At 48.3% G+C, this 109,509-nt stretch overlaps 31 protein-coding genes across 32 annotated transcripts; 19 read left to right on the plus strand and 12 right to left on the minus strand.

Moving 5' to 3' along the window:
• Window positions 1-9,122: 9,122 nt before the first annotated feature.
• On the minus strand, window positions 9,123-10,349 carry L3040_005849 (uncharacterized protein; the record flags this gene model as incomplete). Its single annotated transcript, XM_007287854.1, has 3 exons — window positions 9,123-9,272; window positions 9,324-9,745; window positions 9,794-10,349. The coding sequence occupies 3 exons, from the start codon at window positions 10,347-10,349 to the stop codon at window positions 9,123-9,125; spliced, it is 1,128 nt and encodes a 375-aa protein (XP_007287916.1).
• Window positions 10,350-10,618: 269 nt separating this feature from the next.
• Window positions 10,619-11,962, plus strand: L3040_005850 (uncharacterized protein; the record flags this gene model as incomplete). Of its 2 annotated transcripts, XM_066154675.1 has the most annotated exons (2): window positions 11,238-11,287; window positions 11,380-11,962. In XM_066154675.1, 2 exons carry the CDS (start codon window positions 11,238-11,240, stop codon window positions 11,960-11,962), a joined length of 633 nt encoding a protein of 210 aa, XP_066011522.1. The 2 variants fall into 2 exon arrangements, with proteins under 2 accessions (XP_007287917.1, XP_066011522.1); XM_007287855.2 differs by having other exon boundaries at window positions 10,619-11,962.
• A 2,137-nt stretch (window positions 11,963-14,099) lies between these two features.
• Window positions 14,100-15,581, plus strand: L3040_005851 (uncharacterized protein; the record flags this gene model as incomplete). The annotated part of the gene is made up of 6 exons (XM_007287856.1): window positions 14,100-14,367; window positions 14,453-14,567; window positions 14,724-14,981; window positions 15,138-15,266; window positions 15,423-15,459; window positions 15,522-15,581. The coding sequence occupies 6 exons, from the start codon at window positions 14,100-14,102 to the stop codon at window positions 15,579-15,581; spliced, it is 867 nt and encodes a 288-aa protein (XP_007287918.1).
• A 1,493-nt stretch (window positions 15,582-17,074) lies between these two features.
• Window positions 17,075-20,170, plus strand: L3040_005852 (uncharacterized protein; the record flags this gene model as incomplete). The annotated part of the gene is made up of 1 exon (XM_066154676.1): window positions 17,075-20,170. The coding sequence occupies one exon, from the start codon at window positions 17,075-17,077 to the stop codon at window positions 20,168-20,170; it is 3,096 nt and encodes a 1,031-aa protein (XP_066011523.1).
• Window positions 20,171-24,259: 4,089 nt separating this feature from the next.
• L3040_005853 (uncharacterized protein) lies at window positions 24,260-27,786 on the minus strand (the record flags this gene model as incomplete). Its single annotated transcript, XM_007287858.2, has 4 exons — window positions 24,260-24,834; window positions 24,918-26,104; window positions 26,194-26,717; window positions 26,845-27,786. The coding sequence occupies 4 exons, from the start codon at window positions 27,784-27,786 to the stop codon at window positions 24,260-24,262; spliced, it is 3,228 nt and encodes a 1,075-aa protein (XP_007287920.2).
• A 2,839-nt stretch (window positions 27,787-30,625) lies between these two features.
• L3040_005854 (uncharacterized protein) lies at window positions 30,626-32,112 on the minus strand (the record flags this gene model as incomplete). Its single annotated transcript, XM_066154677.1, has 7 exons — window positions 30,626-30,641; window positions 30,698-30,734; window positions 30,791-31,151; window positions 31,209-31,233; window positions 31,308-31,470; window positions 31,610-31,680; window positions 31,934-32,112. 7 exons carry the CDS (start codon window positions 32,110-32,112, stop codon window positions 30,626-30,628), a joined length of 852 nt encoding a protein of 283 aa, XP_066011524.1.
• Window positions 32,113-32,285: 173 nt separating this feature from the next.
• Window positions 32,286-34,504, plus strand: L3040_005855 (uncharacterized protein; the record flags this gene model as incomplete). Its single annotated transcript, XM_007287860.2, has 10 exons — window positions 32,286-32,303; window positions 32,967-32,993; window positions 33,215-33,284; window positions 33,534-33,553; window positions 33,602-33,636; window positions 33,687-33,700; window positions 33,758-33,924; window positions 33,976-34,147; window positions 34,206-34,246; window positions 34,373-34,504. 10 exons carry the CDS (start codon window positions 32,286-32,288, stop codon window positions 34,502-34,504), a joined length of 696 nt encoding a protein of 231 aa, XP_007287922.2.
• Window positions 34,505-35,244: 740 nt separating this feature from the next.
• Window positions 35,245-36,380, plus strand: L3040_005856 (uncharacterized protein; the record flags this gene model as incomplete). Its single annotated transcript, XM_066154678.1, has 6 exons — window positions 35,245-35,258; window positions 35,372-35,423; window positions 35,470-35,748; window positions 35,798-35,925; window positions 35,996-36,113; window positions 36,210-36,380. The coding sequence occupies 6 exons, from the start codon at window positions 35,245-35,247 to the stop codon at window positions 36,378-36,380; spliced, it is 762 nt and encodes a 253-aa protein (XP_066011525.1).
• A 2,968-nt stretch (window positions 36,381-39,348) lies between these two features.
• L3040_005857 (uncharacterized protein) lies at window positions 39,349-41,259 on the plus strand (the record flags this gene model as incomplete). Its single annotated transcript, XM_007287862.2, has 5 exons — window positions 39,349-39,576; window positions 39,635-39,686; window positions 39,744-40,966; window positions 41,055-41,078; window positions 41,161-41,259. The coding sequence occupies 5 exons, from the start codon at window positions 39,349-39,351 to the stop codon at window positions 41,257-41,259; spliced, it is 1,626 nt and encodes a 541-aa protein (XP_007287924.2).
• A 2,123-nt stretch (window positions 41,260-43,382) lies between these two features.
• L3040_005858 (uncharacterized protein) lies at window positions 43,383-46,197 on the plus strand (the record flags this gene model as incomplete). Its single annotated transcript, XM_007287863.1, has 2 exons — window positions 43,383-43,467; window positions 43,532-46,197. The coding sequence occupies 2 exons, from the start codon at window positions 43,383-43,385 to the stop codon at window positions 46,195-46,197; spliced, it is 2,751 nt and encodes a 916-aa protein (XP_007287925.1).
• Window positions 46,198-46,855: 658 nt separating this feature from the next.
• L3040_005859 (uncharacterized protein) lies at window positions 46,856-48,466 on the plus strand (the record flags this gene model as incomplete). Its single annotated transcript, XM_007287864.1, has 5 exons — window positions 46,856-46,958; window positions 47,083-47,119; window positions 47,193-47,289; window positions 47,381-48,158; window positions 48,210-48,466. The coding sequence occupies 5 exons, from the start codon at window positions 46,856-46,858 to the stop codon at window positions 48,464-48,466; spliced, it is 1,272 nt and encodes a 423-aa protein (XP_007287926.1).
• A 1,781-nt stretch (window positions 48,467-50,247) lies between these two features.
• Window positions 50,248-53,618, minus strand: L3040_005860 (uncharacterized protein; the record flags this gene model as incomplete). The annotated part of the gene is made up of 6 exons (XM_007287865.1): window positions 50,248-51,356; window positions 51,407-52,859; window positions 52,907-53,062; window positions 53,121-53,242; window positions 53,301-53,385; window positions 53,442-53,618. The coding sequence occupies 6 exons, from the start codon at window positions 53,616-53,618 to the stop codon at window positions 50,248-50,250; spliced, it is 3,102 nt and encodes a 1,033-aa protein (XP_007287927.1).
• Window positions 53,619-55,172: 1,554 nt separating this feature from the next.
• Window positions 55,173-56,178, plus strand: L3040_005861 (uncharacterized protein; the record flags this gene model as incomplete). The annotated part of the gene is made up of 3 exons (XM_007287866.1): window positions 55,173-55,424; window positions 55,505-55,912; window positions 55,969-56,178. 3 exons carry the CDS (start codon window positions 55,173-55,175, stop codon window positions 56,176-56,178), a joined length of 870 nt encoding a protein of 289 aa, XP_007287928.1.
• A 495-nt stretch (window positions 56,179-56,673) lies between these two features.
• L3040_005862 (uncharacterized protein) lies at window positions 56,674-57,723 on the minus strand (the record flags this gene model as incomplete). Its single annotated transcript, XM_007287867.1, has 2 exons — window positions 56,674-57,282; window positions 57,349-57,723. 2 exons carry the CDS (start codon window positions 57,721-57,723, stop codon window positions 56,674-56,676), a joined length of 984 nt encoding a protein of 327 aa, XP_007287929.1.
• An 872-nt stretch (window positions 57,724-58,595) lies between these two features.
• L3040_005863 (uncharacterized protein) lies at window positions 58,596-59,048 on the plus strand (the record flags this gene model as incomplete). Its single annotated transcript, XM_007287868.1, has 1 exon — window positions 58,596-59,048. One exon carries the CDS (start codon window positions 58,596-58,598, stop codon window positions 59,046-59,048), a length of 453 nt encoding a protein of 150 aa, XP_007287930.1.
• A 658-nt stretch (window positions 59,049-59,706) lies between these two features.
• L3040_005864 (uncharacterized protein) lies at window positions 59,707-61,652 on the minus strand (the record flags this gene model as incomplete). Its single annotated transcript, XM_007287869.1, has 4 exons — window positions 59,707-59,718; window positions 59,772-60,327; window positions 60,379-61,554; window positions 61,618-61,652. 4 exons carry the CDS (start codon window positions 61,650-61,652, stop codon window positions 59,707-59,709), a joined length of 1,779 nt encoding a protein of 592 aa, XP_007287931.1.
• A 1,018-nt stretch (window positions 61,653-62,670) lies between these two features.
• On the minus strand, window positions 62,671-65,464 carry L3040_005865 (uncharacterized protein; the record flags this gene model as incomplete). Its single annotated transcript, XM_007287870.2, has 5 exons — window positions 62,671-63,723; window positions 63,778-63,940; window positions 63,986-64,092; window positions 64,141-64,893; window positions 64,949-65,464. The coding sequence occupies 5 exons, from the start codon at window positions 65,462-65,464 to the stop codon at window positions 62,671-62,673; spliced, it is 2,592 nt and encodes an 863-aa protein (XP_007287932.2).
• Window positions 65,465-66,667: 1,203 nt separating this feature from the next.
• Window positions 66,668-69,424, plus strand: L3040_005866 (uncharacterized protein; the record flags this gene model as incomplete). The annotated part of the gene is made up of 7 exons (XM_007287871.2): window positions 66,668-66,916; window positions 66,988-67,338; window positions 67,445-67,671; window positions 67,780-68,020; window positions 68,113-68,863; window positions 68,959-69,059; window positions 69,185-69,424. The coding sequence occupies 7 exons, from the start codon at window positions 66,668-66,670 to the stop codon at window positions 69,422-69,424; spliced, it is 2,160 nt and encodes a 719-aa protein (XP_007287933.2).
• Window positions 69,425-70,902: 1,478 nt separating this feature from the next.
• L3040_005867 (uncharacterized protein) lies at window positions 70,903-72,505 on the plus strand (the record flags this gene model as incomplete). Its single annotated transcript, XM_007287872.1, has 2 exons — window positions 70,903-71,106; window positions 71,309-72,505. The coding sequence occupies 2 exons, from the start codon at window positions 70,903-70,905 to the stop codon at window positions 72,503-72,505; spliced, it is 1,401 nt and encodes a 466-aa protein (XP_007287934.1).
• Window positions 72,506-74,065: 1,560 nt separating this feature from the next.
• On the plus strand, window positions 74,066-75,880 carry L3040_005868 (uncharacterized protein; the record flags this gene model as incomplete). Its single annotated transcript, XM_007287873.2, has 6 exons — window positions 74,066-74,144; window positions 74,261-74,380; window positions 74,446-74,755; window positions 74,812-75,103; window positions 75,204-75,416; window positions 75,521-75,880. The coding sequence occupies 6 exons, from the start codon at window positions 74,066-74,068 to the stop codon at window positions 75,878-75,880; spliced, it is 1,374 nt and encodes a 457-aa protein (XP_007287935.2).
• A 1,645-nt stretch (window positions 75,881-77,525) lies between these two features.
• L3040_005869 (uncharacterized protein) lies at window positions 77,526-79,434 on the minus strand (the record flags this gene model as incomplete). Its single annotated transcript, XM_007287874.1, has 2 exons — window positions 77,526-78,806; window positions 78,883-79,434. The coding sequence occupies 2 exons, from the start codon at window positions 79,432-79,434 to the stop codon at window positions 77,526-77,528; spliced, it is 1,833 nt and encodes a 610-aa protein (XP_007287936.1).
• Window positions 79,435-79,951: 517 nt separating this feature from the next.
• On the plus strand, window positions 79,952-80,504 carry L3040_005870 (uncharacterized protein; the record flags this gene model as incomplete). Its single annotated transcript, XM_007287875.1, has 2 exons — window positions 79,952-80,107; window positions 80,199-80,504. The coding sequence occupies 2 exons, from the start codon at window positions 79,952-79,954 to the stop codon at window positions 80,502-80,504; spliced, it is 462 nt and encodes a 153-aa protein (XP_007287937.1).
• A 381-nt stretch (window positions 80,505-80,885) lies between these two features.
• L3040_005871 (uncharacterized protein) lies at window positions 80,886-82,307 on the minus strand (the record flags this gene model as incomplete). Its single annotated transcript, XM_007287876.1, has 1 exon — window positions 80,886-82,307. One exon carries the CDS (start codon window positions 82,305-82,307, stop codon window positions 80,886-80,888), a length of 1,422 nt encoding a protein of 473 aa, XP_007287938.1.
• A 472-nt stretch (window positions 82,308-82,779) lies between these two features.
• Window positions 82,780-83,535, plus strand: L3040_005872 (uncharacterized protein; the record flags this gene model as incomplete). The annotated part of the gene is made up of 3 exons (XM_066154679.1): window positions 82,780-82,921; window positions 82,999-83,009; window positions 83,074-83,535. The coding sequence occupies 3 exons, from the start codon at window positions 82,780-82,782 to the stop codon at window positions 83,533-83,535; spliced, it is 615 nt and encodes a 204-aa protein (XP_066011526.1).
• Window positions 83,536-84,500: 965 nt separating this feature from the next.
• On the plus strand, window positions 84,501-85,010 carry L3040_005873 (uncharacterized protein; the record flags this gene model as incomplete). Its single annotated transcript, XM_066154680.1, has 1 exon — window positions 84,501-85,010. The coding sequence occupies one exon, from the start codon at window positions 84,501-84,503 to the stop codon at window positions 85,008-85,010; it is 510 nt and encodes a 169-aa protein (XP_066011527.1).
• A 1,267-nt stretch (window positions 85,011-86,277) lies between these two features.
• On the minus strand, window positions 86,278-87,367 carry L3040_005874 (uncharacterized protein; the record flags this gene model as incomplete). Its single annotated transcript, XM_007287878.1, has 2 exons — window positions 86,278-86,919; window positions 86,987-87,367. 2 exons carry the CDS (start codon window positions 87,365-87,367, stop codon window positions 86,278-86,280), a joined length of 1,023 nt encoding a protein of 340 aa, XP_007287940.1.
• Window positions 87,368-87,893: 526 nt separating this feature from the next.
• Window positions 87,894-88,488, plus strand: L3040_005875 (uncharacterized protein; the record flags this gene model as incomplete). The annotated part of the gene is made up of 3 exons (XM_007287879.1): window positions 87,894-88,182; window positions 88,233-88,309; window positions 88,393-88,488. 3 exons carry the CDS (start codon window positions 87,894-87,896, stop codon window positions 88,486-88,488), a joined length of 462 nt encoding a protein of 153 aa, XP_007287941.1.
• A 170-nt stretch (window positions 88,489-88,658) lies between these two features.
• On the minus strand, window positions 88,659-89,159 carry L3040_005876 (uncharacterized protein; the record flags this gene model as incomplete). The annotated part of the gene is made up of 2 exons (XM_007287880.2): window positions 88,659-89,023; window positions 89,075-89,159. The coding sequence occupies 2 exons, from the start codon at window positions 89,157-89,159 to the stop codon at window positions 88,659-88,661; spliced, it is 450 nt and encodes a 149-aa protein (XP_007287942.2).
• Window positions 89,160-90,108: 949 nt separating this feature from the next.
• Window positions 90,109-91,258, plus strand: L3040_005877 (uncharacterized protein; the record flags this gene model as incomplete). The annotated part of the gene is made up of 4 exons (XM_066154681.1): window positions 90,109-90,156; window positions 90,203-90,335; window positions 90,428-90,558; window positions 90,611-91,258. The coding sequence occupies 4 exons, from the start codon at window positions 90,109-90,111 to the stop codon at window positions 91,256-91,258; spliced, it is 960 nt and encodes a 319-aa protein (XP_066011528.1).
• A 640-nt stretch (window positions 91,259-91,898) lies between these two features.
• Window positions 91,899-92,899, minus strand: L3040_005878 (uncharacterized protein; the record flags this gene model as incomplete). Its single annotated transcript, XM_007287882.1, has 2 exons — window positions 91,899-92,574; window positions 92,652-92,899. The coding sequence occupies 2 exons, from the start codon at window positions 92,897-92,899 to the stop codon at window positions 91,899-91,901; spliced, it is 924 nt and encodes a 307-aa protein (XP_007287944.1).
• A 1,201-nt stretch (window positions 92,900-94,100) lies between these two features.
• On the plus strand, window positions 94,101-95,974 carry L3040_005879 (uncharacterized protein; the record flags this gene model as incomplete). The annotated part of the gene is made up of 4 exons (XM_066154682.1): window positions 94,101-94,580; window positions 94,629-95,186; window positions 95,288-95,413; window positions 95,462-95,974. The coding sequence occupies 4 exons, from the start codon at window positions 94,101-94,103 to the stop codon at window positions 95,972-95,974; spliced, it is 1,677 nt and encodes a 558-aa protein (XP_066011529.1).
• Window positions 95,975-109,509: the final 13,535 nt, after the last annotated feature.

Consider the following 109,509-nt stretch of genomic DNA (forward strand, 5'->3'; position numbering starts at 1 on the left):
CTCTCTCTCTCTCTCTCTCTTCTCTCTCTCTCATCTCTCTCTCTCTCTCGCGCTTACCATCCACTCCACTGGCCTAAAGCACCATCGATAAGATGAGATGAGATAAGATAAGATGAGATATAACTAATATACAGGAGGCTGGAGGCTGCTATTTCTCTTATCGCTCTTGTGTGTATGTGTGGGTGTGGCGGCGGGGGGGGAGGGGGGGAGGGGGGGTAAATAAGTACCGGTAGGTGGGTAGGTGGGTAGGTGGGTAAGTGGGTAGGTGGGTGGGTAGGTGGGTAGGTGAGTGAGTGGGTGAAGAAGTAGGTAGGTGGGTAGGTGGGTAGGTGGGTAGGTGGGTGGGGTAAAGAAGTAGGTGGGTGGGTGGGTAGGTGGGTAAATAGGTAAATAGGTAAATAAGTAAATAGGTAAATAGGTAAATAGGTAAATAGGTAAATAGGTAAATAGGTAAATAGGTAAATAGGTAAATAGGTAAATAGGTAAATAGGTAAATAGGTAAATAGGTAAATAGGTAAGTAGGTAAGTAGGTAAGTAGGTAAGTAAATAAGTAAGGAGGGTAAGTAGATGAGTAGATAAGTCAGTGAGTAAGTAAATAAGTAAATAAGTACCTAGGTACGTAAGTAGGTGAGTAGGTGAGTAAGTGAGTAAATAAATAAGTAAATAATTAGGTACGTAAGTAGGTGAGTAAGTAAGTAAGTAAGTGAATAAGTGAGTAAGTCAGTAAATAGGTAAGTAGGTAAGTAAATAGGTAAATAGGTAAATAAATAAATAAATAAATAAATAAATAAATAAATAAATAAATAAATAAATAAATAAATAAATAAATAAATAAATAAATAAATAAATAAATAAATAAATAAATAAGTGACTTAATAGGTGAGTAAGTAAATAAGTGAGTAAGTGAGTGAGTAAATAAATAAATAAGTAAGATCAAGTCATAGCAGTATACAGTATACATAACGGTATGAAAAAAAAAAAATTCCACTCCCGCTGATAAATGCGCTATCGTGTACTTAGTTCTCGCTCGGATCTGCTTTGGGCAGTGGTGGTTGTTGTTGTTGTTGTTGTTGGTTTTTTTTTGGGTGGGGGTAGTAGGGAGGGGGGGTAATATATGCGGACAAAAGGAAAAGAAAAAAAAATGGAAAGGATAAAAAGGGGGGGGGGGGGGAAGAAATGGAAAAGAAAAAGAAAAGAAAAAGAAAGGAAAAAGAAAAGAAAAAGAAAAGAAAGAAAAAAGGGCGTGTATTCGGTTCAATTCAATTCAATTCAATTTCTCTATTTTTTTTCTTCTTATTTTACTGCATTCAGCTCTAGCTTCAGCTTCAGCCGAGCGTACCTCCTTCACTGCCTTTGCCCTCTATAGCTGTTACAGCTGATTGTCTGTGTACCGGTACATACAGTACCAGTACGTACGCATGCATGCATGCATACCGGTGCTCGGTGCTTCTCGACCTTTTCGTTTTAATTACTGGTACTGGTAGTATCACAGCCAGTTAGTCAGCCGGTCGGTCAGGTCAGTCAGTCAGTCAGTTAGTCGGTCAGTAGTCCTAAGCGAAAAGGGGAACGCATTCAAGTGTGGAGGACTGGCCCGCTCTACTTATACTGATGGGGTACTGATAGGGTAGGCACGACGTCTGCCATCCAGGAAGTCTACTACGAGAGGAGCGGGAGGCCGGGGGTGGCTGACTTTCCAGTCCAAAAAAAGAAGGAAGACGGATGAAAGAAAAAGAACTGCATTGAAGCGATTCATTTCGAGCTGCTAGAAAATCAATCTCCTACCAACCTGCCTGCGAGCATAGGCGGACGGGGTTGGTGTCTCACAGGCTGCGATGGCGGTACAGTATCTCCGAGGGAGTGAGTGAGTGAGCGACTGACACCTTTCTCAGCAGCTAAACACGTTTGTAAGCCTCAATCTTCCCCCTGCTGGATTCGGCACCTCTAATCTTGAGGGGGAGTGAGAACTTGTCCAATTTTCAGACTCGGACTGTGTTGACTTCACGCGAGAAGTTTTTTCTGGGCGTGCATAGCTGCTATTCGATCTATTTCCTTTCATGTTGCTTCCCGTCGCGCTTCCTCTGCGATTCCTGGCTTCGAAGAAATAGGGAGTCTCGACGGAGAATCTTGGTGGGAGCTGGTTATCGTTATCAAGCTATAATTCTTGAGAAGGGGAAGCGGGATCTCGACGCGCTATTCTTAGAGGCAGCCTTCTAAGGGTACACGCTAGCAAGGCTTCGGGAATCACTCTGAAATAATCTTTCATCATTTGATTTCTTTCTGTCAATCGTTTCATAGCTATATTTTGCAAGGATCGGGGCAGGTATCAGAAAGGGGAACGGTGGTCGTAAAGGAGCTGCCATGATCCGCTTGCTTCTCTGGTGAAGAAGTCGCTATAACCAGAGAGCGGTTGAATATTGCGATGAGAGCCGGGAAGGTGTTGCATGGATGCCGAAAAGGGTTCTGTCGTATCATTCATTCGTATCTCTGGATTGAAAGACGAGAAGGGTTTGTATCTTATGTGCTTTCCGACTTGCCAGTTTCTCGGGTTATATTCTTTTACATGGTGGCTAGCACGCCTGATTTCTAAAGCAAGAGATTCGGCGTCTGGTTATTTATTCCCTTTGCATTCGATTCAATACCGCACGCTCTTGCTCTCTCGTAACATCGTGGAGATCACATTCTGCGAAAAGCTATATACATATTCCAGTTTACTTAGCTGGCTAGTCACTATTTCGCGCCATCCAACCTGGATTCGATCCCTTAGATCTCGATCGCATCTACGATCTTGGATATCTTTCGTTTGTTTTTTTCATTTCTAATACTTCTACTTGAAAACTTTCGACGTCGTGGGGAGCACGGAGTCAGTCCATCCGCCTCCTTTCCCTATTCCTATGACCGAAAGGCTCTCGTCAAGCCGTCAGATCCAATGCCGCTGTCAGTATTACGAGGAGTTGCTACTCTTAATAACCAATCAGCTCCATAGCTTGGTTCTTGTAAGACGAAAGTAGCGAAGTACGTCTGATTACGTTATTCAATCTATGATGATATATAAGACGTAATGTTTAAAGATCGGTAGGCATCTACTCGCATCTTTCGGGAGTGAAAACACTTTAAATATCCTTTTTAGATAAACCGATCATTAACAGCCACAAAGCTGAAGTATACTAGACTCAAAGTGTTACCTATATTAGAATTAGCAAGATGAGCCCCATCTACGAGTGCGAAATTAGGAAACATGGATAAAAACTGCTAAGCAATCATTGGTCCTAAGTTCAGCGGGTTAATTAAGCACGAGCTGCGATTGTTCCTAGCACAAACATTGCAGATCCCCTTTTGAATATGGCTTCACGTAAGCAACATATGTTTACGAGTGAGAATTCTTCGAAGGATGAGTTCTAGAAGTCGACCTGTCTTTAGACGGTTCATATGATGATTTCTTTATAAAGTGCAGTTTGGCTTTGGTTTTGCGAATTAGCTGGTTCTTAGGCTTTTTAAACGATTCTGTTTTTATATGCAGTCCCGTCAATCCCAGAATACAACTCGAGTGAGCGCAATGTCTCAAAGCGTATCATGGCAGCGAAATAATTAGTGACAGTCACTGGCTGTTGCCGAGCATCGATGGCCCAAGGAGGTGATTATTTGCATAATAGATAGGTTTATAAGTGAATATTAGAGCTAAGCAAATCGACTTGATTCCCTTTGATTTTAGGTGTGAACCTCGTCAGTTCTACCACCTCAAGTCATGAAACCTTTATAACAAAGATTTATGCAAAAAACTTCTACTACTTATTTGAAGAATCACTTCTGTGTTGTATTGATGACCTTTTCCCTTTGAACCAGATGCCTCCAAAGGCTATTTTCATATTAGCCTGCGTTATAACCTAGTTCTCAACCATCGTTTCCTTACCGGCGGGTCGTCTCTAGTTATCTATACATCTGCAAACCATCTCTAAGCTGGGAAATTATCTCTTTCACAACACTCTCTACTTGGAGACAGCTAGCAGGCCGCGCTGCTCACGCCACCATTGCTTCTGGGTGAGGGAGTAGCTTGGCCTTGATTTTCTACTGGTTCTCTCTCAGGGCTGGCTTGATCAAAGCCAATAGGCTATTTTGGACTAGCAAAGTAGCTGGCCAGATCAGAGAAAACGCTTGGCAAGCTCAGCCCAAAGCGTTCCTGCCAAATATAGAGAGCCGTTCTCGATATTGAGTTTCCCTTTGCTGTGATCAGATATTTGTGGCAAGAGAAACGAGACATATATCGGGCTCTGTAAAGTGAGAATGCCATCCAAATCTCGCACATATCTCCTCTTCAATGCAACCTTTTCTGTCAGCTAGCTTGCTATGCAGGTTTATCGAAAGGCCATCTGGGGCTATAAAAACTCGCAGCGCTTCAAGTCACGAGTATGGTGAATCTACGAGTCGCTCAACTATTGAATATACGGGCACATGAGGACCCAATCAGGTGTGTAATTCCAAGAGCCTGTGGTAAATAGCTCACTAGGCCTTTTGTAACTTTAACGGGCTCTTATACTATGTCACTCAATCCACCTGCACACTTGTAACAGTAATTACTACCCTGAGATGGGAAATCTGCAGTGCTCGAACAGTAAATCATATGCAGCTACTTTTTCTTTTTTAGAAGAGAAACTTTTGGCATACCTTAATAATAGAGAAAACAGTAGAGAATACCGAAACATGAGCATGCCAGGACATTCCAACCGAGTCTTTAGATTTGACAGCAGAGGCTTAGCTCAGACATTATCTTTCTGCTAACTAGCTATTATACAATTAGAACTTACTGCTAGTACTTATCTGTTGATAATACTAAGTCACAAGAGGAAGCATTTCTGATGAGTGTGATTGACTTGACCTGTTTTCTAAAACTAAGAATTGGGACGAGGTTGTAGTAGGAACCAATGCTAAAGCTGGCCAGTGCACCCTGCTCTCCTTCCACCATACCTAGCAACAGAACAACGGAAGATTGAGCTTTTAAAGCTATTGGATCTTGTCACCTTAAGATAAGAAAAAGGGCTGCTTGGAAGAAGAATTCTGTCGATAGCTTAAGCTGATAGGGAATGAAGGCCTCAGCCCATCAATGGCCACAATGGCAGAAAAAGCCACCTACATAATCCGTCCTGAGTCCCTTAGTATTATTATTATTTTAATATATTCAGCGAAAGAGGGGAGGGTGACCAGGATTCCGGAACGCAGCAGTTGTTTCCAGTTCCATCGCATACCAGCAACGCGCCAAGTTGTAATGAGTAAGGCGTGACGGGAGCTTTTCAATAGGTATCTAAGCTTGAGACAATTGGAATATTACGAAAGAAGCGCCATTTAACGAAAAATAGTTCAGCATAAAAAATTGAGTCGACCAGGTGAATTAGAGCCAGATTGCAAGTCAAAGTGTTTTATATCTTGAAAAAGCGTTCTACTAGCTGGATAGAAGGTCCTGTGAATCACTGCTGTCAATGAAGGTTGCTGTTATCAAGATGTCACTATCAGAGTATTTGTAATCTGGTCAATCGCGGGTCAGTCCCAACTATATGCTTGGTGCTCTGATCTTAGCGATAAGCTGATACTTCCGTAAGAAACCTCATATATATCCAGGGCTGTAGCCTTGCCTTGTGTGTGTCCGAGAGGGCCAGCTTTGCAATTCAGGGTAATTGCAAGCTTCATCTGCGACTCTCCGATATCCTATTCCAGCTATATCTTTAGGTCTTCTTCTTTCAGATCGTCGTCGAATTCGTCAACTTCCTTTAATATGTTGGTCCGCGACTTCGGATTAGTAAATTTAGAGATCTTATTAGACTTAGCAATGTAACTGATCTTGTCTTTCTATTATTGGTAATTCTTACCTCCTTTCAGCTTTTCAGCCTCAAAAAGGTCGAAGGATATGGTAGAACTCATCTTCTTTCGACGTATCGGTAAAGGGATCGTCGTAGTAAGTGGTTCGTGTGGGAGTGATGGAGGAGATGGAAGAGAAGGTGGAGGTTCGCTAGCGACTGAGCGTGCTGGCGACCTAAAAATATTCTTCGAGGGTGTAGCATACTCTTCTTCACTAAAGGAGAATTCACCTTTATCAGTCTCGGGGAATGAAGGTAATACCTCAAGCAGCTGTGCTGGCACGTATAGAGAGCTTCCAACGTCCGGCAGCGATAGATATCGCGGTTGCAAAGGAGAAAAGATTTCAGGTTCAAGCACCAATAATGGTTTCTCTAGAGCAAGCAATTTCTATGCCGCCTTTCCTCTCTTGTGCTGTATAGCTAGGTTTGCTTTAACTGCAGCTTCCCTTGGCTTCTTGCTTAGGGAACCGCTAGTATTAGCCTCACCTACTGCTTGTAATGATCAAGATTCAATAGTTGCGATGGTCGCGATGGTCGCGGATACGCGTTTTGACGAGTCGCGTGCCACGGTGACGAGTGAGTAGGGCTAGTATTCTAAAACACCGAAAAGATGCTTGAAGTCTTGAAAATACTTTGTGAATCAGGCTGCGGGGCTCATAAACTATTGCTATTCAGACCTACGTTACCGCCAAATACAAGGATTTCCTATCATTAAAGAAATTCGTAGTAGCTTTCAAGACTTCTATTACGAAGCTTGAAGCTCTCGATATTGCTCTACCTGCGAGATAGAATCCCGTGATGTTTATCGCTGCCTGCTCGGAAAAATGGCCTGTTCAGGCCGAGCGTCAGAGATCGTTCTTGCTTTTAGCTACAACTAGGTAAAAGAAGGCAGAGATCACCTTAGACTCCCTTATTAAGGACATTACGGACGAAGCACGTAATAACAATTCTAGGAGAACAATTCACGGCCAAGCTTTATACGGAAACAAGTCCAACTCAGCAAACAATTCAGCAAACAAATCAGGTGGAGATAATAATAACAAGTCGAAGGCATGATTGATAGCTGATAAGAGACTGAAGCGTTTGAAAAGAAAACTAGCAAGAAGTCAGTTCCTTACTTCCAGCGCACAAATAAAAGCAAGAGTAAAGGAAACAATAAGAAGGACGAGGACGGCGTTAATAACGAGATTTTCGGACACGAGCTCCTTCTTAGTTTGGATCCCATTCATACCTCGTGCAAAGACCGTTGGCTTTACGATAATAAATCAACTGATCACGTATGCAACGATCTCTTTAAGCTCACTATATATACAGCTAAAGAAGATCTCCTTTTTATAAGTACTTTGAGTAGCCCAGTTCGCTCTCTCGGTATTAGAATCTGTGATCAAATCACTCAAAACTAGCGGTATTACAAAAGTGCTTGAGTGTTACAATACACTTTACCTCCTTGAATCACCAGTCAATATTTATTCTGGTTTCAAATTAAGTAGAATTAGCGGTTACCAAAAAGGAAACAAGTTATTTATTTCTATTGACAAAGAGATTTATCAAGAGGATGCCAAGCTTTCATCGTTAAAGAATCTTGCGCATCTTTTGCTTTCGTCACCGACCAATACGCTTTGGCTGCAATCCAAGCTTCTATTCCCATCGATATCGCACCTTCCGCTTTCGTCACCTAACTTGAAACTCACGTTAAGCAAGTCGACCGCAGTCAACTTAGCTACAGCAACCAAAACAACAATTTCGCTCAAGAAGTTGCTCACTTACAAGAGTATACTTCACTCAACCAACCACCACGCCTTTAGCACTCTTTCCTCCGACATCAGCTTGGCTTTCGCGCAATTCCAAGATTTTAAAAGGGTGCCTAGAAAAGGGTGGCATAGCAAGGGGTGAGTGTATAAGCAAGGGGTGGTATGTCAATTGAAGGTTTTCCCCTCCTAGAGATCGTACCTACTATATTAGGTGGACCGTGCGCTTGGAGGTGGTTTCTACTTCTACTCAATCAATCAAAAAAGGTATATTAGTTTAGATACAACGGGATGTTGCCGAGAGCTTTTTGAGGCCTCGACGGAGGGGTGTGTTGCTAGGTATGGTGGAAGGAGAGCAGGGTGCATGGACCTCAAGCCTTGGCATTAGTCCTTATTACAACCTCGTCCCAATTCCTAGTTCTAGAGAATGCAAGTCAAGTCAACCACATCATCAGAACTGCTTCCTCCTGTGACCTAGTATTGTCACTAGATAAGTACTATCAATAGGAGTTGATACTGTCAAAGAAGACCTTTTTAAATGTGAAAAAAGAAAATTTGATATCCTAAGCTACTAGGGTTGGTTTTATAGAGTACTAATATTTGATATTAGGGGCGTTGAAGTTTGGGCAAGGTCAATTTCGTATATTGTTCTCATATATCGACACCCGATGTCTCTCATCAAGCATTGTTTCACGAATAGACTGAAGGACTGATTAACCGCGTGGCAGATATAATCTAGTAAAGTGTTACTTTCTAGCTGCTGCTTGAATATTCGAGCGGGCATAAGTGAATAGACAGCAAGATAATAGATCAGCAAATTGGAAATTCTTACTAATTTTTGAAACAAGCCCGCAAAGGTAAAAGCTAGCGGCGTAAACTTCAGTATGTAGAATATCACCAGGTAGGTAGCTTAAGTTACAAATCATCGAGAGGTGAAAGCAGGGCTGGCAAAGATAGACTAGAAAACACTAAACGACTCTAAGAACTTCCCAACTGGGTGTCACAATTTAGATTGATCATCTCTCCTAAGGTTAGCCGGAGCAAAGACCGAGGAGTGGCTCATGGGAATATCCAAAAGTGTCCTCCCTTCTTTGTGTAATACAAGGTAGTACTAGTACCAGTTTTCGTATTAACCCGCCCTATCTATTTTGCAAATGCCAAAAGAGTCCAGTCATTAGGAGAATGTATTTTCTCTTTAGCTGAAGCCAATTCCGACCTGTCTGTTAAAGCCTAAGTTTCATGCTAGATTATGCAAAAAATGCGCATTCAACAGAAACAAACTTGTTAGAAAGGCAGAAAAAGAACGCAAATCAAGACATCGTGACTATAGCTCTGCTAGTGCTTCTAATGTGTTCAAAGGCCAAGGTGATATCTATATATGGAATGAGAAAAATCGCAGACCAAATATCGTCTTCCTTATTATTGAGTGGTATCTAGAACTCCTTTCCTTGAGCAATTCTCCACGCCTGTCAAACAGTAGTTCAAATTCCATATGCGACCAACTCGGGTGGTCTCATCACCAATACAGATATTAATCTTTAAATATGGCCACCCAATTTGAACCTTTGAAAGCATTCTTGAAGTCTTCGGAATGACCGACTGTGGAAGCACAATCACTTTTCCTTCGTACCTCCTCGGCCTTCGGAAGCCATGCCGTAATTTGAGCGATGCGACTGGAATGCTGTTTCAAATCAGCAAATTCTCTGAATTTAAGGAGAGGGAAAACACCTACAGAAGGATGCGTCGACAGCCACTCGGGGAGCCGATCTTTTGAAAAAGCTTCCAGGCGTTTCCAGAATTTGATTGCCTCCTTAGGGTCATAGCAGCTATGCGCCATAAGCATCAACCCAATATAGTCCGCCTCGCTCTCCTGCTTTCTGGAAGCTGGTTGCATGACACCCAAATCCAGCATGAGATCCGCAAGCATGAGGCCGAGCCCCATGTTCAAATCCCAATAATCCAGAAAAGAAATTGCGAAGCGCAGTGGGTCCTGGATCAAAATGGCGCTGCTCAATCGTTCCTTGCCGTGCCGGGCGAGGTCATGTGCCATTTCGTGGCTGAGGACTGTAGCTAGTCCGTCTTCGGTTTTCGCAACGGGGAGCAAGCCACTGTAGACGAAGACTTTGCCTCCGGGCACTATAAAGGCATTCGCTTCTGTTACTCGTGAGTAAATATCGAATCAAACAGTCGAGGTGAACACACTATCGGATTCTATGACATGCACTTCCCAATCCTCGTGCTTCAAGCCACTAGCAGTAATCAACTTCGTCATGACCTTATTCACCAGCTCCGTCCTCTTATCCCAAGCTGGCAATATCGCATGGCTATTCAGCAGCATGATTACCTTGTAAGACAGCGCTCCTGCTACCTCAGCCATCGCATCGATAGAGCAGTTGAAGCGCCTTCTGCCAGTCGCAGGCACCGTTTCAAGGTTTGAAAAGTAGAAGATTGTGCCGCCTCCAACGGCCATTATGGCCATCCATCGTGTTGCGGGGCTTCGAAAAGCGCGGCGGAGTTGCTCGGGTGTAAATGGGGGCTCTGATTTCCGCGCCTCCTCCTCGTCGTATCGGTAATGAATTTTATGTGGAGGCTTTCGTCGAGGAGATGGTGGAGGAAACCGTCGGAATCCGGACTCGTACCTCTGCCGGATGAATGTTAAGGAATGAGGAAGTGGGGTTGCAAATGCTCGCGGCAGGACCTTGAAAGGCTTTCTACTCAGAGCTCTCAATGAGTTTTCGGGAAGAGATCGCGACAGCATTTCGAGACTGTGTGAAATGCATGCATAGTCTTAGATGTGTACGGAGTGAGGTCTTGGTTGTCGTTGTCAGCCTCGACTCCAAAGTCTTCGTCAGCTCAGCCTCGCTACCCCTGTTTCTTCGGCTAATTCTCGCTTGCTCGATAAGGCTTTATCGACGACCATAGTGGAGACTCCGCTCGTCATCAAGCTGGTCAGTCATCTTCCTCTTCCTCTTCTTCTACACAACACTTCCAAAAACACCTTCAACAACACCATCGAACTCGAGCAAGATGATGGAAGTAGCCGCAACCGCCGCAACTGCTCTCCATGGCATGTTCAAGTCAACACACCCCGTCAAAGCAAAATGGGAACGTATCAACAGTACCCCGCTGCCCCGCTCATCCCATACTCTGTCAGTCATCGCCGGCCGTGCATACGTCTTCGGCGGTGAGGTCAGTCCCCGGGAGCCAGTCGACAATGATATGCACATCATCACGCTCCCCTACGATGCCCTGTCGTCTGCCGACTACAGATCCGTACCCGCTAAGGCCGAAATGGCCGGCGGCGAAGTGCCACAGAAGAGAGTGGGACATACGGCTGCGGTTATTGGGGAGCGGATTTTCGTTTGGGGTGGTAGAGGAGGCAAGGAGATGAAGCCTTTGGAGGAGAAGGGCAGGGTCTGGGTGTATGATACGAGGACGGATGCCTGGTCTTTCCTGGACCCCGTGCCCGGCACGCCATTCCCCGAGGCGAGGTCATACCACTCGAGTGTTGCGATCGAGAAGCCAGAAGCAGGAAACACAAAGAGTGTCGAGATTGACAACGCAACGGAGCTCCCGAAGGCTGGTACTATCGCGGAGGCGGCACAAACGGACGCGGAGAAGGGAGGATATGGCACCTTCTTTGTGCATGCTGGATGCCCGAATAGTGGTAGAACCAATGATCTCTGGGGATTCGATGTGAGGAGCAAGACGTGGAAGGAGTTCCCTGCTGCGCCTGGAAAGCCGAGAGGTGGTACGTCCATCGCAATTTCGAAGCAGCGAATCTACAGATACGGAGGATTCAACGGTACCGGCGAGGAGGGGGGCCAAGTTGATATCCTCGAGCTGAGTCTGGATACTTTCAGCGGTACTGGCCCGTCTACGGAAGCTGCGGTCGTTCCAAAGGGCACTTGGCAGACTTTGGATTTCACCGAAGAGGGCATGAAGTGCCCGGGTAACAGAAGTGTAGCTGGGTTTCAATCTATCACCACTGGGATGGGTAGAGAGTACTTGGTGTTGCTACTCGGGGAGAGGGACCCTAGCAGTCAGGGACACGAGGGCGCCGGGAAGTTCTGGGGTGACGTGTGGGTCTTCCAATGTCCGCCTCTGGGCATGACAGGAGCTTCTTTCAAGGATGCAACATGGCAGTCTCTTGGAAAGGAGACTGGAGAAGGTCAATGGAGTCAGATGCAGATTGCCGATGCTGAGGGGGTTGAAGGAGAGGACATCCATAGATTGGTACCATCTGAGAGAGGCTGGTTTGCCAGCTCGACGATGGGTGATCTGGACGCTAGTAGCGTTGTCCTTTGGGGGGGCTTGAATGGAAAGAATGAGAGAGAAGACAACGGGTGGATATTGAGGGTTGAAGCATGAAATGACGATCAAGCGATTGGATGATTGAAGAATTATGAGGGATGACGGAAAGCTTACGATGTCACAGGGAGGACAACGCCTCTTCATTTTCGAAAGCAAAAAGCAACAATGCAATGGACTTTTGATCCAGAATATCTCCCGGCCCTCCCTATCGTTGACATTCGTCTCGACAGTTGCCTAATTGGGATGATTGGGATGTTGTATCCAAGCTCCACTCCACTCTGGTTTCCATCTTCACAGGCCCAGCAAGCAAAATGATAGCTAGCCTGCAATGCTCCTCTGCTGCTCCACTATACGAAGCATTCACTCCAGACCCGAAGAGACAGGACATTGTAGGTTAGCCCCCCAGTGTCTTTTCCACCCTCCTCCCCCTACTAACCTTCTCAAGATATATACCATCAGGCCCTCCGCAGCAGCCCTCGCCTCCACCGCGGCCCGGTCGATGAGCCCCACCTCTTCCCAGCCCGCAATGCCATCACCAAGCCGCCAATCGAAGCCGGCATCGCCGTCTGTCTCGGCATCTAGGGTCAGGCCATCACGTTCGGGAAGCGCCACTTCGCAGCGTACCTGCCAGGGCCCGGCAGCGAGACGGTGCGGCTCACGCACCACAGCCTGCATCAGGTGAGCCAGTCATGCCGAGAGCTCGCTGGGGTACCGTCATTATTCGAAGGAGCATCTGTGGCAGTGCACACTGCTCAGTACGTGCGAGTCTTGCACGATGTGTTCTGGTACGTTAACGTGTTGGTACGGGACATGGGGGTAATATGTATATATATATATATATATATATATATATATTGTTCGGAAAAGAATATGCTAAAACAGGATAGGACAGAAAATTCCGTTACTGGCGAGATACTTTGTAGCGACTGTTTTGGAAGACTACTCGATGATCAATGTATGCAATGAATATTTATTCGGCTTTATGGTGTGGCCGTTTGTTTACCTACCAGTATGAGAAGGGGAGTAACGGAGGGGTAATTATTACCCCGCCATGACCCGGGTATTGAGTCGATGAGATGAGCTCTTCAGATCCACTTGAACTTGACGTTTAGTAACTGACTGATACATAGAGGAGCTAAACGAAGGAGAGAGAAGACAAAGAGGTATAAATAAGTATATCCTCATACGACAACTCATACCTCTTCAACATGTTTTACAAATGCTCTAGACGTTGGAGCGACGTCCACGACAATCATCTTCCCGTCAACACCAAACCGGGAGCTTTACATGCACATCCCTCTCCCTATCGGATGGGTCGGTGATGGCGAGCGAAGGTCAAGAGGATTTCCGTGCTCGTGCTGCCTGAGACCTGAGATATGCCGACACGTGGTTCTCTTGCCATCCAGCATGTGACTGTGTGTGTCCATCTTTCAAGCCGGATTCTGATGATCGCCAAGGCCTTGTTTTTCGGTGGTATGCTGTCATATCTCGGGAGAAGCGGGCCCGGGTCTTGCAGCCGAGGAGGAGCAGGAGGAAGGGAAAAGAGAGGCTGAGGCGGTCGTCTCTTTCCTGGATAGTTGGATATCTGGATACTTGGATACTTGGATACTTGGAACGTTTTCCCATGCAGCAACGGCAGGTACGTCCCTTACCCCGCACCGCCACTGCTCGCGTAAGTAACGAAAACCAACCAAGACCAAGGGTCTCCCGAGCAGTCGATTGGTCAATCTCACAGCCCCCCTGTCTCGCCGGGACTTGGGATGACGTTCCAGCCACAGACGGTGACGCTGGGCTTGGCTGCCGCACGAAAAACTGGGCAGCGAGTGGGCCGTTGCATGCTTGGGCTTGGGTACTGTACCGGACCGGGAACTGATGGGAGGATGGGGATTACGTCGGGGATCACGTGTGGATCGGTGGTTCAGGAGGAGGAAATCAGGTTTTTGAGGATGGTGCTAGGGAGAGGGACTGGGAGGGAAGGGAGGGAGGGAGGAGGATCACGGTATATATATAAAAGGTATAGGAGAGACGTTATGCTGTGGGAAGTACCACCACTTCGCCTTACTCGAATATACCACACCATATTTCAAATTTCCAGACCGAACATCAACATCAACAACAACAACAACAACAACAACAACAACAACAACAACAACAACAACAACAACAACAACACCCCCACCCCCAACCCTTCATCATGTCTGGAATCCTCAACAAGGTCAAGGAGGCTCTCCACCACGACAAGCCCGCTACCTCCACCACCCACACCACCGGCACCACCCATACCACCGGCACCACTCACTCGGGCCTGGGCAGCGGGACGACCACCGGGACGGGATACAACACCGGGGTCGGACACACGGGTATCGGCAGCGGTCCCGGCGTTGGCCATGCCGGAAGCGGAATCCCAGAGGGCACTGCTGGACCGCATAGCAGCCGGGTTGCCAACGCGGCCGATCCAAGGAGTACGATTCACTTTTACTCACCACTCCCTCATGACCTCGACCTTGATATCAGTTTTTGAAGGACTTTGGCTAATCCGAGATGCAGTTGATTCCGACTTGGACTCGTCCCGTCACACCGGCGCTGGGGTTGGCGGTGTAGGGAGTGGAGTTGCGGGCTCCCATGGATACACTGCTCCGCACTCAAACAACTTGGCGAACAAGTAGGTGACTCTCAACTTCTTGCATCGTTGGCTTTGGAAGGCTCTCAAACGGGATTCTCGGAGAACGATAAGCTCGAAGAGATCGCTGTCGAGGCGTCATGCTGTCCTGTCAATTGCTTCACTCGACTGTACAACTATCTGACTTGTGTCTTATAGGCTTGATCCGAGAGTTGATAGCACCACGACAACATCCGGTTACAGCGGCACCCATGTGGGCAACACAGCCGGAACCCACACTGGCACAACCGGAGGCATTTCTCACTCGACGAACGCTGGTATGTTGTCTGTCTTCCTTGAAGTCGCCGAGCGATCGAGAGTCCGCCTGCTTCGTACCCTCTTCTACTTCGAGCTGGACGTAATTGATGCTAACCATCTTCTTTTCACAGGTCCCCACAACTCAAATATGGCAAATAAGTAAGCATCCCATGCTTCCGAAATGCTGTCTGTCTCGAGAGCTGTCCCCTCCGAGCAGCCTCGCTACGATCGAGCAGTATTTTGACTTGAAAATTGCATTACAGCGATGCCTTAAATTCTCTGGCTGCGTGTAAAACCTAGCTAACTGGATCTCAGGGCCGATCCTCGCGTCGACAGTGATCTAGATGGTCGTGGCAACCGTCACGGAGCCGCCACCGGGGGTCTCATGGGTGCGAGCGGAAGCCACGCCACACCCGGCTCAGGCACTGCTCAGAACACTGCCGGGTAAGCTCCCTTTCTATCTCCCCCCACTGGCTCTATTGATTCCAGGAGATGTATTGAGCGATCTTGAAACGTGATAGCTTAAGCGAGGCACTTCCCGCCCATGACCTTCTTCACTCGGCCTGGGTTCTAGAAAAATGCTAACATCATCTTCATCAGACCCCACAACAGCGATTTGCTGAACAAAGTCGATCCAGTACGTGCTTACAGCCATCCTCAATAATTCAAAGTCTTGAAACTCAACTAACACATTATCAGCGAGTCGATAGCGACCGCGACGGCTCGAAGACGTACGGCGGAAACAAGACGCACGCTTAGATGAGAATTCCAAGCCTTGGAATTGGATCAAGCGGAATAACAGATGTGTATTGCATGCCTTGATACCCTGAAGGGAGGAAACCCTCGCAAATCGGGACGCTTCTTCTTCTTCCTCTCCTTTTTCAAAATTCTGTGGTAAAACCTTGATGGTGCAGCTTCTATGATTGAACGTGCCCAAGACTTTATATTGAGAGAAACGAATTGGTCTTTACCAAATATATATCTTTACTATGACCAGGATCATATCTGCCCTACTAGAGTTGAGACAAGCTGTTATCTTCGCCGTGATCGAAAGCCTTTGTGATCAACAATGACGGTCTTGCGTATATAGCGTTTGCAGATTGTTGATATTCGCTTCCTTTGTAACTCGCTTAACTTGATCTCATTTCACGTAATTAATTATGAACTAGCCACTGGTTACCTAACTCGAAAATAGAAAGTTTCTCCTGCCATCATTTAACCGCTCGATTGCAAAACCGCGCGAACCCTTCTCCCCCTTTCCCATGATCGAGGGCCGGAACCAACACCACTACGTAGCTCATTCGTGATCAGTGACCCTGCCTATCTATCTGACCTATGACGTGACGTTAGCTTTGGAAAAAAAACACTATGAAAGATTTGTATGGTTTGACCTTGAACAATTCAATTAAAGAAGTTGTTTTTATAAGGAAATACGAGATGTTGCTGATAGGTATTCTCCTTTCGGCTAATAATGTTACTAGGTACGGGAAGACGACCCGAGCCGTCTTGAGCGGGCTGGTAGCTCCGTAAGGCGATGCGATAAGATAGGCTGATCTGAGGCTTATTCCGCCCCTCTCCGTACTGCAGCACTTAGCAAACAGAATGATCCTAGCAAACCGGACTCAGTTCCTGGCTGGGCTCTCTTGGCTCCATTAGTCACCATCCCACCTGACATGCATCTGTACGACGCGAGCTCGAGGGTCGGGCTTGCAACCATCCCAAGGGCTTGTCGCGGATACTTTGCTGCCTGCTTCAATCTCAATCTCATTTTCACCTCCATCTCATATCAATTGCCGATCCATCTGTGCTCTGTGGACTATCACCCTCACCTACTACGACTTACGAACTCACGAACTCACGAACTCACGATTTCTGGCGTCGCTTGCTGTTCCGTGCATTGGTCGCAGAGAGGGATGAGGTGCGTGAGGCTTGATTGAGGACGCGCGCGAGATGTGATCACTGGATGCTAATGCGCGACGACAGCCTCAGATTTGCGATGCACACCATATAAATCGATAGCGACGCGTCGTCCGCCTGGTAGTTGCCGAATACGCGTTGCGGGCTGCCGGGAGTGTATATAAGGACGCCATTTCCCCGCTGTAAACACGACCCTCGGCGCTCAAAAGCGAGGGAGACTTCGATAGCCGCCGGTCTACGAAACCCCCTCCCGTCAATGCGACTCGGCTATCTATACGAGGCGTCTCCCCTCTGAATCTCGGCCTGGCTCACCCTCTTGCTCCTGAGCTTTGCCCATGGCTTCCCTCACGGGAATCAGGACGGAGCTGGGGAATATGTTTACTCGCGATGAGGGTCCGACCGAGATGAAGCTTCCGAGTGGGAGGTGCAACTACACGAACCTAAGCGTGGGAGGGACTGCTCCCGTGTGTGGATGTCGACGCTTCTGGGATAAAGCGCTGGCAAGCCCACAGGATAGGTCAACGGCCAGATCGGGATTTTGTATGTGTGAACATCACGCTTGTTTTCATGATGATGGTCCACAGCAGAGCCAGGTCGGAGCCTCTGCAGATGCGACAGTGGCGAATGCCACGTTGACTTTCCGAGATGCCAATGCCTCTCTCCGACAATCCCCAGGGCAGAACCAAGGTCCAAATCCAGAGGTAAGGCGGGACTCCATACCGGATACGCAGCAATGGGGCCGTTATCTGCACTCGGGGTCTGTTCATAGCCTGCCTGCTATTCCATCTCAATGCCTGCTTCCGTCGGACACTGGCTCTGCAACATCTGGCAGTGTTGGCGCCTCTATCCGTCCATCTGGCCTAGGTCAAGCATTCAATCCAATGCCCACGATCCAATCCGGGATTGCCACAGGTCAACAGCCACAAAGCGACAGGAGAATGCAGATTTACGAGGATGCCGACGGCAATGCGTTCATGCAGAGCCTCACTGAGGTAGCAACGCCCAGTGCGCGTGCTTCTCAAGATCCAGCTGTTGCGGCCCAGTTGAGTTATCATCTCAACCGCGTCGAGGATGCTCTTGAGAAATTCCCGCATGGCGATGCTCAAGTGTCTGCAGAGCCTGCTGCTACGAAGACAGATGATCGGTCCCAAATGAATATAAACCCGTCGGAACCTCTTTCAGGACAGATCTCGCTTATGCCGCATGAAGGGGAAACGGAAGCTACGCTCCTGCCGAGACTTCGACACCTGGTCCACAATCTGTCCGAGTATCCAATCAGAATAACTAATCACGAACAGAGACTAGATTCGCTTGAGAACGCGACATTCCATGATCCTGCTGTTGGGGATCTCCAGGACGCGGACGATCGTCTGGACAACAGGGTTTGCGAGGTCGAAGAGAGAGTCCGTGAGATTGAAAAGGTGCAGGCTGCTATCAACGATGCCAGCAGTGTCAGCAGTAAACATATTGAGTCATTCGACTCGAGGATGTCAGTCACTTCCTCGGCCATGATTGCTTCAGCCATGGGTCGTCTCGATGCTGCTCGTCTTCAGTCTCTGGAATCTCAGATAGCCGAGCTTCAAGCTGCCGCTCTCCCATCCCCGTCACGCCCTTGGGAGATTGAAGTTGTCTTCCTGCCTTTTGGACCTCAACTGATGGGCATCTGGTCCTCACAGCAGAATATGAGTCAGCGATCACGGGTGAACAGTATGGCTACGGATGATTGGACCCAGACGCAGAACCACTCTATGGCTGCTGCTCAAACGTGCTTTGCTACCCATGACCAGGCTGCCGCGTGGCAGCATTCCGCTCCGGATCTTTCGGACCAGGACTCACAATGGTTGATGGCTAAAGCCTGTGCCTCCCATAGCAGGGTAGATGAGCGTCTCAGAAGCAGAGGACTGGTCAGAGTGGTTCGCATCCTCGGACCCGATGCCAGAGACGTCCAGGTTGCAATCATGAATGCCTTTGGTGAACTTCCCAATGTTCTCGCCGAGGACCCTTACACCCAACTCGACGAAAACGTAGGCTCTGTTCCCAGATCTTTGAGAAACTTCCTGGGGTTATCGGCTCCGTGGATTCCTCTGCGCAAGATTCACAGGGATTCATGTCTACGCTACCTCACTCCTTCGGAGATGGTCACACCAGCCCTCTGGACTTTCTCATTCCTATCTTCCAGCGTCGCCATGAGGCACAAAGGGATCCGTCGTCTCTATGTTACGCAAAGAGACAGTTACGTCCAACAACTCGGCAACCAAAGCGTAGACTGGACATGGCAAAAGCTTCGCATGCTTCCGCGTGTCTATCCAGACGTTTCCACAAGTCTGAACTATACTCCCGAGCGCGACGCTGAAGAGCCCTGCTGGGAATTTGATGAGCGTCTTGATCCGGCACACGAAAGCGTACATTCAACATTCACATCATGCATTTCCTCGCTGAGCATCTGCTCGCCTCCTCACCAAGACGCTCAGTTTGAACAACCGTCGCTCTCTGATTGTCTCTCATCAGCAGCCGTTTCGCCCGATGCTTCTACAACTCCAACTTCGGTTGCAGCCGCCCAGCATGCAGTGCCACTGTCTTCACTCAGAGAGCGCCAGCCTTTCCGGCCGGTTCCCATCCGCACGACTTCCATGCCAACCATGGTCCCCACCAAATTCTCGAACTCCCAGCACGGCAACTGTAAACGCCGCATCACATCCCTCGACTGCGAATCCCAGTCTTCCCCGTCCCGTGTCCCTTCCACGTCCACAGGCGCGAACATCACGCTCGCTAAACGCCGCCGCATCTCCCATTCTCGCTCCCGCTCCCCGTCCAGACCAAGAGATACTCCCAAGTACAGCACAGGCCCGTCAAGTCCGCACGCCTTGTTCGACGACGCTAAGCACGATCGCGAGAAAGAGGAAGGCATGACGCCCTTCGCGTACGCGACGCCGTTCAGCAACGCCCCGTACACTGAGCGTGGTGGTAAAAGCAGCATCGGAATATACGAAGACGGCAGTCAAGACGGACTCGGTGTCGATGACGATAATCATTACGGCAGTACCACAGACGAAGTCTACGCTGACAACGACCACGTCGGCGACGAAGAACCTGGCTACGAAGCTCACGCGCTCAGCGATTTCGGGCAAGACGAGGATGCGTATTACGTGCACGGCAGACTGGTTGATGAGGAGTGGGAGGGCGTGCAGGATGAAGTTGATTACGAGGCTAGTGCGGGCTTCGGAAAGTCGGGGACGGGACCGGTCTTTGGAGGTGGCAGTTTTGGGAGAAGTGCAAGAGAGCGGGATGAGGATGGGGGGAGTGAAGCGAGTAGTATGCCGAGTGAGTACCCTATCCGACAGCCCGATTCTGCCTTTGATCAGGGGGTTGGGGCCGCGAAGGGGGGATTCAAGATTCACATCGACGATGAGGTAGAGGTTGCTGCTCACTAGCCATGCCATGATGGACGGGGTCGGGTCGTGAAGTGCGGTGAGGGGCCCATCGGCAGCGGGTGATTATTTGGTCTGATCTATGAAGATCTCTAAGAGTGGATACGCGACTTGTTTTCTTTCCTTTCCGCATATCAACGACATCGCTTCTCCCGTTTTGCTTTAACATGGGGAGTTCTGGGATCAGCGCTGGCGTTTGGGCTCGCTTTTTTGTTTGGCTTCTTTACTTTTAGCGACTCATTTTTATCTGCCCACGTTTTTTTTTTCTTCTTCTCGGGATTGGGAGGCGGAGGACGGAGACGGAAGAATGGATGGAATGGAAAAGGAAGGGAAGCTCCCCTCTCTGCTTTTTTCCCCTTGTATTTTAGATAGATATAGGGGGGTCTTGCTTGCTACTCGTATATACGACGACGGGGTTGGAAATTGGAAAATATGGGTATTTATTACCCAGACACCTACTTATATAAAATACTATTATCAGATCCTATTGATGCATAGTTCTCTGCCGTTGGGATAATTTTGTTTTTCCTTTTTTTTTTCTTTTTCTTTTTCTTTTTTTTTTTGGGGGGGAAACTTAGATGACCCAAATCCAGTCAGAACTGTCAACTGTTACGCCGCCACCTCTCCTCCCTCTCCCCGGCGCGGTAGGCTTCCTACGCTATACAGCACAACCTGCTCGTCTGCCAGCGGTCATTCATTAGAAAGTTGGAAAGCGCGACCGAAAAGAGCACACCACACCACGTCCGTTCGTGAGTAGAGAGAGAGGGGTTCCTCTTTCTGCTTAGAGGATTGGCTGGTGATGAGTGACAATAAGGAGGGAAGTGGCAATGGGATGAAAAATCGGCAGCGGCGGGCGTGCGGGATCGATCGCGGAAAAGGGGATTCGACACGAGGTACCGGGTTTTGGTGACGGGAGGTTTGATGTGCGGTTGAGATTGTCAGGGTAGATTACTGCTGCTTGACGTCGTTGCGGTCGTCGTTGATTAGGATTGGCTATTTGTAATTTTCTTTTCGGGATATTCTGCTCCAGCTGTCCAGTGTCTTCTTTGTGGTCTTGGTTTGCAAGAGATGTACCTGTCGGCTCGAGAATACTTTCTTCTTATTTATGAGTAGTACTTAGATGACAACGGAGCAGGTGCGATCAGGGGGGTATTGGATTGGATTAACCGTTATCCGACCAGATATCAAAGTGAATGAATAGACAACAACAACTACTTACAATTCCATCCGGTAAAGGTGCACCGGCCAGTAGGTACCAAGTGAGAAACTGCTTCCGCTTGCTACCCTAATGCGGAAGGTACCGAGCTCAGCTGACAGCTGGGGTGCTTCAGATCAGATAAAACCCCCTCGTTCCCTCTCTCGAGATGCGCTCCATTGCTCTTACCATAGATCAGAGCAAAATTGAGCTCCGGACGTGGTTTTGGATCTGGTGCTCACTGCTTGGTATTTTCTATGAGCAGGCTCGGATCTTGACAATCGCTTCGAAGGACGCGGCGGAATTCGGTGAGATGTGGATTTGGAGCGCTCGCTCGCTCGCTTGAGTCGTCTTATCTTATCGGATGAGAGACTCGTATGCTATCATGCTTGGATATTTACTTGTATCACAATAAAAAAAAATGACAGCGATGATCGCATTGACAGCAATTACCTATCGCAGAGGTAGATGAAGCAGGGCGCGATGCTCAGACGCACAAAACCCGGTGATAAGAAGGGCATGTCATATCTCGTGACAGCAAACAGATCCCCGCCTCCCATCAGAGGTATACTCTTCACATACATGTGAGACCTCTCCGACGGGTATCCTTCGTCAGGAATCGAAGCTGCAACGTGTCTCACTCCGCAGCTCTACCGCCTTCATCTGCTCCAGAAAGAGCTGCTGCCCCTTACCCTCCCGCAGCTGTAGATGCAAACGCTTGTCTGTTACACCTCTGGAAGCAAGCCAGATCCCCCTCGGACCAGTTCTGCGCGTTCGAAATGCCGGACTTCCGTATTCTTCAGACTCCCATCGGATGAGAATCCCTAAAGCGGCTCGCTCGCGCATATTGTAATCGAATCAAGATTCCCCTTCTTGTGCAATACAATCCACTACATACGTATGAAGAAGCCACGCGGTAACCCATCGCTACGCTACAACCAGAAAAGAAAAGCCAAACCTTTTTAGAACTCGACTTGCGATAAGGTTGTATGGATTTAAGAATGTACAAAAGTATGCCGAAACCGATGAGAATAAGCCTCGATACTTGGGATTTCACGACTGTATATACGGCCTCCGGAACGACAGGATTTAGTATTGTGCTATGCTCTTGAAACGCATCGCGATGAAAAGATGATGGCGAAAATGCGGTTGACAGCAAAACTGAACGGCTGAGAATGTGAACCGTTCACTAAGTAAATTCGTGCTTCCGCGCTTGATTAGACGGAGTATATCTGTCCCTGTGCAAGAAGACAGGAGAGGAGAACATGGGTGCCGAATCGTCGTTTGGTTTTTATAAAGGAGTAGGAGTACCGGTACATACATGTATGTTTCTTAACTGTCTAACGAATACTAGGCGACGCTTATATCCCTTGTGCCTTCCTGTCGTTCAAGTCCGTAGGCCGCAGATCTTTTCAGAATACAAGCAGAGACATATTGCGATGTTTGGTAACGTATTCCGTGCGACACGCTGATCGCGGGATGTATCTCTATATCTCTAGTCACTTGTACGTAGCACCGAGAAGCCCTCGCTCTACAGTAGGTAGTGTCATGTCATACCTACCTAGGTCTAGGCAGAAGTCTACTTACCGTACGCTAGGTGGGTGCACCACCGTTATCGGATCCTACTCCGCAGCTTCCCCACACCTTGTAAAAAAATCCACCTCTTGCAACCGACGTCCTCCCAAACCATCAAGTAAAGTAGTAGGAAAGCAGCATGAATGTCTCCGACAACAACATCACCAACCCAAACATGCCAAAGCTGTCTACGGAGATCTGTGACGGGGTATGCAGTCTCTTGCGCTTGCTATCCACGTCTTCATCCGTGCTCGCTGACGCAAGATATACCTACCGGTATACGAAGATAAACTCGTCACGTGCAGGATCCCAGCTTCTACTGTACGATGGGCCAGAAGATGCATGGCTATCCCGAACATATGATTGATAGACAAGGGAGACAAGCGGCTCTCGGTCTTGCGCTTGGTCAACAAAGGCTTCTGTCGGAGCGCATCGATTCGTTCCCTTCGAATCACACATACAGAGATTTCAAGAGGTGAACCCCAAAATCCCTGTCATCGGGCTGCAAAGCGCTTATTTGAAATACCGCACCGTCAATACTGTGCCGCGGTCCAAGAGGTCGAGAGAGGTAATAGGTTTATGCGTGCAGAGACATCTATCTGCACACCGTCAGCTGTTCATCGAAGACCTCGCTGCGCTACTTCCAGCATGCCTCTGCAACTTCCGAAATCCGGCAGCCTTCAGTATCCTGTTTCCAGGCGATGCACCAACTTTGTATACTAAGCCTTGCCAGGACTACATCTCGCTATATTCCATCCCCAAGCTTGCTGGTGTCGGCAGCAAGACGTAGCAATTGTCAGATATTCCAAAGAAAGCAAGAATCTGCCATTTCAGTCTGCAAGTTTTGCTAGATCTCTAGGAGAGGCCAAAAGCAAAAGAACATACAACAGCAGGTATTCGCTGGTGGTCACCCACCCAACTACTAATCTGCCGATCTGAGGCTTGTGTATGGCAGAGCGGACGGGATGCCCAATTCTTCTCAGTCTGTGGTCGTATGTGCCCGGAGAGCCATTCGAAGGTATTATGTTCCCTTTACAATTCTGCTTTGCCAAGCTTTCACTACTCCGCAGAAACGACTGAGTTATATTCCCTGTAACTCCCTCTGCTCTATGTTGTACAGAAGCAAAAAGAGCTTCGATTACGATACATAGGTAGGCACATTGCAAAGGCAAAGGCATCAGAGCAAATCAGCCATAACGAAAACGCCAAAGCCAACGCCAACGTCCAAGTCATCCATCCAGCATGTCCCTGACCTGTCCTGAACAACGGCCATTAGGGACGAGGACAGTCTCGTCGCTCACCACTTACTTTCGCGTATATCCTCATTTCTTCCGAGCCCCCTTCAGATCACCCTCGGTCAATATCTGCACCGCCTCTTCCCACCCCCTCGAAGACGCCATATCGAGTACCGTATTACCCATATCATCTTTCGCCTCCAGGTCGATACCGCAGGTCCTCGCCAGTAACCTCAACACGCCCTCATTACCATTCTCCACTGCCTGCATAACCCCGTTCCAGCTCCGGTAAATCTTGTTGGGATCGGCGCCCTTCTCCAGCAACCACTCCAGGACCGTCGTGTTGCCGTCCCGGAAGGTGCGGAGCGCCTTGACGACGGGCAGGTGCTCGCCGGGCGCGTTGACATCGGCACCGGCCGGGCCGATGAGGTAGGTGACGATCTCCATGTGCTTCTCGCGGATGGCCGTCGTGAGTGGGGAGAAGACGCCTCCGGTCTTGTCCTCGACGGAGACGCCCGCGGCCAGGAGAAGCTGGATGGACTCGAGCTGGTCGGCGTGGACCGCTCTCTCCACGATCCCCTTGAAGGCCCGTGGCTCTTTGATCACGGTCAAGAGCAGTTTGAGAATGGGGGGGTTGTTGACCGCCATGAATATGGGCCAGTCTACAGGCGATTAGTTTCACGAGTTGTTCATGAGATGGGTATCTGGGGGGGGGGGGGGGGGGGGGGGGGGGGGGGCAGCTCACCTTCACCACGAGCATGGGGATCCGCTCCTCTCTGTAGGAGTATCTCTACAAGCTCCATTCGGTTCTCCCGGATAGCGGTTGTGAGGGGTGACTTCCCCTTGGCATTCCGGTCGTTTGGACTTACACCGTTGTCGAGCAACCAGTTGATCGCATCGAGGTTATTGAAGCTGACCGCCAGCTCTAGAATACCCTTGGGCTTGTTGAGGTCAGCACCTGCCGCAAGCAAAGCCGGCAGGAAGTGCACCCTGTTTTGCGTCACGCATGTGAACGTGGGATACTCTGCAGCGGGAATGTTGGGATCGGCGCCATTGCTCAAGAGCAAGTCGACCAACTCATCTCGATCGTCGCGGATGGAGGAGCAGAGAGGAGTAAAGATACCGTCTTTCTTCGTGTCGGGGTCGACGCCTGCGCTGAGGAGCGTTCGGACGACTTCGATATTGTTGGTACCGACAGCCAGTTCCATGATACCCGGTGCGTGCCGGTGGTTGGCCCCGTGTGCGAGCAGGGCAGCAAGACAGGCTGGGTAGTGGATGGAAGGCCAGAGCATGTGTTTTGGCCCAGGCAGGTTTGCATCGGCGCCGCCCTCGAGGAGCGCCGAGGTGATGTCTGCTCGGCCAAACATGATCGCCTCAAAGAGGGCAACCTTGCCTTCGCGGGACTTGGCATTCGGGTTCGCCCCGTATGCCAGAAGCAGCTCGATGAACTTCCGATGCGTCTTCTGTTTGATGGCTGCCGTGAGTATCGGTGTGCCTTTGCTGGTGACGGAATTGGCATCACCGTTGTATTGGAGGAGGAGTTGGGTCATGTTGGCCATGTTAGCCGTGACGGCGACGGCCAGAGGCGACTCCTGATTCTCGCCGTAGCGGGCACTCAAGTTGGGGTTGGCGCCATATTTGAGCAGCATCGTTGCACCGGGGAGGAAGGACTTCTCGACGCAAGCCAACAGCGGTGTCAAGCCGTCACGGCCGGCTTCGTTGGCCTCGGCCCCAACCAGCAAGAGCAGGCGGATGCTCTCCTCGTCGTGAGCGAAGATGGCTTCGATGAGCGGGTGCCTGTTTTGGTTGGCGGCTGCAGAGACGCCGCGGTGCAGGAGCTGTTCGACGATCCTATGGTTTCTGCCCCGGATCGCAGTCACGAGGGCCTCCTTCATGTTGGCGTTGTCCCCTTCTGATGAAGGTGATGGGAATCTAAAGGACACGGGCATCAGATTCTGCTTAATCGAGGTGACTCCGGCTATGCCAGATGCCGGTACGAAGGGGACATGATGCAAACTCACACTCTCGGCATGCTTGAGGGATCAACACTGTATCTCACAACCTTGCTTGGGTCCAGCTCCAGGCCGGCCATATCATCGTGGAAGATTGACGGCGTGTGGCTCGTCATCGATAGAGCATCATCCGCGATACTCCGTCTTTCGTCCTGCAGGAAAGGATCAACGCTCGAGAGGGTGGAGCTCGTCAGGTAGGCGCTGTCGTGCGAGGGGTCTGAGTGGTAGGAAATAGGTGGACGAGTGTGGTGCAAATCGTGAGTTGTCGAGACGCGTCCAGTAGAGCCATCATGAACGCTGGATGAGGTTCGGCGGACGCCTACCCAGCCCGCCTGTGATGGTGTATGGCGGTCCGACTGTGTTTGGGGCCGGTGAAAAGTTTGGCTGTTACTTGTCTCGCTATACAGGCTGCGTGCTTGGCTTTGTTGTTGTGGCCCGGGAAGAGAGGGCATGGGCGGGTAAGAAGACTGAGGCTCATTTTTCTGAAGTCGCAATGGCGCTGGTAGCGCGTGTTGAGCAAGAATGGACGGAGCCTAGATGAACGAACGCATATCAAGGTCAGTGGCTACTCTGCAGTCTGGGACAACACTGACGGGATCAAAAAAGGGGGTCCAAGCGATAAGCGAGGTGGGAAAAGGGGAGCATGGAAAGGATTCTCACCGCCTCCATCTCCAACTCCTCCCTCTCCTCCTCTCTCCTCTCCTCTCTCCTCTCATTCTGTCTGCTTTCATCCTTCTTTACTTGCCCTTTCTCGACTGCGGATCGATCCAGCGCCGTCGCCAATCCAGTGTACCCAAAGCCGCGGTCCTGTCGTGGCACGCTGTGGTCGCCGCTGGAATTCTGATTCCAAGTAATAACCATGCTACTTATCTTCAAGCTCTCCCGCGTCCTCTTCAACGCCGTGGCGACCTTACAAATGTCCCCCTCGATATCTCCAAACATCCTCCCCCACTTCGACATCCCTTTCTTCCGCGTCATCTTCTGTATCAGAGCATCTATCAAATTGAAGTCAGACTGGGTGACACGGAACTTCATCTCAAGTTCGGCCAAGAGCTCCTTTGGTAGCCGCTGCAATTTGGGATTTGCCGAATTGAATGATCTGAGTCCGGCTTCGAGCGAATACAGTATCTCGCAAGTCGAGAGGAAGTCGTGGGAAAGCTGCACGAACGATGCTGGCGGCTTCGTGTGGGCTGTCATGTACTCGAGGATGTGGACTGCGACAACATCGATGCAGTGGGTTGTCTTCTGGCACAGCTCCAGGCATTGCGTTTGCGCCTGTGTTGGCATGGCTTGAGGCGCCATCTTGACCTCTTTCTTTGCGCCGGTCGGTGGCTGTGTGCCTCTGATGGTCCCGGGACGCTTTAAACTTGATTTTGATGCGTGGTTCACGAGGGCTGGATTCGACGTGGGATTCTGAGTTTGATCTTTGCGGACAACTGGGGAAAGTGATTTTGATTTTCGTGGAATTGGTGGGAGTGGTTGGTCTGGCGGAGGGGAGGGGGCAAAGCCCGCTTTGAGGGCCAGGGGGTCCTCGAAGTCGATGGAGAGGGCTGCCAGCAGGTCGAAGGAGCTGTGGGTTTTTTCTTGGGAAGAAAAATTCATGCTATCGTCTGTAGCCGATCCTGATATCGTACATAGAGCTTTCCCAACACGACAGTGAAGCTACATCACCGAACAAAGCACCTTTCACGGCTGGGTGAGGGTGGCCGATGGATTTATCATTCACTCCTTATGAGAGTTTTATGGACACGGAAGACCAAGCGTGGCGGCAAGCGGATTAGATGGATATGAAGAGTCTGTGCATGCAAAATCCTGGTCCTGGGCATGTGATGGAGAGACTGCTAAGCGAGTACCCGGGTCTTCCAGAAGTCCGAACGTCTACGTACTTACTCTGTACTTGGCTTGGTCTCCAGGATATGCTCTTGATGCCTTTTATGATCTAGTTTTGCCCTGGCTCTCTCTGAATCCAGCTTAGTCGTACAGCGTCGAAGGTTGTAAGTAGTACTGTATCTGGTTGGCTTGAAATTCCTTGCCAAGCTGGGCCCCCCTTTGCGATATGGTTCAGACTTCAGACTCCAGACTCCCAGGCTTCTGACTTCTGACTTCTGGATAAGATGCTCTGTCGTGAATCCTCCGAAAACGTCCGAGAGATTCTCCACGAGTCATTTCTCCTGATTGCCACCGTCCAAGCTCTTTATACATCATCGGAAACCAGGACGTCTTGGACTTGGACAGGTGATATGGTATAGTATCGCGGCACCAAATCCCCATGTTGACATGTTGACATGTTGACACGGGGAAATCTACCATCATCCTAGTTATTCCACCCAGGGAACTTCGGGATCACCTCAGTATCACAAGAACGTGGTACTGCTCAATATCGTCTACCCCATACTGCGCCAAGGTTTCTCTGCATTGCAGCTCGATGGGCCATACTTGAGTAGCGAGATCGCCATGTGCATTACACTTTCCTTTCCTTAGCCCCAAGAGAGGTTCGAACTCCAAATCCTTGCCCCCTCAGGGGCAGTGGCCCGGAGCCAGGACTCGGAGCTCATTACAAGTACTCTTAGCAAACGGACGTTGTTCTCGCTTACGTCTTCCTATTCAGCACCCAGGGAGAAGAATACGGAGAGCATTTCCGCGGCCAAGTGATCTGGTTGCCGGTTCTACCCATGTCGGCCTTACACATTCGCTGCGGATATGGACCATGCGGAGTGGCTAACCCAACCCAATCGGGCAGTTCTGAAGCGCACGCAAAGCCGTGCACCGTTGCAGCGGGTCGCGGTCTTGGCTTCAAGGAAAGTCAAAGAAGTACCGGTACCGTACATGCAATGCAGAATTGCATCCCCAGAAACGCTGGCTATTCAAGGTTTTTCAGGGCGAGGGCGAGCTTCCGAGCTGGGTTAGGGTCAGGGTCAGGGTCGGGTAGTCGGGGCTGCAAGTTTAAGGCAGGTGCCTAGGTGTGTATAAGGTCGATATCGTGAATGTGTATGGTCGTAAGTACGGTATAGTTGAAGTCTTTTTGCTAGCTCAGTGACGTACGGAGTACTACCTACCTACCTACCTACCTACCTATATGATTGATCTACCCCGAGCCCTGTCCACCGCAATCCGAACCATCCAGCATCATCCTACGAGCCAAGATACACCTCCTCTCTATGCGTAGATAAAAATACTCTTTTAAAATCCCGTGACGGGTCTAGAAGCTCTTGGTTGTCAAACCATAGTACTGCAGTAGGGCTCAAGAGTGTGAGACCTCTTGGCTTGAACAGATTCCTTGCAACGATCGTATGTCTTTGATAATAATCTCCCATTGAAGCCTTATAACCTCTTCGGTGAAGTCATCTACGTAAAAGAGCCTTGTATTCACGTAATTGTTCTTCATAAGGGCAAGAGAGAGAGAGAGAGGGTGGGAGGGGGGTTGGAGAGCGCGGCTCTAATTCCAGCTTCATCATGCGTGCGGCGTGTCTGGACATGGCGCCAACTGTAATCCGAGATGGGGTACAAATTGGCAGGACGAGCTGTGCGGAATCGAGGCAAAGCCATCGCCCCTATTCAAAAAGGCTCTATCTACTCGACGTGTCTGGTTTTATTACAGGTCTGATATGAGACCGTGGGTCAGTTGGATAAGCTGCCAAAGTCCGAAAGATCAACGGGACATGTAGAAGAAGGAGAGGAAGAGACTCCCACAGCTATGTCTGTCTATACACATACACGGAGCTGGCGTCCCCTCAGGCTCATAGTGTGACCTGACCCCGTAGTCTGAGTCGCCTAGGCTTGGAGGACTATACGAGGCTTGGAGCCAGGGAAGCATCAAAGTATCAGTTTGTACAAGCTTGGCACAGCACGATATGAGCCACAATGCACATCGTCATTTGGAACGCATAACGAAGTTCGGATGAACTGGATCCGCCACAGCAAAGCCTTGAGATTTCGAAATAGTAGGATCTCTCATCACTTTTGATCATCAGAACTAGCTCGCTCGTGGCCTTTCAATCCCATTCCCTTGGAGACCATCAGACGACCAATTCAGTTCCGATGATTATGGTGATCACGTGGATTCGGTTACTTCCGGTCCGGGTTCCGGGTGCCTGACATAAAGGGACCAGCGATACTGTAGTTCAGGTATCCTTGCTCGCTAATCCATGGCAATCCAAGAGTCTGGGACAAAACTCTACACTAGGATGGCCGGTAGTTTCCCATCCTTCATTACGGGGTAGTTGTATTATTGCCAAAGTCTGTTTCCCCGTACTTCAAGCGCTAGCATATCTGTCTCGACGCGTTGTTTAAAGCCGAGGTAAACGCCGATGTGGGCATCACCTAATATATAGATGCGAGCATCGTCGGTAGCATATCTTCAGGTCATCAAGTCGGTAATAAAAAATGGAAAAAAAAAAATTCCTCAAAACGACTCTTGAATTCGATTACAATTCTGGAGCAATCATTGCTTTCTCTCCCTTTATTCTTTTTCAACTTCTCGATCGCTTTGAGCTCTTAGTTAAAGTCAACGTACCTTCCATTTTCATCACCCTCACTCAGGCTGACAATTCCTTAACAAAATTCGGGGTTAAGCTTTGCAGCTCCGAGCTTGATTCCCATTCCTGACGTTGCCCCACCATCCGCTCAAGGGGCGCGTGCTGGCTGAGGAGGAGAGGGAGGACTAGAGACTGCTTTTGCTGCTGCTGCCATTTACGCCGTTGTCTTTTTCTTGCTTGCGGTGGTGTGCCGGTGGCTATGGGCGTGACTAGAGAGCTCGTAACCTGCTTCGCCGCCGTCGTTAGGATTGGGAAAGGGGGTGGGGATGTAGTCGCGTTCTTGAACTTGGGCTGAGGCTTGGGCCTGGGCTTGGGCCTGGGCTCGGGCTTGGTCTTGGGCTTGGCATTGTCGCCCGATTTCGAAGAAGTGGATGAAAGACATTGATATTGAGGCGAAGTTGAGCGTGCCTGGGCAGGTGAGAGGGGAGTTGCCTAATGCCTTATCTCGGGATTGGGGGAAGAGAGGGTTTTCTTTTTCTGGGATCCTACCGTAGAAGCAGGGCTGGAAATAGTACTGGGATGGGTAGCGTGTTGTGAGGATGTGCATGTGTGGCTTTGAAGAGGGGAGGGGCTGAATGGCTCTCTTACAGGAATACCCGCGAGTAGTCAAACGTCGGGTGGGTGAGGCCGTGTGAGGTTCTGGCCACGGAGCCGTGGAGGGCGATGGTTATGGCTAGGCCGACAGGTGCGGAGGCGGAGCGAGGTTCGCAGGATCTCGGCCGCGAGGGAAGAGTGCATGGGCGGGAGGTGGCTAGAGATGTAGAGATGTTGTCCCGGGTTCATATCAGCAACTTCATTCTTTGATACATCTTGGGGAACTTATCGGGGGAGAGAGCTGAGAAGAGATTTAGGAGGGGAGGGGAGGGGGGAGAGGGGGCATCAAAGCTTACATTTGAGACGATGAATTGGAGTTTCGCCCCAATGATGATGGTCGTAGATAAAATGAATCTGGGCTGTCAATCTGATAGGGAGGTGTGTGGCTGAAGTGTTATTATGGTTGCAATAGGGGTCGTGGCTGTGGTTATAATTGTTGAAATATAGTAGAGGTAATAGAAACGATGATGTATATACAGTGAGACTAGCGAGATGTGTGATTTGCAACCAACTAGTGGCTAAAAAGAACCACAGTTCTATTTGTGGCAGTATCGGAGCTTGGGAAATATATGCCATTGGATTTGGGTTCGAGTACTTTCGGGGTTTTGATGATCGTAGACCTGACTTGACCCCAAGAGTAGAACAGGTGAAGCTGCTTAACCAGCGCCAGATTTTGGCACGTCTGAAGCATTTGTTCATTATGCAGTAATACACTTCGATGCTGCACAATTCCAGTGAGCTGTTCCTCTGGAATCTTAAGGCCGCATAGGCTGCCCGACCACATCCTGCGAGTCGGCATGAGTAAGGGTGCAGTGGCAAGAGTCGAGACGAAAAGGAAATACTAAGACAAGAAATTGAAAAAGAATAGACGCTTAGGGTAAACAGATTCACGAGGAGAGAGGGGCAACAAATTTAGCTTCCCACAAATAAGAAACGAGGAGCAGAGAGTCTATCGCTGGATAGGCTTGCAATATGGAGCATAGGGGGACGGTAGGACAGCAGGTTGTTGGCTGACCGCCTCTTGGGGCCGGTGGTTTGATTGTACGCTACACGATTCAAGCAGCACAGGCAGCCAGTTGTAAATGATCGGTAAGAAAATGTTTTGGCGCCAAATTGAGAGAGGGCGACGGCGAGATTTAACGGTGAGAAAGCTGGGTGAGGTCTGTTGAGGTCTGTTGAGGTCTGTTGAGGTCTGTTGAGGTCTACACTGTACTGTCTGTACTGTCCGTTCAGTACCTACCTTTTGTGCTATGCCCTCGGATTAACTCAGACCGGATCAACTCAGGCCCGGCAAAAGGAATCGGGTCACGTGTATTACAGACAAAATCCCGTCCACATCATGTGATCCGACTTTGATTGCTAATTAGATTATTAAGGGTCCATGCCCGCCACGCTAGACTCGCTTAGATCTTGGCTCTACACACTGCACCACGACTGCCAAGAAGGGAGCGGAAAAAGTTGCACGGCGGGCACTTTCTTTCCTTAGGCCGTCAATTCCATCAACTCCCCAACATAGCTCAGCTCAACTCCCCTCAACTCCCTTCACCTCACTTTCACCTCACCTCACCTCACCGCCGACAATTCTTTTGCTGGTCCCTCGAAACCCTCCTCGCTCCATTCCATTCCGTCCCCTTCATCTGTACCGTCGTACAGAACTCCTTTGAACCATCTTCCCCCCAGGTAGGTCTTTGCGCGACTTCGGCTGTAGCGTCGCTTCGGTTTCTGCTTCACCTTCACCGTCCCTTGCGACCCGACCCAAACCCCACTATCCCCATCATCATACAAGTCCAATTCTACTTCCATTTCCCTCCAAGGAACATTACCACTTCGACACAAAATCAAGACGCACACCTTCATCAGAGACCAAGCCCAAACTGACAAGCTCTTCACCCCTCCTACAGAACTCGATCTTTCAGTCGCCAATCATGGATTCCTACGGTGCTGCTCCTCCACCTCGTGGATGCTACAACTGTGAGTGACCGTTCCTTCATTCCGATCTCAATTCCTCCCGACCACGACACGGCGACCATCGGGCTGGCCTCGTTTGTCAGAGAGAGAGAGAGAGAAAGAGAGAAAGAGAGAGAGAAAACTTGGGATTGGAAGGATTTGAAAGTGGGCACATACACACACACAAACGATCTGTGACGGAGACCTCCCGTTCGACCCACACTTCTATTGCGCAGGCTACATACAGTGATACCAGCTAACATGGCAACTCAGGTGGCGATGCATCTCACCAAGTACGGCTTCCAGGAATATCTTCCTCTGCCCTTTGCTAATCTTTTCAGGCCCGTGACTGCCCAACCCGTGGCCCAGCTAAGTGGTAAGCTCCTTCTCCCTCTCGTTCAAAGATTATCAGCTAACGCGGCATAGCTACAACTGCGGTGGTGAGTGATGTCGAGAGTGCGTACCTCGCCTCGATCAGACGACTGATGCGAACGCAGGTGAGGGACACATGAGCCGCGAGTGCCCTGATGGACCCAAGGACAAGACCTGCTACAAGTGCGGTCAACCAGGCCACATCTCCCGGGACTGCACCAACCCCTCCTCTGATGGTGCTGGCCGTGGCGGATTCGGTGGACAAGGTGGTGGATCCCAAGAGTGCTACAAGGTAAGAGGGTCTGGCAATCCCAGAGGCGACCCTTGACCTAATTCCTCCCAGTGCTCCAAGATCGGACACATTGCTCGCAACTGCCCTGAGGCTGGTGGCTACGGTGGTGGTGGCTACGGTGGCCAATCCGGATACGGTGGTGGACAAGGTGGATACGGTGGCGGCGGCAGAGCTCAAGGTGGACAAACCTGCTACTCGTGCGGTGGTTACGGCCACATGTCTCGTACGTTTGCGCGTCTCTTCCGGGAAATCTCTCACTGCCAACCAGCTAACGCCTCCAGGTGACTGCACCCAAGGCCAAAAGTGCTACAACTGTGGCGAGGTCGGTCATCTCTCAAGAGACTGCCCCTCCGAGAACAACAACGAGCGTACTTGCTACAAGTGCAAGCAGCCCGGCCACGTCCAGGCTCAATGCCCCAACTAAGCTGTGGTTACACGTTTACGATAGGCAGTAGATGCGGATGGACGACTGATGCGAATGAGCGAACGAGACTTCTTCATTTCCGAGAAGCACGAAAACGATCGATACCCCGACAGAGAGAACGCAACAGCTTGGACAGGTGGTTTGACGATTTGCTGATGGATCCTTGCTTACCTTTGCAACCCCCGGCGCCTATTGTATAAAAGTAACTCGACATGCCTTCATCTTCACTGCTTTTTTCTTTCTCTCTTCACTCAACACAATCTCCAAAATATGCTCTCGTTTTTTTCTCGGGAGCCTGTTCTCCGTTCTGCGGTGTGCTCCCTTTTCATCTGATGGCTGTCGGGTCCTCGTGACTCGGACTCGGCTGTCTACCTTCTCAAGAACTCTTCTGGGATCTTTCTCGGGCGGGGGCATCGACAACAAAAAAAGTTCTGCTTGCACGTGTATGCTGGCTCAGTTGGTGGTGGGCATGATGCGATTGATTCGATTTGACGACGACGGAAAAGTACGAGGATGAATGGCGGGCTCCTGTCTCTGTGTGAAAGAGAAGGAAGGTCACCAGGTTCATGCGGCTATGACGGACGGGCGGGCGATGATAAGATGCGAAAAATGAAATGAACCTCTCAGCATACTAGACAGGAAAGGAAATGCAGAACAAGCAGCGCATGGACGAATCGTGCCTTTCGATTCTTGTGAAACTCGGTGACTTTGGTGAGGATGATGATTTGGACCTTGGTAGAGCTCATGGGCCGAAGGGGTATTTCGAAGGTATTTCGAAGGGGTATTTCGGGGTAGTTCGATTCATGGGGAAACTCTGTCTGTGACTTGGTAGGTATTGCGGCCAGCCCCATCGCTTCCGCACACACGTGGACTCTGCGAGACTCGAATTGGCAACCATGCGGATAAGCAGGTCAGAATTGAGTTGTGAGCAGATTCCCCGGGAGCGATTTCGCCATAAGCATTTTCGGTCGACGCCGCAAGAGGATCTTGCGGCACGCAGGGCAAAAGTCACGGGTTGAAAAGGCCGCTTCGTCCACAGTCACGAGGCGCAAGCAGAGAGGCTCCAAGCATCGTCGTACGTATATGTTCAAGAGGCAGAACGCGACTCACCGAACTGACAGGTCGGACCGACTCCCTTCCGAACCTTTACCCTGAGATCAGGATCTCCTTGCAGCTCCGCCTCAGAGTTTCCTTCTCAATCCTCGTCGCGGCGGCAATATCAAGCGAGTATTTCAATGCAGCACGCAGCACGCAGTACACAGCTCCACCGGCACCCAATTGATGGCCATCCCGGACGGTGCGAGAACCTGAGCGACACGGCAAGAGCTCTGGGGATTGCGGCGATGAAACGTGCCCGGAATGAGATCGACAGCTTAATTGAGGCCAATCACGTGGGCGAGGTGACAGCAGGGTTGCCCAAGATATCGAGAAAGGTGCATGCGTGCACAGAGTGTCAGGCGAGGAAGATCAAGTGCGACGTTGGACCTGGCAAGGCGATCTGCACGAGGTGCTCGAGGAAGGAATCGAAATTTTGTCGTGAATAAGAGCTTACAGTCCTTACTAGAGGAGGGAACAGAGTAAGTCAATGTACCCAAAACCCTCCGGAACTGGAATCGATGCATCTACATCTTACTAATGTGTCATTAGGTGGAAATCGACAATTGAAGGGGATTCGAAATGCCTGCAACGAGCAGTATCAAAGATTCTTGATGTCCTGGATCTTCCATCGCTAGAATCCTTCCATCGGCCAACGCAACTCGTTCAGGTCGGTACACTATATTCTTTGGCTCCGGCAGGCGGATAGCTCTCATGTAATCGAGTGTCCTGGGACACTCGAAACATGCTGACCTGTTCTGGACAGGTGGTATCACCAGATCCTGTCATCGAACAACTGCAGGAGTCGAGAACTACTCGGACGGCTGTAATGGCCATGACGAGAGAGCACTCCTTGGATCCTGAAAGTAAGATGAACGATGCTCTCGTATCAGCCCCGATGGGTAGCGTATATGAAGTCGCGAATTCAGGAACCTGAGAAGTGACCCTAGTGGAGGATCCGGGAAGGCAGTCTTGGAGTACTTCATTTCCGAGGGCAAGATATCAGAGTCAGAAGTCGAGGGGCTTTTTGCGATATTCAGTCGGTCGCTCAATCACTATCTATGGGGCTGAATAGCCTTGGTACACGATAATTTGACCTCCGTGAGGTCTTCATCGCTTTTGCTAGCGGCGATACTCACAGTTACTGCATTACACATTCCTGGTCGAGGGCAGACATTTGACATATGCTACGCAGAGCTCATAGCACTGGTTTGTGACTCGATTTCGTAGTTATAGTCTATTGCGTCCGTTGTCTCGATCATCTTAGAAATTTGATTTCAAGGCTTTGCAGATAGCAGTGCCAAAATTTCAGACAGTGAGCGTTATCACGTCTTGGATGGGATTCGCGGGTTATGCATCGGTGCTTTCTGGCTATCAGACGTCAGCTGTAAGTTGCATTCTTGAGCCTTTCCTGCTGGTATATAGATGATCTCAGCGGTCAACCTCATCTGGCGACATTGATTCTACACATTTTTTTTTTGGTAAAACTTCGCGGGCAATTTTGGCTCCGATTCCCTATTAAAATTTCTGCGAAAAATCTTGAGCATAGGAGGAAATCGACAGCCAGAGATCGCGGTCGCAGATCCTGAAGCCTGTTACCGCTTATCATACTCAACAAGTCTTAGCGAATGTCAATATTGACTTTTTGAGGAAGGGAAATTATCAGGGCATGCTATCAGAATCGCAACGGAGTTAAACTTGCACCAAAGGTATTCTCGCGCCCTTAGAGGCTCACAAGACCATGTCGAAGGCGCCAGGTTATGGTACTTGCTTTACGTATGCGACCACCATTTCAGTATCGCCTACGGGAGTCCACCTGTGATCCACGAAAGCAAAACGATAACCTACCATGAGGAATTCCTCCCGCTGCCAGAAATCGCACAAGCGGATCTTCGTCTGCACAGCCAGGTAGGCGAAACAGGTCTGTGTGCCGTCCCTAGAGCACCGATGAGTGCTTACTGACTCTTTCACTAGGTCGCTCTTTTCCTAATACTCACGAAAGTGTACAACACACTTGGACCTGATATTGAACAGGTGTTGTCCGAAGAAGTCTTGTCACATCTACGGCATTTCAATGCTGATTTGGAATGCTGGAAAACCAAATGGGAACCTTTGCTTGCACCAAACCCCTACGTGTCTTTATATCCCGCATAAGGTGTCATCTGTGAGTGCCAATGCTTTTCTTCTCATGCCACGATATTCTTTGGGGACATTCAATTCGAGAAGACTCGCTAATCTCAGATCTCGCAGTGCATGAAAATTTTGGCAAATTACAAGTCAGCTCTCTTGCATTGCGAGGGCTCCAAGAGCCTGCAGAGCTCATGACCGGTCGGATAGAGCTTGCGGGTACTGCGACTAGCTCGGCTATGCCGAGTCTCCGAACGGTGTTGAATGATACCGACGTGCGAAAGTCGGCCATTGGCGTACCCATTTATCTGGTACGAGAAGCCCTTCTTGTTTTCCAATTTGAGTGAAGTTCTGGTAGATCTTCCGTGACCCTTCTTTTCATCAAGGGTTTCCTACGCTCGCTAACTTGCTAGAAGTCTACCATGATAACTTATTCCGCGGTCTTTCTTCTGAAAGTACAACAAAAGTGGGGTACCCTTGAAATAGGCACTTGATCCGGTTTTTGGTCCGAGACCAGTGAGTTTTACGAAACTGCAACTTTCCAAGGGATCTCTTGTCCCTCGAGTCAGAGTAGCTTGGTCGGATGATTACTAGAGATCGCCGCAGGGTCACGAGAACAATCGGTATATTGAACGGCACACAAGCTGGCGAACGGTATCTGTCAGGTCATATTGCTGCTGGACTAACGAAGAGGCTAGATCGCTATACCGATTGGGAGTCCCAGGAACGAACAAATGCTGCAAACATTCAACGAGGCATCCGTGCAAGATCACCGGATACTGCTGCAATCGATCAATCGGGGCTGGCATATCCCGTCGATTATTTGAACTTGGGGATGCTCGACAGCTCGCTCCCACTTTACGATCAGCATTACTGTCCCATGGGCTTCTTCGATGTCATGGCACCCACTTTTGATGCAGGAGGCGGCCATTGAGCGTTGGATTGTATTCGGCTGTACCGAGTAGATATCGTGCAGGCAGGTCGGCTACTTACTCGCTTCTTCCAGCTGTGAGCTACAAACGGGCTGGAAGGGGCTTCCGATAGGCCGGAAAGTGCTCAGGCGTTGGCCTGGATCTGCAGCCTGTGGGGAAAAGCAATTGCATACCGTATGTATGTACCGGTACGTATGCATATTGGTATATCGTGAAGGCTCATGTCCTCAGCAGGAACCTCTATTATCCTGCTGATGTATGTATCCGACGTGGCAAGCCGTATCATGGAGTACGTAGTTCATTCCGCATCCATCTCGTGATCATGATTCACGCACGACTCATCACATATATCAACCCAGATCTCTCGAACTCGCAGCTGTCGGGTCTCGCTCGCAACGGTCACGACTCACCCCACTCCAGCTCTTCTCCGAATTCCCCGGAAAAGTCGACTTCGAAGCTTTATGACAAGCGGTATGGGGGCGACAAGATAAGACTGTTTGGCCAGGCTTCCTCCGCATTGGCTTCTCTCGGCCCGAAAAATGATCCCGGGCATTTGTCCGCAGGCTCTCGCAGCCACTTAGCCATACGGAGTACATACTACTGTTTACTTCCCCGGTCGAAATGAGCTTGGCTCTCCACACTCCACACTCCACACTCCTGGACCTCCGACAAACACCAGCCGACCCCAGATCCACTCCAATTGAAACATCATGGCGATATAAAACTGCCTCGGATGCCTCTCTCTTGCGTCGATCAGATCAAAAGAAAAGGCCCTTTGGCGATACCTGATCTCGTCTTTCCATCTCATCTCAATTCCCTCACAACAACGAGTCTCATTAACCGAGAATGACGGACTCGGACTCCAAGAAAGATGAGCTTGCTCGAGTCGAAATGGAAGATTACCCTACCAAGGAGGACGCCGTGGACCAAGAGGCCTTCGAACTCCAGCAGGCGATACGGAACTATATTCCCAACACGGATGCGGAAAAGAAGTTGGTTCGGAAAATCGATCTGCATCTTATCCCCATCCTGTGGATCATGTATGTCCTGAACTATGTTGACCGCACCAACATCGTAAGTGTGCTATGTACCAACGTACGCGAAGCAACATATTTCTGATAAAAATTTCCAGGGAAATGCTAAGACCGCTGGAATGGACGATGACCTCAAGCTTGGAGGCGGCCGTAAGTTTGCAGTCGTCCATCGTCCTCACCTTTTCCTCCCTTGCTGACAATTCGCAGGCTATGCCTGGGTCATCTCAATCTTCTTCTTTGGATACCTCATCATGGAGGTGCCGTCCAACATGATCCTCTCCCGCTCGCGCCCTTCCCTCTTCCTCCCATTCATCATGCTTGTCTGGGGTGCTCTCAGCGCTGCCATGGCCTCTGTTCAGAACTACGGCTCCATCCTCGCCTTTCGTTTCGTGCTCGGCTGCGTCGAATCCGGCTTCTTCCCCGGTGTCCTCTTCATGCTGTCCTGCTGGTACAAGACGGAAGAAATCGGCAAGCGTTTCGCCATCTTCTACAGTGCTGCCGTCCTCTCCGGCGCCTTCGGTGGGATTCTCGCTGGAGCCATCACCGGCAATCTCGATGGCGTCCATGGCATCGAAGGCTGGCGATGGCTCTTCATCATCGAGGGAGTGGCTACAGTCGGCGTAGCCCTCATCACCCCGCTGATTCTCCTCGACTTCCCTCACTCATCCAAAGCCTTGAGCCTCGAGCAGCGACAGCTAGCCACCGTGCGGATCATTGTCGACAGCCAGGAGTCGTCCGGCGGCGACCGTCTCTCCCACTGGGAAGCATTCAAAGCGGCCGCGATCGACCCGCGCACCTACGCCTTCATGTTCCTCTTCGTGCTCGATCTCGGCGCAGGGACCATCTCGTACTTCATCCCGACCATCACCAAATCCCTCGGCTACTCCACCACCGACGCCCAGTACATGACGGTCCCGGTCTACGCGACCGCGACGGTCGTCCTCAACATCCTGGCGTGGAACGCCGACCGGGTGGGCGAGCGCCGATGGCACATCACCGCCTCGCTCAGCCTGGGCTTCGTCAGCGCGCTCGTGTGCGCCGTCGTCCAGACGCCCACGGCGCGCTACGTGATGCTGTGCTTCGTCGCGGCCGGCATCTGGTCCGCGCTCCCACTCATCATCGCCTGGGCGTCCAAGACGATTGCGTTCCCGGCCGAGAAGCGCGCCATCGCCATCGCGATGATCAACGCCGTGGGGAACCTGGCCTCGGTGTACGGGAGCCACCTCTGGCCGAGCGACACCGCGCCCCGGTACACCCTCGGCTGGGGCGTGACGGCTGGGTTCCTGGGCGGGGGAGCGGTCGTCGCGGTGCTGCTGCCGATCTTCATCGCGTGGGTGCCCATTCCACTGACAGAGGCCGAGAGAGCGCTGCGGGAGGAGGGGGATATGATGGCTGCAGCTGCCGAGGTGGAGCATATCGAGAGGAGCAAAGTCTAGATATGAGTCGGGCTGAACAGTGAATCGAATCGAATCGAATTGAATCGAGTGATCTTTCTTCAAACCGTTGATCCTGTGCCAGGTCTCTTTTTCCGCTCTGCACAAGGTAATATTCCATCCAGCCCGTGACCTATATCTATATAGTGCGAGTCGGCCTACATACACACCTACATACTCACAGCTTGCAGTATCCGATCCCAAATAGGCCGAAGGCTCTGAACCCAGCTCAAAGAAAAGCATGGCTCTCCGACGCTTTGAAAACACATCAGCATGTGACACTGCAGTGACTATCCAGCCCGCTCAGTCGCTCGTTTCGCACTATGCCTTTTTTTTTTTTCTTCCCTTCATCAATATTTCATTTAGGGGTAATATATTGGCATGGTATACTCTAACTAGAAAGCTAATCAAAAGAACCCAACGACAATGGATCGTACATTGACAATGAATTTATTTTCGTCCTCGCATTGTAAGTTTGTGTCGTATGTACTCTACTTGATCTGTAGGTGGATAGGTGGCCATCCAATTTTCCTCTGCATTTCTTAGGCCGAGCCGCATGGCAAAGGGTAGAATAGTATCATTCATCACCTTCCTCCTTGAGAATTAAGCTGGTCTGGCCCTTCTCAGACGGCTCGCGCGGCTCTCTTCCCTTATGATCACAGATCAGAGAGTCTTGTAGAAGATGGGGGGTTTTTTTTCTTGATGGTGGCGAGGTGGGTTTATATATGCTTGCGCGCTGAAGAGGAGACGACACGAGAAGACGGTCGTGTGATCGGGTCTCTCGGCTGAAGTTAAAGTAAGGGAAGGTGCATGCGCATATGTATGTATGTATGTATGTATAATGTATGTGCTGCAGTTGTATCAATCAGAGAGCTACGAATGTTACATTTAAGAATTCATCCCCATCTTGCAGGCTGCCAAGAAGGACCGGACCGGTCCTTCTTAGGTACCTATCTTGGGATACGCCGGGGCGTAGGGACGTCTATAAATATTATCTCCTGCGGGTAATGTAGTCGGCGAGAGAGCGCGGGCAGGACGTAACTCAAAAAATTGGTGGTGAGAATACATATGTACATACGCGCCGAGCTGGGCCGAGCTGTGTCTGTGTCTGGCCGGCTATCATGAAGAGCTTTCTTTACCTGCAGCTCATGCTCGAGATCGAGATCGAGATTGAGATTTCCTAGGTTTATGATTTCATCTTATCGAGGAGTCGGTTGTTGTAATGGATGTATGTAAAATAAAACATGTATGGCCGGCCCGCTTGCTGTCAGTTGACTCCCGAGATGAATTGGCAGTAAGAAGCATGTTGAAAAGAATACCAGAAGCGAAAGAAAGTGTTTTGGGAGAATTCAAGAAGCTAGGATTGATGGAGTTGAGCTATAGATGCTGCGCATATTGAGTTTGTAGAGTGTGTGTGGCACATGCCCGCGGGCGGCTATAAGACGGCGCTGTTTCTTTTTCGATGAGATGCGATCCTGTCCTCGAAGTATGGGCGCGATATCCATACTGAAGGAGCTCAAAGGTGCCTCGGTTATTTATGGTCTTGAATGAAAGGTGATAAAGGATGACGAGTGGAGGTGTTGTAGAAAGAAGAAGGAAGGGAAAGTGAAGAGGAGGAGGGAAAGAAAAAATTCACTTTCAACTGGGTTATAATAGAAAGAAAGGAAAGGATAGAAAAGAAGATCATTCTTTCTTGTTTTAGCAGAGCGGAAGAGAGGGAGTCGTTCAGACTTATGCGAGAATCGTTCTACAGAATCGATTATCCCTTTTCCGAGCTCGCAAGTGGCACAGACAACCACTTGGGAGAGGTATATACGGTAGCCGCCTCACCTTGTTCAGGGCTTCTTAGAACAATACAACTAACTACCTTGCTCTTCTATCCATTCCTTTCTTGTCTGAGGGGGACAGGCTGCTTCTTTGATGATTGATTTATTACATTTAGCGCTATGCAAAGTCAGTTGCTCATTTCCTACTTTCACGGTCCATTGCAATATGGCTGAATAACCAACCTATCTATGAGTCTCCGGAACCAACAGTTTACAAGCTGTTCCGAGCCCACTCTAACCAGCCAGAACAGTAGCTGTGGTTAGAGTTGAGAATTGAATTTGAGACTGATCAGATTGGATATAAAAATAAAAAGCGATAGTGAGATGCTGATAAGACGAGTTTCAAGGAAAAGTATTTATTACCAAAAAAAAAAGGGCTATAATAGAGATGCCTATAATACAAATCATATTTACTCGTGAAAATAGTAGGGCACGTGGGGCAACATAAGCGAGTCTGACGTCGTGAAACCGCGTCTCACGACTCAGCGCGTTAATAGAGGGAGTTGGTAGCCTCGGACCCTCAAGCCGAAATATTTATTCCCCCCTACCGCATAACTATGTCCCGAACACGATAAACACCGGCAACGATGGCGCGTTCAGAGAAAGATCGCGATGCATTTGCGAAAGAGATGTTGAAGATCTATGACAAGTCGCGAGGCCGGTTCGCTGCAGGTAGTTGATTTAATGAATCCCTCGGCCCCTCGAATTGGCTGGATTTCGCTGACTCAATCTGCAGAGCTGAACGACGACAAATTCACCAGAATCAGCCGCGAGGAGCTCGATTCGCTGCGGCAGACCTCGGCCAATGTGGAGAAGCTTGTAGAAGGTCATAGCCGGCTGTCAGACGAGTTGGAGAAAGCCCGGGCAGCTGCAGTGAGGGTTGAGGGATTGGAGAAGGAGAACAAGCGTTTGGCGCTGCAGCTTCAGAACAGATTGCAGCAACAACCTACCCCGATACAGACACCTTTACAGATACCGCACTCTCGAATCCAGCATGGAAATGACTTGGGCTCCACGCCTGGCACGGGCACTCCGTCACTGTCTTTCAACAAAATAGAGGCCAATGATATGCCCATCACGAAGGAGCAGTACGCGGGAATTGTCAAGAAATACAATTCCATGTGCGAGGAATACCTCTCTCTCAAGGGCGAATATAACAAGGTCAAGAGATCGCACTACAATTTGTTGCAGAGTGAGAAGAATTGGGGTACGTGGATGCAATCCACGCAGAAGACCCTGGAGAAGAAGAAAGACAAGAATCGAAAGTATGGGGAAGAGATCAAGAAACTGAAGGCACTTCTGAGGGAGCATGGTATTGAGCCAATTGAGACGTCGCTATTCGATCGGACTCCTAGGAGAGACGAGAGCACCCCATGCAGACCACCAACCAGGCAGCGTCGAAGCGAAGTACAGGTCCCAGCCAGCAGTCCTCCAAGAAGCAATCAGCATATACCTCAAGCCCAGACTGTCGAACCAGCTCAGGATCCGCTTGCTCACGCTGCGGACAACGAGGACATCCAGCTTCCGCCTAATCGTGAGGAAATCGAGCTTCCCCCCAATCGTGAGGAAACCCATGTTGCCGAAACCGAATTTGTACCGCTCGAAGGCCATGATACCAGCTCGACACAAGGAGGCTCGGATCCCGCCGAGCCAGAGCTTCCAGCACGGGAAGTTGTAGCTGCTGTCGTGGAACAGATTGCAGATACAAGCTTTCCAGTTGTCGTAACGTCACGAACAGTCAATAAACGCAAGCAAATGCACGACACTGTTGAGCAGACTCCACGGGAAAGAGTGAAGGTTGAGATATCGAGCAGCAGTCCTATTCGCCTTCCAGCTATTGATTCAGATGGGAGTATGGACCTGGACGACATCGGGGACAAGGTTGACACGCCTAGGAAGGCGCGCCATGACATTCCCTTAAATAGACAAGTCTCAAGAATCAGCGCAAGCACCCAGGACTCTACGCAGAGCTCTAATCAGAGCAGACAGCCGCGGAATTTGTCGTGTGCGACTACTTCACAGGGTACTCCTCCGGCGACATCTGCCCCCCGCGAAACTAGATCCATCCTGCAACCGCGGAGCACCAACAGAAGTGTCCTACCCAGAACTTCCGATGGTATAGACAGAGCACCTAAAAGACCCAGAGTGACGACTGATATTGGAAGCGTGGCTGAAGATGGCGAGTCTTCCCCGAGAACAGCGACGAGACATCCTTTACACAATAGCGAATGTCTTGAGAATTTGCTTTTAAATCCATCTCCGGTCAAGGCTATTCTTAGGCCTCTAGCAGGCAACGGTGCTCTACAATCTGCTCGTCCAAGGGCCGGTCTTGAGCAACAGCGAGCAGCTACTGCGACTTCTAGTCTGGCTCGCGAGGTGGCAGCCAATATCCCAGCAGATATAGCGTACTCCAACCACACACGGGTTCCACCCAATTTGAGTAGAGGAAACCCAACGACTGCTAGATCGCTAGCACCCACTAGCCAGGGATCTACTGCTACATCAAGACCCACGCCCCAAGGATCTCTTCCAGTCGCAGTGCCTTCGAAGCCATCAACCAATACTTCTAAAAAGACCTCGGTAGAGCCGGTCAGACCGATACTCAAAGTACTTTCCAGGAAATCCAAGGAACCATCGCCAGATGAGGAAATGCTGATGCGTTCTCCGACGCCTGATCCAACTCAGCTGCCGCCACGCCGGAATGTACAAGAATTCCTCAAGGAAAGCAAATCAAAATCACGACCTTCAATTGAGGCTGCCAAACCATCCCCTCGAGTGTCTGCTATCACTGGTAGGCCAGAAATCACGAAGAAAAAACAGGGTCAGACAGAAAAGGAGTATCTAATGGACCCTGATCAAGAGCCTCTGCGTTCTAGGCCCTTGCATAAGCTCACTCTCCAGGACTTTAAGATCAACCCAAATTACAACCATGGGGTAGGATATGCATACAGCGAAGTAGTCCGGGGAGATGCTCGAAAGTGCCTTCAAGGATGCGTCAAGCCCAACTGCTGCGGTCCCAAGTTTCGGGCATTGGCAGAAATAGAGATCGATCGGCGAGAAGCATTCATGGCACCTTCGCAAAAGGAGCGAGACGACCTGCAGTTGGAAGATTACTTGGGCGACAATGCATACAAGATCCCAAGACTGAGTGAGGACGAAAGAAGGGAACTTCTGATCAAATCTGAGACAAGAATACAGGCGAATAAGCATGGAAAGCATAGGCATGCGTATGAGAGGCAACCGACCCCGCCAGGCTTCTGGGACGTGGACTTTCCATCTACGCAGAAGGAGGCTGAGGATCGTCGACTGGTAAAGGAGATGGAGAGAGGGATTGTGGAGCAGCGGTACAGGGAGGCTATGAGACCTGGTGGCTCGTATATGTTTCGCGATGAGAACCCATGATGAGAAGAATTGTTATTTGGGTATTGCTGGGCCGAGGAAGGAATACAAGGGGTGGGTGCTATCACTTGGCCCAGGAAGTTTGTAGTGTTTGGCAGAAGCATATACTTGCAGGCACGTGGAGTTTCTCTGGGCATTACAAGATTATCTGTGATAAATCGAAATCTGTAGCTGGAATGAGAGCGAAAGAGTATTGACTTCGCTTATCACCTGCAGCCCCGACCCTTTGCTGAACGTTAATGTGATAACGTGATAACAAAACAAACCCATCGTTTCCTGATGCCGAACGAACCAAGGAACAGCCGATACCTCCCTCGTCAACTTGACCATTCTCTTGCTACAAGAACATTTAGTTGGCCCTGAATACGCATCTCACCTACTGTATAGTAAATGAATGAACGCTGACTGGACATCTCACCGACTTCGTCAAAGAAGATGCTTCAGCTGTGGCTGAGCAAAAGGCGCTAAAAATATTCGGAACGTCGGCGGCTTCCACGGCAGCGGGGACACGTTTATCAGGGTCGCGACTACTAACGACCACGAACGACCACGACCACGACCACGACCAGATTCCGAAGTTTGAGCACGTCTCCCTCACAACCACAAAAACGAGAACGCAAGACCGGACTGAGCCGGCCCATGATACCCCAAGCACAGCACGATGGCTGATACACACCCGGGCATGGTCCACGAGGACTCGATCTCTTCACAGGACCTGCACACCCCGACGGATGACAAGAAGCCCAAGAGCAGGAGGCCGGCGAGTGAGTACTGCGCATACCCGGCGGATGTGATGGAGATGATAGAGGGAGCAGAGGGAGAGGGAGAGAGAGGAGAAGAGGAGACGCGACGAGACAATCGAACAGAGGACCAGGCTGACATGAATAGATACGGCCTTCCGTCAACAGCGATTAAAGGCCTGGCAGTAAGTGGCGTCGTGCTCGATCACCGAATACCCCCCGGAACAAGACTACAGATAGCTAACAAGGCGCCCTCAGACCGATTCTCACGCCAAAGACTGTGCTTCCTCTCTTCTTCGCCATCGGCATCATCTTCGCGCCAATTGGGGGAGGATTGCTTTACGCCAGCGCGCAGGTTCGTATGCCCACTCAACCGGCGAGAGAGAGAGAGAGAGAGAAGTTACGGAAGCTGAAAGCTGAAAGCTGATTCCAACAACGAGCAACAGGTCCAAGAAATAATCCTCGACTACTCCAGATGCTACTCCGATGCCCCCGTCTATCCCGCGACCGCCGCCATGGATGACAGCGATGTAACCATGCACTTCAACAGGAACTCATCCTCGCCGAACGCCGACGCGCCCTCCTGGTCCCGTCGCGAGATCAACTACACCTATGCAGCAGGTGTTGACGTGCTCACTACTCGCTGCACCATCAACTTTACGATTCCCAATGACATGAAGCCGCCTGTGTTGTTCTACTACAAGCTCACGGACTTCTACCAGAACCATCGACGATATGCAAAGTCCTTCCATCTGGGCCAGCTGGGCGGGGAGGCCATATCCGCGAATAGTATTGATGGTGGTGATTGCACCCCTCTCACAGTCGAAACCATCAACGGGGTCAAGAAGCCATACTACCCCTGTGGACTGGCCGCCAATTCCGTCTTCAACGATACATTCTATAGCCCTGTTCTCCTGAATGTCCCCGGCTCAAACACAGATAACGAGACATATGTTATGCAAAGCCAAACAGGTATCTCATGGGCCAGTGATCGCGAACTGTACGGACCGACGAGTTACAACTGGAGCGACGTCTTGGTGCCCCCGAACTGGGTGAAAAGATTCCCAAATGGATACACAGACGACAACCATCCAGACTTGCAAAACGATGAGCAGTTCCAGGTGTGGATGCGTTTGGCCGGGTTGCCAACTTTCAGCAAGCTGGCGCAGAGGAACGATACGGCCACCATGAAGACAGGGACCTATACTTTGGATGTTGATCATCGTCCGTCTTCCCTGCTTCCTCACTATCTGCAAACTTACTAACAGCAACCAGATTTCAACGTGACTCAGTATGGCGGCACTAAATCCATCATCATCTCCACCCGCACTGTGATGGGCGGCAAAAACCCCTTCCTCGGCATCGCTTACGTCGCTGTGGGCGGTATCTGCATCTTGCTTGGCACCCTGTTCACCATTACACACCTCGTCCGGCCGAGAAAGCTGGGCGACCACACGTATCTGACGTGGAACAACGATCAAACCGCTGGAGGTGCGTCGAACCACCCGGGTAATGGAGAAGGCCATAATTAGACGCGAGCTCGTGGTGATGATGAGAAAACGGCGAGATCTCTACGATTGTGATGAAAAAAAGACGAGAGAAGAGAAACGAAGAGGAAATAATTTCAAACGGGGAGGGCGAAGAATTGAATGAAATGACGGCTGGGCTGTAGGATGGGCAGGGCTGTACAGTATCCGCAGACTGAGCTCTGCGATCATTTCCTAGCGAATCTGGGGTTTCCGGGCACAAGCGATTCTGGCGTGGTTTTGCTTTTTTTGTGTTTTTTTTTTGTTTTGATTTGTGATACTCGCTGCACTGTGCTTCTCGTTTTCTTGCTCTGATCCCGATACGACGCCGGTGAGCAGGCAAAGGGAAGAAGAGACAAATGGAATGGAAATAGTGGTGATAGCGGCGGGGATCCGTTTTTTAATAGGATGCATCTACACCCACATCGAGTCTTGCTTCCTCGTCTTCCCGCTCGTGAATGGAGTCTTTGCTGTCTGATTTCAAGTTGAGGTGGGAGAATGAGTCCCTACATGTCAAATTAAATCACATCAAAATCAATTCGGTGCGAGGAAAGTATTCATCGATCAACGTCTGCCGTTAGATGTTTGCTCTTCCGAATTTATGAAAAGTGAAAACCCTATCATTTGATTATCTAGTCTAAGAAGGTGAGGTGGATAACGCGTTACCTCCACTTATATTTTTACCTACGTACGGTATATATCTATCTGCGTATCTGAGTATATTCTCGGCTCAGCCCCCCCCCCCTTTTTTTTTTCTCTTTTTTCTTTTCTCCGAAAGTAAGTAAGTAGGTAAGTAAGTAAGTAAGTAGGTAGGTAAGTACAAGTACAACCTGTCGTACCTAAAGACTCGTACCCAAAGACTCGTACCCAAAGACTAAGTAGGACTTTTAGCCTCCAACGGAATCTCCTTATTCCTTCCTATTTCCTTTTTGAAAGACTAACCGGACCGGACCGGACCAGACTAGACTAACCAGTTGAAAGAACGAGTGAGTAAACGAGTGCTTGGCACTCTTTTTTTCCATTGGAACCGTACGGAGGAGTTGTAGTTGTAGTTCGCACGCACTATGGAGATGGATAGGTATGAGTATGAATGTGAATGTGAATATGAATTTGAGAATGAATTCCAAGTCCCTCCTCGATATCGCAGAGCCAGGTTTCATCGTAATACCTAATAAATGAGTAGCGAGCGGGCGAAATGTACCCGACTTCAGAAATCTTTTTTTGATACCGGTCTTCCCACGGAGGTAGTACCTAGGTAGGTAGGTAGCTACCCTGAGACAATTGATTTGTGATTAAGTAGGCTGGCTGGCTGGCTGGCTGGCTGGCTCGCTTTGGAAAAGGGGGAAAGAAGCCTAAAAAATATTGCGCCGCCGCTATCCTCCGGCATAATCATGAGCATAGCAACATGATATGCACAGGCAGAATATATGGAGAGTATACTGCAGCATGGCAAACTTCATTGCATTGCATTCATCGCCTATATTAGCTTGCACGGCGCGCTACGTTTTGTTTCTGCCTGCGCGGCCCGTTCCCGCAGCTCCTAATCCTCAGGACGATCCACGATTAAACTAGACCGTCCGACCCTTTTGCTGAACCCAAACGCCACCCAGGAAAAGACGAGCGTTTTTCTGAAAAATACAGCCAGCTCCATCGACCCATGCGATTTTCTCGAATATCGTAACCTTTCCTGTTTCCTCCCTTCCTTGATAAAGTATCCCTCTTCTGCCCGTCTGATAGTCTCCAAGGACAAACATCGGTGGCATTGTCTCCACAAAGATCAACCAAATTTAATGCTTCCTCTTCTTCTTCGGCTTATCATCCTCGCTCTCTTCCATCCCCGCATCTCTATCCTTACGCTTCGCCTTCTTCTCAAGCTCATCCCAGTCCTCCCCATCCGTCGCCTCGTCATCCTCACTGCCCTCATCGCTGGCGTCGGCACTGGCATTGCTGTCAAAATCACTTTCCTCGTCGCTGCTCTCGTCGCTGGCAGCCAACTCAGCATCGCTCATCTCGAACGCGCTCTCTTCGCTCTCCGGATCTTCGTCCTCATCATCCGACTCGGTTTGCAAGAACGACCAGCCACCATCGACAAAAAATTGATGTGTATCTGCTGTGACAGTCTTCATAATTGTCGGCCAGTTCAAGTTCAAAGGTCCTTCGGAGAACGGAATGTTGACGGAGTCGAGCCATTCCTTGACGTTTTCGAGGGACTCGACCGGGATGGTGTTGATGTGGTAAGGGGCACGGTTGAAATCCCTGAAGACAAAAACCATATCAAAATTCTTGAGACCAAACTGCACACGTTCCAGATGGGCAATTTCGATGTCCTCGAGCGTGATGACCATAAAAGGTGGCTCGGTGAGTTGAACCAGACAATCGGTGGACGGCTGGCAGAAGACACTGGATCGAAAGGGGACACCGTTGAATCCGAGCTCGCGGAAGGGAACGTCGACGTCGACGTTCTCGTTCTTGCCCGCCTCGGCTATCTTCTCGGCGAAGGACTTGAAGTCTCGGTCGAGTTGGGTACGGCGTCTTCGTTCCTCTTGTTCCTGTTCGAACTCTTCCTCATCACCGTATCTGTATCGTCGCTTTCGGTTTCCCGTCTCGTCAAACTGGATGTCAGTAGCTTCGCGGTAGAACTGAACGTCCTTGGTTTTCTTCTTTCCAATCAAAATCGGGTCCTTGAGGTGGACGTGAATGATGACAATCAACTCATGCTGACAGGGTTGGAAGAAGAGATGCTTGACGTTGCTGAAGAGAATGTCGACGCGGTGTTGGGTGTTGAGAGGAGATTGATATCGGAGACCGTTTTGGTGGATCTCGACCTTTCCAGGAACTCGCTTCCCATCCATTGCTGGACGAAGAAAGATGTTGTCCATAACAGCAGGTCGACGATCTAGGATTGTTAGCAGGCAGAATGACACATTCAACAAAGTGGAGACATACTTCTAATTTCAATTAGCTTGTCCTGCTCAACCACATCCTCCATCTCCTTCTTTTCAGCCTCGCGCTTAGAAGCGTCCTTCTTCATGTTGGCAATCTGATTTGCAATATCTTGCAGATGGTCTCCGTCGGTGGATCTGAAGGTCACACTCCGTACAAAATGAGCAGAAGCGTCCTCGAAGGGCTGATCATCCTTGCGGCCAACACCTTGACCAGGCGACAAGAAATTGATTCGCAAGTATGACAGGTTGTCTTCGTCGCTCTTGCTGGCATTCTTGATAGTCTGGATGTGGAAAGGCACTGGCCGACCCATGATCGGGAGAACCACCGTCGCGTTCTTCTGATCCACGAGAATTGCCAGATCTCGCGCTCGAGCAGGGAATTGGTTGTCTCGCTTGTACGACTCGAAACGTTTAAACTTCTTTACCGATTGCGCATTGGAGTCGCCAGTCGCCTCGGCGAAACGTTTCAGACCTTCCTCTTGCTTCTTCCTCGACAGTTCCTTCTGGTGCTCTCTCCGTCGGGCCTCAGCACCTTCGTCCGCCTGGGTAGTTCGCTCTGCACGCAACTTCGTCTTGGTGATGTTTTTGGCAGCTACCGCTCCAACCGCGGAGTCCTTCTTTTGAGACTTCTTCGGAGTTGGCGCAGGCTCTTCGTCATCCTTGAAGAAGAAAGATGTCGCATCCAGGTCCGAAGGCGCATCGCCAGTAAACACAACAGGTTCGGAAACTGATACACGTACAGTATCGGAAAGAATCATAGAGTATGTCTTACTCTTCTTGTCCTGCGGGTTTGGATTCTCAATATCGTTGAATCCCGTTGTGATGCAGAGGGTCATTCCGTCCTTCAAAGTTCTGTGGTTTTTGGCGCTGAGGATCAGAGATGAATCTCTGGTTTCGATGCCGATTCCAGCTCCGACGTTCTTTGTGAAATGCTTTTCGAGTTCCGGCTTCTTGGCCTTGACCAGGCCTAGAGCCTTCGCATAAATATCCTTCGTATGGGCACCATCCCGGATTTCCTTCATTACAAGACTATGCACTTGAAGTAGCAACTTGTAGTTACTCTCCTGTGACTTGTTCGGGTCAACCAGGTATGTGCGCGCAATGATCGAGCAGTACGTTTTGTATCGAAGACCGAATGAGGCAATAATTACTCCGGCGTGTAAAAGTTCGTCGTCGATTTGGGCGCTCATCTTGAGATCGAACTTCCCACCACTTTGGATGATCGGGCCATGTGTCCAGTCCAGTTGACCAGGATCGAAGTCCGAGGGCAATTTTTGCTTATTCGGGAGCTCGACTGTCTTCCAGAACTTTGCATTGTCGAGTTGGCTGTCCACCTTGTTTGCCAGAACGCTGTGCTTGACTTTCTTCTCCTCGTCCAAGATATTTGACATTTCCTCTACAAAATATGGGTTCATTAGGGCGATGCATGCCTTCGAAGAATTGCGCATAGCACGCTATGAAATGTCAGCTTGGTGGAAGGATCGTATGTAGCTCGACCTACCAGCTCATTCTCATCCTTCACAGCCATTGCGCCAGCTGACAAGGCAGGGGATATGTCCACCTCTTCCACATCTTTGGCGATGTTGGCGTATGCCTTTTTCCACTCGTCAACGAAAGGTCCGGCGGAGGTATCCTTCATTATGACGCCAACTTTTTTCTATGGGTCCATATCCGTTAGTTGCCTGGAGCCTGGTGATTCCGGGGCTTTGACTTACGCCTGCTGCCTTGATGTGGCCATTGATATCGGCGAAAATCTTCTCATTTTGCTCCGAATCCTTGCCCCGGAGCAGAAGATGCAGCGGTATCTTTCCACCCTTCAAAGAATCCAAATGCTTAGCTGTAGTTCCAGTCAGCCTTTCCGCAAGCCCACAGATCGAGTTGAGAGTATTTCGTACCTTTCTTTCCTGTTGTGACGACGTACAGGCCTTCTAGGGTGAAAAGGAGGAGGGTAGCTGGGAACTCGTAGCCAAGCAGCCAGAACTGTCGCACGCATCAGCCATCGCAGCCCTACACCGATCGAATCTGGGGACACATACGTGTAACGCATTATTCTTCTGGAACTGTGCGCTCTCGTCGGTCTTGCCCATCACCACCAAGATCGAAGAGACGCCATTGAAGAGCGCGTCACCCGCCCGTTTGTCCGCCTTCCACGCGGATATAAAGTGCGACAGACGTTCCTCGAACAGTTTCTTGTCGATTTTGATATCTCCCATGGCGACTGGGATTCGTGGTGATGGCGGAGGGTGGTGGTAAGGTGTCGAGGGGAGTTGAGAAGAAGAGAGGTAGAGGTTGCAGACGCGAGCGCGTTGATTGATTTCTGGAAAGGCGCTAATGTCCCAGTCCCACTATTAAAGCTGTTGCTCGGATGTCTCTTTCAACGTCACCACATCACCTTTGCCTCTCATCGTAGTATTATATTATAAAGTTGGACGTCAAAAATGGCAATATGTGATTAATACGAATCAGACGAATGAGGAGATGGTTTTTCCAGAATTTTCGTTGCTGGGCTTGATAAATTTCCGTCTATACAGCACGTTTGGCGAGCAGCCTCGAAGGCGAGCATCTAAGGACTCGGGGATTCTGCTTTAATTTTGTTCCAGTGAAGTTTATTTCAGACCCCTAGATGCTTCACTGCCCCAGTGAGACTCATCTCATCGAACTATCATCACCGCAAATTTTCCCTTAAACTTGGGGCTGGCCCCAAGATTGACGCCAGTTCACACCAGTCAGTATCGTATTTCACACGTGGCCAGCGACATGGCTTGGACCTACCTTCTCAACCCTACTATAGCCAAAGTATCCATATCATAGATGCCAAATACCGACCTGAAATGCCAGGCTCTTCTCCAGGTTTTTCAGCAGGACTTGCACAAAAAGCATAAGCTCGGATACACGATTCCTCGAAATATTAGCGAAGAAGTGTAGGTATCTCGAGGCTTCGCATTATCGACTGTAAGCTCAACTCAACTGAGAAGGAAATGAGCCTGGCGCTATCAGTTGATCGGTGGTCAATCCCAACACGAAACCACCAAGAGCTTTTCAGGCTCCCCCTCGGCGCCCAAGTCACCAATCAGTATTCGACAACGAACAGCCAGACTTTCCAGCCTGCTGCGGGAACGGCCCTTCCAGCAGATAGCGATCACTCCGGTCAGGGAGGGACAAAAGCTGGAGAAGCCTGGCTCTGAAGCTGTTCGAAGTAGGTATAGAAGTCAATACTCTGTCAAGGGACTCCTCACTGGCCCCACCTCGGCCAAGCGAACTTCGGCGCAACCCCTTTTCCAGGTCGGTAGCATTCGCGATCAATACCTATGTCAACAGGAAGAGCCATTCCGGCCACGAATCGCACCACCAACTGGGATCCTCACTTGTAAATACACATACATATATACGTATATACATATATATATATTTACATGTACACATATTTGTTCCGCACTTTTCATATTATCCACGAGGCGCTACTCCTACCGGTACTCCTACTCGAACCCGGGCGCTCCGACCATCTCGACCGCTGGAAATAGCCTTTTCAGCCACCATCCCGACCGAGGCGCAGTCAACCCATTCGTCAACATTCCCATGCTGAAACCGCGTCAGCCCTGTCTGTTGCCAACATATTACCTTTCGCAGAGATCTTCTTCCATTGCGTAAAACAAAAACAAAAACAAAAACAAAAAAAAAAAACATCAACAAAAAATCTCATCATCTCAGAAGATTCCGCTGCTGCATACACTCGTTCAGCGTTGCGCAAATAGATAGAGGTTACCGCCATGGCCCCTTTCCAGATCGCACGCGCGCTGTTCGCATCAGAACCCGTCTCGGGAGGTCTCCGCAGTGTTAGGAGGGCCGCCGTGGCTGCTGGGCCTGATATTGCAACGCTTGGTGTCCGCCATCTGCAACGGCGTGCTTTGACGGTGAATGATACCCAGAAAGTGACGCTGGGCGTAATCGCGGCCTACACGGTGGGCATTGCGCTTCTGTGGAACTTGCCCTATCTTCGTTGGTCTCTCTGGCCCTTCAAGGTGAGTGAGTGAGTGGTGATGTTGGAAGCACTTCGTACGTGCTGGGCGCTGTGCTGTGCGGTACTGACTCTGCCGTGTAGATGCTTGTCATTGCGTTCCATGAATTCGGGCATGCTTTCGCTGCTTGCTGTACGGGAGGACGTGTCAAGTCCATCTCCCTGGACCCGAGAGAAGGGGGCGTGACGCACATGTACGGAGGTATCAGCGCCATCACATTACCCGCCGGCTACCTGGGATCTTCTCTGATCGGGGCCCTTCTCATTTTCTGTGGTTTCAACATCGTTGCCAGCAAGATCGCCAGTATCGCTCTCGGCGTCTGTTTCCTTCTCACGCTGTGGTGGGCTCGCCGGGACTGGCTCACCATCCTGACCGTGCTACTTGCGGTGGGACTCTTGCTCGCTTGTTGGTTCATCCAGCATGCAGAGGCCTTGAGATTCGTTGTCCTCTTCATCGGTGTCATGTCCGCTCTGTACTCGGTGTGGGATATTGTCAGTATCACCCGGACTCGCTTGTCTCTTCCCTGCTAACGTTGCGCGACACACAGTGCGACGACCTCATCTTACGCAAAGTGAACGAGTCCGACGCCAGTGTCTTTTCTCAACGCTATGGAGGTTCCTCGCAGTGCTGGGGTGTCATTTGGTCGATCGTGTCTCTCTGTTTCATGGCAGGTGGCATCGCTGCGGGAATCGCGGCCTTCCCCGAGTCAGCGGCCGAGCAGAGGAATGATTCGAAGGACTTTCTCCCGACTCGATGACAGGCTGTAGAAGAGAGATGGTGAAGTACCCGGCTTCTACCAGACGACGGCCGCGCCCGAAAAGCGTCGCACTTACCACAGCTTTATCGAGTATTGCTGTTCATGCTTGGAACTGCGCAGAACTGCGCCATGAAGGAGGGCCATGGTGCTCCTGTATGATTTTCTGGGAATGGGGGGCCGTCTTTTTGATTCTTTCTCTTTCTCTGTTCTTTGCACTCGATATACCCATAACGCGCTCCATGGATCTGCTATGTAGGGAAGGAACGAAAGTGCATTACCGTAAAGATGAAAATGGCAATCCCAGGGCTTTGCTTCTTCTCTTCTTTCACTTACATATCTCGTCCGATACTCGCTTGTCCCGGAAGCTTTGAGGTAAAGCTGCCCGCCACTTTTGTGCAAGCGTTTCTCCTTAGGTTTCGTGCCTCAGGGACACTTCGAGCTTTCAAGACGGGGGGATGTTGACGAGGTCGAGCCTTCTACCCAAATATCCAATTCTCACTTCGCTCCCCAAAAGCGAAGTCTGTTCCTCGCATCTCGCTCCCATTCCACATCATGCGCCAGAATGACCTCCACTCCCTCCGCCTCGGCTCTCCTGATCCGCTCAATTGTCTGCTCGGCCATTTCCCGACTTACATGGATACAGCACACATGGCCCTCCGCATCTGGCCACGTGCCGATTTCCTTTTCCTTCCGGATGATTCTCCTGTCGTGACATGCATCGCCCCCCAGATACACGCTTGTGCTGGCTCCGGTCTTTGCCAGCATGTTGATGTGGCCTGGCAAGTGACCTGGTGCATCAACAATGTACAGGCTCCCGTCTTGAAATATGTCAAGCACGTGGGGAAAGACACCTGACGGATGAGCTGTCCAGGGTGCACGAAAGTTGGGCTGGCCGGCCTGCGCTGGGAGAGGCGTGCCGTGGTCCTCATGCGAAGGGTCTGCAAGCTCGTGCATTCGACCCTCGGGCAGCAGATCGGCTTCGAAGAAGGAGTGGCCCCCTCGGAGCGAAGACGGACTGCCCCGAAGCAGATCCTTCCCACCCGAGCCGATGATGAACTGGCTTGTAGGGAAATCTCGGGGCTCTCCAACGTGATCCCAGTGCACCTACAGCGCGAGTCAGCCAAAGCAAAGCCCGGTCCAGTCGACCGGCCGTGTGGGAAAGAGCCTTACATGAGAGAGAATCACGTAGTCAATGTCATCCGGAGTGAGACCGCCCGCAGCCAGACTCTTCACGACATCCGGATCCGTGCTCATCGGCTGCCTCGTCTCTATATGTTTCCGGATCGGCTCCGAGTATCGCTCGGTATCTCGCCGCACTCCCAAGTCGAACACGATGCGAGTTGTCTGTCCCGTCAACGAATCCTCACGCTGGATGAGGAACGCGAGCGAAGGAACGGTGTTGCGGGCGCCCTCGTCGCAGGGATGCACAAACTGATACTCGGGAAGGGAGAAGTGCCCTGCGGAGAGGGCGTGCACGGTCACCATTGCTGATCCGGCCGCAGACGAGGAAGCGTCAACGTCTGTTTTTTTAGAAGTCGCTGTCATCTTGTTGGGGTCCCAAATCGATGCGATGGATCGCGGGATAGAACTGTGTCAGTCGCAATTTATGAAGTGGAACGAGAATGGTATCGAGGGTCAACAAACCACATGGAATCTTCGTCTACGAATGATAGCCGTTCCGTCAAGCGAGGAGTCGATGTCAAGAAGGTTCATGTGGGGTAATGGAAACGGAAGACAGAGCCAGAGCCGCAACTCCCTATATCTTCTAGATCTTGACGGTATTTACAGAATTTACGGTATCTACTCGGACTCACTCGAGCAGCCCAGGGCTGTCATTTCTTTGGTTTCTGGTTTGCGCTTCTGGTTCTGGTTCTGGTTCTGGGTCAACTTCCATAGGACGGTGGATGGAGTGGATCCGAGTCAGGGAGTGGATAGAAATCACAACAATGACTCGCTTAAAAACCTTACTGTACCATTCCCCCTGCCCGCGACCATAAGTAACCTTGAATGAACGTGACCAGGGCCGATGTCGATCATCGGTAGAATAAAGTTAAGAAAGTAGGAATCTACTCTACTTGCTCTTCGGCAGCTAGCTAGTGCGGGGTAACGCAGGTGGGGTACACAATAAGTACGGACATCACCCACCAGCTTGCTTACAACGTGTTACAATGTAAACAAACACTCGAGATATACTTCTTTGATAACATAAACAGTTCAAATTTCATTATCAATCTCCCCAAGAACTAGAAAGCCACCTCCTTCTCTTCCTAAGAAAACAACCGGTACTTTCGAAAGAAATCCGCTCATCTCTCTCGCCACCCCAACAACCATTCTCCGACAAACGCTCCAACCCCCTTCAATATATATATTTACGTATATATACATATATATATATATATATATATATATATATAAAAATGTCAACCGACCCCAAATTCGACGCGCTCCACAAGCAGCTCTTCGACGAGGGCCTCCAGATGCGCCGCAGCGTCGTCGGAGACGAGTACGTCAACCGCGCGCTCACGAACGGCGCGACGGAGTTCTCGGCGGAAGGCCAGAAGCTCGTGACGGAGTGGTGCTGGGGTTACGCCTGGACGCGCCCGGGCCTGGAGAAGAAGCAGCGCAGCCTCCTCAACATCGGCATGCTGATGGCCCTGAACCGCGCGCCCGAGCTGGCCGTGCACATCCGCGGCGCGCGCAACAACGGCCTCACCGAGCTGGAGATCAGGGAGGCCATCCTGCACTGCACCACGTACTGCGGCGTGCCGGCGGGCATCGATGCCATGAAGACGGCCGAGAAGGTGCTGGACGACATGGCGGAGAAGGGCGAGAAGGAGAGGGAGTTGGGCGCCAAGGTCTCTTTTTCGTGAGCCTGTGAGGGTGAGAGTAATACCGCCGTCGTCTAGGGTGGAAAGGAATGAAGGAAGCGAGGAGGGATGGAGAAAACTGTACATATGGAAAACACGAACATTCAAAATACCGAAAGGATTGATCCGTAAACGGGACCGCAGGAATGATGTTGTTGCTGGACATTATTGCCATGTGAGTAGGTGAGTGAGTGGGTGAGTGAGCGTGAGTGGGAGACTTGATGAAAGCGAAGACCCAGTTGAGTGGCAGAACAATAGAACGCCAAGGGGGAACAGTGCGAGGTACGGTAGCATCAAGGTCTCTCGGCACTTACAGCCAGACCGGATCTTCTGAAGGCGCCCACTCGCTTACTCAGAGACCAAAACAAACAAACGAACGACGTACGAAGAAAATGGCGGTGTATTACGAATATGTACGAGGTCCTTAGCGTCCATCGAATGCATCCTGAGCACTGTGCCCACTGGTCATAGAAGCCGGATCCAAAGCCATCATCAGCTCCCGAGTTCCCATTCAATACAATAAACTCCTGAACATCACTGGAAAGCCGTCTAGCGAAGATCCACCTGTGAATGGAAGATTCCAAATTCAGACTCCAAACGCCGAGTCACTACCACAATCCCTAAAAGGAGACTTGGAGGATCGAAGTGATTATGTACCGTCTTAGATGACGTACTGCTCCATAATTAGCATTTGGATGGGACGTGAAACTGGGAGGGTATGCCTACAGGAATAAACAGGTACGGCACCAGTTTCTCGTACTCGGTCCAGCTCTCCCCATACTTCACCTTACAGCGCTGAATATCTCTGTACGCACGGTGCACGATCATCAGGCAGAAGAACACAGGGTAGAACCATGGGAACGGACTGCTGAATCCCGTAATCAAGCCCCACGTGATAGCAAAGTAAGCATCACACGTATAGTGAGGCTTGCGCGCATATCCATACCATCCATCGACCAAGATGGAATCTCCGGACTCCGTCTCGATGGTGCGGGGGTTCTTGACGGTTTGCCATGGGAGTTGCGGGAAGGTCCTGCGGTCAGTGAAAGTACCGCGTTCTTGGGAACGGAAGCGGTTCTTTTGCGAGTTGGTCGTATCCCAGATCCAGTATATGAAGAGGTAGGATGTGAAGAGAACGACGAGGAAGGGGGTTCTGTAGGGGTAGTCGGTGATTGTGTCCAGGTGGTTGGCGACATAGATAGTGCAGTGGCAGTAGCTGAGAGGTACACCGGCCAAGTTCCAGAAAATCAACATGAAGCCCCATTTCTCATAGTACATGTCCCTGCTCACGTTAGCTGCGTTCCGACCAGACCAGCGTAGGAGGGGAACAAACCATGTTGTAGTGATGCACTCCTCGCCCTTGGAGCACGCGTTCGCGTACAGAAAGTGAGCCAAGACCAAGAACCAGACCTCGGCAGAGACGTATCCAAAATTCTCGTATTGGCGAGCAGCGGTAGCGCAGGAGATAGCAAAGAGGATGTACCAGGGAAGACGAACCTCGAAGAACATCTTGAAGTCCAGAATGCCGAAGAGGCGGGGGTTCAACTCGGCGCCCATGAAGAAATCGTAGAGAGGGTACCCGGTCATGCGGTGTTGGGCTCCACGCGCAATGGCAGAGAAATATGCGACGATTGAAACCAAGAAGCCGGAACAGATGGCCACAGACATGATGGGTCCAAATTCGTCGATGATAGTGTAGAGCTTGAACAGGCCGGTGTAGTGCATCGTCGCCCCGATGACAATCGTCGTGTAGAACGACCACATGCCGGAGCAGTAATAGCGTAGCTGCTTACCACCCTCGTGAGCAATCGGCTTGCCGTAGGTCCAGACGCCGGGCAGGAGACAATAGAAGGCAGCCTGGACAACCAAGAACACCCAGTAGATGGTCCAGGCGTAGGCGTGAGGGAAGGCATGCGTGTAGGCCAGACGGCCCATCTGCTGGAGGAATTCGCCCATGGACTGGCCAGCGGCGCGCCTTGGAAATTGGCCATTGTAAAAGGTAGCGCCAATCCACATGTAGTACATGAGCAGCGGGAATCCGATCATCATGGCCGTGACACCGAACGAGCCGCCAAAGTCGAAGTGGCCCGTCGAATCGATCTTGGGATCGCTGCCGACCTTCCAGCTATCTACAACCTTCCCCTCAAGGGTGCCCAAGTCTGTTTCTGTATCCATGTCAGTCTCCTTCGCCGCCCTGTTGATGGCGCTGCTGCTTGTGCCTCCATTCGGATGAATCGCCGTCGCGCCATTAGCAGCGTAGCCATTGGTCGTTGCGTCCTTTGCCATGCTGACTTTGCGACTGGGCGTTCTCGATCGTGTTGACGTTGGCGTTGAGGTAGAATTTGACGCGACTCTGAGGGTGGACGCGACTTTAAGGGTGGAGGAGAGGTCAGTCGCGGAAGACGAGTCGTCGCCGTCGCCGTCGCCCACGTCTTCGGGGAATTGGAGCTTTCGCTTATTAGGTCTGCGCACGCGAGGAGTCTCTACAAAGCCAAGATGCACCGTCTTCCTGTCGCCAAATCAGCATAGAACCGTGCGGGTGTGGATAACGGAAGAGGAAGAGGTTGCATACTTGGGAGTCTGTCGCAAGGAATATCGAGCCGACATGTCTGTCTCTGTGGGTTTACATTTATATATATATCTTGAGGTGGCGACCTAGCTATTAGTTAATTAGTTCAAGGGGAGAAAAGAACAAAAGAACGATGGAGCACAAGACGCAGGGATCGGAAGCTCGGGAGAGTCGGTAAGGACTTGGAAAAAGTACAGTCAGTATGAGGGTATGAGGGTATGAGGGTATAGGAGAGATAGCATTGTGCCGTAGATACCGGTAGCGGTAGCGGTAGCGGTACCTAGTAAGTACTAGTAAGTACTAGTAAGTACGGTAGAGGAGCTTCAGCTTCAGCTGCACTCATTACATCATCCATCATCACCTAACCCTGGATCATATTGTCGGGCCGCTATTTTGCCGATGCATGACAGGTAAGGGCTCGGGAGTAGCTTATCCCGACTCAGGAGCTCGGCGCGCGGAGTCCGCGGGTAGTGAGAAAGCGAGATCGTGAGGTCAAACTGGTCTCAGTCAGGCAAAAGCTCTTCTCCTCCAAGATACATACTAAAAATCAGTTCAGTATAAGTTGACGTCGGCAACAGTATGCGGTCTGGAGTTCAAAAGTGCCCATCGTCCAACACCGACAAGCACCCGTTCAGAGTTCTGTTCCATTCCACTCCCACATTCCTCCTTGCCTGTCGAAAATGATCAAATCTCAAAGAGACACGTCTAGATATCACCCCACCGCCATGCGTATCAATCACTTTTATTGAAACCTTCGGGGCGCTGCTAGAGCAAAAAGCAAAGCAAATACCTATAGTACATGGGAAGCTCCACCCACCGCCTAGAGGCCCGCTTTTCGACACCCTCCATCGCCTCCCCGCTTGCGCCGATACACACGCTCGTTTCCCATCCGTGAAAGATATCCCAGCAGACCCGGCGAGCCATGTGTTGTATGTACAGGATGAACCCAGGATGGACCCAGGCATCCACCTGCTGTTCGTGCCCAGAGTCGCAAGGGCCCCATAGCTTTCATTCCTCGTCGCTAATCTTTCATTCTTCCGCCTATCCTTCGTCCCCTCAGATCTTCTGATAGAAGAGCAGGTACGCAACCTTATTGTCCTTCACAGAAAACTTCTCGCTCTTGGCCTTGGGAGCAGAAGCACCGTTCGCCACCGCTGACCACTTCTTTCCGGTACCGCTAGCCTGCTTCCACCCATCCTGGTTGGCCTCGTCCTCTGCGCCATCTATCGCAGCGAACCCGTTGCCGTCTTTCTTGTGCCCATCCAAGGCAGCTGCAAGAACCTTGGGATCCTCCTCACTGCCACCCGCCGCAACCTCCTCGCTTCTCACTCGTCGGATGACTGTATCGTCGAGTCTAACCCACTCACGACCATCCTGTCTCCTCACATCTACGGTGTAGTGACCACCAGTAGCGTTCTTACCGTGATGGTAGACCGCAGCGATCAAGCGGTACTTGGGGAGACCGCTGTGAGCGTACGCTGCACGTTTCTGACGGGAGAACACCTCCTTGGGAATTTCCAACTCCAACGGGTACCCAACCTTCTTCCATATCTTTTGAGTTCCTCCTGCATTGTCATACTGGAATCGCTTCAAGTGAAGGATGAGAACTGGCGGTAGGGTCTCAATGAAAACCTGCTTAGTAGCTGTGACATTGGGACCCTTAGGGGATTTGAAATCACCGTGAAGAACCTCCGAGCGAGTGAGGCCCTTCAGAGCATCGACGATGTTGTTTACGTTTGGAGCACCGATGTCAAGTTGCAGTGGTTGGTAGGGCTCGAGAGTGACCGAGTCTTTGAGACCTGGTACCCTCAATTCAGATCTCAAATTTCCACCAAAGATCTTAGTGACTGGGGAGCCAGTAGAAATAGTCCCTGATGATCGTGTAACAGCAGCTTTTTGCTTTGGTCCAACCTCCAACCAGCCATTTTCCTTGGCAGAAACAGAGCCTTGCGTGCTGCCAGTCTCACTGACAGGTGACGAGGGACCGTTCGGCGTTGCGATTGCTGAATTGGTGTTCGAAGAACCATTACGCATCGCGAGCACGCACTCGTCATGTAAACCTTCAAGAAGGAATCCAAGGAACTCTTCGGCGTCTTGTTGATGGCCGCGCTGTTCTGGTTAGCAATGTACTCATGTGATTTACATAAAGGGAATGAAACTTACTCTCATGCTAGAGAAACGAGGTAGACGATTGATAACGTTGTATACGAAATCAGGTGTGAATGGGTCGCCGTACTGCTCAAGATCGCCTTCTTTGAGTCGCATTTTTAACTGCTCGACCGATTTGGCAGAATCGATAACCGGGAACTCCTGGAGGAACAAAATCCTACACACGTCAGGATCACGATGTAACAAACATAGGGAAACTTACATAGCGTCGATCAGAGGGGTTTCACTCTTGAAATTGTGGGCAGCTCGCTTGCTGACCTGGTCCAAGAAGCTGAAGAAAGGAGTACAGAAAATAAGAACTTGCAAAACCTGTTCATCAATTAGCGGCTACCGGGTTCATGGATCGAAGGAACTTACGGAATTCATGTAGCACATATTACCAGTGTTTACCAAGCCACGAGGCTTCAAGAATGTCACCTTGGAATTGTTGGTGACAGCATTGAAGGACCTCAAAGCTTCAGCGAGGGACTCGGCATTTGTCCTTACAACGCCTGGGGCTGTGGTAGCCAGTCCGGACTCGCTTATGGGCTGGGAAGATGCAGCAGCTGGATTGAAAAGACCGGTCCATGATTTTGGGGTTGCCCATGCCTTTGGAGCCGGTGCTCGAGAAGCCTCCTTAACCTCCTGCGTGTCTGTTCCAACAACCACTGGTGTCTTGACCTCAAGAGCTGAATCAACTACAGGGCTCTGCTCATCCTGGACATCCGGCTTCTTCTCTGGCGTGGTCTTGACGATCTTTGGCAGCGCGGGTATGACGAGCCCGCCCGACTTTTGAGCAGGCTTTGAAGGAGCCGGCGTGATTTCTCCGAGCTGTTGTGAAGATGGTGTTGTCGGGTTCGTAGAGAGATCTTCCTCGGGATGACCAGTGGAAGGGGTTTGCGACCGAACATGTGTCTCCTCAGTGGGCTCTGTTTCGGCGGGCAAATCTGCAACTGGCTCGTCTTGTAGGTTACCCTCTTGAAACTCATCCGGTACGTCTCCCGCCTCGGCTCTGGCTCCCTCTGGAGCAGCGGTGGGCGTATTCGAGCCAGCAGTCCTCGGCACAGCCTTCCTCTTCTTTCGCGCCTTTCTCGCGGGCCAAGATAGATCAGGTCTCGACAACCAAGGCAACTACTCAGGTTAGCAAGGGGCCTTTCTAACGTCGCAGCGGGGCATAGGAACTTACAGGAGCTCTGAAAGATGTTTTGGAGGAAAACTCTTGCTCTGGTGATGACGGCGCCACGCTCAAGGCCGTCTGCGGTGTCGGTGGTGTCATAGGAGCAGGAACTGTGTGCGAAGATGTCGTCGAAGATGGCGCTTGTGGGGGAGGAGCTTGATGTGTAGGAACAACGGCAGGAGATTGCTGCGGTCTGGGATATGGCGGCTGCTGCTGCGGTTGAGGGAGCGGCGCGGGAACGAAGTGCTGCATCGGGGGCGGCGAGCGCACGAATGGAGGTTGGGGGTAAGGAGCGTATTGGTGAGGCATGGGCGCATTGTGGTATTGAGGGGGCATAGGCTGCGGGTAGTAGGCAGCATTTCCATACGCTTGCATGTAATTGTTGCTGTACATAGGCGGAGGAGGGTATTGCTGCGGATGTGGTGGATGCGGGTGCGGCTGATGATGCTGGTATTGATTGTGAGGCCTTCGTCTGCCCACGTCCGGCGGCATGCCTTGCCCTGCCGGCAGATGACGGCTATTCATCATGCCGGCTTGGGAGGGAGATGCTTCTCCCAACTCGACCGCGTTGAGGTCGAATTGAAGATGCGCGTCGATGGCAGCGTGATGAAGAGCTAGATGTGTTTAGAGACAGAGCGACAGCGAGCGCACTGATCGAGAATCAGGATTGATTGTTTTGATAGATCCGGCGCAGATATAGAGCGAGCTGTGAGAAGGAGTAGTGTATCGTGTTGTCTTTGTGTTGTCTTGTGTTGTGCTGTATCGTATCGTATAGAGTCGTATCCTACCTATCCTTTGGACTGGGCTGAGGAGCTGAGGAGGTTGTGGAATTAAGGTTCGGGCGGCCCAAAATTATTATTATAGTCATCAGTAAGTATGTGGATCGAGTGACTAGAGGCTGGTCCGAGTGCCAAGCTAGCAGGTGCAGAGGATGCGATGCAAATAGCTACAAACAACTACAGACCAGGCTACGAGTCACAGGGCTGTAATACCCAGCTTACCGATGGAATCGAATTGTGCATATATTTATCACAGAGGTAGGTCGGTGTTTACATCACGATTTAACAGTCAGTGCTCTGTGAGAGTGTATTTATTGTATTACTTTGAGCAAATGACGTGCTGCTGACATAGCAAAACGGGCATAGATAGGTATAAAGTGAGCAGTCTAGCCTTTCCTATACAATCACATAAATAAATAAATTGTCGATTGTTGAATATCAGAAATACCATTCCTATTACCATTATCAGCATCAAAAATATCATCTCACCTCTCTTTGTTGATAGAAGAGAGCTACCCCCTTAGTTATCACAGTACCTAACCAAAACACGGTAAAAATCCCGAGTCCTTCTCTGACAGCCGACCCGCCTAGCGCCGGACTGGACTACTTACCACTGCTCCCCTCCTCTCGCCGCAACCTTCCCCCCCCACCATCATCCCGACAACTCCAGCGCCTCGGGCGTCTGAAAATCTATCACCATTCGCAACTCTGGAATCCTTATTACACAAGCTTTCTCTTCCCCCGTTCCTTTCCTTTCTGTTGATTAGAGGTCCAGGCGTCACCAGAGAGAAGCCCCCCGGAGCCTTGACGAATTGACGAATTGACGATTTATTTGACGACTTGGTGACGTTGGATCATCCATACCTTCTTATCCTTCTGCCGTCCCTACGGCTTTTTTGCCTGTATATTGAAGTTCGCACCGTCGTTCATACCTACGCTCTGGACACCAATGATGAATCCTGCACCGCCAAACGTGTCTTCCTCCGGCGGCAAATCCCTTAATATATCTTCTTCACATTCGCCCACCCAGCCGCAAAACAATCAGATTGCCTCTCCAGGCTTTGACTCTGGCTCGCGACGTGCTTCCAGCTATTCTGCCCCCATCAACGCGTCGGCCCGGAACAATCAGAGCAACAGGAAGCAGCACAAGAACTCGAGGAAGCCACGGCTTGCGGATGAGGATGTAATGGCGGAATCCGTGTGTACCCTCAGTGCTCCTGCCCCATGCCCAAACTTCCCCTGGGGCGAACAAGACTGACGAGAACCAAGGGAGTCATGAGAAATGTTAACAGCCGTCGGGGCCAAACCTCGATCACTCACCTGATGAGCTTCGCCCTACCTCCTCGCCCTCAAGATCATCGAAACACATTCATACGTGGTACCGGCAGGGCCAATACTTACGGGATTGGATCGGGCCATCACTCGAGCGACAAGGCTAGATACATCCATGCCAACTACAGATTCATTGTCAAGCCCAATGGTGACTACAAACGACAGGCAGCGAACGCTGACCAGCATTTGGATTGGAACGATGTGTTACAAATCCTTGCATCTTCGGTATCACAAGAAGCATCATGCCCCATCTGCCTCTCACACCCTGTGGCTCCTCGGATGGCTAAGGTACGTGTGGCGTCGGAGCCCATTCTGTCTCACTCTCGATTTTCCCAAGGCAACTGGCAATCTCGACGGTGTTTTGAAAATGCAATTGCTAACTCGTCGTTCTCAGTGTGGGCATATTTTCTGTCTGCCATGCTTAATCCGATATATGCACTCCACAGACGACACGAATCCGCTGCCGGAAAAGAAAGCTCGCTGTAAGAAGTGCCCGATCTGCTGGGATCTGGTATTCATTTCGGAAACCAGACCAGTGAGGTGGTATACTGGACAAGAGAGCCCACAACCGCGGGAAGGAGATGATGTTGTACTTCGGTTAGTCATGCGGCAACCAGGAAGGTATGTTATATGGAAGCTCAGATTTCTACTTGATGTCCCAGAAATCCGAGAACATGCCTTCCTCTATTCTGCAGCCTTCCCTAGATAATTACTTGCTAAAACCTACAGTACCCTGGCACTACCACGAGATGGAGCCGAGTCTCTTCCAAAAACCGAGGACATCCCATGGTATTTTGCGGCGGAAGTCACAGATTACGCCCGGATAATGAAGGGCAGTGAAGACTATATGCAGGAGCAATACGATGCAGAAATTGAAGACCTGCAACGCCAAGAAAACGAGGATGAGTTGATGTTTGGCGAAGAGCCCGAATGGACAAGAAAGGCTGTCAATGCCGTCCGAGAAGCGAAGGTATTTAAGCATTTTTGATTGTCTCGGATCTTCTGGTGACATTTGTGCTCCCTGAGATAGCTCACATTGTAACAAGTGCTGACTTTTCACAGAAGCTCGTTGATGGTATTGGCCACCCACCAGCGATTGTGAAGCAACCATCCGAAAAGAAGCCGAAGAAGCTGCCACCAATTCATTTCACTGAAATGAAGGAGGAGGCTCCTGAGATGTACTTCGTGCAGAACGCCTCTCAATTAGGCCCGAGCATGGTCCTCGGACCAACGCAACATAGCGCCGAGCCACCGACAGGACCTTTTGAACCTCACGCCAAGCCATCTCATTTAGAATTGAAGAGGATGGGACAGAACGAATCCCATCATCCAGATGCTCCATACTATTTCTACCAAGCCCTTCTACATTATTACCTCGCACCCCTGGACATCCGAATTCTCAAATCTGCTTTCGGCAACTTTGCCTCGTTTCCCTCTACCCTTCTGCCTCGAGTAGAACGCGTTTCGACTGGTCATATCATGGATCATGACCTGCGCAAGAAAACAAAATACCTGTCACATCTTCCCGATGGTTGCGAAGTTGGTTTCCTGGAGTGCAACTGGACTGATGTCGTGAGCCCTGAGATTCTGAACCAGTTCAAGGTAGAAATTGAGAGGAGGAGACAGCGGAACCGAGAGAAGGAGAACAAAGAGGAGAGGGATAGAGTTCGTGCAGAAAAGATGGAGGACGATGCTCGCTGGGCGAATGCGCGGAGGAAGCGACCAAGCACTACCACCGATACCGTTCCGGCTAACTCCTTCTCCGCTTTCTCCGCAGAGGATTTTGCGCCTTCTTCGCTCGATGCCAGCAATGGTACGTTTCATTACATCTCATTATCCCCAAACCCCTGGAAACGTGACCTTTTTCCGACTAGCCGATTGCTGACTTGCTGTGTCGTGTCCTTCTAGCGTCACCACCTTGGCCCACACGCCAGGGATCTTCTTTCGGCCCTCTAGCTTCACCATCTACGAGTCCATCAGCCCCACGTACTGTGTGGGGTACTGCCATCGTAAGTAACGAAAAGCATGCCATTTTTACATTTCCTATTTTTGATGGCTCCGACAGGCCTGGAGACATTTGTTTCCCCCCCCCCCCCCGAATTTCACAGGAGTTTCACTAATTTAATGCCCTCAGGTAAGCGCAGCTTCGCCTGAGACTCATGCCCAGCATGTCGATCATGATGGTGACGATGGATGGCTACAATCTTGGGAGCAGGAACTTCATGCTGAAAATGCTCAGAACGAGCTGATCGCCCAAGTGCAGGCCGCATCACTGAACAGTGCGGGGGATAGTGCGAAACAGGGCACGCCCGGGAAGAAGAAGAAGGCGAAGAAGATCACACTTATGAGTACGACCGCTCGACGAGCTGCTTGATTATTGCTTGGGAGTACTTGCATTCATAGCGGGTGGCCCGGAGTGGGTGGCGTTTGGGCATGGATCAGGTACCGCCGAGCTGTAAATTTTCACGGAAAGCAATACTCGGAGCAATATTTGATCGAATACTCGAATGGCGTCGGTAATGGATCTCTCTTTCACTTTCGTCTTCTTGGTTGTCGATTCTTCGTAACGACCTGCAAGTGAGGTCGTCGACATTTTTCATTGGCTAATTGTTATTGTTGCCCGCCTGCTTACAACATCACTCTCTTGAGAAAGACTTGGGAGCTCGAACTTGTATCTCAACTCCAAGTTCCGCGCAAGTCTTCTCGCCACGCCTTCGCTCTTCACCTCAGCTACTCACTCGTAACTCCTATTTCAGATGAGGCAATCGCAAGCTACCCTGTGGCATCGAAGAGCCTCAAGTTTGAAGCGTCATATATTTCGTATTTCGAGCCGTCGCAGCGCAGCCAGACCAAACCAGATACAGAAAGGCCCAGGACTCTGACTCTGAGAAGCAAGTCCCGGCGGTGGAAGAAGCAGGCGGCTGCAAAGATGCGCCAGAACCGGATCTCGGCGTCCACTCCCGGGAGCATGTTGATGTTCTGGTTGTTCTGGTTGCATTTGTCATTCTTGACTGTTCTTGTTTACATTCGACAATCAAGAAAAGTGAAAGTTCCGTCCGTGATGGTGATCTCTGAACCCTGCCTGTCCTCGTACTCGGACCATCTCTCGTATCCAATTCCCTCCCCCCATGCTCGTGCTCGTGCTCGTGCCCGTGCCCGTGCCCGTGCCCGTGCTTACCGGCACCTTTTTGAACTCAACTCGGCTCAAGCTTTTGCCACGCCACCAGGGGAAGGAATCCAGGAATGCTTAGCCAGGACATACCGGTACCGGTACATCACCATATTCGTAGATACCGGTATATCAAGATTCAAGATATGATGAGGTGATCATGATCCACAATCGATTGACTCAGGAGGGAATTGATGGATTGATTGGGTGCAGTATCTAGCTAGGCAGGTACGTAGGTAACCAGGTCCCTTTTGTTGATTTACTTAATCATCTAATCATCTATTCATCTTCGTCTGACTAACGGGCCAACTGACAGCTGCAGTCTGCAGTCTGCAGTCTGCAGGAACGACGGACGATCGTCATCCCATCTCCCGCCCCGGATCTGATTGGGGGAAGAGCAGGGGAAGGTGGGCCCTGGCCATCCTCCCCGGCTCAAGTGCATTTCCTTTAAAAGGGTCGTGATCTTCCCTTCCATAGCTCCCTCTCTCTTCTAGCCCATCCTCTTCTCCGTCTCCATCTCTTCTTCTTCCACCTCCACCTCCACCTCCATTTTGCAGTCAACACGACATCCGACTTTGCTCTTCTCTAGATTCTTTTAACGAACAAACTCCTGCATCACCGCTGCAGTCTGCCAATCTAATCTGCCAGTCTGCCCCTACACCAGTCCAACTTCTCCCCTCAAAATGCGTTCTTCTGCTACTCTTCTCGCCCTGGCCGCCTCTCTAGTCGAGGTCTCCGCCGTCGTCTACAAGGGCTTCAACTACGGTGCCACCAAGTCCGACGGTTACGCCCCCAGAATCCAGAGCGACTTCGAGAGCCTCTTTTCCACCGCGAAGAACTTGGTGGGCACCTCGGGATTCACTAGTGCTCGTCTGTACACCACCATCGTGAGTATTCGCTTGTTTTGATCGCTGCCTTCGCCTACAACCCCCATTCGACCATCCTCATCTGTCTATATAAACCCCCCCCATCTCGATCCACGGTTGACACAGCATTCCATTCTCTCCCCATCCCATCCCGTCATTGACTCCTTGCACTTCTTCCTCTTCCTAGCTCCGTGCCAATATACCCTGCTAACACCCTCCACAGCAAGCCGGTACTACCAGCGATCCCACCTCCGCCATCCCAGCCGCCATTGCTCAAGATGTCTCCATCCTCCTCACCCTCTGGTCCTCTGGCACCGCTTTCCCCCAAGAATTGCTCGCCCTGAAGGCTGCCATCGCCCAATACGAAGGCGCGTTCACCAGCAGGGTCGTAGGTATCTCCATCGGATCCGAGGATCTCTACAGAAACTCCCCTACTGGAATCGCAGCTGGCTCGTATGTTGGTGCTGATCCCGCCACCATCGTTAACAACATCAAGGCAGTTCGCGCAGCCATCGCTGGTGGACCTTTGGCCAACGCTCCTGTCGGACACGTTGATACATGGACTGCCTGGGTCAACGGTTCGAACCAAGCTGTCATTGACAACTGCGACTGGATTGGTGTTGATGCCTACCCATACTTCCAAAACACCCAATCCAACGGTATTGCCAATGGCGCCTCCCTCTTCAACGAGGCTGTAGCCAACACCGTCGCTGCCGTTGGAAGCAAGCCTGTTTGGATCACCGAGGCCGGATGGCCCGTGACTGGCAAGACTGAGAACCTCGCTGTTCCTAGCGTCGAGAATGCAAAGACCTTCTGGGACGAGGTTGGATGCCCACGATTTGGTGTCGTCAATACTTGGTGGTACACTCTCGAGGACACCGACAACAATGCTTCCCCCAACCCATCTTTCGGTATCACTTCTGGCAATCCTCTAAGCACCACTCCTCTCTTCGACCTCTCGTGCTCCAACGTCTCTTCGTCAACTTCTGGCAGTGCCAAGCCTACATCCACTTCCCCAACTGGCAGCGCTGCTTCCAGTGCGCTATTGTCCGCCTCGAATGCTTTGACTGGAGGTGGTATCGTTGCTACTGGAGGCGGTCTTTCTCCGTCCAAGCCAGCCGTTGATGGATCAGCGGGATCTGCCTCTGCTACCGGCACTGGATCGTCTCCAGCCGGCACCGGTAGTGCCGGAGGCTCCGGCTCCGGCTCCGGCTCCGGCTCAGGCTCAGGCTCAGGCTCAGGCTCAGGCTCAGGAAACGGCAATGTCACTCTTTCGACCACGGCCAAACCTGCTGGACCCGAAGCTGGAAGCCCTACGTCTACTGGCCCACTCATCGTCAGTGGAAACGCAGCTCCTTCTCTTTCTGGCCCTATGATGGGTGTCATGGGTGCTTTGATCGTGGCTATTGCGGCTTTGTAATTTCCATACTTGTTGTTATCACTCGTAGGGTGCATGGGAAATGGTTGCATGGTGGGGGAGCATCACGTGGCCGGGTGGCTCACTTGTACTATTAGACCTGCCAGGAACTAGGCATCGATCGGATGGGACCATCCATGGTCACTGGTGTACATAAGTAGACAAAAGTAATTATTCTCTTCAACTACGCAAGGTCCGCAGAGGTGAAAAGAAGACGAGGGGTTTGGGTAAGCAGTAGCCGTTGATCCCAACCAGGTTCAAGCTGGATCCCGATCTTGATGTCAAAGCGCCATCTCGCCCTCTCCCAAGCCGCTGTCAAGTTTCGCAGCACAGATAGATGTACCGGTAAGCCCTATCCGTAATGAGCGGATGCACCAGGCAGCCTTCGACCGTAGTGACGATCCAAGTACCGTAAAGTGCATGGCCAAATCCGCTCGGGGCTCCCATTAAGGTCCAAGATCCCAAGGTTCAAGGTCCATGCGAAGTTGCGTTGCAGAGCAGACCAAGCTTTTTCTTTCCACTTCCCCGGATCTCCCGTGCCTGTGCCTGTGCCTGTGCCTGGTTAATCAAGCTTTGCAACAACTTAACAAGCATTTTTATCGACCGTCACGATCTCGCAAACATAAGGTAAACAGACGACCGGGGAGAAAGAGGGGAAGAAAATGTTTATTCCATCAGCACTTGATGAAAGTCGATATGACGATCTGATTTGAGTCGAAATTATCCAGCGAAGGGATTGGATTCCTTGACCCAGCAGCGAGCCTACCTAGGTACTTTAAGCCTGGCCGCTACGTACGAACGTGCATGCTAGGGTCTATGGAAGAATTGAAAGCGTAATAAATCTTTGACGATTGGCATAAGTAGATAAGTGAAGTAAAGTGAAGCGGGAATGCAGCTAGTATTGCGTACATTTACCATCATCAATCAGTCTTTCGAGCTTGATTGGGCTATAGGGGTGGGTGGGTGTGTGTGTGTGAGCTTGACTTGCCCAGCCAAGACACGAAGAGACCCTTCGTACCTAGTGAACCAAACCAGATCCAACCAAATCAAATCACCCTTCCTCCCTCCGTGTGCCTTATCTGTCTTGCACCTTTGGAATTATTTCAACGACGACGACAGGAACAACAACAACAACAACAACAGCAGCAACATCGACAGCTGAACTATTCACCTTTCCCTCGACCACCGATCCCTAATCTCGACTCGTCCGTGCCGACGAATTCCTGTCGTTACTGACGATCGAGCCAGGCGCTCCAACGAAAGTTGCATACCTTCTACACGAACGAACGCACGCGTAATCCTGTGCGTCGAATTTCTTCGATTCAAGCTGCGAGTGAGAAGTAGGACCGGAGACTGGAAGGAGATTTTTTCTTTTCTGGTGGCATATTGGGCTGGGTTGGATTGGGTGGCTTTGATCCATCTGAGGGGCTTGGAGAAAAAGAGAGAGAGAGAGAGAGAGAGCGTGTGTGTGTGAAAGGGAGAAAAGAAGAGAGGAGAAGAAGAAGAAGAGAAAAGGAAGACGGCAAGAAAATGTCGTTGCCTACCCTCGTTTCTGGCGCCGCCATGACCGCGTTGACTCTATGGGGGATGATAGGGTGCGCAGGTGTAGTGCAAGGGATTGAGGTTGATCTGAGCTCTACCCGTGCGTATTTCCCCGGATCGAGTCTTGGAGCGAGGCTATCGCAATTGGGGCCAAAGGAGGACGAGGAACTTTTGGGCAGAGAAGAGCGTTGAGCAGAGCTGACTATCGTGTTGCAGAGTCGATCAAGGATGGCGCTGCCACGCTGGCTTATGATATGATGAGCTTCTACAAAGGCAATCAGAGTGGTGGCATCATTGGGGTTCTTCCTGGGCCACCGCCGAATCCGCCGGATGGATGTATGTGATATCCTCCTTCTCCCTTCTTCAGAGGAATTCAGGACATTGCTGACCTCCTCCAACAGACTACTGGTGGGAATCAGGCGCAATGTGGGGGGCCATGATCGATTATTGGCATTACACCGGCGACGAATCCTACAACGACGTTGTCTCGACTGGCATCCAAGCTCAGGTCGGCGAGAACCTCGACTTGATGCCGCGCAACTGGAGTCAGAGCATGGGTAACGATGACCAGGGCTTCTGGGGCCTCACTGCCATGAGCGCGGCGGAGACGAACTTCACGAATCCGCCGAGCGGTTCGCCCGGGTGGCTCGCATTGGCTCAGGCCGTGTTCAATTCCCAGTCCAGACGCACGGATGGGGAATGTGGGGGAGGGTGAGTCTTCTTAATCTTGCTCGAGGAGCTATATCTAGTGCTGACTTGGGGAATAGGTTGAGGTGGCAAGTCTTCCCGTACCTGATTGGATATGACTATAAGAACTCCATTGCCAACGGCTGCTTCTTCAACATTGCTGCCAGACTTGCTCGATACACGGACAACAGCACCTACTACGACCATGCGGTCCAGACTTGGGATTGGATCACCAGCGTAGGCTTCATCGACAAGGACTACAACGTCTTTGACGGCGGTCACATTGGGCACAATTGCACTGATATCAACCGTGTGCAGTTCTCGTACAACATTGCTATTTGGTTGCTCGGGGCAGCGAATATGTATAACTATGTGAGTCCCCTCCTTTCGTGCTATCCTGTGTCCTCTATCCCTGAGCCTTCGTGCTGTTTGGAGCGATGGATCTTGCATCAATCTTACTGATAGAATATAGACAAACGGATCGTCCATCTGGGAAGATCGAGTCAACCTTCTCCTCAACAGCACCTTCAACACATTCTTCCCAAACGATATCGCCTATGAGGTAGCCTGTGAGCCGAAATTGACATGCTCGATTGACATGTTTAGTTTCAAGTCTTACGTCATGCGCTGGCTGGCTGCTACATCGATGGTTGCTCCGTTCACTCGGGATCGCATCATGCCCAAGGTATTTCCGCATCTTTGATTTCTGCCTGATCCCCCCTAGCAATCCCGACCTGAACATATGCAACTCTGCTCTCTCGAACGAATGCCTGATTGACACCCATACAGCTCAGAAAGTCCGCCCAAGCAGCTGCAGCACAATGCACTGGCGGCGCCACCGGCCGAACCTGCGGACTCTCGTGGTCCAGTGGCGTCTACGACGGGACCGTAGGCGTAGGTCAGCAAATGGCTGCCATGTCCGCCCTCTTTGTCAACATTCTTCCTCTGCAAGAAGTTCCCCCACCTCTGACCAATAATACTGGTGGCACGAGTGTGGGAAATCCGGATGCGGGCGCCCGCAGTGTCACGGATCTGAGGATGCTTCTGCCACCTAGCGAGCAGGACAAAGCTGGGGCGGCCGTGATTACGGCGGTGTGGGTAGCTGCGTCGGTGGTCTTGTTCGGATGGATGAGTGTTGGGGAATCTTGAATGCTTTTGACTCAAGGTGTGATTTGGGGATATGTTGGGGAAATGGCTGGAGGGGCGTAAACAAAAAGGCTCGCTTATATGTACGGACTTGGCACAAAAATAGGGCTCATCAACCGGAAGTTGGACTTGGATGGGCGGGGCTTCTTGATTCCTCCCGTGCGTTTCTTAATTGTGCTTTTCTCTTCCTTCTTCCTTATTCCTTGGGCACTTGTAGTTTGGAGGCGAGAGCAATGAAGGGACTCGGGATGAATGAAGGAAATAAATAAATCATGATGGGAAAGACTACACCGCACCTTTGGGGGGCTGGCCGCTGGACCAAGGAACGCATGCTCGCAGGTAAGTAGTTATAGGTACCTAGTAGCTCAACAGCGGGCAACCGTGCCGCGAGTTGAGTGAGCCCTCTCTCTCTCTCTCTTTCTCACATCTTCACCTGCTCGAAGGAACCAGAAAACGAATTGATATACAAAGTATTCGACGCCTACCTATACTCTCCACCTAGTTATCTTCCTCTCGCCTACTTGTTTTATCCTCTCCGTCATTGAATCTCTGTCTGCCTTGGTTTTGTTTCGTGAGTCTTTTTGGCTTTTGGGAACTGGGTGGGGGTGGATTGGGCTTGGCTGTGTTTTTTTTTTTTTTTTTTTTTTTTTTTTTTTGTGATTGTGCTTTGGGTTTGTTTTACTTTGTTGTATTGTATTGTGGTTTGGGATTTGGGATTTGGGATTGGGATTTGGATGAGTCGGGGGTGGGATGGGTTTTAGAAAACCAAGGCGAAGGGAGAGGGAGAGGGAGAGGGAGAGATGTATGGCTTGATTAAGGTATGATTATAATGGTGGTGGCAGTGGTTTTTTCTCCGGGTGCAGAATTGAATGAATGAATGTAATTTGATGTTTGATATTTGATATTTGATGTTTGTATTGTAGCTAGCTGTAGCTAGCTGTAGCTAGCTGTAGCGGTAGCTTTTACATATTGTTAAAATATTGGGTTCTGCCTGCTGCCTGTATTCACTTGTATGGACTAGCCTCTTGGCTGGTCTCTTGGCTACTCCTCTACTATAGCTCTCAGCACTCTCATACCTAAAGGAGGAAGTGCTTTGTATTTTGGAAGTGAGTGAGCGACGTGGTGGTGCTGGTGATGTGGCAGAAAATAATTGAAATGACGATGGATGTCAAGGGCCCTAAGCGAAGAGATAGGATAGAATCAAACAAAGAGCTATTAGTGAGACGGAGAAAAGTACGAGATATTCTAAGGCAAGGGCATGGCATGGCAAAGTATAGCGTTGGAAGACGTGACACAGACTGGCGCAGGTATACGTATCTAGTTTTTCGCCGAGCTTCGCTCTTTGTTTCTCAATCAATACCCTTTTTCCGCACCTCGCATCATGGCAGTCAATTCTTCTTCGCTCTAGAAGCGAGCCTATATCCAATGATAAACCGTTGAATGAAATGTCTTTGCGCCGCAACTCCTGGTACCTGCCCATCTTCTTCTTTCTTGATTACAAGTTATAACTAGCTACTCAGTCAGCACACAACAGCCTTTTCCGTCCGGCTCGGCTTTCAGTTTGGCTTGAGACTTCGCTTAGTCGTGAGTGAGTGGTTCATCCCGATGATGGCGCACGGATCACGATGGACCTGTCGATAGCCCTAATTCAGTTCAACAACAGCTTCACAACTCCCCACGCAGCACCGGCTCTCAGCACCAAGATCTCAAGATCGAGAAGCTCTGTCATGCCTAGAGCGACTCTCCCCGCGATCATCAACTTCAGCACCTTCTTGACGTATAGCCTCCACTCGTGCGTGGAAACCGTGGACAGGATGAAGTGGTCCAGACTCCCTAGTCCGGGATCGCCCGTCAGCTTTGGAGGCTTCGTTGCCGCCGCTCTCTCTTGCTCGGGTATTGCAATCGCCGCGGGGCGTTTGCGGAGCGCAGCGAGGAAGTTAAGGTCTATTACGGACAATCTGAGCACTTCGTCGGGGTTTCCCTGGATCGATGGGTTGGCTGTGATGGAGACGGCGGGGAATTCGAGAACTTGGAGGAGATTCGGAGATAGCGAGATAGTCCCAGATGCTGCTTCGGCGAGCAATGCTCCGACAATGAACTCGTACTGCGGAAGTCGGGAATAGAAGAGGGGCGTCAGAACTCGCAGTTCTTCTACCGGCGTGTCGGAATCTGCAGACGGCGAAGCCATCAACTCCTCTCTTGCAGCGGGACCAACGAGACCGGCGGGGATGTAGCGGACTGATACCGGCTCAGAAGACGAATTGACTACTTGATGACGGATGTAGTTTCGAAAATGCTTCTCAATCATCAGTTCCAGAGGGTCTGCTTTCCGCGCCATCGTCTCCTTCCTCGGCTCTGGGCGGAAGACCCATGGCATGCCTTTCCTCATCAGCAGGTTCAGCGCTTCCTTGACGGTTCGAGGGAACGTGGCGAGCCCGACCCACCACCACGAGGCTAGAAATCTCGTCTTCGCCCACGCGGACATGGTCGTTGGGTCGAGTGCAGGACCGGCCGAGTAGACCCTCGCTACGAGTTTCGGTTTGCAGGAGGAGGAGTTCAGTGTGATGGTAGTGTTAATGGGTCCTGCCTTGGTCATGTACGGGAAGAAGGGGTCGCTGGCCGACAGCGAGTATGAGCCGTTGCGAGAGTTGAAGGTTGAGACGTAGAAGTCTTTCGGCCAGGTGCCTGTGTAGCGAGGTGGTTTTTGGACTTCGCTTACGCCATCTTGGGGGCAGGGAGAAGGGGATTGAGCGGGCTCGAGAAAGTATGTACGTTTCTCATCAAAGGTGTTGTTGACTTCCAGTACTAAGGCTTTCAGTTCTTTGGTGGAAGAATAGAGGTGCCAGATTGAGACTGGGTTGGAGGCGTAGCCGAGAAAGCGAGCTGCGGTCAGGAGGTAGACGTGGGTGTATTGTTGAGGATCAACATTCTGCTCCCGGTCAGACTCAACTCATTGTATCCGTATCCATCTCCAATAGCATAGGAGCAAGGAGAGCACAACAAACCTGGCTCTCAAGATACCGATGCAGTTTCTCCTCCAGCCCGCCTTCCACGTGACCTCGTTCCAGATAATCATCGCCATTAACCGTATACCAGGCTCCCCGAGGCTTGAGAGAGAATAGTCTTGACGTCCAGGACGTTGCCTTCTTCTCCGTTTCTGAAGAGATCATCCCTCCGACAGATCCTCTCCAAGCGACGGGGATCCCGACCAGCAGGTACGAATAAGCGAAGGCATGTCTCTTGGGGAACAACCTCTGGTGAGCCGTCTCGCAGGGGAAAAGCATTGGCTTGACGGGAAAATGGCATGGTGTCGAGGTTTGCTGAAGTGTGTTGAGATAGCGGTATATCTGGAAGCAGATAAAGACTGTCAATACGACACTGAGGGTGGTGGTGAGAAGGGAGGAGTTGACGTTGAGGAAGAATGTGAGGGCTTGGATCGTGTCCCATTTCTTGATGGCGGCGAAGAAGAGGAGGAGAAATAGATCCGGGCTGTTGCCAAATGCCAGAATGCTTGCCACGGCCAGCAATCCGAGGCTTCTGGGCGAGAATATCTCCATCTTAGATTTTGATATTAGGGAGTGGCGGAAGTGCCGAGGAGGAAAACAACAATGGGGACTCTCGCTCTCGGCTCGGTCTCCTATTATCATGAGGAACTGTGTTTAAGAAACATATTTATTAGGGCAACTTTCGAGTAAAGCGAGAAGAGGGAAAGAAAGCAAGAATCGAATATAAAGATAAACAAATGCTATCGGCTAACGACAACATTCCTTTATTCCATCCACAACTACCGACGAGTTGAACGGACCGTCGGACTGTGGAGACTCTGACCTGCTTAGTCATGCGGGGCTGTGAAGTAGATGAATTCACGCGGGGTGACAGCGATCCAGAAATCGACAGCTTTCACGACGACCACTCCGACTCCGACTCCGACTCCCTCTCCCTCTCCCTCTCCCTCTCCCTCTCCTATTTATACCACGCAAACACCCAATACACACATCTTTTGCAACCATTCTCACCCGCCTCCCGTCCGAATACCCTTGCCACGTCTCATTACCACCAACAAAATCTGCCAACATGGACGACTGGGACACCGTCACCAAGATCGGGAGCAAGACCCGCGGCGGCGGTGCTGCGCGCGAGACGGTGGTTCGTGGCAAGGCCGCCTTGAACGCAGCCCAGCGCAGCGGCAACGTGATTGGGACCGAGAAGAAGTTCGGTGCTGGCAACTCTGTAAGTTCTCTCCTCTGTTTCTTCCCCTCCTCCTCCTCCCATCTCCCCAAGTCCCCGAATTGAAAGCTTACTCTCTCCCCCCCCCGCCCAGGCCTCCAAACCCGGCATCGAAGGCCAGCACCTCACCAAGGTCGACCGCAGCGACGACATTGTCAAGCCCACCACCGTCGGCAAGGAGGTCGGCACCGCCATCTCCAACCAGCGCCAGGCCATGAACCCCAAGATGACCCAGAAGGACCTGGCCACCAAGTGCAACACTACCCAGTCCATCGTCGCCGATTTCGAGAGGGGCTCCGCCGCGCCCGACCAGAAGATCCTGGCGAGTATGGAGAGAGTGCTGGGCATCAAGCTGCGGGGGAGTGATATTGGTGCGCCGAGATTTGGACCGAAGAAGTAGATGTTGGGTGGTATATGTATGGCGGATGGCCGCCGAGAGATTGAAGGAGAGCTCCAGGTTGAGGGGGGATACAGTGTGACATTCATGACGAGAGGTTGATTGATCCTGCGGGTTCATCGATCCACGAACCTTCTACGATAGATAAGACACACCGGCAGGAAGAATAGAGCACTGGTATTGATCATCAATTCATTGACTGCTATTTATTCTGTTGTGCTGTTTCCAACAGTGCTTCCATCCGTGAGGGTATACAACTACGTACTGACTGACTCGAACAGAATTCTCTCCTGGCCTTCAATATCCAGAACTGACTCCACCAACTCAAGCAGGAATCCCTTCCAAGTCTCCCCGTGTCCGGCATCTATGTCTAACTCGACGAATCTAAGCGGCACGCCTAACACGCTCCTTGATAATCAACTCGGTAGGCCTCTCGTCTCTGTTGACAACCAGCGCCTCTACCTTTCCCATCTTCACCAGCGTTGCCCACTCGGGAGCTATATCCGAAGCCAGCAATCGAACACAGGTATCCGCCTCCTGCTTCGACATGGGCGTCTTGAAGGAATCGCGCAGCTTTCCAATGATGGTTGGAAGTGTGAAGGAGATGCGGGATTGGCCGATGGATGTCGACGTGCTGAGAATGACCAAAACCGCGACGACTTCCTCAATCCTGCCCAATGCTGCTTTCCGCGCAATTTCGGCCTTCGAAGCTGGGGGTGGGAGTGATGCATTGTGGACTTGCTTCGCCCGTAAGCGTTCCAGAAGTGTGAGCTTGGGATCAGTCGTCTCTTCAACCTTCACGTTGCCTGACTCCTTCATCGTAATGCCAGCCTTCAAGTCCTCCAGTCTTCGTCGTCCCTTAGAAAGCAACGGCGACATCTTCATAAGCGAAGAGCAAGTGGTGATCGGTTCCATAGGCAGCTTCTGGATGAAGTCCTGTATAGGAAGCTCGACATCCTTCTTCTTCCATGCGCCCTTCAATCCTCGCTCAAAAATCTCGTTCAGCAGATTCTCGTTTATTGGCCTGGCAATCCTGCCTGCCTTGCCCAAAGTCTTCATCTCGATACATATCTTCCCATATCCGTAATCTGACAGACTGAGCTTCGAAATCCTGCCGTCTTTGCTTTCTTGTGGTATGTTCGCATTCAGAACGCCGATAGATCTCCGGATGTCGTCAAGAGTAACTCGACGCTTCCCCCACGCCCGTGCGACATCCGGGCAGAGATTTCGCAGGTCTGCAGGTGAATGCGTTCCGTTGTGTGCATAATGTATTGACAATGCTGTGAGGAATGCTGCGTGTAAATTGATAAGGTCAAGTAATTCGGCAGGGGGCTCGGGAGAGGATGCTGCGGAGGACTGCTTGGGTGTGGATGCGACAAGGTTGGAACTTGAGCTGTTGAAGAAAAGGCTGGGCCTTGTCGGGGTTTTCGAAGTGATGCAGAATTGATCCAGAAGACTGCGCGCACCTTTGGTTGGAGTATCAGTCAGTGGGAGAGATTGGCTGAGATAGCTGAGAATAGGCTGTTGTGGTGTTTTGGGTGTTCGCGGATTGGTGGTTCGAAGGGACTTGACCGGGCGCGTCGCTGCGGTAGGCTGCGGGCTGTCCTCCTCGACGAGCTTTCTCTTTTTGTTGTTGGTAATGTGTTCGGGAGTAACCACGATGCTATCGACGATGGTGTTCTTCTCGACGACGGCCGTCGCGGTCGGGCTTGCCTTGGAGACTGATGCAAAGGCATTCAGACCTCGCGATCTGGTCGAAAGCGCGTTCGTGGCTGCCAGCTTTCTTTTCTTCAAGGCGGTAGGCATGATGGAGCGATACGATTGATGTGGGTGTAGATGCAAGAGCGATGTTGAGCTGATGGATGCAATGCAATCTAATTATTGTAATGGCGGAAGGTGAGAAAGGAAGATTGGGGATTGTGGGTTGCGACCGACGACGAGACCAGGAGGGGTCGGAGTTGAAGATATACCTAGAGGAGGCTGGGAAAGTCGCGTCTAAACGCGCTTAAGAAAGTAAATAAGAACGTGTCTCGCGTTTTCGCGTAAAGTGGTCACCGTAGCGTTTGATCACTACCGTCAGTGGCCAAGTTCCATCATACCCATTCAATCGGATGGTGTCCGACCACTCTACGGCATTGTGAATACAGATCGAAGGACTATTTAACTAATATCTCAATCAGATTCACAATTCTTGCTGTCTCTCTCTCGACATTATTATAATCAAGTTCTCTTTCAGCGCATCACTGCCGCCACCTCCACCTCTACCTGCACCTCTACTATGCCCCTCGCTTTCCTCCAAGTCTTCCCAAGAGAGATCCGCGACCAGATCTACACACACGCCCTGAGCACACAATCTGGCGCGGTTACTCTGTCTCCATGGACTGTCGAGGTCGCCAAGTCCCTCGCGCTTCTGAGGACATGTAAGCAGGTCCACCGTGAATGCAAAGATCTCATCTGGCACCACAACCGGCTCAGTCTTCGATCTGATCATACCCAGCTATCGCAGAAGTTCAGAAGCCTACTGAAACACGGTCCTGCAAAGCGCATACGATTGCTCAGGCTGACCCTGGAGCTGCTGGACCGAGATGAGCTCGAGTGGGTTGCAAGCTCAGCGAAAGCGCTCGGGGATTGGGCTCGATACGGCAGGCTAGAATCCATCACGATCGTGGCAGAGTGGGATAAGCCGAAGGACCTGCAGGAATTCAAGGAGATACAGAATATGCGCAAATACGGAGAAGTGCTGGACGGCCGCTTGTACAAGGATTCGAGCACCTGGACCCGAATGATTGTGAACACTGGATGGCCGAGGTTTTGCAACTGGGGAAAGCAGAAATGGTTCAGAGAAATGTTGATGGACCCAGGTGGTATCAACGAGCTCTTGCTGGAACTCCACGAAGCATTTGGCGGTGGCCGGCTATACGTCGACGGACTTCTCTGTTTCAAAGACCATTTGCAGGTCGCTGAAGGCTATCATGTTGATCCTAGGAACGGGGAGATCAGGATTGTTCCCGGGGCGTGTAGGCAGGTACAGTGAGTTGATTTGTCATTGCGCCGCCGGAATTTTGGGCTCAAAACAGAAACACTCGGCAGAAACATTCGACAGACTTAGGATTGTTCCAAAGACCTTTCTTGGATTTATACACTTCGTGGCAGCGCTTCTCAGAGCTTCTTCGGCCCCCTAAGCTGGGCACTATAGAAGTGCCGAAAACTTCTGACGGGTTCTTTCGACATACCCAACTGCTCAAAGGGCAGAACCTTTTACTTCCGCATCTCAAGGTCCGAACTTGGACTCTGAGCGTTAAAGGGTACATCGGGAGTACAGGATCTGGCATAAGGAAACCGGACCTCTAACATCTTCGCCACTAATCTGGGAACGGCAGGCATTCTTCTTCACCTCTCTAGGATAACGTGGAACTGATTAAATTTTATGTGCGAAGAAACCAGGAATCCATAAACAAAGCTGAATGAAAACATGAATGTTTACCCTGTTTAATCGGTGCAGATGCCTGGGTCCTGCTTATGCCATGTTCTTGTAAATCTTTCGAGCGGGAATCCGGCTCGATCGCAATTGGCGTATTAACGGTTAAGAGATTGTTTATATCATCACCGCTGGCTTCCTCTCAAAGATCATTGTAGCGAATTTCTAATGATGGCCCAATTTTTAACCCTAATGGCTGCTTCCTTCTAAGCTACAGTGCGAGCGAGGAAACCATTATTGAGAATCTGGCTCTAGCTTCTCGAGCTACTCACACCAACTATATTCCCTATATACTCTCTGCTCTTTATTCTAGAATCTAGGACGGACGTCTTTGAATCTACCAGAAGCTCTAACATATCAATCGATCCTTTAATCCTCAGTATCGCCACACTCGTCAATCATATACCCGACGACCATCACACTTGACGACCATTGTGTTTAAGCGCCACCCCGGTCGACAACTAAAGCGGTTGATAAATATCACAGTAGGCAATCACCCCAGTCAAATACCACCGCAGTCGATGCACATAACCACCTCACCATCAAAACCAACCTCGGAGACGAAGCACCTCCTTTCTCTTCCTCCCGGAATCCGCGTGGAAATCATCTGCAGCGTCCCCAATTCGAGCACCGGCTTCGTCAGCCTTTCTGAAATCTCATCAAGGCCATTTGAGCACCCAATCTACCGCTTCCACGAAAGCAGCCCGTACTCTCCCGGGCCACTAAACATCATCTCCCACACCATCCCCCTCGTTAATAAACAGCTCCGCAAGGAATGCGCCCCCCTCCTCTGGGAACGAAACACCCTGCTCACCTCCCCGCGCGACCTCATTAAACTCATGGACGCTCCCTCCCTCGCGATCTTCGACCTGCTCGATGTCCGGCATCTGAAGCTGCGGATCAACCTGCTGAGCGCGGAGAACTGGTGTGAGGAGGCGTTCAGGCGCCTAGCGCCCTGGGTCGTGACGGGGAGTCTGAAAAGTGTGTGCCTGACGCTCGTGAACCCTGAGGACCCAGATCTCACCGACTAGAGTCTGGCACGAGGCGAACTTCGATAAGCACCTGGAATGGCTGAGGAGAGCAGGGGGCAAAAGTCGTGGGTATCTGGGCGACGTAAAGAGAATGGTGGCGTTTGACTTGCATATTGAAGAGGGCGTTGTGCCAGCCTTACATGTCATGGACGACGTGAGCTGGCTTTTGGATGTGGTGAGCAATGCTTTTGGAGCTGGAGTACACCGTGAACCCGTTTATTTAGATGGAGGAAGTTTAGCGAAGTGTAAAGTTTGGGCATGGAGGCGACGTATCGGCTCTGTGTTTGGATTGGGCCTTGTGATTTTGTCAAGCGAGTTTTTCTTGCCATGTCCGTATTGAGTTTAATTGTAAATTCAGCGCAATTCAAGCACTTCTCAAGAAAGCCAGCTTGCAACCCTCTTTTCTGAGCGCGCTCGGTTAAATTGACATGATACATTCAATTTGTTTATACAGTTAAGCTCAAAGACGGCATCTGGAAAATCGCACGGTCTTATAATATATTCTTTAAACCTATCTTGCACATTGGAAGCAGTATCCGAACTAAAATTGCTTTTCAAATAAAAATAGTATTGCGATAATTGATATGATTATTCTCATAAAGAATATAGATCTGGCATACCTTTATCACTCCTTATCAAGTATATAAACGGAGAATAAGAAATAAGGGAAGGTGCGCGACGGAAAGTCGGCCTTTACAAAACACTAAAAAGTGTTCTGATATTGCGTATCGCGTTATGTACAATTTCATAGTAGAAAGACATGATACAGCGTATTGTTTTCTAAACAACAACCTGAAGTCTTGTAAATCATTCTGCTGCCGCATCGGGATACGGTGGCGGCATAATGGGCAAGGGTAACAATGTATATCAAGACGAGAACAGTGACGGGAAGTATGAAGATGCCCTGGAATGAAAGAGTAGGCTGGCACTATGGTCTAAAGTAGTATCTAAAGAAAAAAGCCAAGTATGCAGCCCAGCCAAGAGTATATAAGAAAGGCGTGCGATGTACGTTTGCACTATACATAAATGAGTTCACAGGATCGCATCAATTCCCCATGAAGCGCATTTTTATCATAGGGATTTGAAATCTGAACAGAACGTGGTTTGGAGGAGGATTAGTATGAATGTTAGTAAATCGATGGGAGTTTGGGGACTGTATCTGATGATGGCTCTCCGGCAGCGAAGACGGAGAACCAAGCGAGCGAAGAAATCAAGTAGTGAGAAAGCTCCATCGTCATACAGGCACGAAGAGTATCCATATAGCTACCTACAGACCCCCCGCCGGCGGTACATATGGTTGAATCAGCATCTCGCTGAATCTCTCCAACCTCTCCTTGCCTCTTACTTCCTCGACCAGCAGTGGCATCTTGACCACGTTAAACTCATCGTACAGCTCCTCGATCTGCTCCAAGTACTTCTTCTGCATTTTCCTCCGCGCATTGCACTGCTCGCACTCGCTCGTGCTCTTGGGAAACAGCAGCTGGTTGACTACAATGCAGTGCGTATCAATCCCATAACTAGCCAACTCCTGGATCATGCGCTCGGTCTCATAGAGGGACAAGAACTCGGGTATACAAACGCAGACGAAAGTTGTTAGATTTTCGTCCTTGAACTGCGTATTCACCTCGCTAATGGTTTCGCGGAGACCTTCTAGCTTCTCCATCATTTCGGGTAAGTTCGCGCCGTTGGGTAGGGAGCCGTTGGCGCCGAGGAGACCGTTCAACATAGGGCCAAACTGTGAGGAGAGCTGGGAGATCTTGGCGAGTGCTTTCTCGAGGACGGTGGGGAACTGGAGGAAGCGGAGGGTGTGGCCTGTAGGCGCAGTATCGAAGATGATAGTCTCGTAGGAGAGGGACTTGACCTGCTTGAGGACTTCTGCGAAGGACATAGCCTCATCAATACCGGGTATCTAGAGTATGTGTTAGTATAGCACTGGCGATAGACAGATACAAATGTCATGTTTGTCGAGTACGCACAGCGAAGGCCAAATCCTGCATCATGCCGCCCATGCCAGCCGCGGGACCCTCTCCCTCCTCTGCCTGACCCATCAGCTCTTGGATGCTGCCGTTCGGATCGATTTCCATAGCGCTCAGGTTCGTGAAGCCATCGATGAGGCGCGCCTCCTTGCCAAACTTCTGCGAGAAGGCATCGGACAAGTTATGCGCGGGGTCAGTTGAGATGAGGAGGACAGATCTGCGGACTTTGGCCAGTTGGATGGCGAGAGAGCAGGAAGTTGTCGTCTTCCCTACTCCACCTTTGCCTCCGACGAAGATCCAGCGCAGCGTCTTTTGGTCGAGGATTGACTGAAGGGTCGGCTCAAGTTGGTCGTCGTCGGTGTTTATGATGGCAGTGGACATGATGGGATGGGATGGGATGGGATTGTTTTCACCTTTCAATGAATATTGATGGAGGGGTAGGCCGGTTAGTATGATTCCGAGTTCGAGGTGGAAAGAGGGCGAGGATGTGGAGTTGATGTTGTATGTAAGTACTTATCTTTGGAATTTCTCCGCCGCCTTCCCAAGCAGGGCCACCAAGCGCTACTCCGACTCCCAAGGCTGAAAAGAGTCCAACAAGGCTGACGATAAATAGTTAAGTACCGGTCCTTGGAGACGCCAAAGCAAAGCCAAAAGCAAAGGCAAAGGCAAAGGCAAAGGCAAAGGCAAAGGCAAGAAGCCCTACCTAACAACCAAAACCAGTATATTTTGCTACCCGAATTGAACCCGGAATCATATCGATCATTGCCTGCCGACGCCGTACATGATCCAGCCGATGAGCGACAGCGCGGCCAGCCCAGCTCAACGCCTCACAGCTATTTCCTCCCATCTACAGAATCCTCCCCGATCAACCACAACCACAACCACAACCACAACCACTACCTCGACCATGTCAGCAACGTCCACTACCCAACCTGCCCGCCCCCCTATAACTTGCCACGTCCTCGACACAACCACCGGTAGACCTGCTGCCAACCTGTCCGTCAAGCTTTCCTGCTGCGATCTGCAATCCGTTTTTTTCGAAGCGACCACGAATCTGGATGGTCGTATCGGGGCGTGGAAATACAAGCAGGGCGATGATGGGATGGAAGGTATGTACGAGGAGCAAAATTGGGCCGTGACCAAGATGATGAAAAAAATAATCGAGGAGGAGGGCCAGGTGGAGAAACCAGGAGCTCGTAAGTCTGTGAGGATGCAGGACGACATTCGTGTTTATTTACGAAATCAGGACCGCTGGGAACGAGCCTTTGGAAGATGCAGTTTGATACTGGTGCGCATTACGGAGTTGCCAATACTTTCTTTCCCGTAAGCAGCAGTCTGCTTCTGCTTCTGCTTCCATTTATTCATTACCCCACCCCCCTTGATTGATTCTCTGCTAACAATTCTAGGTGGTCGAGGTATCTTTCCTGGTGAAATCAGAGGAGCATTACCACGTACCCCTTCTCCTGGGCCCGTACAGCTTCACCACATATAGGGGCAGCTAGGCGAGTTGCCAAGAATGTGCACAAACAGGCGTTGGACGGTCCAGGGGCAAGATATCATATATATCTCTATTAGTTTTTCTCAGGGTCCGGTATCCGATCTCCTTGTTAAAACCCCACGCAAGTAAACCCCACGCTCAATCATTTCAGCAACACGTTCTCTGCGCCATTCATTAAGAGACCCCCATCTTCTTGAAAATTCTTCTCTTCCGGCTCGAGTCGTGCTTCTCAGAACTACCGTCCAGTGACGAAGAAGCATCGGAGGAGGTCAGCGTAGCGAGTTCAGCCCCTTTCTCCGCGCATCTCTCCATGTTTTTGGTGCCCTTCCCCTCTGGGTTGCCCTCTGCATATTCCATGGCATTGTTCAGGCCCGATCCCGAAGTGTTCTTACGAGTGAAGGCGGAACTTTGCGAACGGTGTCCGCCGTGGTGGAGGAAGGACCGCGGTATGTGTGTATGTTTGTGGATGACATCGGTAGATTCGATGGTAGCATTTGGGGAGGTATCCGCGTCGGGGTGAGGGAGCGTCGTGTTCCGGTCTACCAGATCTTCAGCAACGGTCTTGGTCCATGGATTCTGGACAGACATACCTTCGGACAGGGGCTCGGGAAATCCCGTATCCCTCCTCCTCGAGTTTCGCTCCTGGGCAGGCGGATCTTGGATGTGGTAATGCATGACTGGCTTGAAGATGCTTGCTCGTCTGAGCTGGTCTCGATACTTCAAGGCGGAGATCTGGAGGTCTTGTCTTCGGGGGTCGTGTGTGTAAGGATATAAAGGTAATAGAACTGCTTGTGGTTCTTCGTTGTATTAAGGGGCCTGACAAGCTATTTGAAATCGAAGCCTCTACATGATGAACTTAAGGTTGTTTGATTTTTGGGAAGTCTCGAGGAGGTGCTTCAAACGCTTGGACTCTGGTGCTCGCTTGCTTTTACAGCTCTTTCCCCAGCAGCTTCATGCTTGAAACGAGCGATTAATGCATCACAATTAACTGCGTTCGGTCCTGAGTCTTCTGCGCACATCCAGACCAAAATGGTTACGGTACAAATCCAGATGCGCGATTTTCGAGTAGAATAGACTAAGTGGTAGGTACCGGTAGCAGGCAGGTCAGAGTTTATCAGGATTCGGCTAGCGAGAAGGATGTGTGCTTAAGTCGAAGAATAAGACGAATTAGATTTGCAGTTAGATCAATAATTTAAGTACACAAATCTTGGCTGTGAGTAAATCATTTCTACATGTGAAATCGACAAGTCCCAATTATAAGTAAGAGGTAGGTAGTAGTATATACAAAGTACCAAGTTCCAAGTACCCAGTTATCTAAGGTAAACAAGCATGCGGACGGAGTAACTCTTGGCCGAGCCGAATACTAGTGCGGCTGGGTCCGTATCAACTTTCAAGCTTAAATAAACTCACAGCCGCAAGTGAGTGTAGGTCTCAGGTCTGTCGTCTCTTGTCTCTTACAAACCACCATCTTCGAAACCCTTCTGCAAAGTCACACAATGTATCCTAGTTCTTGATCGCATTCAATCTGCGCAATGCACTACCAACAACCCAGGGTCGCTGCAGAGCTTGTCGTCCTTCGAGAGGCAAGCATCAGCCACCCCGCGACGCCTGGGACTACGTAACGATGAACGGGCCCGGCTTGCAGAAAAGCATCTGGGCGCATGGGAATGGAGTTGGAATTGGGACTGGGACCGGGACCGGGACCGGGACCGGAACAGAAACTGTCTGTCCGAACCGCCGCCCTGGTGACTGGAATTGCCCTTCCTGCGGCTTCCGGAATTACAAATGGCGGACCAACTGCTTTCGCTGCGATCCTCCGTCCTCGTCGAGCAACTACACAGAGAGTCATAGGTATCCGTCGCAGACAACCACTCAAAACTCGCAGGCGCCTCCCCACGATGCATTACCACTACCATTACCATTACCATACCAAACGCCTATAGACACTCGCCCACACGTAGCGCCTGCTACTGGCGGACTTGACGGCGGACAGGGGCTTTCGGTTAGCATCTGGGCTCCAAAGAATGCTGGAAAGAGACAGAATACGGCCGGCAGTAGGAAGGTCTGGACAAGAGTAGGTATTGCATGCCTCTCAAGGTATGCCGAAACACTGACTCGTTATACAGACAGTTCCCCAGCCCGTCAGTACCGGTACCTCCAGCCTGCCCCACGAACCTACCCCGAAAGTTTCCGACCTAGGCCTTCCATACCAAGTTCAACATTACATCCTCGTAATGATTGAATGGATGCTCGAGGAGAGCTGCTACGAATTTGCGTCCCGCTGGATCCCAGAGATTCTCTGTGCCAAAGGCTGGGATTGTGCCGAAGCCGTGGAATTGTCCACTTGGAAATGTCTCCTCCCAACTGCTCTACCGCCAAACGCCACTAGGCCGCTGTCAAATAACACTTTGGAAAAAGCTTTAGCAGACGCCGTGCGGATTCGGAACTCCGCGGTGCATCGGCACTTGTGCAACAATGATGAGATGCGGAAAATGGCTTTGCAGGCCCAGGATTTGATGTCCATGTTTTGTGATCAAACGAGGCAGGATAAATTTTATCGGTTGTGGTCAGAGTTGAAGGAATGGGAGGTCGCTAGCACGGTGAATGCCAGCGCAGCTAGGGCGAGGTTGGAAGCGGCCCTGCATGAGATAAGCGAAAGGCCTGTGGATGATATGGACTGGACGCCCAACGCCAAGTCATTGGAAGAAGTTTCGTTCAGGGTAGAGTCTGACCCGGAAGACTACGAGGAAGCAGATGCAATGGAATTGGATTGACGGGGAGCTACCAAATGGCGCACAGTGAGCAACTGTCTTTGTGTGTATAGGGAGTGGAGGACCAGCGGAGACGACGAGGGAAACGTGCCGGCTGGTGGAGCGATCTGCGACACCCAATAAGGCCAACCGAAGTCGGTCGCATCGATCAATGCTGTGATGCAGCCGGCCGAGCAACGGAAATCGAGGTCCTAAAATCCGAAATCCGAAATCCCATGTAGGGTGGGTTGTGTCTTGGGTAATTCACATCTCGTATTGTGTTCGCACCATTCTGCATCATGCTGTTGTTTGTTTACGTAGTACCGGTACTCCAACTGCCGTCTCTTGGGCCAGAGATCATTCATTTTCTCCGGCCGGTTATGCTTCCGGAGAGCAATAAGCCTTAGAAGCAATGCAACTCGAACATTCATTGGTTCATCCAATCTTATCAAGTTCTGCACACGAGTCGAGTCAGCCTTGGAGTCTGTCTTGGCCCGAGACGAGGCGATGCACACTTCTCACCCTCTCGCCACGTTTCGTTCTGCTGCAATTATCTGTCTTCCCCGTGGTTTCTGTGGACATGCGGAGTGATTGCCAGGTTACGAATCTGACAGTTTGTTTTTTCATTATGCTATTATGCTGTTATGCTATTATTCCCAGCCTCTCAAGCATGGACCACTTTTTTATACCCTTGAATTTCTCCCAGACCTCGCCTGTCTCTGAATACTTTGACCACGGAAATGAGAAGAAGCACAGACACGGCTACCACAAAGCCTGCGAGCATTCTGTGCTCATTCGGCATGCCGGATGAGTACATCATCGCCAACCTGTGCGATGGACCACAAGTCCCAGTGAACATCATCTCCGGGTCGAAAGGACATTCCGGATTCACTTCCAGAGAGCCTCCCGGCTCGGGGAATTCAATACAGCTGCCTTTGTTCGCGGTCCAACACCCATTCCCATTATTCGCCTCAAACATCAGAGGAGCAGTATTGAACTTCTCACGCAGCGTTTCATCAAAGACATCCTTACTTGTCGGCCCCCCCAAGACCATGATCGGAGCACAGTTCATAAACATCTCTGGTACGCTCCAACGGCCGTACCACGTCCACGCCATCACGGCTTGCCCGACAGGCACCCAGTCTGGGATGGTAAAGTTGTAGATACTCGGTAAGAGAGTCGTTTCTGAGTTACCGTAGTTGACCTCGGTCAAGTTTCTGATGGGGCAACCGCCGTGGATCGAATGGATCACTCTCCATTCGCTGTAGACGGTGGGCTTGAGGTCCAAGGTAATGGAGATTTGACAAGAGCCACCACCGTGGCTTGCTCCACCCATTGCCCTAGACAGTAGAGAATATGTCAACGCTCCGAGTCTCAATACCCTCGCTCCCTCTCTCCCTAGTGGGAATCAACTTACTGCAAATACTGTGTGGAGCCACGTTCCCAGATGTTCATTACCCCCTTGGGATCAAAGTCCTTCTCGCCGTTGCAGGGCCAGTTGGAACCGTCGCTCTTCATCGGTCCATTGTCATTGATGCCACGCCCATCGCCACCAAGTTGACTAGCGAAGGGTATTGGGTGCTGCATAAGCGTGTGCCCACTGATGGGGATCATGAACACGCACCAGCTCAGCAAGCTGAGCGTCGATGTCAGAGACGGTGCCATTTCGGGGTGTGGAAAAGGGGAGACTTGGAGATTCAATGCAAAGTGGATGGGGAAAATGAAGTCGAGCCAAACAACGTTGTGTTTTGATTGATTGCTATCGTCAGTTCGAGGCAGAAGAAGTGGCACCTTGTATACTGCGAGGAGGAGGATTATGGACGAGGCAACGAGGCAACGATGGCGAAAATATGCATCAATAGGTATGCTTTCAAACTCAAGCGGAAATGAAATCGGTATGTGACCATGTCTCAGGGTGGCATGTCTTGTAACTCGTGTTGGCCCCCGACAGTTCTAGATCATCTTTCTCGGATAATATCAGTACCGTAAATCGTATACCTATGACCTGATTCAGGTCCACTCTGACCGACCTGTGACCATTTCCCTTTCGAGTAGATATTGCATTTGTCGGTGATGTCTCCTTATCGATAGCTAGGATTCTCTCTCTATACGACCCTGACGCTGAGTGGAGTCAGGGCAGCAGATGCAGTTGGTCTCAGAGCAGACAGTCTAGAAGTCAAGGCTAGGCAAGATAGGAGAGAGCGCTTCGATAGATTGGCGTGACGCGACAGAAGAGTTATTCGGCCCAAGAAGCTGAGCTGCATGAATGCCAAATGCCTAACTGCCAAAATGTCAAAATGCCAAAATGCCAACATCCCGTAAAGCATAAAAGCCTTCTGCGATCCATTGGACCGCGCTACCCACGCAAAAATTCTGCCAGATCAGGCCATAAATGTCGTATATATATATATATATATATTATTATACTACTCAAAAGTACATCTTGAATGCCCCGGGTAATCTCTCTCTATAAATTTCCCCCTGGTGAGACATAAAACAGGTACTGGTATAATGATGTGTCAAGCAAGATATGAGTGTAAAGCCTCTACGCGAGTGGAAACGAGAACCCAGGCTACACTTTGGACGAAAGAAAAGCAACTAACATGCAGACGAGGTCTACAGTGCCAAGAGACCTAGAAGCAGGCTCGAGAGTGGGCAAGAAAGTAGAATGACATCTATTTCAAGTTGTGCCTCGGGCTGTCTAACAACAGATGTGTATTGCGCTTCTCGGCCGTTTTGGGACGGATGTGTATTTCTTCTCGTATTCGAACGAACGCATGACTCCTAAACACTCTTAAAGGGTTGGATTTTCCAAAGACTCCAGAACCCATCTTCTCCCATCATCAAACCGAGCACAGTCATCAAAATGCTTCGGGGACCATCTTCTATCAGAGTACTCAAGCCCCTCTTGACCATCGCTGGTACAGCAGGCATTATAGTAACCTCACTAGCGACACTTCGCTTTGGAATGCTCACACTGACAATCGATATTCTGGTGAAATTACTCGTCACTTTTGCCTACACCCATGGCTTGTCTAGCGTTCGTGGTCGATTGCAAAAGGCAAAGGTTGAAGAGTTTCACAGTCAAGCGGAAGCAACTAGCAATCCGGAGCAAGATGTTTTCGCCGAGAAGGTGGACAACTTTGATACCCGGAGTTCCAGCAGCGCAACAGAGTACGCCGACGGCCCACGAATGACAGCCACCGTCGTTGGATGGCGAGAAGACGAAGAGCTGTACCGTACATGTCTCCGAGGATTTGCATTCGATCCACAATGCGGACCCGTGATTGCCGGTATAGACGGGGATACAGAAGCGGACGAGGACATGTTGAAGACCTTTCTGAGTGTCAGTTGCATCCCGAATATACCTAACATCTCGCTAAAAGTGCCACAGGTTTTCCCAGATGGACATGTAGTTCGATTGAAAGAACCTCTTTCGCAAACACTTGATCGATACATGCTCTCCGCCAATCTAGGCGACTTCGAGGACGAACAGAATTGCAAATTCGTCATGGACCATGTATCGAGCGCGATCCGGAGCGCCATCGCAGAGCAACTGTTTCCTCAAGGCATCAAAAATATTCAAGCCCTATGCGTGATTCAGCCCCACCGATCGAAGAAGGATATTCTATTCACGGCCTTGAGTTTTGCGTCGATCATATCAGAGGAGCTGGGTTTCGATTATCTCTTCAGTACGGATTCTGATTCCGCAATCATGCCAGGAGCAATGAGCGAGATGACCAGAATGTTCGAGAGTGATACCAATGTTGGCGGCGTCTCGGGCCATCTGCGCTTCTCTCACCCCCAGCCTACTTTCCTCTCTCGCATGACAGCGTCGCACTACTGGTTCGAGCAGGAGATTTCCAAGGCCCAAGGATCGATCTTTGGGGCAACGGAATGCCAACCGGGCCCTTGTGCTGCATTCCGAGTCTCGGCTCTCAAATCCGTCCTCGTTCCGTGGCTTTGTCAGCGGGTTTTCGGACACAGAACAGGAAGTTTCCTCCTTGATATAGACCCCGTAGATCAGCGAAGCGAGACTAATTTGTTTATTAGGTCACCAATGAAGATCGGCATTTGACGACCAGAATTCTATGGGCCGGGTATACTGTCCATTATGCCCATAAGGCCATCGTGTACACGGACGCGCCAAACAATTTCACCGCATGGGTCAAACAACAAGTAAGAGCCACAACGACGAGACAGGATTGTTCACTGACTCCTTCTTAGGTTCGATGGTCCAGGGTAACGATGATCGAGACTCTCTGGTACCCATGGATGGTCAACCGACTGTACCCGTGGCACATTTACAACATTTTGAAGGCTCGGTCCATGCCATTACTGGTCTTCATGAGCATTACATCCTGCGCCTTGGGACTGGAAACCCCGACCCCAATCACTGTCGCTGTCCTCGCCGATGTGTTCTGTATGTATGCACTCCAAGTCGTATATCTGGTGCACGTTAGCGCAGACTTCGCTACCCGCTCAGATATCATTTGGCTTGTACCCTCGATCGCCTGGTTCTTTTTGATGATGCCTGCGATTGTGGTATGGTCGCTGGTAACAATTCAAGACGATTCTTGGGGTAATATTCCAAGAGGATCGCTTGGGACGAAGGGAGGAAAAGAAATGATCCAACCTAGGGCTATGACGGGTATTAAGCATATTGGCTTTATGATAGTATGGATTGGGGTGATTCTGGTTGCGGTAGGCCGGGTGGTCTTCTCTTTATGGCGAGCATAATCATTGCGCGGGCTCAAGAACCTTACAGAATTGGAAGGTTTGGGAAGTACGATTGTGTTGATAGTACTCATCTAGTGATAATACTAGGTCACAGGAAGAAGCTTCTGATGAGTGTGGCTGTGGTTGTGGTTGACTTGACTTCTCTAGAACTAGGAATTGGGACGAGGTTGTAGTAGTAACCAGTGCCAAGGCTAGCCAGTGCACCCTGCTCTTCTTCCACTTTACCTAATAAGAAACCCCTTTATCGAGGCGCTAAAAAGGCTCTCGGCAGTACCCAATTGTATTTAAACTAATATACCTTTGTTTGATCAAGTAGAAGTAAACATCACCTCTAAGCGCCCGATCCATCTACTTAATGTAATACGTACGACAGACCTCCAAGAAGAGAAAACCTTTGATTAATATACCACCCTTTGCTCATACACTCACACCTTGCTATACCCACCCCTTACTAATAGTCAGTGCACTGACTTTGTGACCTGCGGGCTCTCGGTCACAGTCAAGGCAAGCAAGTGTCCCAGGTCAAGCAAGTGTCCCATTTCAATTATTTCAACTTGTTTTAGAAATAACTTAATAACAAATAAAGCTATAATATTAAAAATTTGATACTTTTAAAGAGCTCGATTCCGCCGATTAATGCATTTAAATTTTATCAATATAGCTCTTTTTATTATCAAGTAATTCAAATTGCAAATCGTAAAAAAAAAAAATGTTTTTGATTCTTTATAGAAAAGAATCGAAAATCGCGATTTGTATTAAGAATAAGTCAATAACTAAAAAGCTATAATAATAAAAACTAGATATACGAATCGAGATAAGTAAATTATAATTTATTTATAAAACATATTATATATTTTTATTATTAAAATAAGTAAAATAATATTTTTTACCCAAAATTACAATTGTAACAGCGAAAAAAGCTCGGAAAATTTAGCGAAAATTCAAGAACATCAACTTTTCGATTATATTTATAACTTATTAGATTGCTTCCAAGCGATTGGGGAAGATATCTGTAACTTCGTAAGCGGTCGTCAAAATACTTGCAATTGCAAAACACTCGGTTATAAAGGTATCTGAATTCTGGTTGCTCCTTAAGACTCAAGGGAGCTGATTCCTTAAACCTTTTATATGATTAGAAGGAATCACGTGCACTAGCTAACTAATAGGTTTACTAGTCAAGTTAAGGGTCTCTTGATTAGTAATATGCTAAGCGAAGCATGCTAAGTGGCTCGTGAACTATGATAAGGCTGCTCCATAGGGCCCCATGGGGCCCCACGGAGTTTTGAGTCCTCCCCACGGGGGAACCCACGGGGAGGAATAAAATTCTCCCTTCCCTATAAGGAAACCTTATAGGGCATAGGGTTTCCTTATTGTCACCTACGGTGACCCAAGATAAATTCCAGTAGTTGTGGTGGTGATTAGTCATTCAATCACGTAAATTTTTTATACCGATCTAGCAGGATTTCTGAGCGTGCTAAGACTTTTATTCCATGTCAATCTATTGAACTTTTTTCGGAAGGGGTCGGCCCGAATTAAATATGAAACACAGCTAAGCTCAATTCAGCTTTCGCGGCACCGCTATTAATTCTGCCGTACGTAACGCACGTCGCTGCTACACGTAACTTACGTAAGGCTGCCACACGTAACCTACGTAAGGCTGCCATACGTAACCTACGTAAGGCTGCTATACGTAACGCACGTCGCTGCTATACGTTACTTACGTAAAGCTGCCATACGTAACGCACGTCGCTGCTTTACGTAACGCACGTCGCTGCTTTACGTAACGCACGTCGCTGCTATACGTAATTTACGTAAGGCTACTACACGTAACGCACGTCGCTGCCATACGTTACTTACGTAAGGCTGCTACACGTAACGCACGTCGCTGCTATACGTAACTTACGTAACGCTATTATACGTAACGCACGTCGCTGCCATACGTTACTTACGTAAGGCTACTACACGTAACGCACGTCGCTGCTTTACGTAACGCACGTCGCGGCCTTAAATATAAGTGATTCGCTAAAGGGTTTAAGATTTCTTTATTAAAAAAGATGATTTAAAAGGGTCTCCTTTTTATATTAAATTATTAAATATTAGTAATTCGCAAAGGGGTCTAGAGTTTTTCTAGTAAAAGGGGGGATTTAAAAAGGGCCCTCTTTCATAATAAATTATTAAAATATAAGTAATTCGCAAAAGGTTTTAAGATTTCTTTAATGAAAAGGGGGGTATAAGGGGGTCTCCCTCTTATAATAAATTATTAAATATAAGTAATTCGCAAAAGGGTATAAGATTTTCTTAGTAAAAAGGAGAGTTTAAGAAGGTCCCCCTCCTTATATTAAATCATCAATGATCAAAAATAAGCAATTCGCAAATAGGTCTAGAGTTTCTCTAATAAAAAGGAAAGATTAAACGGATTTCTTTTTTATAATAAATTATTAATATATAAGTAATTAGTAAACTATTAAATAAATGACTTTTTAAATTAAATACATTTATATTTATTTAGTTTTTATTATTATTTAATTTATACTTTACTTAAATACATAAAGATTTTTAGAAATAGAGTAATTAGCCCGTTGGTGATAGTACAAAGAACTTGGTCCTTTGCCCTGGTAAGGTTTATATATATAAAAATATGCATATGCATAATTAGTAATCAAGTTTACTAATCACATTTATTAATTACATTTATTAATTGTTGCTAGGTAAGGTGTAAGGTGAGAGCATGGTGCACGTGCACATACACGTGCACGCACGGACCTCAGCCTTGGCACGCTCCTACTACAACCTCGCCCCCAATTCCTAGTCCTAGATAATACAAGTCAATCAACCACAACATCAGCAAAGCTTCCTCGTGACCTGGTACTATCATCAGATTGATACCAGCAATATTAATTATATTTAATAATTACATTTACTAATTATATTTATTAATCACATTTACTAATCACATTCATTAATCAGATTTACTAATCACGTTTATTAGTTATATTTATTAATTATATTTATTAATCATATTTACTAATTATATTATATAGCGAAGCGCTATTTTCTTTATTTCGGTTCGAGTTCGTGTTTCAAATATTATAATTATTTACCTTTGTTGAATCGAAGCCTTGCATCGATTACGATCACGCGATTACGCGAAGCGTTCTTTTTTTGCTTCGCGTCGAGATCGTGTTTCAAATATTATAATTCACTTTTATTGAATCGAAGCATTGCATCGATTATCATTAAGCGACGCGCTATTTTCTTTGTTCCGCGTCGAGTTCGTGTTTTAAATATTAAAATTTACTTTTATTGAATCGAACCATTGCATCGATTATCATTAAGCGACGCGCTATTTTTTTTGTTTCGCGTCGAGTTCCTGTTTTAAATATTCACTTTTATTAATTCGAAGCAAAGCAGCATCGGTTATTATTAAGCGATAGTTTTATTTTTATATAATCACTCGCCTCTTTCTTCTTTCTTTTCTTTTTTATTATTATAATATAATTATATTCCATCTAACTTTTTAAACTCAATACTCAACTTTAGCTTCTCAATTATAACAATTACGGTTTATCACAACTTAAGTAGTTTATCACAACTTAAGTAATTATTTTATTATTTTAATTTTTTGCTTTTTGTTCTTTTGCTTTAAGCTAATTATTTTTTTTATATAGCAATGTCGATTCTATCCTTTTATAACGCTATAATCGAAGTCAACCTTTTTAATAACGATAGTGTAAACACCCTGCCTGATGGGGTACCTGCTATGGCCACTAAGGCTATACTAGACGGACCTATCTTCTATAAGAGAGCACACATCTCTTAGCTAGAATAATCAACGAGCTTTCCACTTATCTTTTTTGCACTTCTTTGTAAAGACTATAAAGTCTAGCCTTAAAGCTAAGCTTTTATATAGCACATCTTTTTAAGTGCTTTTATATTAGTGTCACGGTACGAGAGCAAGGTCTTTGAATAAGGTCTAAATTGTGTACGAAGAATGGAAGAGATACTAAGGTACAAGAGGAGATAAGTCTATTGTGAAGGTCCGTGCGTTCCTCAGCCTTAGCATTCCTTAGCTAAATTGTTTGTTTCCTCCCTTTACATATAGTCCTCTTTATTCCTTTTCTTCGAGCATCCTTTTCGTTAAAATTAATCAAACAATTAAGCTTCCTTTCGAGCAGCAGTAAGTTCTGCTTTAATAGGTTTTAGCTTTTTAAAAAAGCGTTTTTCGAACTTTAAAATAAAAGACCGTGCGTTGATTACGTAAAAAAAAAGTTCTTAAGTCTTATCTTCTAGATTATATCTTCTTTATAAAATCAAGTATTAGAAACCTTTTGCTTTTGTTCTTTTAAAGTCGACAATAGCTTTAACCGCTTATAGCTTTTCATTATTTGCATCGATAGCAATAAAAAGAAAGAAAAGGTTTTATTAGCTTAGCAAAAAGTCGGTAAAAGCGAAGCGAAAAAGGTTAGTATGAAAACTATCGTTCAACTTGTCGTGTTCGAAAAGTAAGTCTAAGCGATAAATATAAGAGCTTAATACCTTTTTGATCTTGTAACGGCTAAAGAATTTATAATCGAACTTTTTAATAAGTCTATCGGTCTTAATGTTGCGAGAGTTAAAGAAAACTTTATTTTTAACTCGGTAAGCAAAAGCTAAAGATTTAATTTTATTAGCTGCGAATTTTTAAGTTGCTTAAGCCGAAATAAAGTTAATCTTAAAAAAAGCGAAGATTTATTTTATTTTATTTACGAAAGCTATACTTGCTTTGTTTCTTGCTTAAATTGCAAGTATAAAAGTAAGTTCGAAAGGTCGAAAAGGTCCGAAGCTAACGCGAAAATAGAAACTAGTATTAGCGAAAAATAAAGACATTTAAGTAAAGGCGTTCATTACGTTATTAATTGAGAATTCGACTATTAATAACTAAGTGGCTTAATCGTCTTAAGTATAATCGGTATATTATTTGATAAAGTGCTCGAATTAAGTATTGAAAATCTTTATTTAGCTATTCGTCTTAAAGTAGAAAGACGTAGAAAAGCTGAGTTTGATCTCGAGTTTAAAGCAGATTGCTTTTTACAATTCAAAAACAAATAAAAAGCCTCTAATAGATACGATAGTATCTAAGAAGCCGTATAATTTCTATACGTTATCGAAAAATAATTAAGCCAGCTCTTTTGCTTTAAGCTTAGTATAGCAAGCGATAAAGTAGCGACCTTTAAAAAAGCGATCAACTACGATTATAACGCAATCGTAGCTATTGCTAAAAGGTAAAAGGCCGACGAAATCGATTGAAAAGTAGCGCTAGCGTTGATCGAAGAAAAGGAAAGGTTTAAGAGTGCTTTAGTATCGAAGTCGAAAAGTAGTATTACGAAAGCAGCTATCGCAATTGCGAACGAATCGAGCGCAAGATGCGCTGATATTAAGCTATTAATAGTCTCGAGATATCACTTTATATAAAGCGTTCTTGCTTAAGTAGCTCGACTCGTAAAAATCGTAAGCAGATTGTAAGAAGAAAGTACGTAGTTCGGTATCCGAGACGTATAATCGACTTTGAAAAAATAATCGATCGTTACGCAAGATATATTCGGAAAAAGCGATTTCTTTAAAATGAAAGATCTCTTTTTCTTTAATTATCTCTTTGCTAATAACTTTAAACTATTTGTCGGATTTATAGCTTTCTTTTAAAAGGCGTATGATTTTCAAGTTTTAAAGCTCGTTTATAAAAGCTAGTTCGTCTAAGCAAAGAGCTACTTCGATATAGAGCTCGGCAAAAGTAAGCTCAAAAGAGAAATCGAGTTGAGCGAAAGCGTTTAAAAAAGAAGTAAGTGTTAATAAATTCGAAATTTAAAAGTCTAAATTATCGATAGAAAAGAAGGCTTAGTTTCGATAAGTATAACGGAGGTCGGAGTCATTTTAAAAAAAGTCTTGTGATCGGCGTATAAAAGAATCAGGTTTTCGGCTTTCTTTTCTTAATCTAAATTTAATAATAAAATCGAATTTAAAAAAGAATTCGCTTTACCGAACTTGCTATCGAGTGAGTTGTTTTATAGTTATAAAGTATTCGAGATTGCGATAATCGGTTAATACGTGTATAAAATATAAAGATCTCGTAAAGTTTAAACGCTAGCTTTCGAAAGCTCGAACTATAACGAAAAGTTCTTTATTATAAATCTCGTAATTACATTCGGCTGCGTCGTATTTGCGAAACATATAAGCTACGGAGTAAAGTTCGCTTTTATTATCTTTTTAAAAAAGAATAGCAAAAGAAACGTAATCGAAAGCATCCGTCTTAAGTTAAATCTTACGATCGAGGTCGAAGTGAAAAAGAATCGATGTTAAAACGAATGCTTTTTTAAAAGTATCGAAAGCTCGTTAACAAGCAAAGGTCCAATTCTATTTAGATTCTTTCTTAATAAAGTAAACGAAAAGAATAACGATTCGAAAGAAACCTTTAATAAATCGTTTATAAAAATTTGAAAAGCTTAAGAATACTTAAACGTTTTTAATATTAATAAGAGCTTTTTAAAAAGTTATATAGTCGACTTTAGCGAAGTCTATCTTAACGCTTATAATAAAAACAATCAAGCCGAAGTAAGTGACTTCTTAAACTTCGAATTCGCATTTCTTAACGTTTAATTAAAAGCTTGCTTCTTAAACAGCTCGAAGTACGGCTTTAACGTATAAACGATATTCTTTTAAAGTATTAAAGTAAATTAATATATCGTTGATATAAACGGAACAAAATATATCGAAGAAAAGTCGTAGAACATCGTTGATTCGAGCTTAAAAAGTAGCTAAAGCGTTTGATAAACCGAAAAGCATAACGAAAGATTCGAAGAAGCCGTATCGAGTATTAAAAGTTATAAACTATTTATTACTATCTCTTATTCGGATTTTATTAAAAGCGTAAATAACGTTTAATTTAATAAAGTATTTAGCTTTATTAAAGCGAGAAAAGGTTTCTTAAACAAAAAAGAAAGAGTATCTGTTTTTTATTATAATAGCGTTCAAAGCTTTATAATCCACGCAAAAGCGAAGGCCTCCGCTAAGTTTCTTAACGAAGAGTACAAAGAAAGCTGCTTAAGAAGTACTTGCTCGAATAAATCCTTTATTAAGGTTTTCTTTAAAGAATTTACGAAAGACTAAAAGTTTATCTTATAATATATTATAAAAAGGATTATAAAAAAGGATAGCGCTTGGTTTCAGCTCGATAGCGTGATCGCAGTCTTTATAAAAAGCGAGTTTATTTGCTTCGTCTTAATCGAAAGCGTTAAAGTGATCGTAGTATTAAAAAAAGACGACTATAGCAAGATCGATACGAGCTTTAAAAGCTAAAGCTTTTCGAATATCTTTAAAAGAAGCGCCGCAAAAGTATATATCGGCGGCTATATAGCGTTGCTAAAGTTCGGAAAGTTAAATATCATTAATTAAATCTATAAAAGAAATATATAGTTCTCGGTCCATTTTTTAAAAGTTAAAAAGGTCTAAGATATAAAAAGAAGAGCTTGGTCGAAAAGTAATATCGAAAGCGGCGAAGTCTATCTTGAATTCAGTCTTTAATTATTAGTCAATTTCGTAAAAAAAAGCAAAGAAAATCTTTACTTTCGGTGTAAAAGCTATAATATAAAAGGCGGCTGCACTTAATCTCCGAAAGAAAGGTCCTTTGATAAAGGTTTTAAAGGTCGTAATAAGAAGTATTAAGCCGCGCACAAATAATTAGTAATAAGTAAAAGGTAAGCAATGATTTTTGCAAGTCTTATTATTAAATATAAAAGAATTAAAGCTTTAATCGATTTAAAGGTTATAAAAGACGAGCTAAGGCTTACTTAAAATAATATCGTATTTGCCGAAGTTAAAAAAGAACTTAATAATAAGTTCAAAGTAGCCGTTAATATTAAAGTGAAGTTGTATTTTATAAGTAACGTTCGCTAACGAAAAAGATCTATCGGCGAGTCGTAAAGATCGAAGTTTTAATAAAAGTTCGAGAATTAAGTTATAAGTTTGCGCAAAAAAGTAATTGATTATCACTTTTCTAGTACACCCGCAATCAATTATAGCTTTAATTTTGATAAGAATTTCATTAATTAAGTCTATTACAATACAAAGAAAAACCAAATGATTCTTAATCGAAGTATTTAAAGAAAAGATAATTAAAATACTCTTTTTATAAAGTCTCCGACGGCGTCTTCGGTTAAAGACTAAGCTTTTCTTTGGCCTTTTCTTTTTTTAATGTTTTATAAAACAATAAGGCAAGCGGAGCTCGTATAATATTTATCGTAGCACTAATTACAAAAGCTATTATTACGATAATAGACTTTTTTAGCTTCTCTTTCGTTTAAAGTCTTAAAAATACGCTTAGCAAAAGCATCGGCGGCGGTCTAAGTAACTACAAAGTTTATTTCTATTACGCTAACGTTTATAACAGTGCTTCTTTATATAATAATAAGAGTAAGAATAAAAGCGGTATATCCGAGTGCGATTTAAAAGATAACGGAGACCGTGATTATCTTTTTCTTAAAGTAGTTAAGGTCTTAATTGCGAAAGATATTATTAATACCGCGGACTTGTAAAATAAACTCAAAGAGTTTAGTTTTATAATCATTAGCCGAGATATATAAAAAGCGATTAATAATATCGGAGTAGAAAGCGCGCTTAAAGAAAGCGATAAAAGCTTCGTCGCCGAATTGAGCTTCGGAGCAAGTCTCTTATTACTTAAAAAGAAAGATAGCGAAAGATCGGTTTCTTTAAACGAAGACGAAAAAAGCTTATTAAGCGGTAGATTTAGCATTAATATTATTGAAAGCAGCGTCTAAAATATCGATGATCTTTAACACGCTCTTATAAAGTATTTCGTTACGAATAAAAGTGCTTTTTTTAATTTGTCTTTTAACTTCGCCGAAGAAGCGGAAAAAGAAATAAACTATCTTATCGTACTCGATAAAGTACTAGTCTCTATTAATAGCGAGTTTAATGCTTATATCGATTAAGAACGAACGGAGTTTTATAATAGTTCTATCGAATTTATCGAAATCAAAGTGTTCGGCAGATCGATAAAGTCGGTTAAATGAAAAAGAGAAGTTGCGTTGCAAAGCTTCGAAAATAATAATTTAATTAAATAAAAGTACCTTTTCGATATCGAAAGTGATGATTTGTTTTTAAAAGTCGAGTAATTGTTCGCGCAAAGCTTAATTGTCTTCGTAATTATTAATAAAGAAGCTCGAGAGCTTAGCTTTTACGTCTTTAAAGTAAGCAATAGTATATTCGGCATATCTTTATAATATTATAATCTCGGCCGCAACAGCGTTAAGATTCGATTAAAAGATTACGGAGACGCTAGCGATATTAAAACACAAGAAGAGAAAAAAGAAATTGTCTGCAACGAAGATCGGCAAAAGGTTCTTTTAGTAGCTAAAGTCTAAAGTAGTTATAAGATCGTTAGCGGATATCGTTCCGAAGGTAACACAGGCTAAAACTAAAGTAAAAGCTTTGTTTTAGCTTTAGACTTAGTATACGAGAACGAGTATGCGCGTCGAAAGCATGCGAAAGAGTTTTCGAAGTGTAAAAAGGTTTTTGAGATCGCTAAGTTCGCGCGTTCGTAGATTGCGCTGTATAGCGATTAAAAAAGGTATACAATATATCACGGTACGAAAGCAAAGTCTTCGAATGAGGTCTAAATTATGTACGAAAGATAAAAGAGATATTAAGGTACAAAAGGAGATAAGTCCATTGTAAGGGTCCGTGCGTTCCTCAGCCTTAGCATTCCTTGGCTGAATTGTTTGTTTCCTCCCCTCACAATTAATGACTTACGCAAGGATTCAAACCTTTGGTCTTTATCTTTATACAGCCTATTACAATCGCTTGATTCGCAATTAAGTTGACTTTCGTTTATTATTCATCTTTCTTTCTACTCGATAAATTACAACTTCAAAACAATCAAAACCTTATTCCCGATAAGTTCGGACACCGAAACGGCGTAATAGCTAAAGTGTAATATTTAGGCTCTTCGGCAAAAACTCTTTTCTATTATTAATAAGAAAGAACTTTCACTTATTAATGAAAATACTTTTCTATACCTTAGCTTTCGTCTTGAATTAAAGCAATTAATATAATCCGGAATTATTAGCGAAGCTAATCAATTGATTATTAAGTTTTTTATAGTTTTAATCTTAACTATTAGTTTACTTTTGCAAAAGGTCTACTCTTTTTAATCTCGGATCGAAAATACTTTATAAAAATCACTTATTTAGCTCGTGAACCCGGTTTACGAATCAAAATCAAATAATATAAAAACCTTTTATTAACCCGATTATTCTTAGCACACATATATATCTGATCTTTAAAATATTAAAAACCTTCTTAAGATTCTTGATATCAAAGTCGGCGCCGAATTACTTTTATTTTCGTTAGAATCTTTTAAATTTATTAAATCTTTTAATCGTATTCTTATAAGCTTCGGACTATCTTTATCTTACTTCGACTTTTAACCGGAACTTTTACTTCTATCAGAAACATTTGCTTCGGAAATGCTTTTTAAAACTAATACTAATCTTAAGACTTATATTACTTTTTTTCTTTTTGCTCTTTTATTAAGCTTTACGCTAGTTATAATCGACTTTGCTATTGTGGAGGAGAAGAGCTCCGACATATACTTAACGTCAAATCAAAAGATATATATGAATATAGCTATAGTAGAATCGTAAGTGAATAAAAGGAGAAAAGACGACGATCGGAAGACACTCGAATATATGCTGTGAATACGTATATTATATTATATAATAATATAGTGCTGGTTTAAAGAGGAACCAATTACTCGTTTATATAAAAGCTTGCACGTGACTTAACTACGTGCTTAGCAAGGCTAAAGTATGCAGCGCACTTACGTAATAAAAGTGCTTAGCATTAGTACTATATATATAAACAAAACAAATATAAAGCCGCAACTCTATTATATATTGTAGAAGCACCCAAAAAGATGTGCCGTATAAAAGCCTGGCTTTAAGGCTGGACCTCATGGTCTCACAAAAGAAGTGTCAGAAAAGGTAAGTGGAAAGCTCGTTGATTGTTTTAGCTAAGAGATATGTGCTTTCTTATAAAAGATAGGTCCGTTTAGCGTAGCTTTAGTAGCCGTAGCAGGTACCTTATTAAGCAAGGTGTTTACATCCGTCTCTTCATAGAATAAGTAAGCGCTTCCGCTTACTATTAAGCAAAAAGAAAAAAAAGGGTATAATAAAAAGAAAAAATCTAATGTATAAAAAGAAAAGGGAATATCTTATCTTTAAACTCTAAACATCTAAACTATTAAACTACGTTTCGGCAGCTTTTTTATAGTCTCTTTTTATGCTTACGTCCTTAACTCTTTCGTTCTTCTTAAGCTAGGAAAGTCTTTTTCTTTTAGCAAAGCTAGTATTAAACGATGACGTGCTAGCAATAGTATCTTTAAAAGTGAAAGAGCGCGTGTCGTTCTTGCGCTTATTAATAGCGTCGTTGATAAGTATGAACTTGGCCGACGAAAAGTTAGCGAAGCTAAAATAAAGTTTAAAGCTATTAGTTAAGTCGTCTTCGTCTTTAAGCAAGTCAATCAAAGCTTTTATAGCTTTATCGAATGCGCGGTCTAAGGATTTCGATTGAGAAGATAATGCTTTAAGATCGTCGATTTAACTCGTGAATCGTAGTTCACGAGTAGATTTCGCACTTTTTAAAGTAATCTTTATACTTAAATCGAAGTCGTTAAAAGACAACTTAATCGGTCGTAAGCTCTTTTTAAAGTCTTTTAACTTATCGGCGTTTACGAAGTCGTTAGCTCGGCGGCTTTTGCTTTTAAAAAAAGACTTAGCTCCGTAAGTCTTAGCTTTAGCATTTAAGATAATAGCAAATCTTTTTTTAAACGTCGAAAACAACTTTTTTTTATGCTTAATAAAGTGTTTTTAAAATTAAGTTCGAGATATAATAAAAATAGCGATCAATTTCTTTATTATTCGAAGCTCGTTCTAATTTATTCTTCCGATTAAAGCTTTTAATACGAAACTAACGTAGTCTAGCTAGATTATAGCGGCGAAAAGCTAGCTTGATTTATTAATAACTTTTTACCGAAAGGTTAACGGCATGCGTTTTAAAACGATAATGCAAGCGTGCTTTGTAAAGCTGACTTTATTTTTTAAAGTACTATCGTTTAGTAAAGCGGTGTAGTTGTTAAAAAAGATAGCTTATCCGCAAAAAGAATTTTAAAAAGCGTTTATATTTAAGAAAACACTTTGTTTCGTAATAATAAACATAAAAGTAACGAGATTACTAATTATAGCGAAAGGTTAGCGTAGCGTAATGTTCTTAAAAGCATTTAAGGTCTTCGACTTAAGTTTAAAAGCTTTTTATCTAGCGGTCTTTTTAAAAGTAATGTCGTAAGTATAGCTTTTAAGCTAAATACTTAAGCTTCCGATCTGATTTTTTACGCTGTAAAGCATTAAGTAGTAATTTAAAACTCTGTCTTTTACTTGTAAATTACGGTTTACAAGTCGTTTAATATTAGCGTCGTGTTTAGTCGCAATCACTCGAGTATTATTATTGCATTTAAAGAGCTAAGAAAGTTCCGAATAAGCGATGAGCTTGTAATTTCCGTCTTAGCGGTTAAGCAAAGCAGTAAAATATAGCTTATAATAGCTTCGAAAGACTTGCTAAGTCAAAGAGTGCATTATATTAAAGAGTGTATTAATTAAAGCTTTTTTTAAGTCATTAGTCCGAAAGTAGTAAAAGTATATCTAGATCTTTTTGTTTATAATAATAAAAAAGGTTTAATTGCCGTGCTTGCTGTTTAAGAAAAAAGCTTTTAATATAAACTAAACTTTCGTATAACTACTTGCATCTATAATGTTAAAGAGGCTATTCTTTTAAGCGGTGCTTATTAAGCTAGTGCTTTAATTCAGCTTGTTAAAAGACATCGGCTTAGCTTTGAACTTAAAAGAGCTTAAGCTAAACATTTTCTTAATTAAAGTACTACTTTTAGTCTTAATAACGAACATCGATTAATTGCTCGAGTAAAGCATAAAGTTGTTAAAAGCGTTGGTTTAAAAAGCTTCGATAAATCGATATAAGTTAAAACGGATCATTATTATTATAAAGCTTTTCGTAGCTAGCTTAAAGTATTTGACGTATTCGAAGGTGTAGACTTCGTAAAAGACTCTTTTTAATAAGTCGATAACGGACGATAAGACTTTGCGATTAAAGCGGAGCTTCGTTTAAACGTTTAAGTTAAATAGTTTTTTGAATTTATTTTTAAATTTTAATACGTTTTTTACTTTTTAAAAAACTTTTATGCAATCGCAATCGTCGTTATTAAAGCTTAAATTAAAGATCTCGGATAGCAAGAAGTAGTTTATTACTTTGCTTTTTTCTTTACTTATTCTTACTTAGCTACGACGATCGAAGAGTCGTAAGATCGCGTTATTAAAAAATTCGTTTTTTAAAAGCTTACGGATCTAGCTAATAACTTTTTTAATTAATTTTTAGGTGCTGATGAGTTCTCGTAACAGGACGCAATTAACCTTAGC

The sequence above is a fragment of the Drepanopeziza brunnea genome (assembly GCF_022702325.1).
Source record: "Drepanopeziza brunnea f. sp. 'multigermtubi' strain 214-2 chromosome Unknown ctg9, whole genome shotgun sequence".
Lineage (NCBI taxonomy): Eukaryota > Fungi > Ascomycota > Leotiomycetes > Helotiales > Drepanopezizaceae > Drepanopeziza > Drepanopeziza brunnea.